Source organism: Oenanthe melanoleuca, chromosome 3, assembly GCF_029582105.1.
Source record: "Oenanthe melanoleuca isolate GR-GAL-2019-014 chromosome 3, OMel1.0, whole genome shotgun sequence".
NCBI classification, from domain to species: Eukaryota; Metazoa; Chordata; class Aves; order Passeriformes; family Muscicapidae; genus Oenanthe; species Oenanthe melanoleuca.
In genome coordinates this window covers 72385731-72529909 of record NC_079336.1, presented here as the reverse complement: position 1 = coordinate 72529909, position 144179 = coordinate 72385731, and the positions used below count along the sequence as shown (strand labels likewise).

Sequence of the window (144179 nt, the reverse complement as noted above, 5' to 3'; positions counted from 1 at the left end):
TTGAAGGTGTCTGTCCAGATTTGAAGACCACCATGGTATCTCTGTGCTCCATAATGCAGCCCATGCTGGAAATAACTTCAGTTTGAGCAGATGTAGCTCATCTCCTGAGCCTGCCTCATTGTCTTCCTCTGCCTGAAGGCAGTGCCCTCCGCTGCCTCTCTTCCTTGGTGGAGTTTTCTTCATAAGCCCAGGAGAGCCTTTATCTTCCTCCCTCCTACCCAAGCTCTGCTCCCACTGGTACAGCTGCCAGGCTGGAGAAAGGCTGGGGTGCAGGGCTGAGTCCTGCTGTGCTGTGGTGAGGAACAAAAGCGGGATACAAGCATTAAGCAGAGATTTCAGTGGCACTGCTGCTGGCAGCACATGACAGCCCCATGCATGTGACAGCCCTTCTCTTGGCAGTGGGAGTTCTGTGGTTATTCAGGCTGTGGTGAGTATTTATTTTCCCTTCAGATACAAAATAGGCAGATTACTGCTCATTGCATGGTGCTGACCTGTGCAGCTCACTGCTGTGCTGGTGTCCTGCTCCAGGTTTATGGCTTTTTTTGTTGTTGTTTTCTCATTGTCATTGTATTAACATTAATGTTATTTATTAAGGAATACAAAAGCAGAAAAAATCCTTTGGGTCGCCAAGTCTAGTCTCTCTTGACTGCAGGCAGGCAGAGAGAGAAGATATGTTGGTCTGGAGAGCATCTGCTTCTCTGGCTGCACAAACACCCTGTCACATGCAGAGTGGCTTTTGGTAATGAGGGTCAAGATTCACTTCTGTCTAGAGCACAACAGTTCATAAGGATTTTGCCATCCAGAGAGTCTGTTCATTTAAATGCTAATAAGATTCCTGTTCTGTTTTGAAATGTAGAGAGGATCTTTCTTCTTCACCCTTTAATCTCCTTTCTCCTGTTGTTTACAATCTTGCTTTAGTGGTTCAATCTGGTATTGCAGATAAGAAACACTTGATTTACCCAAGGTGAAAGTATTTTCTAGGTGTACTTTTCAGAGTAGTGTATGCTGGATGTGAGTGGTTCAAGCATAATAGGAACTCCACCTTTTTGGACTTGTTCCATCAAGGACATTGGCTTTCGTTTTGCTTTCAGAGCTCTAGTACCAAAAACAAAGACCTATTCTAATCAGACAGGCTCTTATGTTTTACCCAGGCAGTTCCCTACAAAGAAGGCAAATGCACCTTTAAGGGTTTCATAAGAGGGCAAATCCAAGATAACAGCAGCATAGTTTCCGTGGGAGCCTGACTCCACTTAGGGAAGGATGGTGCTTTCCCCAGTGTTGAGCTGGGCCAGAAATAGGAGCAGGCTGCCTCTGTGTACCACGTGGCTTTAATGACTTCACAACAATGACATGTCACCCTGTGAGCATGCTGTGAGATGGCAAGAAGCTGGAGGTGGTGCTCTACATGGTCTTCTCATTACGTATTCTAGATGCAGAAGGTAACGGGAAATGAGTCCAAAAGCACTTCATTTCAATAAGGCCCAGCTCTTTTACATTACTCTGATGTGTGTCTTGGGAATAACCATTAGAACTGATAGAAAGGAAATTAGAAATGCCCTGCTAATATTATTTGTTATAGTTTTATTCATTACAGTGATTCAGAGGTTCCACTTTATCTTGGCCCAATCTCTGATCCTACACATGCGTGCACTAAAAAAAGTTCCTGATATCACAGCCACAGATTATAGCATGACCCAATGATAGCTCTATTTTGAGTTTAGGGACAACTGCAGTCCTCCTTTACAGAAGTGGTAGTAGAAGTGGTTAAACCCTTTGGGGCCTAGTGATGCTCTTCAGATGATTTTTCTATACGCATATTAGTGCCCAAGTCAGAGGAACCTGGACCCTTCAGGTATCCATGATACAGAAAAACCACTGAGCAAACCCAGAAATGGCAGGGCAAAAGACATAAAAGAAAGCTTTGAGCACAGCTATCTTGAGTAACCCTGAACAGACTAGAAGAGAGAGTCTTTTTAGATTGTGTGCTGATAGAAAGATGCCAGTGAAGATGAAATCTCCTGTCGTGTGACACCCTCAAACCTGGCAAATAGGACTTGATGTTCCTTGTCAGAGAGCAGAGTTTCTATAATAGGTACCAGGCTCTACTGCCAAATGCTTCTTCCCAACAGAACAATTTGCAAGATCCCAAATTTTGGGGAACTGTTGAGTTCAGAGAGAGTAGCAACACAGCTGAAAGTGTTATGTAAACAACATATGTTAGCTGTCTGATGTGTGGAGCTGGTTTGTTCCACACAAAGTGCTAGAAAACTGCATAGAACATAGGAGCCCAATGTCCCATTTACCAGTGCAAAAAAAGAGCTAAAAAGTAGAAAAGTGAATCTCTATTGAACTTGAAGTAAGACTATTTTTCCCTTATATTTGTCTTTTTTCTATAGTTTTGTATGGGTTTTTTTTCTAATTTTTTTATTGCTTTTTTTAAAATTCTCTTCTGTTGGATGTTTTCATGAAGGAAACCAGTATGTCAGCTGTATTTGAATGAGAAGTTCCAGTCAGAACATTAGCTCAATAACTGTGTTTTGAATGTTCTAAACTAGCTTTTGCAATCAAAAACATAGCCATCAGTCCTAAGCCAGTTGTCTAGGTACCCACCATAGCTAGAAGAGGGGTATCCCATATCCCATGAGGGTAACTTGACCCTTTTTAGAAGGACTTTTAAAATGAGCAAGATGGTGTGTCCCCCAAGGGTGATTATCTTTGTTACAGAGAAATTCTTGGATGACTTGTTTGTTCCTACACTTTATATAACATTGATACCCTATATATACACCTTATGCTTACCCTTTATACAATTAGAGTTAATTGAGAGAAATCTTGTCCTAGAGTGTCTAAGAAGCCTGTGTTTGAGAGGCTGTTTGGGCAGAACTGATCACAGAGCAGTGCTGGCCACGTTACTGCAGATTGAGCGCCTTTATTACAGCCCAGCCTCCCCAGGCCTCCTGCAGCCTGGGCAGAGCCTTTGCTTTCATGGCACCCAACAGTGAGTGGCTGCCACAGCACTGAAAAGTCCTCTGCAAACTGTTATTTTTCTCAGTCTTGACTGGAGTGTTCTCAACTGATTGCAGTTTCTGCTTTGTCTTCAGATTCGCATTCAAGCGCTGTCGCGTTTGCTGGTTTTCTTACGACTCGTGCTGCTGGTGCTCTGACAGCTGACTGCTGCCTTGGTGGTGGCATTACTGCAGGGCATTTGTGCTGTGCCTGCAATGACAGGGCCTGACATTCAAAGCTTGGCTTCATCCAGTTGCTTGAGGGGGGACGAGAGTGAGTTCCTGCCTTCAAGCTGCAGCCTTGATGCCAAATCTTTTAAGGAAGCCTGCGTCTCGGATGTGAGAGCTCCCCTTCTTCCTACTCATTAGGTGGTAGGATCTGCTACAGTGGGCTGACTTTTACAGTGCCACAGGCAAGAGCTGCTGCTGCTTTTTACATTTTTACCTGGATCATTGGCATTCTGCCTCTCTGCTTTTGAGACTCGGATTATGTATCGGATTCAGAAGGAGGCTATAAGTCACAGAAGCATGCAGACTGCTTTCATAATCAGCCCTGATTAGAGATGAAAAATTAACTTCTCTTACACATAATATATATTTGTGAAAGCATTGTCTCTCTGCAAACATTACCATTTTTACCAACTTCTAATAAGCCGGTCAAAATGGATCATTCTTTGTGTGTGCATTGTTAAACATTCCTGCAATTTTTAATTTCTGAATGTTTGTTTTCTGTGGGTGGGCTTTTTTTCTTTTTTTTTTTTCCTTTTTCCTGACCTGATATAATTGATCTTAGCGCCTTGTTTCCGATACCTAGCACTTGTCCTGCAGAGGAGAGAGACAGAAATAGAATGTCAGATCCCTGCTTGGCTGGGAAGGCATTTGTTCCCTTGCAGTGATGAAGAGGGTGACAGCTACTCAAATGGTGCTGCAAGCAGACATGTGAGGGAGAACCCAAGCCAGCTGTCATTGCAAAGACACTGTAGCAACCTTGTGCACCAGAGCAGTATAAAGAGCTAGAAAACGGTTCAAAAACTCATGCATTCCCTCCACCCATGGGTAAAAGTCCCATGTAAGTATGTGGATCTAAATGGAAGCCTAGCCTGATCCTGGTCTTTGTGGTTACAGGCCTCCCCAGTGAGATAGCTTCCTGCCTTGCTTCCTCCCTTTGCTACTTCATAGCCCTTCCTAGGGGAGGAAAAAGGATTTTCTTCCTTTCAAGTTCCCACGCTCCACTTTGACCAGTTAAGTCTTTAATAATTCCCCATTTCTTCTTACTCAATTGCTACTCTTAATAACCCATAGAAATATGGATTTTCTCTTTTTTTTGACTGCTTGGACCAAACACAATTTTAGACCATAAATAATACTTTTAAGCAACTTTTCAGAATTATATTCTGGATTACTTCACTATGTCTTTTTTCATGGTCATTCTATTTAGTCCCCACATGGCATGTGCTCAAAGACAAAATGAGAAGTTGCTGAATACCTCCCTGTCCTTTTGTGTTAGCATTTTGAACACGTTAATACAGTTTGAGTCTACAAGTGGCCTCACAGCTTATGTGTTTTGAGTGTTTACAAAGTGAGGGAACTTCTGCAACTCAGGTCTTTGAGCTGTAGTAGCTGTGCTGAATGACTGTAAGGTGTTCTGTGATGGGATCTGTATGAGACCCCTTTTGCCTGGCTTCCAGTAAATCAGGCACAACTTCACACACCATCCTTGTGCTAATCCTGCCCAGCCCTAGACACAAGACTAAAAGCCGAAATTCACTTCTGAGATCAAAAATACCTAGAAGAGTTTTACTGGAGCAACAAGAAGCAGAGCTGGCCGGGTACTCCCTTATGTTGGGCATCTCAGATGGGGGCACCCTATGCTAGGAATGAGTGGCAAATGGATTTTGGGGCAAGTAACATTCCACCATCCCTGGACCTCTGAGGCTATCACTGGCTGTGGCAGAACTTCAGTACCTGTCACTGGTGCTGTTTGCAGGGTTTGGCAGTGGGACTGCACAGAGACTCAAGAAAATGTGAGCTGCTTTAGCTGTTGCTAGGTATTATCAGTGGGGCCTTTGGGACTGGTGTTTTTCAAAACTTTCTACCCTCCTTCCAGTAGGTCAGGAACCTAGAACCATTTTTGCATCATGTTTTCAGGACTATGCTCTTCAACAAGCCTTTTCCAATCTATGGTGCAACACCTGGAAACAATTAAAGAGAAGGGTAAAAATGCCAGCAAATTGTAAATGCAATGGGAACTTTGAGATAACTGCAAAAGGTGTCAGAGAGCAGTGAGCTCAAGCTCTCAATCATACGAGGACCTTTGGATGCTCAATGACAGGTTGATGGGGTTAGGGCAGAGTTTATTTGTGTTATAAAGCTTGGAGGTCCCAGTTGGGAACCAGTGCACAACTGTGCATCCCAGGTGGATAACCCCATCCCACACACAAAGGGAGAGGCTCTGCCCTGGTTTAACCCAGGTGAAAATTTGTCAAAGAGTTTCCCCTACTGTAATTACATAAGTGTAAGTAAAATATCTCTTTGAGCTTCTCACAGGCCAGGTCCTGGCAGAGACACCGTCGATTTTCATTCCTATTGAACATCATCAGACAGTTTTCCTGATGGCACAAAATAGCTGCTCTCAAAGCACTGCCCTACCTAAATTTGCTCAACTTGTGTCATGGAAGGAACTGGTGCATAATGGCCTGTTTCAGCCTTTGTCAGTGAGGGAAAGTTGAATCCTGGATAAAGTGTATGAACAAGGAGTTGCATGAAATCAAGATAATCCAATATTTGCTGAGTGGTGCTTGTGTGGCTTTGTGTGCAAAAGGCTTGCAGCCCCAGTGAGACTCTGGAGTAGTTTTGTACTATCAGGAGGGCCACTGGGATCTTGCCTGAGAAGCAGAATTTCTGTGCTGTGTTTATCTTCTCTTTGTTTGATAAGCAAACAGAGATATTTTAAACTCTGCTGTATCCATGTGGCTTTCTCATGGCTATGGTCTCTCATACAGAGCAAAAGGTTCAACAGACTATTTGTTCCTGCTGTCAGATAACAAGCAAGGGCTGGCTGTACACAAGGAGATGGGGCTGGGGTCAGCTTGAACTGAGATTTGTACTTATTAGATCCCTGAGTTAAGACAAACCAAAATTGCTTCTAGTTTTTTGGTTATAGAATAGGGGGAAGATGGATCTGTCCTTATAAGACTTAGTGCTAAGTACTGCTAGAAACTATCCTGTCTTGGGAGCATTTTTTCACCCTTGGCACTAAATGATTTTTTTTTAGTTCCATTTCTTAAAGCAATTTCATGCTTTGATAAAATACAGTAATTTTTCTATGTTGGATGTAGTAGAGTAGCCACTCTTGAGTAGAGCAAATATATTTTGTTGCCTCCCTGTCCTTGCTGCAATACAAAATACCAAAAGTAATTAGTCTGCAGTATGGATGAACTGATTAGCTTTTCAGTTTGGGGAACAGATATATTTTAAAATGAGAGCCTCTGGAGCCATATCTCCCTCCCTAGGAAAAAGTTGACTAATACTCACAACAGCCCTGTGTTCCTATTTTTTTTCTCTATTTTTTTTTTTTTTTTGTGTGTGTGTGTCTTTAATTTGCTGTGCAATTTAACAGAGCCATTTAAATTCACTGGATTTGATTTATCATGTGCTCTGTTCCACCTGGACAAAATGAAACTGTGCAGAGTAGGGGTTCATCATACAGTGAATAGGCAGCAAGCCTTTCCTGATGGAAAGGGTGGCTTGGCTTGGGGCAGGATGGCAGGAGAGGAATTAGTCATCAGAGCCCCTGCAGTGTTGATTCTGCACTCTGCTCTGTCTGCTGTGGCTGCTGAAACAGCTGGATATTGCAGGGCAGCACAAAGAGGCATGAGCAGCCTGTCTGAGGGAGACCCAGGCCAGCTCCTTGCTGGTCCTGCTCTGGATTGAGTGTAAGGGGGAATGAACTTCCCCACTGTGCTGGTGCAGCTTATGTGATGCCTCAGTACTTAAAGATCTTCAGATAAAAGGTACAATTAAGTTCTGGCACGATTCTGTAACTTAAAAATGGGTGAAACTCTTCTTAAACCCAAATTTAATTAATTTTGTTTTAAACAAAGATTATTGTAAAACCTTTATCCAGCTGAAGCTTTATGTGCCAAGTTTCACTGCAGGCTATGCATTTGCATAGCAGAGTTTTACACACTCCTGAAATTTGTGGTTTGCAATGGAAAACCTGGCAGACTTGGTTATATCAGCATTAACAGATATTCAGTGGAATTGGAAGTACTGTCCCTTGCCAAAAATTGCATCCTAAGGGCTTAATAGATTTTTTTAAAACTTTTTCTTGTTTTGTTTTTTGGTGTTTTTTAAGTTGTGTTGTGTTTTGTTTGTTTGATTGGTTGGTTGTTTGGTTGGTTTTTTTTGCTTCAGGACCTTGTACTTTAGTAGTGGAGGTTGCACCTGAATTTCTGCCTGGGCCATACGTAGCTATGAATTCCACCTCTTGGATCCTCTACCCATGAGCTTGGGGTGAGAATGCAGCCCTCCAGTTTAAGAGTAATGCCCAATTTCTGCCCAATTTCCCAGCGTAGCCTTGTGTAGGTGAGCAATGGCCAAGGACGTTTTAGAACACACCCTTTCTCAGGTCAAGCAGTATGACGCCCTTTGAAAATCCTTATGTCAGGGAAGAAAGGCAGAGGAGAGGTGGGAGGGATACTCATGTTTCACAAAGTCCACAAACTGCAGCCAGACTCAAAAGTGCTTAAGTACAGGCTGACTGCAAAAGGAATTCAATATTCCATTCTCCAGAGTGAATGACGCTGATCAAAGAAGCTGTGTCTGAAAAGACAAACTCTCTCCTGTCCCCTTCACTTCCAGACTTGAAGGAAAAAGTGTGAGAGATCACTATGCTGCAGGAACTGCCAACCCTCATTTCCATGGGGAAAATACTTTTTTTGCTGCCAACCTCCTTTCCTTATAACAAAATAGTGTTTATTTTTATAAAGGAAAACACTCACCTTTACTTGCACTGCAAAACTGGCTTCAAAAAGGGTAAGACAAATACAGAGCAGAAAAAAAAACGACACTAAGAGCTGCTAAAAAGCTCTAAACAGAGCTGCAAATGCAATTTCTGGGTAGAGGGGGGAGAACAGAGCACAGAAGTCTGTTCCTGCCTCTGAGCTTCCAACCATGCCGTGGAAGCTGTGCTTGTCCCCAGGCAGCTGCTGCTGTCAGACCTGGCGAGGCAGCCCCCTGCTTTGACAGAGGGCAGACATGGTGCTGCCTTACCCTGCTGAATGGGAAACAAGATGTTGTTGCAAGGAGAGTCCAGGTGCACCGTGTCACGGTCCTGCCCGTGCCATCGCTCCCCTCAGGGCTCATCCTGCACACTTGGCTTGCAGCTGCAGAGCTGTCAGTGCTGAGCACCTTCCCAGGGAGCATCCTGCCTTCCCTGCAGAGCAGCTGCTGCCTGGGAATGCTCTTTGTGGCTGCGGCCACCTCTGGGGTGCTTGAGGTGGGTGTTTTCCTCATCCCTGCACAAGACAGGAGAGTATAGGAAATGCTTCTGTGCAGGGAGAGAGATACAATCCTCCAGGCCTTTAGAAGGATCCTCAGAGAGGTTTACATTTGAAACGCCAAAGCTGAAAATACAAAAGTGTAAAACTGCATTAAAACTGCATCAGATCAAATAGTTGTAATTATAGCAAGCATATGAGACAAAACCCATTGTCATTTTATCTCTCCAGGGACTCCACACTTTTGTTTGAGCCCTATTATTGGTGAAGTATGAAGTCTAAAATTATAATAATTAAAATGATTATAAAATCTTGGGGATTGTAATTTTTTTTTTTTATAGCTGGGAACAGCCTGTTCATTACTGAACCAAAGATTTAGCTTTAAATTCACATCAGTTTAAAAGATAGCAGGAGGGGGAGTGTGTTGATGTGAATGCAGTGAGCATGCCTGAGGGCTGGGTCCCCTTTTACCTCTCTCAGGCACCAAGAGGAAGGGAACTGTGTTGAAGGACAGTCCTGAACAGCACGCTGAAAATGTCACTGCTTGAGCTTCTGGGAACCTGCTGGTGACTTCTACTTTGCAAACACAAAGTGGATGGCTCCTGCAGCCCAAGGCTGGCATGTGGGAGCAGGCAATACTTTATTTTAATTTTCTGGGAGGAGAGGTTGAGGGTGAAAACTTGAAGAGAACCACTGGAGGCATCAGCAATTGGAGCACAGGAACCCTTAATGTCAAATGCCCCTTCCCTGTGTTACTTTACCTTGCGTTTTGTGCTGCTGCTGCTTCTTGTTGCAAAGTCCCATCTCGTTCTCATGGCAGAAGGTGGGGGGGGTCTCTTACTGGGGCAGCAGCCTCTGCCAAATGTGGTTGCAAATCTCAACGAGTTGACTCTGAACTTTGTAGGCTGCCAGGGCTCAACTGGGTAGCTCAGAGAGAGAGCATATTGAATGCCTGATTTTCAAAATACATTTCCTTTTCAGATTGGCGTAACTTCTGGGATGAAATGGCCCCAAAATGTCAACCGTGTCAGTTCTGTGTCAGAAACAAATGAAAGCTGAGATGAGTGTTAGCTTTGGGCACCCATCCAAAGCTGTGGGAGAGAGGAGGAAATCTATAGCACAGATTTCAGAGCCCACATGCCTCCTCTAGGGCTCGGTGTCTGTCCTTTGCAGGATCAGGCCCACCTCTGTGAAGAAGCGACTAGGTAGCAACAAGGGGATGGAGGAGAAAGGAAAGGGAATCCGAGAAACATTGATAAATTCTATTTAGTGAATAACACAATACATCTAGCAGCACAATGGCCTTTTCTGCAGGCAGATTATCCCAGCCAGACTCTTTGCTATATTAAAAAGGGGGTGAAAATAGAGCACCAAAGAAAAGGAAAGGCGGGCTGTACAGCAGCAATCAATGCTGCCCTTTGTGCTGCCTGACATTTGAGGGACTTGTTATCAGCGATTGCCGGCTGCCTTATCTCGGTGTATCTCGGAGCTGCCAGGCGCAGCGCTGATAGCCCGAGCCGCGCCAGCCCTGCATCCCCTCCCAGGGACCAGGACATCCCTCCCTCCTCCTCCCCGGGATTGCCAGCCGCTGCTTTGTCTCTCCAAAGGAGAGAGAAAAGAAAAAACAAGCCAAAAGACAACAGTCCAAACAGGACCAAAATTTAAAAAGAAAATATGTCAAGAGACTTGGGATGAGAAAGTAAATTTTCCTTTCCCCAAAACATCCCTTATTTTTTTTAATTTTTCATGGAACAGCTCAGTCATCTGCTGCTCTGGCAGAAATTCCCATGTATGTGCTTGCCTTCTCTCTCCTGCTTTACTGAAAAAGAGTGACAAGAATAATCTAGTGCTTGGCTGTTAGGTTGTCTCTTAGTGTGAAAAATGCCTGTCTAATATTTTTTATTTGTACAACGTATATACTTGTCTATATAATGCAAGGAGCTGTAAGCACCAGTTTGCCTGCAATTACTGTTAATTTTTATGACTGGAAGATGACAAATGGGCATAAAATAAATGTTAGCTGGTGGCATCTCCTAAATCCTGGAGGGTGTATATATTTAAAAAGAAATAAAAGTGTTGCATCCACTTCCATCTAGAAACTATGTGATCTTAGGTGTAGATGCTGCTTAAAGGCAGTTTAATTATTCCTAAAGTGTAGCCAGTTATTGACACGTTCTAAAGTAGGAAAGCTCTGAATTTGTGTGGCCTCTTATTCCAAGAGACAGCTTAAATTATTGCCTTTACAGCTAAAAAGGTTTTGAGGTCTGTGTGGAAATGTCAGCTCATAGGTTTGCAAGTATATTTACTCTTGCTGGGTGCTAATGAAGCTGTTAAAAATGCAATATAGCAGAGCTGAAGGATTTCTTAAAAATGGCCATTTTCTGATGTCTATGATTCCTTCTGGTGAAGCATTTGGAAAACAAAGTAACTTAGAAGCACAATAATAGAGGGCACTGTATTAACTCATCTACTTTTAATGATTTTTTGCCAAAATCTGAAAGTAATTAGAGCTCTCAAAAAGCAAGATTCCAGGAGAATAGAATAAATTCTTCTCTCTCTCATGTTCAGCTGTCATATTTTAATGTGTGCACATTGCTACCTTGACCATAGTTGGAATATGTTTCATGTGCACGTATTGAAAACTGTTGGTAATGCATTTTGAGAAAATTCAGGCCTAGTTGAAGCATAATTTTCTTCTGCAATCACTTATAGCGACTTGCATCAAAAAAACAAGGAGGAGAAAAGTGAACACGCATGAGGGGGAGTTGCAGAACATAAAAATCCCTCAGGAGAGCCAGAGTCAAAGCCCAGGCTCCAATATATACAGCCCAGGTGACTGTTCAACAGAAGAAAGGCAGGATATTAATAAAATACAAGATTTGCCTTTGAAAAATGGCACATTTTAATGTTACCACTCCAAATGTCCAAGCTGAATATGGAAAATGGTGAGGGGCCTTTGATGAAGCTCTGGCTGAGAAAGCATCATGTTAAGAATCTATTTCACAGGTTAGAACTGGACACTGTCACTCATCTCTGCAGATCCCAGTTTTAGCTGGGTCATGGAATTCTTTGTGGAACCAATGCTACTGTTCTGTATAAGAAATAGGAACAATTTCACTGTGCAGTGTGGAGAGATCTTAAACAGAAGCTGTTCTGCCTAGCTTCCTTCATAAGTTACCCAAAATATAGCAGAAGTGCCTTTAATAAGTAAGTACTGTCCAGCACTGGGTGCCTTTGCCTTTCTGCCTTACAGCACCCAGCAAGGGGAGAGCATTCCACACCCCCTGTTATTTATTCCTCAGCCTTTTGCAGGTGCAGGCAGCACAGCTCATAGAACACAAGCTCAGTGTGCACATAGCATAACCTTCCTGAGCATTTCTCTTTCTGTGGCATTAGGAAGCCAATTCCTCCCAAGAGCATGTTTATATCAATCTAAAATTCATTTCAGCTGAAATATTTATGATTTTGTGGGGGGAGGCAGGAGGTCTGGGTGTTGAGTGTGGTCAGATCAAGTTAGCTTCAGCTGGCAAGGTTGATACAAGTAGTAATCTCTCTGTCCCTCCTCCCGTACCTAAATGAGCATTTATTCCAAGCCCTTTCTTAGTGCTGTAACATAATTCATTAGGACAGCCTTAATGAGCTGGTAATTAGTCTGGTGGGAGGGGGTGAGGAGGGGAAATAGAAATGCTAGACAGAGAGAAAGTCGAGCAGGCTGGGACACCTTAAACAGCCCTGAGAGAGCCTTTTGTCAACAAAATGGATCGGGCTTGCAGGCAGTAAAACTTTCAAATGACCTTCGTGTCAAAATATTAGGCAGCTATTTTTTGCTAGATGGTGGTTTCATAAACATAAAAAGCGCACATATCATTCAGAGTGTCGTAAAATTTGTCTCAAAGATGCGGTGTTTCCTTCCCTCCTCTTTATTTTTTTTTTGTTGCAAGACAAATATCACCTCTGTGTGGCATGAGTGGGGGATGGGGTAAGGGGAATGGCATCCAATATCACAAACTTCTGCTTAGTCTGAACATAATGTTAATAGCAGCTCATCCTTGTTCCAATGGTTTTAAGTGCTTGATCTTTCTTTTTAGGGGGTGGATGGAAGTAAAATATATAACATAGCATACATGGTAAATAGAGATACTGAGATGGTGACATTTTCACTTGTAAAATTCAGGAAAATTACTTAGATGTTTATAATTTATGGCAAAAGCTAGATGTTAATATTGCTCTGTGATTTAGAAGACAGATGTGGTATAATAAATACATCAAAGGCAACAGCTTATTTCTGCAGAAGTGAAGCATCAAAACAGTTGGCTATTTAAGTGCTTTTTCTTCTGTGAAGTCTTCATTTCCAAGGTTAAATTTTGACATGAATTTGGAGGGTAAAGGGGTGACTGTTTTCCACAAGGCAAGGAAATGATTACTCAAAGTATATCTCATTTTGCATTGAGCTTGTCTGTAAGCTCCTTTCCCTTCTGTCCCCTATCTAATGAGCTCCAGAGCAGTGAGACTTCTGTAACTTGGCTAAGTACTAGAAGGCTGATAAGGTGTCACTTGAGTTGAACCATAGGAATGTGCAAGCAGAAATAACTGGGGTAAACAGCCAACTTAATATAGGCAAATGATAAGGAGATAGCAGAATGATGGAAAAATTGACTTACTGATCTGTCATGGGGTTAACTATTTCTTTCTCTGCCATCAAATCACACAATGCAGAAATGACAAGCTGCTCCTTCTCTGCCCCTTGTCTTTCAACTCTATTTCCCCTTTGACCACCTGAGCCATTTATCTATCTTTTATTTATAAACAGTCTTTGCAGGTGATGTATTGGCAGCCAGACCAATGGTGGGAGACCAAATCTTCCCCCAAGAAATGGTTCATGGCAGGTGATCACAGAGCTTGAATAAGGAAAAGTCAGGGCTGGGCTTAATGGCCATCAACCCTAGCCAGCCACCAGCCTGTGGTTGTGCAATTGCTCAGAATTTAAGCTGGTATCACATGAAGCATTTCTCATGTGGCTGGAGGTATCAGGGCTGATCCCCAGGCTTCCAGGTCCGAGTAATTTCCCACCTCTCTGGTGTGCCAAGCAGACTTGCCTGTGGCTGAGTAGTGGCAGAGGCTGGAGACTGGCTGTGCAAAGGCCATGTGGGACTGCCTGCCTCGGGGATCTGCACTCTGGTGAGCTTTGAGATCTGAAGGCAATCTTTCCCACAGAAAATGTGAAATGTAAAGACAAATTTAAACAGGGATGCGACGATGCTTGACTTCTCCTCATAGACCAGAGCAGAACAGGAAATTTTACATAGACTTGTTTAACCCTGTGTGGTTTCATATTGCTCTTTAATTCACTGTGTGGAAAAGAAAACACTTTGGGCATTCTTTTCCTCCCCTCTCTCTAATTATTTTTAAGCACTTTGCCAGTGTTATAGTGCTCTGTCAGAACTGAATATGGATCACAGTCACCTCTGAAGGACAAGTTCTTGAGTTAATAAATGAGGTCCTTTTTAAAATTTATTTTTTAAGCCCACAGAAAATAGAGACATGTTGTAAAATATAGTGTAATATACAGGCATATACTCAGTAAGGTCCCAGGTGTGATCATGGGGTAAAACACTGTTGTTGGCCTCCACTGAATCCTGCTACCTGGCTATATTAAACCTACTAATGAAACTTTATTCTATACTTCCTTATTATTTTTTTCTTCCTTGTTTTCTTCTTTCTCTCAGCGTTTACAGAAGGTACAATTTATTTCACCCTTGAACGTGATCAGGATGATCCAGGTCCGCCATTAAAATGCCAAAGCTCAGTAATGAAACTGGTTCTGTTCATAGGGTTCAGTGCAATGTTTCTGATACACAACACACCTACAACATGACCCCCAAAAAAGTGTCTTGGAAGAAGAGCTTTTTACAGCACAGTTGAGACTTGTAATGTTCTATCACATGGGTAACTGCTGAGGCTGTAATATCTGCTTAGCTCTCCTTATTAGAAGGCTTAGGCTTTTTCTTATATTCCTTTTTTTTTTTTTTCTTTTCTTTCCTCTTCTTTTATGGAATATGTTTACTTTTATTCCCCAAACCTTGATTTTGGGAAATTGATTGAAATTTTCTCTGCTGGGTGCCTGCTGCAGAGTGAAGTTCGTCATTCTCAGGAAAAAACTAATTTTAGCAGGGTTAAGGGAAAATTACATGCTAAATTTTGGCATCTTTTCTTTGCAAAGACCAGCCAAGGCTGAAAGACAGTATTTTTGGATGGGTCTGACATTGTTTTTAGAGAAATATCTTCTGCATCTTTCTCTCTGCTTTGACAAATTTAGCCAAGTTCTTCAGTTTCTGAAAATCTGCAGCACGTATACACTCAATAAACATCTCAGGTGATAGGAGGATGTCTTATGGAGAGGAAAAAGAAAGTTGGAGAGGAGAGGAAGGCTGAGAGAAGAGCTCAAAGGAGCTGAAATGCTGCTGGGAAGGAGGCTGGGGCAGCACATGTGGGATGAGGCAGGTTTTGAAGAATACACAGGGAATGGAGCTGGGGACCCAGCTTGCCAGACATGGAATTAATTGTCTGTGATAAAGTGCCTGAGGAATGAAGGAAGGAAGGACCTTGGTGAAGGAGGGAGGTGTGAGGGAGGGGTTGGATAAATTAGAGAAGATGGTCTTGTGGTGTGTTGGTAAATACAGTTATCTCTGTCCACCACAGCAAATGCCTCCCTCCCTGCTCCATAGTACCTGGAAAAGCACCTCAGGTCCTTGAGGTTCAGGATTTGTCTGCTACCAGCAAATAGCCATTTCATCGATTGACAAAGCCTTCCACCCCCTCTGAAAAATCAAATTGAGTCCCAAATTAGTGGTTCCTTTTAGCTTAATATCCCTGTGACTTGCCTCTATGTACCATGGAAGTAAATTAACTGTGAATTAGTGCCAGAGCCATAAGGAACTCCCACAGAAGTTAATAGTTCTGTCTTCATAGCAGGGACTGAATAATGTGCAGCAAAATAAAAGCTAGGCAAGTACATAGAAAAATACAAACAAAATGTTGTAGACATGTGGTCTGTGCTGAGGCAAGAGTTCCCAAGGCAAAAGATAGGATTATGTAATTTAGAGTGGTATCCTAACGGAGTGGCAGTGAGGAAAGGCTCTGCAGGCATCCTTCATTCTCCTGTGTCCTAACTCTGCTTTGCCCCTGAATAATGACCTTTAACTTACCCATTTTGTGAGATATATTTATCATTGCACTTTCCACCTACCTCCTGCACAGTGCTGAGTGTCAGAATTCACTGTACACCATCCCTCAGTAGCAATGTTATTTTTCTTGCTTGGGAAATGCCAAAGCTAAAGTTGCCCACATAACCACAACTCTGGTCCCCTGTGTAAACACATTACAAGACAGTCTTTAATTTCATGAGTTTACATTTTTTATTTTTTTCCTTGCTACATGATGCTCAGAGGCATCTGGCCATATCATTCAAAGTGTGGCCCAGACCTTATTTACCTCATATCATCCAAAGAGTGTGCTGAATGCAAAATTATTGATTTGCTCTTGGGTGATTCAGCTGTGCTTCCAGCAGAATGTTTTGAGTACTTAATAGAGGCATGTGGATTCAAATTCACAGCACCCCTGTGAGACAAGCAGGTGACAGTATTCCCATTTTGCAGATGGGGAGCTGAGTCACAGGGAGATTAAGGTCAAAGGACCCACTGATTTTGGGGCCCCAGTTTGATGTTTCAGAGTACTTAGTGTTTTTATAGCTCGATATATGTTCAAAGCACAGCTCCCAGAGACTTCAATTACAGCTTCCAGCACTCAGCACTTTGCAAAGCAGCCCCCAGGGTTTCAAGTCAGGCATCCAGAAAATGAGGAACACACAGTTAGTGACCACCTGTGGTTTATAACTTGGCCAAATGTGTGTGGATTTTCATGGTAATAGCAAAAGGCACCTCTCTTATTCCTGGGTGATGCTTTTTTCTCTCATTTGAGCCAACTGATCCCTGCAGTAAAATAGAGAGTGCTGCTAAGGTCTCTCAGTGGAGCAGTCCTGCACCCTGTGGAGGAGAAATGCAAGGGGACCACTGTCATTACTAGCAAAACAATACTGCTCTCTTTCATGTAATTTGTGGCAACAGCTGAAATCTCCTTTGTTAAAGTTTTAACATGGCTTTTCACTTTCTAAGTCACAGCAACTTGCCTTCAAAGTCTTGTCTGAAAAGCCAAATTGTGGAAAGTTATGAGGCCAAAGTGTGACCTCAGACTGGGATGTAGTGGGCATCACACTGCAGGGGTTGATGTCTGATGGTCTGCTTCCAGGGCTCTCTAGCTGTATGCTGAAAGTGAAGGGGTGAGACACTGGGACCTCTCTGCCTCTGCTAATGCTGGTGTGCTGTGCTCAGTCTGGGGTAAATTGTTATGGCAGTCTGATGAAACCCATGGAAGTGATAATTTTAATGGAGACCTCCCTGGTAGACCACAATTATAGTTATGCAAGTGGTTTTCATTTAAAAAAAAAAACATTTAAAATTTGAACAACGTGGAGCTGAAATGCCCAGGCATGGGTCACTGCCTCTAATAGTATTAACAATAGAAAGATAATGGTGAGCATGGTAGGGAGGATGCATTTTATTAATGAAATAAGAAATAAGATTTATATTCTTAAAATGCCTTTTTCTCTGTACTGACAGATGCTTATTACTGAATAAGGTGGAACAGATGATGAAATGAGTTGCAGGTTGCTTCAATTTCACAAGGAAATATTTGAAATATCAGCATATAGAATTGTGTAAATTGGGATGAGCTCTGGTGTGGGGAGAACAGAAAGCATGATGCACTGAAGGGTGCAGGTGGTTTGGACTGAGAGAGGAAAACCTCTTTTGAGAACTGGTCCTTAGGAACCCGTGAGATCCCAGAGAAACTCAGACATTATTTCAAAAGAAATCAGTAGAGCTGGAAGAAAGACACAAGACACTAGGAATGGGGCACTAAGAACTGGAAAGAATTCCATTTCCTTAGAGGAGCAGTACGTGTGAAGTAATGGCTGCTCTTAATTTGCTGGGTTTCTTGTTTACTGTGAGTTCACAGTGCTGATGATGAGTCTGTTCCTTAGCAGCAGCATACTTCACTTGTTAGCTTTTCCACTGTTCCACAAAAACAGTGGGAGGGATTGCTGGTGGGCAGAGTCAGATCTCTTTCTGCATTGACAGTACTTAAAATCCAACTTGAATGTTCATGCTTGTCATCACCATCACAGGCCTTTCAAGGCACAATGGGCTCTCCAGCACCATATTTATTATCATAAAAGCTTGGTTATGAGGAGGAAAACTTAGCCCTCAGACAAAGCAGTAGATAGATTTCTCCCTACTATTTCCAAATAATTCCCCTTTTTGTCCCTAAGTTGGAAGGAATGTTCTGAAGAACATGTGAGACCATCCCTTAAAATTATGGAAAAAGAGAAAATATATCCACAAGAAATGGAACAAGGAAGAAAACATCTTCCTTGCTGAGCTTGGCTGAATCCTGCTACCTGAAATTATTTGTTCTGGGTAGACAAGCAGAATTTGTTCCCTGGCAATGTTCAGAGGACTTGGAAGAGAGGCAGCCAACACCTGAAGGAAATAAAACCAAGCAAAATAAACTTTTTAGCCTCTCTTAACAGCAGTTCTTTACGGGTTGCCTTTAATAGGCTTGCATTTATGACATTAATATTCGAGCTTCCTTTCTGTGTAATCTGTGCATGTAGGCTGAAGCAAGACTATGAGTGCCTGAAAAATGCAGAGGCTAATTACAGCAGTGTGAAAGAAAAATAATGAGAGCTTGAGAATGTGACTGATAAGCAGTTAGATAATAGACTAACAAGCAGGATGTCTGTAGTCCATCAAAGGACTAACGAAGGTCTCTGTGTCCTCTGCTGTTGCCTGAGGAGAATGTACAGAAGGAAAATATCCATACCCAGGAATGGCATTTAAGGATATGCACCATGGTGTATATAACTGCATGGTGATATAATGACTGGATTCAGTGAGTACTTAACCCATGGATAAAGTAATTACTCAATTATAAAGTGCAGGCTCGATGCTGATAACCAAGTGAGACTGCTTTAAAACAAATGTTTGCAAAGGAGGTGGTGCTTGGTTTCAGCTGCCCCACTGAGCTGGGCTTGCAGCCCGCAGTGCTGCGTTGGTTTCAGCCCCAGGAAGGTGGCACAGTGACACTGGGGTGGTCTGGTGCCTGGGGGTGGCTTCTTGGGAGCAGGAAATGGAGCTGCTGCTCTTGGAGTTAATGGGGGCATCTGGCTCACATGCTCACGTGCAACCCCTCCTGTGTCACAGTAATGCAAGAGGACCTTTACTGATAACAGCTCTGGGAACGTTTTGATGTCTCTGCTGTGTTTTCAACCTCTGTTGGACAGGCTGGCTTTTCTTAGTAAACATGCAAATTCTGACCCTTTGGGGTGACCTGTTTCAGACAGGGAAACTGGGGGCTAAGCCCTCTGGCAGGCTCAGAAAATGTCAAGAAAACAAAAGAACAAGCAAACCCAAGACCAGAAAAGATTAATAAAAAAAGACATTTTGGCCGTTTGGTCATAAATAGTACTGTTCAATAGCACAAGAAATCATGCAGGCTGTGCAGGGAGACATAAAGCCACTGAATTATGTATTAATATGTCATATAAAAGGAAAAAAGTACTAAAGAAATACTGTTGGAAAAATAAATAAAGCCACCATTAAAAGTGAACACGTCCCATTTGGTCAGTTATGCCAAACATAAAACAACAGAAAGTGCCATTTGGAAGTTAGCAACACTTTTAATTTTACTACTGACTTTTCCATTATAAACCATACAAAGGTGTGGTTAGACCATAGGCTGAGGAATTGATTTGATGTCTGTGCCCATCTAAATCAGTAGGCTTGTAAAATATGTATCTATACCAGTATCTGTGTGTATATATGTATGAAGGAAGAGAGGAGGAAAGGGTTGGAAAGCCAAGGTCGTGTGAGCTGGGCAATGCTAAAATGGAGCTGTTCCCTTCTCAAAGAGACTGAGTAAAATGAGGTGGAGCTGAAATCTGTGGTGGTGGCCACAAGGCCAGCCCTCTCCAGCCCTGTGTTCTGCAGATGGGACGTGTGAACACGTGGAAAAGCCGTGTCCTGCTGCTCAGCGCAGTGGGGACAGGTTCAAACGCACCCGGGGCACGGGGTGGCCTCGCTCGGGTTTCAGCTCCAGTTTCACCCTGTCCCTCAGATGTCTCTGGTCTAACGTGACGTGACAGGTGCCACGGCAGGCCAACCTTGCAGAGCCGGCTATGGAAGAGTGCAGAGTGCAGGACCTGGGAAAGGGGCTGCCCACATCTCCACAGCTGGGCCTGCTCCGGCAGGGCACCAGGGCTGCCCATTTATCCGAGCTGGGGGTGCCTGTCAAGTGTCTCCATGGGGTCCAGGCGGGCACTTTGAGCCACTAGCCCTTGAGAGCCTCTCCCTGCTGGGAAGGGCAGGGACATGGCTGCCTGAGGAGCCTCCCTGTGAGGGTCACTTGTCTTGCACCTCAGGAGGGATTACAGTGAAAACAAAAATAGGGATGGAGAAAATATTTTGCTGGCAGAAAAAAGCGCAAATGACATGGAAACTGCTGCTTCATTAAATACACCGGCCTGCCAGGACTGCATTGCAGATATCCTCCCAATGTGTTTTGAACAGCAAAGCTCCCTTTGGTCAGCTCCTCTGCTCCTTGCTTGCTCCTCTCAGCCCTCCTGCCCTGGTCCCAGCTCCTTTGGGAGAGGAGTGGCTGGGAGCAGTGGCAGGGACAGCCGGGCTGGGCACGGTGCTCCAACACCGCCTGCTCCCCTGCCCTGTGCCTTCTGCACGGGTGCAGGGCTCCAGAGCAGCCCCTGCCAAAGCTCATCCTTCCTCCTGGGCCTTGGGAATGGCTGCACAGTGCTCTAGTGTCACCTCTGCAGAGGGACAAGGGCCTGGCTGTGGATTTTCAAAGATGGCGCTACAGGGTCACGCTCAGCAGAGCCCATCTCCAGCATCAAGAAAAACATGGAGCTTTGGTTTTGTTTTGCTTTGATTTATAGTCCTGGGGCAGTGTTAGATGCCATGAGAGGGGAGGGAAAGAAAAAATAGGAGGCAAGTATGTAAATAATCACAATTAATCTGAAGGTCTAATGGCCTGCCTGCCTGCCTTCCTGCTGTAATTTACCATATGCTCTAGCACTTGTGTGAGGTTCCCTGGCTCATGTGTTGTTCGTTTATGTAAGTGTGCACAGACCTTTGGCAAATTTGTATTTTTATTATGTAGAAACTAACATTTAGCTTTCTTGTTGTGTGTATGTTGTAGCATATGTTAGTGTTTATGTTGCAGGGAAAATGAATCTCTTGGCTAGAAAATATCTTCTTCTACTCTTCTAGTGATTTGTTATTTTGACCTTTTTTGTAATGATGTTTTGTCAATAGCAAAGCTGAGTGGGACGGACCAGGTAAAGGCTAGTCATTTGTGTGTGACACACGTGCTATATCATTTCTTCTGGGTTCTTGAGGGGATAATCACATCCAGATATGATTCAGAAGGTCAACCTGAATTGGAGGGAAATGATTTCTCAGAAGAGGGTATGAAATAGGAAGTAGTTTGTTTTTCCCTTGTTTTTCCCCCCTAGTTTAAGTTGGAAAAACCTATGTATGACAGGGATGCTAAGGCTTTTTTTCTTAGTTTTCTGTGTATATGTTATCATCAGCCTTTTTTTTCCAAGGCAATTTTATTTTTAGCTTTTTTCATTGAAGAATCTTCAAAGTTTTCAATGGGAAATATGTTTACATCATTGATATCTATTTTCTCCAGGGCCAGGGTCACACAATATGGACCAAGGCCAATATAACATGCTGCAATTTTCCACAATTAATGAGGAAAAAAATGCCTTAATGCTAGTAGAAGTTTGAAGTGCTACAAAATTTGGGATCTAATTTTTTTTCCTCAAAAGCCTGTGTGAGAAATGAAAAAACTTCTCTGAGCTCCATGGTACTTAGATTTTGCTCAAAGCTTTAAGCCAGCCTTAATGGATGGCATGCAGCCAAAGAAAGAAGGAAGTCCCTCCACTGCACTTCTCTTGTGTCCTGGGACTGAAGTGTGTTCTCTGTAGTCCCACAACTGGAGTGAGTGGGCACAGCTCAGAGTAGCTCTCTGACACTGCTCCCATGTCTGGAAAAGACATCTGCATGCTAAAGGGGAGAGTGGGAGAGGTCTGCCTTTTCCCTTGGTTCTCACTGATTTTATTTTACATCATTCCCATGTGCTCTGACCCTTGGTATGTTTTTGGAAATCTCTCTCCTGTATTCACAGAGAAGTTTGATTTCATTATCTGCAGTTCTGTGACTTTGTATGCTGTGTGCAGGTCAGATTCAGTAATTATTGTCTATAAGTTAATAGCTGTGGGCTTTTATGACCTCATGTGATGTCTCAGGCAATGCATTTGAATTCATAATGAACAGTGATAAAAGGTACTTTTGCCTGTGCGACTATTTGCTTCTGCACTTGAAGCACCACGAGTGTTGTTGCTCATGAGTACCATGCAAACCAGATCAGGAAAATGTGGAGAAATCTTTTCAGTTCAGACATGAAATTTTCTTGGTATCCATGTCTATATGAGAGAAATTTTTCCTTTATTTCATGCAACATAGATTTGACTGCAGCAGAGATGCACACATATGAAGCTATGCTCTCTGTCTTGAAAACAATGGGACAAATTATGATGAGTATCCAAAATAATCACTACTACAAGGATCAGAAAATAAATTGTTGAAATATGCTTTTAAGCTTGATGTGACAGTATTTACAGAAAATAATGTTTCCTGGATCTCTACAAGTCTTGTGTTTCAGAACTGCTGAACATAGTATGAAAAGACCCTGACACTTAATGATTTATAGCACCACGGTGTTTCTCTACAAGCTGCAGCCCAATATCTACCAAGTACAGAACACGACCTGGGCAACAGGGAACCAAAACCTCATTTAGTTATACAGAAGCCTAAATTGAACAGTGATTGAAAAATCAACAGGATCTTAGAATAAGTCTTGCAGCCAGCTCAGCAGCAAGTGAAAGATTTTGGATGTGAAGTGTGTGTTTTTGACCAGGTTTAGGCTGTGCTGAAGCTGGGACAGCTGGATTATGTCAGCTCCCACTCCAGGGAAGCCTGTGAGAAAAGACATGTCCATAAACTGGTAACTGTCCCTTTTTCCATTTTTAGCTGTTTTGTGTCTTTGGATGCATCAGAACATTGGGAAACAGGTTTTTGTTCCTTTCCAGATGATTTAATTGTAGCCACCCCTTCAATGCTTTCTACTGTGATACAAGCAAGCAGAAGAAATATTGCTTCCAAATGATTTGTCAAAAATTGTAAGAAAACACAAAATTTAAAGTTCTCTGGCATAAAGCCACACATTTGGATTCTCATTAGCTAATATTTGCTGGATTTTCGTTTTCTTTCCCTTTAAGTGAAAAGTCTGTTGACCCACTGAAAATAAGATGTCACGTACTTCCCTAACTGACATATAATGGAAATATTGACATGAACCCTCTGTGTGTGATGGGCAAAAATATCTGCACAACTGCAACAACTTTTTGTATGGTACATGACTAGCTTGCATGCACATTGTGAAAGCATTGAATGTTTTGCTACAAGGGTTTTCCTACAGTTTTGCTTTTTCTTACTTAGTTGCTTTCTGGCATGCAGCACAAAGAAGGTTGTTTACCCAGGAAACTCTAGGTTATTTTGTGAGTAAAATACTGAGGAAAAAGATCATATCTTCACTGTGGCAGCTGCACTGTTCAGCCTCCAGTGTCTTCTAAGCACTTACCAGATGCTGCAAGGGTACAGCTATTAATAATGCACATATTAATACAGCCTGCTCAGCCTGCTCCTCTTGGATATGAGTCAGCACGTTCTGGGTGTGTTCCCCAAATTGGAGCCACATACCTTCAGGCTGTCTTAATCAGGGCTTGAGGGATTGGCTCCTACCTGGTTTCTAGGAATGTTTTTTGTGACATGGAGTCTTTGCAGGACTACTTTATAAGCTGACATCCTAGAAACATGGAGTTTTGTTTTCCTAACATCTGCAGCCCAGCGTTCTCCATGTTAGCTTTCCTGCAGAAAAAATGGTGCCCTGCAGTACAAACCAATGCCTTCTGATCTCTCTCTGCTGCCTGAGATTTGTCTCATCTCCTGCTTTCCCTTGTCCTATCCTTTTCTTCAAAGCTCTTGGAGAAAAATGTTTCTTAACAATTTTGCTCCTCCAGTCAGGGTCTGTGCTGGTGCTGATAGTCCTGACTGAGCAATCTATTCTGAGACAGAGATGTAGACACTACTCAAAAAAAAAAAAAAAAAACAAAAAAAAAAAACCAGGGCAAGGAGTTACAGCAAATATCCACAATAGTTTCAATGTACAAAAATTCTGTCATCTCAAAGAGAATTCACAAGCTGCACCTTGATTCCTTGAACCATGGCAGAGATACTTACCCTATGTCTACACCACAGTAGCTATGTTTTTTCAGAAAGCTCTATTTGTTGACAGATTATTCTATGCTTTCTAAGCACATATTGAAGAGGTTTTGGGTCGTTCTGAATAACCATGTCAACAAACCAAACTGTTACACACATCTCTACTTCTGTGGAAATATAGCACATGCTGGTACATCTGACCTGCTAGGTGTCATTTAATGCAGTTAAAATGTTCCTATCTAAGATTTCAAAATCCAGCTTTCTATGGAACACAATGCATTTGAATTGTAACAGATTGTTCCTACTTAGTCTAGCAGTAAAACCATTGCACTTGCTGGAAACAGCTTTCTTTAACATCTTTAAACCAGAAACATCTGAAGTTGACAAAGTGTTAGTGGCATCTCTTGTTTCTTGCTATTTTTCTCGATAACTGGGCTCTGGGGAAAAGTCTTCAAAACCTTAAACAAGCTGAAGAAAATAATTCCCTCTGATTTTCACTGCTCAGTGGAGTGTCTTTGCTGCTAGCTCCATACTTGGCAGTGGATGAGCCACACAGAGGGCACTGAGAGCTACTGTGTTTGCAGGAAGGGCACTCACTAGGGAAAGGGCTCTGTGGCTGGAGGAGGGATGTTTGTCTCCTTGATGGAGCTTCATTGGCTTGAGCAAAGGTATATGTATATTTCCAGAAAGCCTGGAAGGATGCCTGGTCTAGCGGGGGGGAGGGGGGAAAAGTGCCTTCCAGATTCTGGTTTCTTCCCTTTCCAAGGGAAAAACTGAGGGATCCATATAGTTGATGCTTGACACGTTACACAACAGTGTCAGGCACTAGCAGCTATTCACTCTCCAAGAATAAGTGTAACTGCTATGTTTTAGCACTGTGTTACTAAATGTTCCCATTTTTCCTTTTTATGATCCATCTAAACATTCATACCAAATTTGCTACCATGAACTCTGAATATAAGTTTGGTTTTGGGCCAGATAAGTACAGCACATATAGCCACTTGGAAACTTCAGCTACAAAACACTTGCTTAACTCCTTACTGCACTTGTGCTATTAGAAAAAATGAATCACAGTAATATTTTGCATCATGGTTGCACCTGGCAACCAAAGATCTTCAAGCATTTTTGGAGTAACTTGATTTACTCTATGTTCTGCTAGGCATCTGTTTTTTTCCAGTTTGTATAAGACCACAGTGAATATTCCTTTTACAGATTTGAGCTTTTTCCTCATTGTGATGAGTGAGCCCAGCACTTCATCCACTTGCTGGGTGGATCTTATCTAAAGAATTTCAGCTGAGCAATTTTTGATCTTTTTATTGATCTTTATCTTTTACTGATCATCTTTACTCAGTGCATGGTAAGACCCTGGAACAAGTTTCCCAGAGAAGCTGTAGATGCCCCATCCCTGAAATTTTGAGGACCAGGTTGGATGGGACCCTGAGAAACCAGACCTAGTGGGTGGCATCCTTGTCCATGGTGAAGTTGAAACTAGATGACTTTAAGGTCCTCTTCCAACTTATCCATGTTGGGATTCTGTGAATATGTGCCTAAAATTTCCCTGAAAGTTTGACACATCATGAAAAGGGAATGCAGAAAATGTGCACATTTTGGAAGTGTTTGCATAACAATAGTTACAAAACCTGTGTTAAAAAGCCTGAGGCCCAATCATGGTATTCCTTTGTTTTTCCTTATATCTTTTAATGCCATGAAGAACCTCTGTGACAGAGAGCTGTAACTGTCTTCAAATTCTTGTCACTACATGATAGTTCCTCATCTGGTAGAGCTTGAAGGAGAACAGATGCATGCAAAAAATGTGCAAGGAAAGGTTTCCAAATGTTTCTGTGCACATCCAGGGCTAGTGATGTGTTAGGAGCTCTGCAGGCATTCTCCAGGCAGCACTCCTGCTCTTCCACTGAGCTGATCCTCCAGCTCTCACTGCTGAAGGATTTCTTTCATGTGACTTCTCCCCTTTTTCATCTATGGAGAGGCACACTCGAAAGACATCATTAAAAACTCTGGAGCACTTGAACATTTCTGCAAAAAAAAAAAAGATTCCGGTTAGTAACAATACCTCGTGCAAACAGTTATATATGTGTGTGTGCCCTCAGTATATCAGAAACCTCAGAAAGCCATTCATACAAGTGCTTCTCATTTTTCCTGGAGGTAGAGAACATAGTGGCAGTTTAGCTTTTCAAATTGCTTTAAGCTGGAAAGAGTCAATGGGCCAAGCTTCCTCGTGCTGTGGGTGGGTAAAGCTCCTGTGAAAGAAGCATTCACTCTCTCCATTGATTTTGCTCTTGCAGCAGGTGAATTTGTTCCACTGTCCCTAGCTCGTGAGACTTTTTCCAGTTTCTCTCTCTCTCTTTCCTATTTATGTCTTAATTCACTGCTGTCATGATTTATACTAGCAATACAATGTGCAAGACATGAAAATCTATATATCTATCATACCCCTGTCTGAATGCTGCGATATGACATTTCAAAATTATTTTTTCCGTATACATTTATCATACACTTTTTTTTTCCAAAGGGACACTGTGGGTTGAAACAGACTGAAGGTGGCCCAACATTTCTGCTATCCTATTTAGTGTAGTTCCTGGGGTAGAATTGGGGGCAGTATTGAGGTTTAACCCCAGCCAGCAGCCAAGCTGCACACAGCCACCAGCTCACTTCCCCACCAGTGGGATCAGGCAGAAAATCAGAAGGATAAAAGATACAGAGCTTGTGGGTCAGGGTGAAGACAGTTTAATAGGGGAAGCAAAAGACATGTACACAAGCAAAGTAAAACAAGGAATTAATTCACTGCTTCCTGTGGGCAGCCAGGTGTTCAGCAACTTACAGGGCACCATCATGTGTAAAGTGAATGCTACCACTCCAAATGTTTGTCCCTTCTTTCCTTCTTTGCCATGTTATATACTGAGAATGATGCCATACAGTTGGGAATATCCCTTCAGTCACTTTGGGTCACCTGTCCTGGCTGTGTCTCCTCCCAGCCTCCCATTCACCCCCCACTTCCTCACCAGTGTGGCAGAACAAAAAACAAGAAAAGGTCTTGGGTCTGCATAAGCCCTGCTTAGCAACAACAAAAATATCTGTATATTATCAACCCTGTGTTCAGCATGAATCCAAAACCTAACCTTGTACTAGCCACTGTGAAGAAAATTAACTCTACCCCAGCTGAAACCAGCACAAAGAAGCACTGCTCTGTTGCAGTTCTATCCTCCTGCAGCCAATTCTGTGGAGGTAAATATTTTATGATTCTTGTAGAGATTAAGGTAGGTACATTTAGCATGTTATCCATCAGTGGCAATTTGAGGTTTAGTGTCAAATTAAATTGTTCTTTAGGGAAGAGTAAGGATCTGTGCTGGTTTGTCCCTGCAAATGACTGATCTTTATCAGCCTTCTGACAGTCCCACAGGGACAACTAGTCGTAATTAGCTCATTTAATATTGATTTAGTCTTTGGACAATTAATCAGAATTAATCAGGGTTCAGTGGTGTTTTAGAGTTCTGAAAATATGTACGTAAGAGCTTGAGATTCCTGAGTGTGCAGAAAGAAACATGCCATGAACACTGTCCCAGGAACTGCATGCAATTTCATCTCTTTTGGAGATTTCAAAACATGTAGAAACTTTTCAAGGAAATCTTTTGCTTCCTCTCCTTCATCATCGCTTATCTGCACAGTGTAACTCTGGGAGAGGTGGAGCATAAATAACAAAGCACACTGAGACAAACAGTTCTTAAAAATTTTCCAGCCCAGTCTTAGATCTTTCTTCTCTGGTCACTCCTGCTAGCAAAGTCCTGCCTCCCAGAAACTGTAAGGCACTGGAGCCTGAAATTAGGTGTGTGATCTTATTATTGAAGCTCTTGTGCTTTTTTTTCACACATCCACATACTGGTAGTTACACTTGTTCTTTGTAATTTAATTTTAGACATAAGATAATCTTGATGGAGTAAATGCTTGTGTCTCTTTGTGTGTGTGTGTTTGTTTTTTAATTTTTTAAATAAAACATGAACTGTAGTGTCTAGATGCTAGGAAAGAAAGTTATAGTGCAAGGACCAGATTTAAATTTGTTGTAAATACTTTTATACTTTTAACATCTGTTAAAAATGCTGAAAATTGTTGAATAGAAAAACAAGCCCTTAATACAGCTGGAATTTAGTTAGAAATAATTTTCACTTTTTTGTTGATTTTAATTGTTTTTTTTATGTGGATCTTCTAAACACAGTAGATACCTATATTTTGTTTCCTTAGATATCTATCTGTTTTAGAAATGAATATTTTTCAAGTGTAAATTGGTTTTTGAATTAGGAAAATAAGTTGACCCTTATATTTTAGATTGTCTCTTGCAAGACTTTGTAATGTACATTTTTGATGAAAGAAATCACCTCCTCTTCTCCCTGTTCCTAACTATTTTTTGACTAAGTTACACTTGGATTGTAAATATTATGAAGAAATAATTTGTGATTTTTACAGGCAGTGTGATAGATAATTTAGAAAGAAAAAATCAAGGCAACTGATTAATGCTCTAAAAATAAGTTATAGCTAAATGCTGAATATCTCCTGGATTTTCATCCATCCTGTTTATATTAGATCTAAGCTTAATACTAATTTTATTAACAGCAGTAAGTCTAAAATTCAAATATGTAGTAATGTGGAGCAAGTCAATGACTTATCGGAACAAGAGTAATTAGGTGAGTAATTAATTGGACCTTGCTTGAGGGGTTTTTTTTCAGTCAAAGTATTTAAACCAAATATGGTGCTCTTTATCCCATCACAATGAATTGTTCACTGAATGTATATACTACATTCTGCACTTCTACCTCATGCCATTAATACAGTGGTTAATATCCACAATTAATTAATTATTTTTGGTGCTCTATCCCCTCCAAGTCAGTGAGCAGAACTGGATATAATTTGAAGATTCAATGCATTCTCCTCTGTGTCTGAATTTTCCTTGGAAGTAGGCAGAGATACCTGGGTTAAGAGGCTGAAATTTTGTTGGACTTCCTCCATTTTTTTGGGTTAAAGTATCCAGACATGTAATTAAGAGTGAGGCATTTGTGCATTCTAAGCATTTAAAAATTATTGCCAAAGATGTGTTATTTGAGATTCATTTAGCCATAGGTCTTATTGTCCAAAAGATTTAAGAGTAGCTTTTAAAATTAGAATCCTAACAATGTATTTAGATTAGATTTAATATGACAGTTCTTTGTTCTGCTAATAAAGGTCATGGCATATGAAAATTATATTAATTGAGGATTAGCACAGATGTAGTAAATTTAGAAATCTTTGATGAAAACATTGCAAAGCATCATTTGTCATTTGTGATTAGTGAAAATATACTAACAGCATTAATATGACCATCTACTTATAAATCCAGCAGATTTTGTTCTATTTAGAATGGTATGCTTCTGGGGCTATGGCCAGCCAAATTAATCGAGCTTTTTTATACAGTGTTTAAATTATGGCCATTTCAGAGCTGTAGGTGCTCTTCCTGCAGACATGCAGTCCCTTTCCTGGCCTGTGAATGGAATGGGTAACTGTGCACTGACTGGAGATCATGCACCTCAAGTGATGCCTCCCTGCAAAATAAAGGTATCTCAAAGCAGACATTTCAGCCTCTTCTGGGAGCCTCCAGACCAGAAGGTCTTTGTATATTTGCACCTGCATAGTGACTGTATTGCTCAGCTGAAGTGGTCATAGGCAGAAGGTTGCTACAAATTCCTTGTTCAGCCTGGGGAGTCCCACTTCCCAGAGCTCCCTTCACTGACAGTAATGTCCTCTGTGCTCTGCAGGGAACACAGTTAAGCCTTGGGGGAGCTATCAGTGGTGTGTAGTTCACAATTTTCTATTAAGTATCTGCTGGGGAGAGCCTCTGCCTGTGCTAATTGGCACAGTAAGGCCAAGGGGAGCTCTGTCCCATTTTGGACTGTGCTAAACCGATGCCCTGTGCTCCTGTTCTCTTCTCTTTGGACAATGTGATTTATGATGCAGCTTGCTCAAGAGAGGCTGAGAAATTTGACCTCCGAGGCCAATCACTGAAGGATGCCTTGGATTGAAGGCTGCTGTAAGGAAAAGGAAAGGAAAGGAAATGGGACTGACTACATCCCTTCCAAAAGGTGTTTTCATGGAAGACTGGGAAATGGAAGGGTGGGCCCAATGATTTCCTTTTCTGTGTGTATGTGCAATCGTTTCAGTTGATTGGCTTTTTCGAGAGATGACAGACAGTATGATGAAGGATCTGCTTTGCCCACATCATAGCCTTCTGCTTCTCTTTTAGTATTTCAGGGAGATAAATAAAAGCAGACTTCATGGTTATTTCCCTCTGTGTATCCAGCCAAACTTGTCCTCTGCTTTCTGCCTCAAACAAAGAGAAGCCCTGTTTGTCTCTGCTGGTCAGTTAATGCCTCAGTGATAATCTGTCCTATTATTCTCCTACTATTCCTGCCAATTTCTGGCTCACCAATCTTTTTCCTGATGACAGGAGAATTCCCTAGCTGCTGCAAGGAATTGGACAGGCAGTACACACATGGTGTCTTGCCTTGAGGGCTGTAATACAGCCTTGTAGTAGGATCTAGTAAGGATGTACTATTATAAGTCCTTATCATGTTTATTTCACTTTTCATTCACGTTCCTTCCAATCTTTTGATATTTAGCCTTGGGGCAGATTCAACTGTATATCCAAGGAAGATGCAACTTTACATTGAATTAATGGATATCTCTTTGCTGGTTAAGAAGTTAACAAAAAAAGAGTAGGTGTCACTATTTTGCTTATGGTGGGAATTTGACAACACACTGAACCAAGCACAACACACTTCCAGAATCTTAATAGTTTGATTGCACCATCGACACTGTTATTTCGACAGTCCCACTCTCCAGCATCTGGCATAATTGGAAGCAGCAGCCAGCAGGTATCAGATGTCAGTATGAATTGTCTCCTGCTGCGTGAGCACTGACTATGAAATTGATTTGCTGTCTTTTTTACACAGTTTTGTAATGAAAGTAATGTAAAGTCCCAAACAGACAAATGCTGCATTTGTGTACATACAGTTAAAATAGGCGTGTGTCTGAAAATTAGAGAGGGGGAATATATCAACAGAAAAGCAGTATGACACCTTCAGGCTGTGTTTCCTCACAGGTGGTTGTGGTGGCAGTCCCTGCTATGTTTCTGAAGAAACTGAGCTAAATCAATAGCTGGAAACCAATTTTTTTTTGGGTATTTGTATGGATCAAAAGCATAAAACATGAGAAAGAAGAACCCTTCAGTGAGTGAATTTATCTCTCTACTTTACTCGCTGGTGTTAATAAGGCAAGTGAAAAAGACTCTGGAAACCAAGTATTCAACCTGGAGCAAATTTTCCCCTTATTTGTCATCAGGATGATCAAGGCCTCTAAGATGAAAAAAACTAGCCTGAGCAAAATAATTGGTAAATTTCTGTGGATTTACTATTGCCAGGATATTGCCTTAGGGCACATCAGAAATAAAAGACTGTCAGTGTGTTCAAGATGCTGTTGTGTAGAGCAATTTCATGTGTATAAAGGTAATGTTTCAGTGACTGGAACCTTGACTACCAATTTGAAGAACAATAAGGAAGGATTAGACCAGGTATAAAAGAGGTGCTATCATCCCAAGCCTTGCAAAAAGCCTTCGAGCCCTCCTTAGGGATTGCTGATGTTTGGATTATGGCAGTAGGAGCACAGGATGCTGGGCTTCACTGGCAAGAACTTAAGCAGAGTTATAAGTAGCTATGAAACAACCATGTTTATGGGTCTCTTCCTCAGCTTGATACAATACTTGGCTTTGAAACCAGAAGGCTTAATCAGCTCCTACTGTAATCAAATTATTCAAGACTTTTCAAAGAGAAAATTGCAGCAAATTCCCATCCTAAGAAGTCAGGGTCAAAAGCCTATTTAGAAAAATCAGCTTGAGCGTTGATTACTGAATGTGGCTGCCTTTGAGACAAGCACAATGGAGAAAAACATTCCCAACATCTGGTTCAATGAGGCCCAAGACCAGTGTTTAATTGTGTTTTTGCTCTGACACCCAGTTGCATAGCAATAAGGGGGAGCATATGATACAATAATCTATATATAGGGTAGGTGGGGCTGAACCTTTGACTTGAGGCCAGCTAGTCTGGTATTCCAATCTTGGTGCTGACATGAAGGCAGCCAGTAACCTTAGGCGGGTCGCTTGAAGTTCTTCCTGAATTTCAGACCCTCTGTTGATGAAAGGACCGGTCTGTAACTGTCTTGGGATTGACAGTCGTCATAATATGATCCTTTTCATACACAACCAGGGCATGGGTGCCCAGAAAAACTTTCCACCCATTCAGGGCAGGCACAAGTTAATTTACAGGTTACTTGACTCAGAGAATAGTTTTCCCATAGAAGCAGAATTATACTGCAGGCTTCTCTGCAGAAGAAAACCACCCTTGTTTGAATCTGACCACAGGAAAAGATGGAGGGCAGTCACTTGAGCAGCTGTTTCTTCTTTTTCCCCCATAAGGCACAAACAATGGTGCTATGGCTCATCATGATGCTTCCTTTCCCCAGTCACCTCCTGCCCTAGGTCGCACCTTGTGTTCTCTATTTCTGAAGCTAGAAAATAGAAGCTGATTCCAACAGCAAGAAGACAGTCAGATGAGACAATCCATACAACCAGAATTTCTATTATAAACCTAGAATTTCAGATTATAAACCTATGCTTTGACCACCAGGATGAGTTGCAAATCCACCTGCAAGAGGGTGTTTTTACATGGATGCTCTCTGCAGCTCACTCCCCAGAGGGATGTGGTAGAAAGAAATCCTCCCACCTCTGTGTTGGAGCACTGTGTAGGCTTGCTCAAACAGGATGTTAGTGACTCAGACAGCCAAATTTACTGTTACATTATTCTCCTTATTTTCTTGGGAAGATTTCCTAAGTTGTGCAGGTCTCCAGCAGCAAGGAGGAGGAAGAGGAGTCTATTCTTCCTATTGCAACAGAAAAAAATTGTGTGTTGTGCTAGAGAAGCTGTTGCCTTACTACTGTCTGTCATTGAAATTAGAAGAACAGGGACCCAAAACCATTTCCTTTCCTTAGTTAAGGAAGAAAAATCCCATCATTTATTTAAAGGGTGCTGTTACCAGAATTCACAACATTTTTCACGGTGATGCGTTCATTGGTAAAGAAAAGAATTCCTGCAAGAATGAAATGAAAACCTGGAAAAATTGAACTTCAATCTTACAGCAATACATTTATAATGCATTTAGCAGGCTCTTCCAAGCTGCATTCTTCCAGTCTGTTTCCTTCCCTTCATTGTTGTGCTGTGAAGGCAAATGAGAGGTAATGCTGGACATCATGGTTCCTGAGACCCTGCTCCCACTGCTCTGCACAGCACATTGTTGTCATTTTACAGGAAATTTTCCTGCTTTCCAATGTTCTCAGACCCTTATGAGGATTCAATTACCTGTGTTTTTCAACAATGGTTGAATAGCTAAATCCAGTATGGTTCAGTCAAACCCCTTCCAGAAGTGGCATTTCGTCACTTCTTTCAGGGGACGGTTCAACTTTAGCTTTTTTCTTCAGTTTCTTTCTCTTAAAAGGAATAGCCTAGTTCAGATCTTCTCCTGGATTCTCTTTAAGAGAAATTTCAGGGGGTCTAGTGCAAGCAGAGCAGTTAAAATCCTTTCTGCTGCTTGCTGGAAATGTAGTCTTCAGCTATCGTGTTATTAGCAGTAAAACTTTTGGAACTGTGTGACTTTTTTTGAATGTTTTACTGTTTCTTTTATAGCAAGTGTTGCAGCATGCACATATGATGTCAAATTCCTCTCAAGAGCATTTGATTTTTAGAGAGATGACTATGACACGGAGGGACATGAGAACCGGCTGTTGACTCAGTCTCTTAGTGCCCTTTTGTTTGTCTGTGACCTGGTCACATAGTACAAAGAGTTTCCTGCTGAACTACATGCAGCTGCCTGGCTGAAAAGCATGTGAGAGCTTTATTTGTCCTGCCTGCAGCCCCAGACCTTCTTGGAACAGGCTCCCAGATCCTTCTCAATGTGGAGATGGGTGATATCACTGTGAAGCCTTCCAAAAGATCCTGTCCTCTCTGGAGTACACCATAAAGGATCTGCAGGGCATTTTGGTGAGCTGCTCCAAATGGACTGCCTGAGTAAGATTCCAGGCTCCCTGGGACTTCAGAGCAGAGCCACCTATTTTTGTCAGGGAGAGCAAATGTAATTGGAGAACATAAACTGAGGCTTGACTGGTTCATATCCTTTTTTCTAAAATTATTTTAACAGATTTACACACTCCCATACTTGCCCCCCCCACCCCTTGGAATCCCTTATGCTGTTATGAAAACTACTCAGGCCTGCTTTTCTAGTTTCCCATTTTTTGGGGATAGGAATGACCTAGAGATCTGCATTGATCCATCTGTTTCTTGAGATGGCTGCACCACATTGCACCCCAGGTGCAGCACGGTAGGCATGCAGCCCGAGACCAGGAGGAGCCAGGAATGCTTGGGTCACACAATGGTCTGCATGTCTGGGGCACTGGCAGGCTGGTGGACAGCTTTAACTGCAAGCAGATTGTCCCTTGCTCTGGCACAAGCTCGGGTGCCCCAGCAGCAGTGGTGTATTGCTTGGATGGCACGGAGGTTTGGAGCACATCCTGGAGGCACCTCTGTGCCACTGGGTGTCTGACCGTGCTGCCTGGGCCCAGGAGTCACCCTGACAGCTGAGCAGAGTCACACTCCTCAGTACAGAGCACCTGTGTGGGACCCAGAATAATAGATACAGACAGAAGGAAACATAAACCCCCACCAAATCATAAAAACAATCTCCATACTTCTCAGCAGCCTTAACTGAGAGGGTACACTTTTCCAGTACATCCCACTATTTTGCATTGTCTTTTCTTTCTTAAGTGGGAGCCTGGTTTTGCATCTCACATTCTGCTGAAGTCATCCATACCTTGCTTTACCATCTCCTGACCTGTGGAGCACCACTCTTCCACCTTTCACTTCTTTGGGTTTCTTACATCCCCATTTCAACACTCGCTAGTGATCACATGAGAATGCAATATTAGGAAATTATTTGGTATATTTTTAGCAGGGCTCAGGCTAAAATAGCAATGAGAATGGAGGAGTGCCAGCCACACATGACCAACCAGCTGTCTATGGCCCACATTTTGGAAATCACTGATTCAAGTAGCTGGCAATAGGTTATGGAAAGTTTCCCTTTCAGATTGCTAGTTCAAATTGACCCCAAACTATACAAGGTAGGAAGGTCATCTTGGATGTACATAACATTATGATGTGTGAGCAATCTTCACCCACTTTCTTTGCCTTTTAATGCAAGAGAAATGTTTCAACTGGAAGTGAAATTTCTACTTTGTGACTCAGCTACAGGGACTGCTGAAACATGGGTATGGCTGGAATGGAGAGGCTGTGTGGCTGCCATGTGCTTCTTCCCAACTCTTTGGCACTTGGTCACATTGTGATAAGTGCTGAGCTCTTCTCTCTTGTGGAGAGAGAGGGGGAATCATCTTGCAGGTTTAGCTCCATAAATTTTAATGTGACAGCCATGTAACAAAACCCCCACATTAAAAATGTGAATCTTCTTCCTTTTCCAACCTCTGTCCTCCTATCTGTTGGCAAGGACTTCTAGCTTACCTCCTTTCCTGTCTTCTTAATCCATGAGTATTTTAGGAGCCAGTAAGTCTTGTCAGCTGGTACCTACTGCTATATATGCATCAAAGGCAGCTGCCTGCTAGAGTTCTGCATGCTTCTGGAGTTATTTAACTACATATATGAGTAGATCTTGCATTCCTTGTATGCCACCCATCTGTGAAATTCCCTGCACCAATTTCAACCAGGCTTGCTTTATCACATTCCCTCCTTGCCAGCCTGGCAACCTGCTCTAGTCTGTATCCTGTCCCAACGGGGAAGAGGGGACTATGTCTTTAATGTAAGTTGCCTGACTTTGTATGGTTTTCAGCTTCATTTCTCTTACTGACCCTCAGACTGTCACTGGGCATAGCAGAAAGTGAGATTGGGACCCTTACAGCATGTGCAGAGGGTTGAATGAAGATTGACTTCTATGTGCTAACCTCCTCCAAATCCTGAGACTGATAATCAGTCAGGTCTGCTTAGGAGAACAAGATCCTATTCCCCAGATGTCATGGGGAAACAACCAGAGAATGCCAGTGGGTACCCTGCTAGGGTTGCTCCATCCCATTGGGAGACTTGATCTTCCTTGTAGATCTGAAGCCTTTGCCAAGCTCTCTGATCTGCATTGTCTGCCAAGGAGGTGACAGGCACTACACACCAGCTGTGATGGACATAGTGGAACTGAGTGCTATGTGTTTTGATTGGACCCACTTTGACTCCAAAGAAAAGCTCCCAAAAACAATCTTTCAACCTCCAGGGAGGCTATTTATTTTATTTTTTTAGGAATGCATTTTGTAAATCACTCAGGTGATGGCAAGTTTATGTATTTGTCTGGCAAATTTATGCTGTGCTATTAGTATCAAGGAAATCCAATTGAGTGTGTAGATTTTAGACTCCTGACCTCTAAACAGAATGCATTTTTTGAAGGGGTGTGAAATTAACTGTTCACCTCCATGAGCTGTGCACTCTGTTGAATCAAAATGTCCTCTGTAGAGACACAGGAGATGTGAAGGGTGGGAACTGCCATTCATCTCAGTCAGTGGTGCCTCCCTTCCCAATTCCATGTCAGTGCCTGGGACACTGTGCTAAGAACTGGCCCAGTACATTTTCAGTCTTGCACCTTGTGTTTTGCAGAAGGTACCAGGAAGGTGCAGAGTGCTGCCCTATTGCTGGTTCCCATGAGGAATGGCAGTCACCATCCTCTGGAGATGGGCCTAAGGGAAAGGGTTGCCCAGATCTCACTGAGGACAAAGAAGAGGCAGGGAGGAAAAGGGAGTTTGTTTACTTGCCTTGGACCTTGTTAAGACTGGGAGCATGTCTGTGTCACTCCGAGTGTTGTCCCTTTTTTCCTCCTCTACCACCCATTACCCTTTTCCCAGACCTCCCCTGCCTTCCTACACAGATCCAAACTTCTCCCCTATCCCTGCCATACGTGCTATTTATTTAGCTTCAGTGCAATCTGAGCTTTCTGCTCTGTTAGTTTGATGTCTGTCAAACTCAAAACTCCTTTGACAGAGGCAGACCATGACAACACACTTCACTCCTCTTCCTGGTTTTTTTCCATGATTTCTGCCAGCGGTCAGGTTTGAACTGACATCAGCTGGTTGTGGGTCGGGTTCAAAAGCATCAAGCACTGTCTGAACATCCCCTCGAGCTATCAGCTCATGTGAAAACTAGTAGTCTAGGAAACCTCTGTGACTGCACAGAATAATCCACTTTATGATTGAGCTCCTAGGGTTGACAGACCTCTCATTTAATATGGGATTTCCTGTATTTTAGCTTGAAATCCTGCATCCTATGGTAAAGGACAGGCTTACTAACTTCCCTGGTCTTTTTTTTTTTTTTTTTTAAATAAATCATATCAATTTTTAGCCTGAAATATGGAAAATAATCCCACCTTACCCTTTTTCTCAGTTTCCTTGGTTGTCTGAAAGCTGCTGCCTTGCCCTGAAAGTAGAAGTGGTTATAAGGTGCAAGAGGGAAGTGTGTGTACATGAAAGATAAATGGGGAGCTGCACACAGAAGTGCTGTGGTAGTGCAGGGGGAACATCTCATATTTTTAAAATGCCGATTTTAAGAATACCAGTTCCCATTTTATTTCTCAAAAATTTATGAATGCAAGACAGCATCTTGTGGATACCTTAAGTGATTAAGGGAGGGAGAGACAAGAGCTATAGCTACCGTGTGTAGCCACTGAAACTGGCCCCCTGCTCTCCCCATTTTGTTGTTCAATCTTCTTAGGAGCCACGTACATAAATGTTCCCAAATCTGGGGCACACAGCCTACACCACTGCTCACAAGGTTGTGAGCATGAGGATTTTAAACCCTTTGTAGAACTGAATATTTAAACAAAGATGAGCTTCTCTGCTGTAATTATGGGGGAAAGATTGTTCTGCTTGAGTCAGGGCCCATATTATTAGCCTGTTTTATTCAGCATCAGCTTGAATGAGACTCTGCTAATTGACAGCTGCCAAGGATCTTGCTTTTTTTCTAAAGGAACTTGTGGGGTAAAGGGAAATTATGGTCAGTGGCTTAGAATTCATAATACCCAGCTCCTGTGTGTTTTCAGTATGCAGCACTCATAAGCCATCACTTGATGAATATGGCCTGAAGTGATGCAGGCAACTTACTGTAATTTTTTCCTGTGCTCTGTTTGGATTTATTTCCCAGTCAGTCAGGTGGGACACCCTGTAGATTAAGACTTAGCACATGCATTTTGAATCTGTAGATAGTACTTAAGCTGAAATAGGAATTCTTTATGTTTCAGAGAAGAAATGGCCTAAATTGCCAGAAATAACCATAATAACAAACTGCTTGTTTCCTGAGTCAGGCACATAGTGCAAACAGCCGTAGTCTCGGTGCACCCTGTTTTTTAATGAAAATAACAGGGATGGGAAACTGTCCAAGAAGAGTTTGTTCCCTGGGCTTGTCTGATATTCTTTTTAAAACTGTCTGCTACTATAAAGAAATATAATTACAGAACCATTTAAAAAGTGTGGGTCTTCTGAAGAGGAAAGTAGATGTTTGTATGTAAACATGGACATATAAACAGCAGTTAGGCAAACCAAAAACCATGTGGATGCTGACATTTCTGTTTGCTGGGATGTTTTTGGGTGACTCTCCTAATTTTGTTAAACTTGATATACTGAATAGGACTTTTCTGCCAACAGTCCCTCCCTTGTTTGTGTGTCTCTTTCAGACATCCTCCTGTATCCTCCTTCATCCTGTCATCAGCTTCATAAGAAATTTTCAGGGTGCTCTGTTGAGATCAGCAGCTTGGGTGGGTTTGGAGAAGTCTGCCAGCCTTCTGTAGAAGAGCTCACATCAGATACTTTCATTGCATTTCTCTCTTCAAAGTCCTCACCTTATAAGAAAGTTCTCTCTGACTCTGTGCTTTTCTTTCCAGGACCTTCTGCTTCCCCATCTCATATTTCACACAGGCTGTGAGACTTCCTTCTTTGAGCCACCAAAATGTCTATAGTGGTCTGCTTAGGTCTGTGAAGACACTAATATAGTTCAGGTATAACTATTCAGGCCTTAGTCTCTGCTGACAAATGTACAGCCTAAAATTGTGGCAGCAATGATGAAGATTGAGCAGTAATGCAGAGGTGTGGTGTCAGATGTGTTTATCACTGTGGGGTAAGGGCTGTGTGTCAAAGCACCACTCAATCCTAGCAGAAGCAGGGCAGACCTACCTGCTCTCCCTAAGCAGCCTAAGACTTGCTCAGTGTGCACTTTGTTATGAGGAGATCTTGACTTCACTTAGTTTCTGCCAGCTTGAGACAGGAGTTTTTACTTGCCCTGTGGTGCAAGACTGATTCCCCCTGAGCATGAGTTTGTGCCAGGCGAGCCCCTTCCACGGGCTCCCATGACAGAGGTGGTGGCTCATACTGACTCTGTGGCAACCCACAGTCTGATTCCCCCTGAGCATGAGTTTGTGCCAGGTGAGCCCCTTCCACGGGCTCCCATGACAGAGGTGGTGGCTCATGGTGACCGGGAGCGAGGGAGGGAGGAGCCCCAGGAACGAGCCCTCCTGTCGATTGTGGTCAGTCAGCTGCTGCTCATGATGAAATGGGCCTTTGGGGGATTTCATTCTGCATGGCTGGCCAGCTGGTATGTGTTTCTGTCTGGGGTCTGACAGCCCTGGCCCTCGTTTGAGGAGGGAGGGCCCTCCTCAAATGTTTGTTCTGTATCAGGCTTCAAATAGTTTGGCATCTGTTGGTTTGTGTTGTCTGCTCGACCATTTGTTGCACTAGCAAGCTTCCTTCTAATCCTAAACAGTCTGTTCCCCTGAATGGTTTCTGCTCTAAAAAGTAAAAGTAGATGTGTGCTGGCTGTAAGTACCTGAACCTGCTCTGGTTGGAGAGGTGAGGATATCTGCACATGGGAGATTGAAAGCAGCTACAAGGCTTTACTTCTGATTAACTGGTCACACTACAATTTCTTACCACCAGGGCATGTTAGTGATGAAAAGTACAAGTTGTGTAATCCATACTTCCACCGCTTTGCAGACAGCAGAGCCGATGGACAGAAAAGACTGGTAGTGATTAGATCTGCAGCAGTGATTCACAGCCCAGGATTATAGTTGTTGCAATTTGCTTGAGTTTGTACAACCCAAGTATCAGATAACATTACAATTTACATTTTCCATGGAATGGTGTCTCAAGAATGTATTGATTTATACTGCATCAGATTACTCAGGGGTTGGAGAAAGCCAAAAGGAAAATTTTACTTTTTTCCTGCTGACATTTGAAAAACAGGATTACACATCTTCACACCTAGCCCTGTGTAACCTTCAGCAATCAGCCTTGGAAAGTTGCATAAGAGTTACAATATTTTAAGCTTTCCTTGAACAGTTAAGAACTCTCTTCAAATCCCTTGAAGGCAAGGATTAGTCCTTTCCTGCCACCTTTGCTGCAAGCACTATTCAGAGTGAGGTGGGGGACAAGATGGAAAATTCTTCCTTTGGGTTCAGCATCACTGTCTCTGCCTCAGATGGATCCAGGTTTGTTCATTTGCATCCCTGGACTTCTGAGTGACCAAACCTGACTAGTAAAGCTGCCATCCTTAGTGTCAGCAAGCTGCCTGGAGACGTGAGGGTACCGCCCACATGGGGTTTGAGGTTTATCAGTCGTGCTTTGCCCTCTCTACTGGTACTATCTGTTGTAGTGCTTGGTCTGTGTCACATTGATGGGAGAGTGGTCCTGCCATTGCACCACCTGCTGCTCCCTCCCCCTCAGCGGTAGTCAGTGTGGTGATTGCTACAGAAACTTGGAGTGTTTGAGTTCTTAAATGGTTTTTATTCAGCACTAATTTGCCCTTGCTCTCAAATGAAACAGTTTCCAGTAGAATAAATTAAACGGAGTCATTAAAAACCTTTATGTTATAGTGCCTACTTGAATGTATCCAATTTTTAGAGGAACTGAGCCTCTGTGTTCTCCAAGAAACAGTTTTGAAGCAGTGAAGTCCCTGGGCAACACCAGTTCTCAGTAACTCCCCAAAATCAGGTCACTCTTGGTTGCTTGCCTAGTTTAGTCATTGGATTTTGGCCTCGACTCTAACATGTGTGTGGAGATGAGTGGGGAGGGGGAAGCTGAGATATATTTTTTTTTTACTTCTCAGCTGCTTTGCTTAGAAGCCACAGACTGCTCTTTGTAAGCGTGCAGCTGTGGCTATTCTGTCACACAGTATTTTATTTTAGGATGAGACAAGCACCGAGTCAACGTAGCGCCTATTGTTACTTGTCTGTCACCCCATGTTAGCAGAATTCAATGCACGCAGTGTTCACCCAGGAGATGTGGCATTAGAGACTCATATGCAGATGAAGGCTCTCCAGATGTGTTGCTCTGAAAAGTTCAGAGCCCTGGAGCACGCAGCAGTTACTTTTCCTCCCCTTGGACTCTGTATAATTCGATGAGGCACCACAGACTCGATAATCTCAAAAGAAGTAATAGCCTTTGCCACAGCAGGTCACTCTCTGATGCAATGGGAGGAGACATCTTTGCAGTGCTGCCCCGGGAGTTATGCAATCTGAAATGTCAACTTGAAACATGTCCAAGCAATACTCAGGAAATAGCTGCAGCACTGAACACTCAGGTGCTAGAGATGGCTGGGGTACTCGGAGTGTGTGGAAGCTCAGCAAAATTACTTTTGTCGTGCCTGAGAAAACAATGGCACTTGAAGAAATTGAGCTATTGAGAGATTCAATTTGCAAGGAAGGAGATGGAAATTACCTAATTGTTTCAATGTACTAGAAGAGGAATCTATTTCTTGGTAGAGAGAACTCTTTTCTTCTTGTAATTGTGTTGTTAAGTCCCAAATCCCTCTTCAAGGAGGGATGCCATGGGTCTATCTGGGACCAGTGAGCTTTCTGCTCACTTCCCAATGACATTGTGGGGTGCATATACCATCTTGGTGATGTGTGGGCTCTTGTAGCATTAATCTTGTGTCCTATCTTGCTTCCCAGTTTCACCTCCTTAGCATACTCCATTGCAAGAACCAAGCATTAGAACCCTGCATGGAGAATGATTTGGGGATAAAATGTGGATTGTAACAAGCCCGGTTTTGATGCTCTCATAATATCAGTCTCAGTTTTGCAGCATAGGCATTTTCCTGGCTCCAAAGGATTTGGCAGGGTAATGAAACTGCTCCATGGGGAAAAATGTTTCTGTGATACTTGCTTCTGTATACCAGATATTACAGCAACATCTCTCACTGGAGTAACTGTATCCAAATATTTCATCTTGGGCTTTTGTTACCCTTCACCAGTTCTTTTGCAGGGTGTGCAGAACTACAGGCAACATTGAATTGCTAGAGAGGAGGATGTGGACAAAAGTCACTGTAAAGTCAGCAAAAGCCAAGAATTAAAGAAATAATCCCAAACTAAGCTGGGTTCAGCTGGCTCAGGAAACCAGAGGAAAAGCCTCAAAAAGCCTGGAAGCCATTTAGGAGGTGCAATGGTGAACCCCAAATATGCTGCAATGAATCCTAGAAATAGCCACCAACTGTGGCAGCTACTCCATACACTGCCACCTCATTCTTGGTAATAGCTGTAGCAGAAAGTCTGATTTTCCTTGGCTCATTCACAGAAAATTCAGGGAGAGGGACTTCAGCCTGCTCCTGATGGCCTTGCAGCCCAGAGGGATGCCCATCTTTGGAGGAGGCCTGTGTAGCATTGTCTCACATTGAACAGCTCCTTGTCCAAGCTTATTTAAGAGCTAAAGGGAGCTCTAGCTCTGACAAACCAGTTAGTACAGAGGATTTCTGGAGATGGTAGATGGTGGTGGAGGAAGACCATTCAGGACAGCTCATGCCATTCTTGGATGGGTATGTGAATCAGTCTGTGGCACTGCATGGTGTAGGACAGGCAGAGGGAGGTCTCCTAATGTTCTTCCAAAGCTCTGGCACAGGAACTTGGTTAATTAAACGTGCCAGAGTAGTTAGGTTGCATCATTGGCAGACAGCTGCTCACCAACACAAATGGCTTGAGAAGAATGTGAGGGGAAAAGAGAGGTAAAAGACACAAGTCCATAGACGTGATGTGCCTCTTCTCCCATGAGGAGTTATAAAGGGATGCACTACTTGGGGACTGGACTGCAGGTAACAGGCTGGGTGACGAGGGGCTTTGTGTGGAAGGACCTAAAAAGACATGAAATTACATTTAATTCCTCAACTTTTCTTATCCCTTTCCATTATCCAAAGTGAACCTGAGAGATTCAAAACTCTGGTGGATACTTTTTTTACTTTATGATTCAAGGAGTGAATTACAAAGTTGAGATAATAATATATACGATTTTTAAATTCCAATTGATTGGCAACTCACAGGAGTTAAGCTTTTTGAATGATTAGTCTGTAAATTCATTGTCTAAATTTGTTTTCAGAAACAATCCCTGAGGCGATTAGAAACATGAGAATAAATTCATCATTAGAATGACCTATTTGCCAATAATTTATTTTTTAAAAATAGAGTTGATTTAAAGAGAAAACAACTCTCCTGTAGTGAATTATTCGCTCATATCTGTTTCTGAGGTTTCTCATCTCCTTCCATAGATTTCTAAGCCTTTATGCATGAGTCACTAGCGATATGATGAAACAAGGGATTTGCATTAAATAAAAATTTCCTCCATCTTTTAAAGACACGTTTCATCGCTTCTGTGCTTCTATCTTTTCTTTCTACAGCAAATCAGAATAGAAAAAAATATGTATAGACTGTATACCTAATGATATCCTCTGCAGTTGTTTGTTCCCACCAGACATCCATATTATTCATACTGTTATTTTTGAAGCTGTTACTGATCAAGAGATTTTAAAATAATTTTTTTCATCAGCAACATGTACACTGTTTTAGGGACATGTTTTAGAGAGTTTGCTTTCTGTGGCAAGGTTCCTCATCAGCATATCTTTTTAAAAATTATGATGTGTGATTTTTATTCTTTGCCGAAGTGTCTTTTTTTCATAGAAGACTGACAGTAACTCAGTCTCCAGTTATCTGTTTATATAGTTTCTAACTGCATTACTTTCATAATGATATGCTGTATGTGCTGTGCATGGATCCAAAAATACAACAATACAATAAATTAGAGAAAGATGATGATTGATTTAGGGGACCTACTATTTTTATCACACTCTGCTACTGGCATACCAGGAATGCAGCTTTAACCAGGCATTCCACTGCTATCAATATCTTTAAGATAAGCTTTAAATAACCACTGGAAAAACACTCTGGACAGCTTTATGGAGATAATAACAGCAATTAAATTGTGATTCTTTGGGGAGAAACCCTCAGCAAACCACAGATGAAAACGTCTCCGTGCGCTCTCCTCAGCCCCGTTTCAGAGGCAGAGAAACCCACCCCACGGGCAGGATCAATGGGGCCCTTGTTGGGCTGCAGCTGGCATCGCACCCCAGCAGGTGGGCAGGATTTGGGATCAGATCCCTGTGCTCCTGCCCCTCCCAGCCCATCCTTCTGGCAGCTGGGGGGACTGCCCCGCTCCCCCTGGCACCCGCAGCTGCTCAGGGCTGCGAGGAGCCCGCTCCCCCCGCACACAGGGATTGCTCTCTGTGGCAGAGGCGAGACGGGCTGCTTGGGCAGGGTATCCGTGTGCCAAATGCTCTGGGCTGGGGCTTGGGAGTGCCCCTGACTGTCCAGCCAAGCCGGGTACTGAGCCTTCCCTTGCTAACCCAGGTACTGCCTTGCCGAGTGCCAGGGTGGTTTTTTTGCAGTTTCTTTCATTCAGGGATGGATTGCAAGTCAAACAGCTACAAATGCCCCACTGCAGTTGTGCACCACTTGTTTTCTGGTGGATTATGCTGGGTTTAAGGCACGAGCAGCTCTGACTTGCAGGCTTGAGGACTCTGCAGTGGGACCCACAGCTTTGCAGGTGGCTCTTTGTTCGCAAAATGTGAGGATGTTCACAGACGTTTAGCGCCTTTATGTTTTCTCCCTCTATCCTCTTTGAAGTGTTGCCCCTACTCAGAGCTAATAGCAGCAAATGTCTGGTGGTTCCACCCCAGTGACAGAGAATGGACCAACCACACTAGCACTGGCTGTGAGAGAGGCAGCATCCCCCTGCCCTCCACATGCAGCCCCAGTGGAAGAGTGTTGCTGTGAACAGGTGCTGCATACATCCTAAAATGCCTGTTGGACTGATACTGATGGGGCATGGCTCTTTATTTTCCCTAGAGCAGCAGTGGAAGAGGGACTCCCCATCCAGCTGTTCCCCAGGTTTCTCATTCTCTGGGTTCCCTGCTATCCCTTGCAATCATCATTTGTCTCCCAAGAACAATCTGCATTTCTGTTTGGAGACTTCCAAATGTGTGTCCTGCTGGCAAAGCTCGATGCCCTCTGTTGGCTTGGCACACCCTGGGCAGTAGTGGGCTCCCCTTGGTGCTGATGTCCTGCTGTTCTCCAGCATTTCATTGAGAGGTGCTGCCTCTTCCAGCCAGCAGCCCGGGCTGCAGACCACTTTCTCACTGCTGCCAGTCACTGGCTACTGAATGGCTGGAATTGGCACAGAGAGCAAGTAACAGTGCTGGGAGTGAACCCCTGACTTTTCCTGCTCTGGCACTGCACTCCCACAGAAACAGGGAAAGAATGACGAGTTGCAATCTTGTTTCAGGCCTTATGTGAACACTGAGATGCAGAACTGAAAGATGTTTGTGAACCAGACAAGCTTTGATAGAGAAAGAGGAGAGAACATCATGAGCAGAGTGGGAATACCCCAAAAGCATGAATAGCTGTTCCTGGTGGGTACAATTACCTAAGCCATTGCTTCATTTATATTCCTCCCATACCTAACTGAGTGCTCACCACTTCTTGGTGGCCTCCCAAATGTCCTAAAAGTTGTCACTTTGCTAGCTTCCTCCAGGAATAAATAAGCCAAGCAGCTAACATGGATTTGTGGCTATCTGAGGACTGCTGTTTTTGTGGGAAAAAGCTCGGCATTATGCATGTAGACAGCGAGCCAGCAGTGAAGCCAAAGAGAGGAATAATGGTGCCTTTAGAGCTTCTTTTCCAAATGCCTGCCATTAGGGTTTTAAGTTCTGAAAGGAGCTTATTGCTTTCAGGCAGGACTGTTTTACCACAAGAAAATTGGAAAAAGGAGGAAGAAAGAAGAGGGAGGGGAGAGGAAAAAAAGGAGTCTTGTATTGTATAAAAACAATTGAGACAGTGGAAAGTGGAATTGGTTACTAATGATCTGTGGCTAAGAAAGCATTAAACACATTCAGACTCCAGCCTCTGTGATGATAATACTCGGTGGGTGAGAGGAAGGCAGTGTGAATGTCAGTGAAGTAGGAAAGAGCTGCAGTCCTGCAGCAGCGTGGTGTGACTGCCACCCTGGATTCTGTGCTCAGCCAGAGGGAGCCTGCCTGCCTCCTGCCCACTGGGTACCAGGGATGGACTCCTACATCACCAATGTCAGCTGCTTTCCGGGCTGCTCCTTTTGGGAAAGCAAACAAACAAGTTTTTGTCTAATATCTGCCCGTTTCCTCTGGAGTCCTGCCGAGAGTTCATTTGGAAGTGGTTGTAAGAGCCCCGTTCAGCAGGGAAGAGGAGGTGTTGCTGCTGCAGGAGCTGCTGGGTAAAATTCTGTGGCTGGCATTGCACAGGGGGTCAGGCTACGTGATTGCTGCAGTTCTTGCTGCCCTTAAGATCCACATCTTTGTCTGCTTGGCAGGGCTGGCTTACAGCCTGGGGGCTGTGACACAGGTTCTGTTTTGTGCATTGCTGACGTTTTGCTCTTCCTGCTGTGACTTTAATTTCTGTTGCTCAGAAGAGTCTGTCTTATGCACTGGTTTCATACAAACTGCTTTATTTAAATCTTGTTTGAAATCTTTGTGATGGCAATACTTTTGTGGCCTCTGTGGACACGGAAGATCTGTGACACGGATCTTTGCACTCCGTGTCTGTGGGACATGTCCCTCATCCTCTCAGCAGACCCTTTGTCCTGAGCAGCTCTTCTGAGCAGTCTGTCCTGAGAGTGTCCCTGCAGCCAGCAGCAGGGCAGTGGGAAGAACAATCTTTCTGGGCTCTTTATGTTTCCTGCCTGCAAACGTGTCAGTCAGCAGTGAAGGGGGTGAAGGCAGGAGTGTTTGCTTCCCAGCCCTGAGACAGGCATGGCTGTCCTGGAGTTGCACAGGGATAAGTGCAAAGTCTGGCTCACACTTCCATGTCAGCCACTGCATGCTCAGGCAGGAGATACTCATGAATAGGTCCCAGTGACATTTCACAGTTCACACAGTGAGGTGCTGCCAGACTGACAGGTTTGGTGTCAAAACCTCAATCCAGTCCCAAAACCTGAGAGCATCTGGATGCTTTCCTGTCCAGGGCTCAGCCCTGCAAGGTGGCCAGGCTGGCTGTATTTCATGAGCCAAAAGTGAAAGAATACAGTGGTTAGGTAACGAGGCTCCATTTGGAGATTCTAATTTTATTATTTTGCTAAAATATCCTCTAGTTTGATGACTTCAGTCACAGACTGCCTTGTTTATTTGCTCTGCTGCTAAACCGTGATTTCTGAAATCACTCCCTGTTGGGCCTTTTATAATTCTCAGCTTCCCTAATAACCTTAATTTTCTGTCACAATTTTCTTTTTCAGTGTTAACACCTGCTATTTTATTCTTCTTTGTTAACTGGAAATTCTTATGGCAAGCCTCTCTTTACTAAAAGTGGTTATGGTGAACTGACATATCCTAATGAAATCCTATGCTCATATGGAGCTCAGATACTGAGGAAATTTGAAAGATGTGTGAAACACTTTTCTATTAAAACAACGAAAAATCATTCATCTTCAGTAATATTGTATAGGAAATTTAACAGTAAAAAATGGTATGGTCATTCTAGTTAGACTACAGCTTTTGACCTTGCTTGTATATCTGAATTATTAAGCAAGAAAAGGAGGAATCCCTTATATACAATTTTAATGTAATTAATATAAAATTTATCTAATTTTATATGTGGTAAGTAATACAACTATATGACCTAGTAGATAGTGGCCTGTTCTTCCCTCACTAGCAAAGCACTTTTGCTGGGAAATCTTCTTGTTATGCTGTCTCAGATATGCAAGGCCTTGCTGTGCTAGTTCTCACCATGACACCAGAATAAAAACTAGTTTTTCTTTAACAGACCTGACATTTTTTCTGTTGCAAATGAAACCAGCCTGAGCTTAGGCACCATACTACATTTCTGCATGAAATTGCCACCATCTTGGTGTCATTTGCTCCTGTTTAAACGTAGTGAAAACCACCTGACAGTCCCAGGTATCACTCATTTTGTAGTGGGGATGCATCAGTCAGAACTGGTTCCCAAGATGGAATACTGCATCAATGTAAATCTTGGCATGATGTCAGTGGCACGACTGAATCTGCATCAGTGGATCTTAGAGGGCATTTCCTTCTTCTTTGGAAAGTTCTCTCATTCTACAACACAAGTGCAGTCCCATGGGGCACTTGTTTAACTTCTTTTGCTAGCTCTGAACTAGGAAAATTATTTCCTTTAGACGGATTTTATTGGGAGTGGATTCCCTCTTCCAGTTGTTTTGTGTCATAACCAGCAGAGGAAGAGACTTCCCATGATATCTTCCATAATAGAAAGTTGATACAAAAAATTGGAGTGCAGAGGATAACGAGAACCAAGACATAATGAAAGCAGTCTTTGTACAGGATGAAAGTTGCATCTCTCCAAGCTACCTTCAGCCAAGTTCAAATACTCTTATTTCGTGTGTCTTTTCTTTATGTTCACAGGTCCATCATTGATGTGCATGCATTGCTTGTGATATAAGAATTCACAATGATTTACGGCTCATCTTTTTATCATTTGTTTCTACCTTTGCCATTCCTGTTCTCAGCTGAGACAAATATGTTATGATGACTGAATTTTTGCAAAGAGGGAACAGGAAGCTATGACTAGTATAGTGCTTTGCTCAAGTGAATTTCCCTATTAAAAATTGACTCCTAAGAGTGTAATCAACCCAGTCATGAGGTAGGCTGAATGTGTACAATTAATTATTTGTACCAGTATGCCCAGGAAGTCCAGGTCAAGGCCTGTGGACATAAAGATGTAGATACAGAACAATATGAAGTCCTTGCTCTACAAAACAAACTCTTTAGATATCCAACAAGATATGCTAAGTGGTACAGATACCTGTTCTGCAAAGGTCATCACTTTAAGTTTAGCTCTTATAAGCTTTATTTGGCACTGTCTGCTCTTTGCAGTGGGTGGACAGTGAACAGTCATTTCCTATCACTGACTCCACACAATCACAAATTTTCAGAACTGTATAAGCCACACCATAGTTTATCATAGTTGGTCTTTCTCTGAGATTTTGCCACCTCAAATATGTCCTTTGTGTCCTTTTGTTGAGATAAGGCGACCCTAACTGGAAAAATATTCAAGATGCAGATGAACAGAGTCATCATTATGTTTCTGTCTTGTGATTTGTTACTGGAATTTGAGATGTTTTGTTTTGTTTTTTTTTTTTTAACTGCTGCTGAGCAGAGCTGATGCTTCTGTAAAGCTGACTATTGTAACCTTCAGCATGTTCTACCAAATGGTAATTGTCACCTCAGAGTCCATAATTTTATTTCACTGTGAAGAATATTTGTTCTATTGTAAGTGCAGACCTTCTGTCTTTTGGCCCTATATCTGTCCCTGCCAGGTCCTTCCCACTTATGCTATGGTGCTCAGTTTGTTTAAAAACCATTCATGGGAGACTTTACCCAAAGAGTTTTGAACATCCAGTTGTATTTTATCTGACTGTCTCACCTGACCCATATGTTAATTAATTTCAAAAAACTCAAATGGATTTTACAAGGCATAATGTCCTGCTACAGAACTGACTTTGAGACCAGTCTTCCATATAAATTGCATTCAGACACTTATTGGTCATTTTTTGTAGCCTTTATAAATTTGTGTGCTAGAGTCACAAGCTTGCAGGTTCTGTAGCTCTCCAGATCCTCACTGGTGTCACATTTGCTAACCCTCAGCGTTCAGTGCCTAAAAATCAACGTGGGAAGTTTGGTACCCCTATCAGTGATTCAGCTCTTCCTTGAGTTTTCTCAGAACTCTTGATAAATGCCATCCAGTCCAGACAACTCATTAACACTGGTGGTAACATTACAACAGACTCTCCATAGCCAGTTATGTTTCAGATGGATCCTCTGCAGTATTGCCTTCAAAAAAAAACTTCTAGTGGAAATACCAGCAGTTTCTTCTACAGTAATCCTAGAAACAGAGTCATAGAATGATTTGGATTTAGATGTTAGAGGTCATCTAGTTCCAGCTCCCCACACCATGGGCAGGACACCTGTCACTAGAGCAGAATGTCCATCCAACCTGACCTTGAGCACTTCCAGGAACAGGGCACCACAGCTTCTCTGGGTAACCTGCTTCAGTGCCTCACTACCCTCACAGCAAAGAATTTTTTTCTATTATTTAATCCTAACCTGACATCTTTCAGTTTGAAGCCATTCCCCCTTGTCCTGTCATCACATGCTATTGTAAAAGTCTCTCTTCATCTTTCTTGTAGGCTCCCTTCAGTTTCTAGGTGGCCACAAGGATGCAGGTATTCACTCTCCTTTTCTGCAACAGCCTTATACCCTGACAATTCAGCCTGTCAGCAGGCTCCACAGACTGCCTGGCAGGCTTTTTTGCTCTGATGCTGATGATTTCTGTGGAAGAAGAATTTAGTAGTATATTTGATTGCTCCAGCCAAATGTTCTTCAAACTTTTTTTCTTTTTCCATGGCCTGCCTAATTATATTTTTGCATTTAATCTGCCAGGTTTTATGATCCTTTTTATTTTCTTCATTTGGATACAGCTTCTGCTTTTTGAATGATGCCTTCTCAATTCTAATAAACTCTTTTACTTCCCAAATCTTTAGCTCACTGCTCCATCACACTTGCTTTTTTTAATTGTTCCTCGAGTTTTCCTAACAGACAGTGTGCAATGGAGCTCTGCTTTGATAGTCCCTGTGCTATCCATAAGGATTTTGTTCTCTCAGACAACTCTTTTACTTTTGTTTTGAACAAGTTTCCTCATTTTCATATACTTCAGTTTCTTCAAGTTTAGCCCAGTTGTGGTGGCTTTTTGATCTTTGATGCTCCAAAGAGTATGTTTGATCTGAGTATGTTATGGTCATTGCTTTTCAATGGTGGCTTTTCTATGAACTTATGAACCAGAACCTACATAGTCTTTACTGTCATGACACAAAGTGTTTTGAAACCCTGAGATGGAAAGATTTTAAGGTGATAAGGAGACAGCTCAGGTACATGTAGCAGTGTCAATGGGATTGATTTAAAAGGCAAAATGGTAGAAGAAGTTTAAGAATATATTTTGAAGTATTTAACTGTTATGGAATTTATCAGAGACCAGGAAAGAGGGTAGTGTGGAAATGGAATGACTTAGGCTAGTATCACTGGAGCAACAGAGCTGAGGTCAGTAAGATACCACAGAGTGACTTCATGCAATATTGAGAACAAGCAGAGGAGAGGAGATGATACACCAGGAAGGCAATTTCTGGTAGCAGCACTCAAAGTGGATTTGAAGAGTAATTAAGCAATATTTTGGTTGGATGGTGTGGCATGAGGAGATAACATGACCTTTCTCCATACTAATTTGTTCATGCAAACAAAGCTGCCTCTATGCAAACTAGGTCAACATCTTGAAGGCATTTGGACAACTGGGCTCCTGTCTGCAGGAGTTCACAAATTAAAAAAGTATGCAAACCTCAGAAAATGTTAACGGACTAATGCATGGGAGAAATTAAGGATTAGAAGTTGTGTGTAGTGCTGATGGTCTTGAAAATATACCAGAGTCCTGCAATGCCATATTACTTGTGCAATAATGCTTAGAAGAACCTCTCAGAAAATTAGCAGAAGAACCTCAGGTCAAAATTGTAGCAAAAGGCTAATCCTTCAATTAATCAAATTATTGCAGATGAACTTTTTCATGCAAAGGGAGCAGGTAATTTTGCATTACTGTTTTGCACATGTAGGCTTTTCTCACTGAGGATATGTAATCATCAGTCCAGGCAGTGCTTTTCTCCTTGCCTCCCAGCTGCTAGCTTAGAAATAAATGTGTGCAGAATGGATGTGTGTGGTAGTAGCTATATTCTTTCCCTCTGATTTATTTGGTCCCATACACGCTGAATACATCAGGCATTTGTTTAAGTGTATCTTTCTGGGTAACTGTGGACTGGAGGAATATTGAACTTGGTATAATACGAATCTCTCAATAAATAAAAAGTCTCCCACTAAATCTCCCTTTATAAAGGCTGAGAAGAGAGATCTGTAGCATTCCACCTGCGTATGAATCGATTTCAATCAGCCTTTAGGAGGTTTCAGGCTGTGTTAGCTGTAGGATAGCACAGCACAGCAGCCAAACTGCCCTCACATCCCTTATTGACAGGTTTGTTATGAAACATGGAATATTTAGATTGAGGACATTCATCCCAGTGCTGCAGATGCCCAGCCCTGTTATCTTCATTTCAAGTCTGCTCTGGTGCTATCCACAAGCACACCAGCTTCCCCATCATATGCAACTGGACACTAACTTCTCCAGACAGGCTTTTTCTGAAAATGGAAGAGCTCTTTAAGGGAGGGAGAATGAGGGGGATATTTTCTGGTTACTTTTTTTAAGGGCAATTTCGGTATTTAGGAAAATGGGCCAACTTTCCCATTTCAGAATCCTCTGATTCAGACATGGGCAAGGTGAGAGGTTAGAGGCCTTGCTGTTAATGAGAGAGGCAGCCTCTGATTTTTACACTAATTGAAGCATTTACATTTTTCAGCAGAACTAAAATGCAAAACTAACACATTCCTTGGAGATTTATGACCCCACAATGGATTCTCCTATCCTCTCTCCCTTAATTATCCCAAATTATCTGAACTCTCATGAAGAAGAAAGAAATTAATATTAATATTCCATTTAGAATATACTCTAAAATGCAGTAGAAAATGGAGGCAATAATAATGATAAAGAGGGTAGCTAAGATGATTTGGAATGTATAATCTTTCTTCTCTTCATTGCAGCTTTCTTATACTGGAGTAAGCCAGGAAAACTTGATCTTGCATTCATTTAGCAAAGCAATTTTTTTTCTGCATTAACTTCCAGTGTATAAGTAAAAGCTTAGTAAAATATTGTTTTGTCTGTTAAATGTAATATTTTTTCTCTGTGCCTTGATCAGAAAAAAAAATAGGAATAAAAGAAATTGGATAACTCTTTTTGAATAGTGTTTGTACATGGGGGGCAAATATACAGGTGTGACTCATCACTGGAGAGCAGACAGGAAAAGAAGCTAAAAGGAAAGAGCAGCTATAAACAGGACATGAACTGAAGCAGAAATTAGAGTTTAAGTTGAAAGAAAGGAGGAAATTACAGTTAGCAGAAGAGGAAGCAGTGGGGTCAAACTAATCAAAAACTGCAAATGTTGAATTTGTGTCTATGGACCGTAGGTTAGAGAGAGGAGTCTACCTGCATGAAATTGGCAGAGATGTGCCACAGAGAAGGGTGGAAGTGGGGAAGGAAGGATGTCTCTTCATCTGGGTGGTGAGACCCAAGTCCCAGGTGAGTGTCAGCTGGCCACTGGCTGACTGCTGTAGTGGGTTGCAGGTTTGTAGTTGGCCTTTGCAGCTCCGAGGTGGCTGCCAGCTGCTGTGCCAAGCTCCTCACTCCCAGCTCCAGGGCACTGACTACAGGGCTCCCGCTGCCCTGGAAGTTTGTAGTCACAAAACATGAGTGGAGGATTGGTTTAGTTTAGGCTTACAAGTGTCCTAAGATGAAAAACAGCCTTGAGAAATGGTCCTTGATGGTGGGATACCATTCACACTGATGGCAAAAGTATGCCCAAGTTCAGCTTTAAAATTGAGAGCATATTATATATCTGAGTCCCAAAACCACTTCTACATTTTGTTCTGTGTAAATTTGTTCAGTGTTCCCACTCACTGACAGATGTCAGGGACTTTCAAAAGACCCACCACTTGTGGTGCTGGTTTACATACACCAGTGTTGTACTGTGAGCTATGATAAAAACTATGTTATCCCATGAAGTAATGTTTGATTTCTTGGACAGTATTTTGTGTCAAAACTCTGACTTTTAAAATGTGAGAGGGATATGGCATAACTCTGCTCTCCTGTGCTTATAAACCTTTTTTTCTCACTATCCTAGTACAATGTTAGCAAGTTGTTGTAAGAGTGGAAGACATCAACTACTGTGAAGCCTATTTGAAGAGCTGTTGCATAGGGCATCACATATTGGGCCTGAGAATCGATTGTGGGTGAAAAGACTGTCATATTAAAAAAACAAAACAAAAACATAACAGTAGAGAATGATACTAAAAATAGCGAACAGACTTGAGCTCAGCTGTGAATTAAAAAACCCATTTTACTGTTTCTTTTTAGCTTGAAAATAGCCTTTACTGTTTTTGTAACAATTTGTTTGCTCTCTTTAGTTTGGTCAGCTTTCAGAGGCTCAAGAAGGAAGTACTAAGGCATGGAGAAATGTATAGAAACTGGTCATGGCCAAGATGCAATCCAGCTGCTCAGGACTGTGCATCACTACACAGAGTGGTAGTGATGTGTGTATGCACAACCTTATTGTAGCTGGGCATGCTCTGGTTGGATATTTTGGGTTCATTTTCAGTGTAGAGCTTCTGTGAAAGGAATTTGTGTTTCTCAGCCTTCTCCAACAAGACAAAATATTTGGGAAGGAACACTAGGTCCCAATGAAGTGTTTTGCTGTTTTGTTCAATATAGCAACATTCAGTCTCAGGAAAAGCAATTTTGTGATCCTGCCTCCTTGATTTTATTTAAAAGTCAGAAAAAAACTCAAATCAAAACAAAACTCATTGCTAAAGATATTAGTAGTACCTAGAGGTTTTTGGTGTGAATGTGTGTTTTGAATAGTTAATAGTGAATATATGACCTTTAAACATAATGGAATGAGGAAACTAGATTTTATTTCATTTAGCCAGATGCAACAAACAAGGACTCTTGCAATCCACCATTGAGAAACAGTAACGTGATAGATAAAGCACTGGACTGGGATTTTAATCTAGGCATTGCTGTAGAATTTCTACATCAATTTCTTAAAGAAAATTAACCAGAACATTTAGCCAGGGCTTTCTTATCTGTGAAATGAATATGGTAATCCCACATTATCAGTCTGTGACAAATCCATGAATATTACTTGTATTTACTGAAGAGTTTCAGATTAATGTTTTCTCTTCCTCAATTATTTAAAAACCTAACTTTCAAAAAACCCTGACTAAATATATGAAAAGTATTACATTCCATGCCTAATATAAATTGGCTGACACATGCTAGACTGTTGAATGTCCCTGAATGAGAAATTAAAATAATTTTTTGAAATTATTGAACAACTTGTTGCCCAAACTATCATATGACCAAAGATATCTCTTAGTGACTTCACGATCACTGAAAATTTCTGCAGTAGTCGTAAAAAAATTATGCATCTTAGTTACATTCCTCATTAATTTTTTTTTTCATTAAGTAAGAGATATGGGACTAAAATGACACAATATTATTATTAAAACTAGAGTTTGATTACCAAATATATTTTTATGGAGCAAAAATTTTATGGATTGTTTTCTTGTCCATCATTTAATAAGCAGCAAAATATTCTGCAAACTGCCACAGAAGAAAATAACACATACAAAAGGGTGAAGAAGGAAGTAGAATAGCACATGCTATAAATTGAACAAAATATATACAAGGTATCTCTGCATGTTTTTTATTACATGCCTTTTTCTCTATTACTTTGGGTAGAAAGAAATACTCTGCATTTCTTTATGGGAATTAGGATAAGACACTGAATTCCAGATGCTGCCTGATACCTTTTCTTAATTTGGAAGACAAGAAATGTGTTTTTCCATTCTTGTTTCCATTTCCTTACAGTTGTCTCCTGTGCATCACATATCAAACCTGCAGTGGTGCTCATTTGCAAGAAGAGTGCCACATGTGGGTGCATGATGGTCTGATTGTGAAAGACTTGCCTTCCTTTCCTTTCCTGGAGATCCCAAAAGCCACGTTTGTCTTATAGGCTCTTTGCTATGGGTGTAACTAAATGAAAAGCACTTTGGGATGTTCAGCTGTATAAAGTATTGCCATTGAAATTCAAGCTGTTTTACTGCAGAAAAACACAAAAGGAAAAAAACCCAAATAAACAGCAACAAAAAGCAAATGAAAAGGTTTCCAGGGATAAAAATGTGAATACTGTTAGATGAATAAAACATTAGGAAGAAGGGAAAATACTTCCGGAAAACAAATCAATAAGATTAAAAAAAAAATTATTTGAGGAAGTTGACAGGCTTGCAGAAATTTCTAGCTTACAAGGTATTTGCAGAGAGAAAATATGATGAATCAAGACACTATCATCAAAGTATAAACCCTAAGTATTAAAATTTTAACTCTAACTTGTAGAGAGTCCAAATCTTTTCCTCTGTGACATAAATTTGCACAGGCAGTAGAAGCTTCCAATTACAGAGTTTCTTCTGTATTTTACATCCTTGGAGATAGTGTTTGTCCTTTTATAAAATGAGTGTGAGATTCTGTCCTTCCCAATTTATGACTTCTACATGACACGTTAGGAACGGGAATTATTTATAAAAATAGAAAGAAAAGAAAGTTTAACAAGCTCATTAATGGATAGTTCTATTTATTCACTGCAAAAGGACACTTTTGCCATGGTGAAACAGTGACAGGACCTACCCTTGTCATTTAGCCATGGATTAGACCCTAGGTATTTAGTCTTTCAGGTAAATGCCCTGATAACAAGGGTGTAGAAATACAGGCATAATCATGTATTTTTTTCTCTCCATTGATTCTAGTGGTTTGTGCCCAACACAACAGAATAGGGAGCTGCATGGAGGTCTCCCCTTCTGGGGCAGCACCCCAACATTGCTAAGCAGCAGTCCAAGATCAAGTATCACGCTGTCAAACTCCTCTTTGCCCTTTTTGGAAAGGGAGCCTCTGTCTAAATCCAGGAGCACTTGCCTGCTCCTCCTTTCATCCAGGTAGTTTTAGGAAGTCATGGCTCTACCTCCTTGTAGCCTTCCTCATGAGAAGTTCCCATCCCCACATGATCTCTGTTGGGAAGGCAGTGTTTGAAGCAGGGCAGAGGCACAGGTTGTTGTCTGGCTCCAGTTGTGCAGAGCATCTCTTTTAAAAACTTTGTTTTGATTGAAAGTTTCTGGAAAGTAGGTGAAACTCTGACCAAAACAGTTTTGCTTTGCTAGAGATCTGATGTTTGCTGTACACATATTCTCCTGATAACTTAATAGTCCCACCAAAAAAATCAATAAATGTTCTCTATTATACTTCTAACTTTGTTTCAGTCTCCAATGATGGCTTCTCATCAAAATTCATGTTCTGAAGGTCCTGGATTTGAGTTAGCTTTTATAGCTTTCCCATACCAGACCATATTAACTCCTGTTATAATCTACCACTCTATGCTGAACTGAAACTAACACATTGATGGCTCTCTCTTTACAAAATTCTCAGGTTTGGATTGTTACATGCTGAAGAACAAGGAATAACAGAAGTGTGAATTGCCTTTTAAATTCACAGTTATCCTCTGCATTTTAGTTATTTATGCTAAAATGTCTCAAAGGCATCAATTCATTTTGTTTTAGAAGATAATTTGATGAAAATTGGATCTTCTTCCCTGGTTTAAAGGATACATACAACAAACATTTCCATGCCACATGAACTTCAGAGTGAGAAGTTGGTCTGCTCTTTAAAGTTGGACTATTTATGAATGTTAAACTTACTCAGTTTGGGGTAAACTGGCTCTCCTGACATTTGATAGTTTGCTTCAGTAATGTGGTGCACTCCCACTTTTTTAGTGGATGCATGAAATTGTTTAGGTAAGATTTTGAATGCTAGTTTTGCATTTACCTTTGTTTGGAGAAATAACCTGGTGTATTTAAATTCCTGAAACATATATCCATATGTTAAGAAAACATGTCTTGCACAGTTGCTTTTCTTCTGCCCTAGACTGAAATGCAGTAGGAAGGTGGGAGGAGGCCTCAGTTGAGTTAAAACTAAAGAGAAAACAAGAAATGCACATGCACCACTGAAATCTGGATCCAGGGAAGGTAGTTTTTATGGCAGCTTTATTTTTGTGGGTTTCTAACAACCATCTTATTTAATCTGATTGTGAATGAGGGGAGAAGATGTACTGCCATGAATGCTAGTGCATGGTCTAGGCTCCAGCTTTCTTTATTGCTTCCATTATCACCATGGATCTTCATTGGCCTGAATTGCTAACATCCTTGTAGGAACGATAAGACTCAGATGGCTCTGCCTGTCATTCACTGATGTGTGAATTGGCAATCAAATGATTGATCAATTTCTCTGTGCCTCAATAGCTACTTTCATCCTGATTTGCTGTATAAAATGCTGCAGTTTCAGCTAAGTTTTCTAAAGGGTACGTAAAGTAAATTAGGCAATTATACATAATCTTAGATTTAAAAATTGAAAATCCATCAGCATCTCTGTCTTGCAAAGAAAATACATTTCAGAATCTGAAAATACAAAATCTTTTGTAAGGAAGAAATGTTCTTACAAAAGAAAACTCCTGTAGTCCTGGCAGTCTGCGTGTGAATGGCTTTCATGAATTCCTAATATATTTTTCTTTTGTTCATTTTTTCAAAAAAACTTTTGACTCTAGAAGCTTTTAAGAAGGAGAAGTTTTTTAAAGTGGAGCAATAGGAAGTGCTAAATATTTTATTAGTGATTTGTGATAACATGCTTTTCCTTTATTCCTTTAATAGAAAAAAATCGTGACAGTAAGCAAAATGATGAGGATTAATGTATGAAAATGTATTGCATGGCAGCCTCTGAGTAAGGTATTTATAAACAGTTTCTTTAAAAAAGAAAGTATGTCAAAATAGATTACAAGAAGACTAGGAAATTATTGTAGTCAGATCAAACAGAATACACAGACCATGAGGTTTTTTTCTGTAATATCTGCTGCATCCTGGCTGAGATCACCCAGTCTTCATCTGCTTCCCTCTCTCACAGGAATGTCATGGTGCTTTGTTCACCTCCTTGGTTTAAAACAGAGCAAAGTGAGTGACTCTCTCAAGAGTTTAATGTAGAAAAAATGCTTCATGATTTAAATGAGGTTTCATGCCAAATCACTTTTCAGTTTATTTAGTCCTTTTTGCTGTTGTTGGTGAACCTGTGCCCTTCATGGTCTAGGGGTAATCATTCCCTTTTAAACATTAATATGACCAGAGTTGTATGTTCTACATATTCTGTCAAAACTGAGGAACAATGAAGAGCTGCAGAAACAAAAAACCCTCTAAAACCAAACACCCAAATATAAAGATTAAAAACTGAGACAGAAACCATCAAAACAGAAAAGCTGAGGCAGACAAAGGCTGAGTTATAGTTTTGACAGGCTGACTGGAAGCCACTGTGCTTTAGGCTGCAAGGGCTTCATCCAAGTTTTACTGGTGGCAGTAGAATGGCTTCAGCAGGCTTTGATTCAAACCCAATTCAGCCAATTTATTGAATGATTTCTTCATTTTTGTCACACCAGTCCTGTTGCTGAGCAGGAATGAGGAGGAAGGGGACAAGGGAGGCCAAAGGAAAGTTGACCACACAAATGTAATGTTGGAAGCATTAGACTGCATGGGGTTGTTCAGCCTCCACAAAGAACCAAACTTATTCCCATGGAAACCAATGCTCAAAGATGAATAAATAGGCTGGCTCTCAGCAGCTCCCTTTCCTTTTTTCTCTTTTTTTTTTTTTTTTTTCTCTCTTGGGATGTTTTGCTGTTGTTTTTGGTAAAGGAAAAGAAAGAGTCTCTTCACCTCCAAGCAGCTTGAGAAAAGACTGGCAACATTCATTCCACTAATAAGGTGTCAATTAATGCAAAGAGGAATGTCCTGGATTTTTCAAAGAGATCTATTTTTCAATAGGAGCTAGTCAAGACGTTGATGAGGTTTTGTTTCTCTCTCTTTTTTTGTTTTGTTTTGTTTAAATGGAACATACACTTTCTCGAAAAAGGGGGCTGCTAAACTGGTGTTGTAAGTCTGCCCTCACGTGTTGGATTTTAACTCTTCAGGAGAGAAAGTGTAAGTGAGCTCAAAGGAATCCACCAGATGTATTGTGGCACCACCCAGTACAGATACTCAGGTCTGCTTTTTTTAGTACTGAGGTTTAGGTACTTATGTAGGTGTAGCAGTGGGTTACATCCACAGGAGATGCACAGAGGTATGCACCACCCATTTAATGTAGCAGATGTGGGACATTGTAATTCCTACAGTAAGAGATAATGAATTCAAAGGGAATGTTACAGAGCTGTTACTGATGATCTCAGGGTTATCAAAAAAGATGAAAGGTGGGCTGAAAAGCATGAGAATGACCAACCAACTTTTAATAAGTAAGGAAGATAGTCTCAGAAATCTGAAGGGAATCCTTTGTGTTTGGCATCTTGTGAGGAGGGTTTCTGAGAACAGGAAATGCCGTGGATATAGTGTCATATGGGAAACGTCCAGTGTGAGTCAGCATGAATCAGTGCTCAGATGGGGCACAAGTGATTCTTCAGTCTTTGGAACCAATGAAGGCAGGTCTCCTGCAGGCTTCCACCTGGGCCAGCTGAGCCTGATGTCTCTAAAATGTCAGTGCCCACTTAATTTTTGGTATCATAAGCATTTGCAGAAGAGCTTTTCTGCCCAAAGGAACACCTCTTCTGCGTGGATCCTCACTTAAATGGTGATCTCATGTTGCAGCCTTTCCTTTAGTGAGGAATAAATTTTGGTTGCTCTCTCTTTCCCCTCTCCAGACATCTGTTTCTGTAAAATTTGTAACAACATAATGTCTGTCCGTCTATTCCACTTGGCTGACATCAGCCAGTAGGCTCAAAACTATTGGTGAAACCAGCCAGAAAAAATGATTGCCTAAGCCTCATTTCCTTAGGAAACTCAGCAAAAAGTTAATATTAGCAATAACTTGTGGATTGGAGCTACCACTGGGGGAATGCAGCGTGGCACTGAAGCTGTGTGTGCCCAAGTGCAGTCTGGTGTGGTGCTCCCATTGCACTTTTGCTGTAACCTTTCTCCTGGGCCCTGGTGGCAAACAAACCTTCCTCCAGCTGCTGTGTGGGTGAACAGTCACAGCAGAGTCCTTGGCAGGGGAGAGTCAGGGCCTCATTGCTTCTTGGTTTACCTGCTGTTTTTTGGGGTGTGGACACCTGCTCACCAGAAAGGGATAGAGACCACACATCCATTTAATCTGGATTTTCCCTAGCCTTCTGCACATTTGGGATCTGCACTCAAATCAGCAGTTTGCAGTGGGCTTCAACTCCTATTACTGAGTAATTAATTTCCATTGCATTTTTTAAAAAGTCTTTGAAAAGACCTGCATGATGTTCTTCTCCTGAATATATGAGTGTCAATTTGGTTTAATGAATCAATCTGGAGTCCTTAAATTGTTTTTTAATTCACTCTTTTAAAGTTTCATCTTTTCTTTCTAGATAATGGTTAATGGATGTGGAGTGTGAGAAATGTGTTTTCTGCTGCAATTGTTAGAAACCTGGGTGTCCATTCCTTCACTGCTGTCTAGGGTCTTCATTTTTACCTGCATTGTGTTCTTGCTGTATATCCTCCCTTCCCTCCTTTCCCTTTCTCAGAACAGTGCTTATTAAATTGCATTTATCTTTTCAGAGCACTGAAATGATAATCCCCATTAAAAAAACCCTTAAAACCCCACCACATTTCACAGCATTCCACAGCAGACTCTTCCTTCTCCATATCCACCACACACGGTCAGTGATAGTTACCTCACTGTGATCCCTTCAGCTCCCAGTGTGTTAGGAAGTTCCTTATATGCTAAGAAAGGCACACAGCCAAAGCTGCTTGTGCTGAGATTTTTTTTTTCTGTGTGAATATGAAGCAGGGCAATGGCATTGTGACTGCTTTGCAGCATGAGCTCATTTTCAGTATTCTCTTTATCCTGAGGCAATGACCTTTCTATTACCAGCCTCTCTGAAAGGAAGGAGTAAACCATGTCTTGTCTGTGTCTTCCTGTTTATGGTTTATATGTGACTCAAAGTTCTGCCAGAAACTTAATGCCATTTTACTGCCTGGTTTTACATTCTGCCTGTGATGTAGTAATTATCAGGGTGTGACAGAGCACTTATTTCCTATCATAAACCAGGGCTGTTACCCAGGAAGGAAATTTTGTTTGAGTCATGAATGGATGTAACAATATGAAATATTCTCTGAGGACCATATTCTGATCCTGTTGACATTGATGGGAATGTTGGTTTTGTCTTCACTGTGAGAGCCACATAATGAAAGAAAGGCATTTCTGAGCCCGCTTCTATTTTATTTTTTGAGAGCCAATTCCCCACAGTCCTGTCAGCACTGGACAGTTGTATACCTCAGCTGAATACCTGGTGCAGGACTAGCATGGGATACTCAGTATGCTGAGAGCCACAGTCTTTGTGGATGTAAATTAGTGCTGCCCCTTTCTCATCAGGGACAGTGCACTGTTTTATATTATGGGGAAGTCTTGCTCTCAGCTTCAAGCTGCCATTTCCTTCTGTTTTTAGAAGGGGAAAAGCAAATAGTCTACACTTTTAATCCATTCTTACTAAGGGGAGGACGGGAGGAAAGAACTAAAACAATTTGGAGACTGTGTAGCAGTTTCCTAGTTCCCTACTTGTAACACACAGTTAATGCCCACGACTTAATGGGAACACACTTGCACTCAGCCACACTTGCCTAGGGCAAAGGAGACAATGAAGTATTTCTGCTTATGCCATCACAAGGCTTCACTTGAACAGCAGAAGCACAAGCAGAAACCAGATTCAAACCAAGGGCAAGGGTGAACAGAAGGCAGGCTGCAGCCTGGCCAGGGCTCTGAACGCTGTGCTCAGCATCATCAGGATGGAGCCTTGTGCTGCTGTTGCTGTCAGTTTTTCATACATTCACTGCCTGATGGCTATTGCTTCCTCCTCTGAGGAAGAGATGGAAAAATTTCAACACAAGTAAGAAAGTCGGTCCTTTTTAGACAATTCCAGCAGACTATACAACCCACAGTGTTCAGAGCATGTGGGATATTACATTACAGACATTTCTGGTTTTAAGAGCAGAATTCAGCCCTGAACTAATTTACATGATTAACATGAAGACAGAATGTCCCACCATACTTTTATAGCACTGGAATGCAAATTTTGATTTACATTCCAACTCAGTTAGTTTTCTGACTGATATCCTCCCCCTTCTTATCCTCCTCCTGAAAAAAAAGGATAAAAAAAAGGAAGCATTTTCATCTTTAACTGTTATCTTAAATACCTCTTTCTGATCTTCTGCAGAGTGAACCTTGACAGTTTTCAATGAAATAGATGGCCCCTTCTGCTCCACATATCCCATAATTTATTGGCCCCTTGCACCTGTCAGATGCCACATTTCCTCCCTCTGGGAGCACATAACCCTTCTTCCCTTGTAACTAGAGAGAGAGCTACAGGTGGCAGTTAAGCCTTGAGTATTCCTTTGATCTTTCCTAGATATTTTTAATTGGAATTTTTTTTCCTAGGGATTTTTCCTGTGTAACTCTACTTTCAAATAGAGAAGCATTTGTTTTGTTTTCAGTAAGCCTGGAGCCCAAACTCTGCTGGTGCACCAGTGAAAAATGGAAGTGATTCCCCTCATTTTGGCAGATCACTCTGCATTAAACCTTATCCACAAAATAGTTTTGGTCTCCCTTTCATCTTTCATTTCTTGTTCAGAAACAAGATCCCTTTTATGAATAGCCCTTCAATAAGTGCTTCAAATCCACCCCTTATTTGAGAAAGCACTCAGATAGTTTCCCAAATCAGGAATATAGAAAATATTCACTTATATAGAAAATACTCACTTCTCTATCTGGAAAATTTCATGATACAATAAAAAATCAGGTATACTGAAGGAAAAGCAGATACTTACTACTTTTCTGTGGAACTGATATACCCTTTGTCAGGACAGCAGCTCTTTCTAACTGGTGTTCTGCAGCTGAAATGGAAGATGAGAGTCTAAAGCACACATTACTGGGGAGACAATTTCCTTGTGCTATCCAAGAGACGATGTAGTCACTGCTGGCATTCTCTGCACAGCTGATGTTCAAACTGAAATTGGCCTAATCTCTGGGTCTTCTTTCAGAGATTTTAATAGTAATAAATCCTAAAAAGTGCATTTTAAAACTAACACCATCAGCCACAGATGGCATTTTAAACAGCTCAATCTAACCTGACCACTCTCATTTTTGATTCTGACCCTTCCTTCTCCCTCTGGTTCTCCTGTCTTTGCAAAAAGACTCTGCTGCCTGTGTGAAATGGTTGGAAAGTGTCTGTGTTCTAAAATATTCCAGTACCTGTGAGGTTTCAAAAAACTATGAAACTATTTCTGCATATACCTTTTTTTTTTTTTTAATTTTATTTCTTGGTAGTGCTTTCTTTCTATGTCAGAGCATTTGTGTTGGGGCAGAACTCAGACCATCCTGTTTCAGGCTTTTTTTGTGCTGCAGCTAGCAATCCTTTTACTCTCTACTCCTGAACAATACTGTGCAGACCCAGAACAAGCCCCTTAGGCTCCCCTAGTCCCACATCCCTTACCTACCCCACCCCTATTTCTGTCCTTTTATGAATCAGGGGGACCACACAGCACCTGCTGCCTCTGCCTAGAGGAGCCATTCAAGGTATATTATATGTGTATGTGTGTATATATGTATGCATGTATATTTGAACCCCTGTAATAAATTTCTGTCTCCTTCCAGTGTGACATGATAGAACTTAGAAAAGTTAGAAATTAGTTCAACTGTATTTCCTTATACTTTAATACCCCTCACACATCAGGCAAGCTTCCTGTAGTGTATCTTTTCTCATCTCAGCCTATTGAACTATTGTCTTTAATATATTTCTTGCAACATCTCTTTGGAAGTACGTGTTTTAAAAATGTAAGTAGGATGCGTGAGCTTTCTGCTATGTTTATTCAATTCTCAACCCTCCAAACACTTGAGAATTCAAATTATACAGCTAGGCTTAATGAGGCTGACTTGGAGTGAAGTTATGTGCATAAAAGTCAAGGATAGGAGGCCTTGATGTTGTGCATTTTTAGGTGGTTATGGGGTTTTCAATATTAATGTTTATTACTGAATAGTCTGAAGGGGAGCTCAGGCTGCACCTTTTCATCAGTGCTTGCTACCAGTTACCTTGCTGCAAAGGAGCTCCTTGGGGTGTCTGAAAGGCAGAAGTTTGTTTGTGGAAGCACTGCCATCTGCCAGTGCAGATCTGAGGGCTCCATGTCAGCCACTCCAACCTCAAACCTTGCCAACAGCCAAAGCTGCAAGCTCTGTGTGGGTTTGTGACACTCACCTCTAAGCACTTAGACTATGGCTTTCCCTTTGCCTCCTAGTGGAATGGGGAAAACAATTCTGGATGTTCAAAATAACTAGCATGAAGCATCACTATGCTGTAGTGTGTTCCCTAACACACACCACAAATAAATGGTTAAGAAAATTGGACTAGTCTAAAAGCCTGGCCATTTTCCCATCCCAGCTTGTTTAGACTTTGAAGGTTGGTTCAAGTTTTGTTTTTTCTCTTGAATTGTCTTGACCATCTTTTTTTTAAGCCCCTGAAGAATGTGAGAAAGCAAATTTGCTTGTGGCATTAGCAGTTTTGGGCAGTGGGACTGCAGGAAGGGCTTCTGGCTTCATGCTGGAGAGCTGGAGAAGACAGGTTCTCATACAGCTCTGGGGAAGAGATTGTTCAGCCAGTCTGGCAATGATGCCATGAGCATGGGGGCATTTTAGTGCTGGTCTGCATTAAACAGCCAGGAACTCCTCACCACTAATCTTACAAGCTTCTCTGGGGCTTTATCCTGACCTCATCTCTGCTCCCATTCATAAGTATAGTAAGAAAAATTTCTTTTGAGTCATCCTAAGGAAATGCTTAAAAGAAAACTCATCCTTTTTTTTTTTTTTTCCTAGATGTGCCCTTTGCTCTGCTAAAGCAGCTGCTGGGTAAGGCCAAGTGCCATCCTAGCCCTTCTGAGTAGTAGATTTTGCTGAATGCAGCTATGAGAGCAGAGGAGCAGGTACCTCTTATTTTTGTAATGATTTTTATTCTGATTTTACTCAGACCTTCAGATATGCATATTTGCATATCTGTCTTTACAATTTTGAGCTGGTAAAGGGATTTGGTCAGAACATGCTGACTGCAGGAAATAGAAGACTCGTTCAGAAATATCTCACTTTAATGAAGTAAATATCATGTTATACTCAGATCACTCCCACAAAGTTGAGTATTTGTCCTCTACAGCACAGTTTTGGGTTTTACACCATGTTGCAATATTCATACTACAATTATAAAAAATGCATAGCTGTAGAATTGCTTTTGGAATATTCTATTTCACAGTAGAAGTATGAATTTTTTGCTTTTTTTATCCTCATTCTACTTGAAGGAATATTGAAGAATTTGAGAATTCTCCACAAAATAAAAATTCCAGCTTTTAATTAGCTTTACTAAAATAAATGTCATCCACGCTTAGCGCTATGGGATTTTGGAAATAAAGTCCCACCTGTTTCTTCAGAGCATTTTGGGGAAGAATGAAAAGTGGAAGTACAGGAGAGGGAAATATGCCTGTTGGTGATTAGAAACAGAAGCAGGACCTTCCATTCCAATTTTATCTATAAAACCCTCCCTGGTGTGAGACAGCTGTTGCCTCTGAAGCCTTCTACATATCTCTCAAAATCCCAAGGGTCCTTCTTTTTTTAACCTGCATTGTATCCCCACTGCCCTTGAGATCCTATATTGCAGCTGCTTTCCTCAGAACAGTTTGATAAGAATATCTGTTTTGGACTATGTCAGTGCTGGAGAATTGCTGTCAAGCATCAAGAGATGCTCTCTCTCCCCGTGGGGCTTTAAAGATGCTATTCTAAAATTAAAGTGCTTGGTATAGATAAGATGCTTAGGGTTATAATGAGGTCAAGAGTTGCTGGCAGTTTCCAACAAGATTTTTTTAGAAATACATTGATCAGATCTCTTTCTGTGGTTATTTCACATTTTCAACAGCAAAATATAGACAGATCAGATAGAGAAACACCCAGGACCAGAAAGGTTTAGAAAAATATTTGGAAATTGTTCTGATTGCATTGTCTAATTCAAGTTGCCCCATTTTATTATGCTGGCATCCTCTGCAATGCAATGTGACATGGAATATGTGATGTAATGAGATATGCCCGCCAAATGCAATGTGCTTTGTTTTAGTCAGAATATATTAATCCACTTACTGAATAATTGACCCAAAGAGATTCTGTCAAACAGTATTAAATTATTCACTGGATTTCTAAACCAGCAGGCAGTGTCCTTTAAATATTTAAGAATAATGTAAAATAATTTTCCACACCAAAATTATTCTCTATTTTTTTTTTTTTTTTTTTTTTTTTTTTTTTTTTGTATTTGTTGAGGTTCCCTGGCTGTTCTCTGTTGTTTAAGGAAAGCAGGATAATTAAATAAAAGCCAGTGTGCCCTTCAGGTGCTTTTTCACCTACCAGTACCCCAGAAGGGGAAGGAAATGCTCACCTGCTTCAGCTGTCAGACCCAGCCAGATCCATTAGCACTTTTTATGCCTCATCCATGTGTTTTTAAGGAAATCCCAAACTCTCCAAATACCTATACCTGTACCTACACCTATCTCACCACGTAGCCTGTTGCCTTGGCTCTGAGTTTCCCCAGAGAGGGTGCAGCAGAGAGGCTGTGAAGTGTCCTGCTATTTCCTACCCTCAGGCCTCATAGAACCTCTCTAGGTGTGCATTATGAGATAACAACCTTGCCCGATCAATTTTGGTGTGGAAAATAGGTTTCCTTAAAAGAGGGGCACCGGTAGAGCAGCATTCAAGTTCTACCAATTACAGTGTCTGACACCTTTCCCCTTGAAGGTTGCATGCTGAACGAGTGCAGGGTATATTTCTGGCTTGTTTAAAAAGGATGAGGACAGGCATCTGATAGCTTACCTTAATTATTCCATTTCCTCCTCCCTATATACATTTCCAAAATCTAATTATAGTGCTCATGGCCCCTGCTATCAGCCAGCACCCAGATTAATATAAAGCCACGGGAAGGACAGCTACCTCCCTTCACGCTTTCCACAACATTGCAAATCTATTCCAGCAGTCTTTTGATACTAATATTTTGATACATTCATCATTGTGTTAGCATCAGCAGTGAGCAATATTTACAGTCTATAAGCTCTTCCAGGACCAACTGTTCATATTGCTCCTGTTAAGTCCATTCAATTTTCCACCTGAAATACCACATTTATCTAGTCAGAGTTTGACATCTATTTTCGGGGGGGGAGGGGGGGTGCTTTTAATAACAAGTTTTATTTAATTGTATGTTTTGCTTCTCTAGAGAATACATTAAGTCAATCTGTTATGTATTGTCAGTCGAGTAAGATGCACTTGGCTGCACGCTCAGGTTTATTATCTAGGTCCTGATATGGGGACATTTTTGTGCATATGCATCTGTGTGTGTTGAGGTGGAATTGCTTATCTGTTCTGTAGCTTTATTTGGACTGGAATTTGCTGCAATGTCCTCATGAGTGCAGGAATGTTGTCCAGGGTTATGGTCTGTGTGCAGTCAGGGGACAGCGGGCAGCCCTGCTTGATAAGATTTCTATTGCAAGCCACAAGAATTGCCACACTCTGCTGCTTTCAGCAAACAATCAGACTCCAAACACACTAAATATTCTTTATTTGTCAAAATAAAGTAATGATTATTTTGCATCTGCTCTACCTTAAAAGCATTTAAATCTGGCTTTAGGAGACAGCAAACCCTATGATTCTGCTCAGCCACAGTGGAAGTGAAGCCCAAATGGAACAAAAATATATAGGAAATTCTTATCATCATCATCATCGTCTTCTTTGGACAAAGGAGAAAATTGTAGCAGCATTAAAATAAACTTTGCACCTCCTGCAAAGACTTACATAGCTCTCTGAAATTTAAATTCCAAGATTGCCATGGACATCATGGATTTCAGTGTTCTGACATCTTTTCCTCATACTTTCTGTGTGCAGAAACACCAGGGTTTGTGCATGGTACTGGTGTGAAAAGAGCATGTCCAAGACTTTTGTTAACAGTCACCACATGCAGCAGAGGTGATGGATGGAGCTAATTGGGAAGGAAGCCACTGTTTTATGAGAAATTCTACATTAAATTCTGTTAAATGGAACACGAACAAAGAAACCCATGGTAATTTCCAGGAAAAAGAAAAATTAGGGTCATATTAAAGGCTTAAGAGAATCAAAATCTTTGATTCTAGTTCCAACCTTTTAGAAAACCTGTATAGTGAATGTGCACATATAAAGGAATTAAAAGCCATAACTAGAAGGAGAAACTATAAATCTTCTCTTTTAGAACTGAGCACTGTGATCTTCCTCAGATGGTTAAGTTCTCTGTGCTCCAGGTTTCACTTTTTGCAACCTTTTCCCTTGTTGGTCTATGATACCTCAGATGGGTCAAGCCCAGATTTTTTCCCCAATATGCTGTTCATGCTGTGCCTGTTGAATGGGGCAGCACAGAGAAATGGCTGCTGCTTTGAGATGTAATTCCTCAAGCAGCATCCATTACTGTGGAAGATCAAGAAGCCAGGACAGAAGCTGACTTTGTCCCAGGAATCTGCCCCAAAGAATATATCTTCCTGCAGGGTCTTGTCAGGGTGAAGGCTCTCCTGCAGACACAGCAAGGGGAAAAGGAAGAGAAGGGCTGGTGAAGGTCTGGATATGTCTCCACTTCCTGCTCCTTTGGGTAGAGGATCACAGGTGCTGTGCAGACACCCTGCTCCACCAATGGAATGGAAGGGGAATTTCTCCTCTTCAGCACTGGGGCAAAGCCCTGGGGCTAACAGACACTGTAACCTTGTCTTGGTGGGGTTCTTCCAAGTGAAATTCTGTCTTTGTGTGAACACAGAGGTGTGGAATGCTTTTCCCAGATATGCAGCTAATGGCTATTAGGGCTAGGGTAAGGGCCTTCCCTTCAGCTTCCAGATGAAGCAAGGCTGTTTCCCCTGTTGCAGTGCAAGTGGCAGTGCCTGCGGTGTGCCACTCTGCTGGTGAGGTTCCCTGTGCTGGCACTGCTGTGCAGCTCACACACAGCCAAGGAAATGGGTGTGGAGAGCTGGCTTTGCCTTGGCTGCCGTGCCAGCAGGATGCTGACATGCTGCTGACGTTGTGCAGCCCTGCAAACTAAGCTTTTTGGGAGAAAGGCTGCCAAAGCTTTACAGAAAAGCATCTCCGACCTCAGGTGCTGCAGCATCATCCAGCAGGGCAGTGATGTGCTGGGATGTGCTGTGTGTGTGTGCTGGGGGCTAGCACCAGTGTGAGGCAAACCTCTTTTGAATGGGTTGGAGCCAGAGGGGACATGCACAGCATCTCGAGGCAGCCTCAGCGAGACATTCGGCTGATTAGATATTGAGGTCAGGCACTGAGACACCAAGGTCGTGCCACGTCCTGCTTTCCCCATCCAGCTGGGCCCTGATAAAATAGCAGCTGGTAAGACCACCAATCAGATAAGGTGACAGTTTTCAACAGTCTCAAATTATTGTTGCAGCCAGGGAGCTCCAGATAAGATCAATCAAATGCTGGAATGATTTAGCCATTTCTGATTTCTCCCCCACCTCTTTTTTTTTTCCTATTCTTCTCTGTGAAGACACAGTCATGTGAATGTGAACACAGGGAGAGCTCACAGAGTCCCTCACCATGCTCAGAACAAAATGTGAGGGCTGATTTATGGGATGGATTACTTGGAAATGGTAATTCTTGGCTCTTTATGATGTTTAGTCAGAAGGTGCAGTCAGAGCAGCTGGATGGCACTGAGGTTTTTACAAAAGGGGTGAGAGAAGGGGGGTAGTGGTGAGTACAGAAACTCCTCTAACACAGCAGTTAATAAGACACCAGCACATTAATCATGTGACAGATATTGAATCTAACAGGGCAAGCAACAGTGTTTAAAAACAGCCAGTTAAGCTACTACCTGGTAGAAAAAGGCTGACTGAACAGCACAGGTTTTACACCTTTTTATTTGAAATTAGAGTTGTTTTTTAACCCTTTTTTTTTTTTTTTTTCTTTTTTTTCTCCTTGTTTGAAAGTTTTAAAATGCCTTTTTAGACCTGTAAGAAAATAAGAGATAAACCATTCAGGGCTGTAAGAGGGGGCTGCACAGTCCTTTCCCCCTGGGCAACACCTCTGGTGTTTACACTGGACCCTGCTGTGGTCCCTCTCCTGAGCTGTACTGCCAGGGTTTGACATGGGTGAAAGATTCTTGAGGGTCACGGCACAGAAGAAAGTCTCTGATGCTGTGATACATCCAGGTCAGACTCCTGATTACGAGAGACATGATTATCAACTGCAGCCTAGAGAAGTGGCTCCTTTCTTTCATGTGACTCTCCAGGCAGCTTTATCCTACCAGACCATGAGCACCTCAGCCTCTTTTATGACCTCCTGCCTGACTAGAAGTGGCAAAGTGGGGGAATTTTGGTGCACAGCTACAGATAAGCCCACACCTCCTTGGTGTTCTTTATTTAAAGGAGCTTCAGTCATTTTAATGTTGTGGTTATTGATGTTGTAGTGAAACTTATTTTTCATCACTAAACACTGTTTCTTATCAGAAACACTATAAAATGAAGGAAACATTTCTAAATGAACCACTCACATGTGTTTTTAGGCTTTCAGCATGTGCCCTTCAGTTTGAGCCTTGGTCAAACTACTTGCCATGACAATTTGGGAGCACTGGGCAAGACCAAAGCAGACAGAGTAATCATAAGTAGAGTCATAGATTTGTCAAAGTTTGAAAAGACCTTTAAGATCATCTAGTCCAACTGTCAACCCAGCTCTACCACCTTGTTCACCCTGAGTGTGATTAAACTCCATCACTTCCCTTGGCAGTCTGACTAGGAAAAGTTTTGTCTTGCTTCCCATATGACAAATATAGATTTCCAGGGACATGCCTCTTGGCCACTACTGTATGATGAAATGGGCCCTTAAAGTAGGATGCAAACAGATGTCACCACTGTAAATGAATCATAAGAATTGCCTTCCCAGAGGACATCTCATGTCCATCTTGCTCATTAATCAGTCTCTGACAGTGACCAAAGCCTGATGTTGCAAGGGAAGATGAAAAAATAATTGTAATAAACAGAGAAAAAAGTGCTTCAAGCTAGTGCTATGGGAAAAAAAAATTGTTCTTTTAACTCTGGACAAATCATAAGCAAATGCCAAACAACAAAAGGCAAATAGGTGGTTCTACTGCTGAGAATCATAAAATGGAGTTTCATGGTCAGAGTTGGCAATAGCTATAGTAAGTGCAGCTTCCAGGGCTGGCTGTAGATCACTTTGGGAAGACAGTTGAATTGCCAGAGAATCACCAGTTCCAGTAAGGCTTGTGAGGAGTTTCCTTTATTTCAGTGAATACTATAACTGGTGCCACTCATTACAGCTTTTTGTGATTGATGTGTGGGAACTTTGCTTTGCTGGACTCAAGGAAACCAGAGTATTCCTCAACAGCTTAGCACCTGACCCACAGTTTTCAGATGTGGTTTAGTTTTGTTTTGCCTTTTAAAGGTTGCAGATTGCATTTAGAGGACTTTGTGTTTGGTTTTACAAACTTAAGAAGGCGTTTGATAGTAGCAGTGCTGAATAATGTCTGCATGGATTTCCTGATGCTAATCAGATTAATCCTTTTTCGTTTTAACATAATTTTTGAGCTAAAGAGGTGAACAGAGACTAGGAAAGATGTGCATAGGAAATTTTTTCTCTAGCAAATTCTGATACATTTTTCTGAAAAATAAATTTTTAATCTTATGGTTTCCCAGCTGATTGCTCTCTGAAATTTATTTCCATGTCATAGCATCAGAATATACTGCAGGTTACAAGGTAACTGAGGGAGATGCCCGAGCTAGTTCTAACTGAGTGGGAGTTTGAAATAATGCTGCTGCAGACATATTTCTTCTGGTATCTGAGCCAGTTTAGAGTGGTAGGCTATCTCCACCTTACAGTGCTGTCTGGGATGTAGATACATGCTTTCAGTCCTTAGTCAATTAACAGAAAATATTGACGAACACTCACACACTTTAATATTTGTTTCTCAGTGAAAAATCCTTCCCTAAGTACAATATGGTGTATTTCACTTGTAGCTGACTAAATAGAAATATAACTCATGCAGATGTGTTTGCCACCCACCTCTGTCTTTGCAAAGCTCTGTGGGCAAATCCAGGGACACACCAGTTCACAAGAGCAGTGTGGCTGGCTGAAGCTGCTGCTGGCCAAAGGAAAAATCTTTGCCCCATTGAACTCACTGGCAAAACTCTTGTTGACCATATTTTTGAGACCAAAATATGTACTGCAGTGGACACTCAGCACATAAAGAACAAGACTGCCTGTTTTCTCTCATAGAAGCCACTGAACTTGGCAGCTGGACTGTCACTGTGAACAGTGCTAAACAAATCATCTGCTGTGATGTCTTCTCACTCTAGAGGAGCACAGGTCTTTTTTCTCTGTGTTGTTCTAGAATATGATATAATTACCAGCATTAAGGTAGGCATTTGGATTACATTTGCTTTTAGGTGTTTGGGTTTTTTTTCCTCAACACAATACAGAAACACAGGCGAACATAAGGTTGCTTTATAGTTGCCAGAACACAACTTGAAGAGTTTAAGCCCACCTAACTCCCACCCATGCAGTCTGCATCTCATCTAGAATCCCTGTCTGCAGTCCAGCACTGACTTCCTAGGAGTCCTTTCCCTGCAGACACTTGCAAGTGTTAGATAATTTCCTAATTAGCTTGAATGCACTATGATGGCTCTGTTTTAGCTGCATGTCTATTCTTGGAAGCAGAGGCTCTGGGGCAAGGTCTTTCTGTGAGCCAGAGCTGCGGTGCAGTGAAAGCAGAGATGGACAGCTCACTTCCACCTCCCTCCCCAGGGGGTCTGTGAAGTTTCCTGAAGGACTGTGCTGTGACACCAGGCAGGAGGACAGAGCCCACTGTCCAGCACTGAACCCAAAAGGCCAGCAGGCACATCCTAGCTCCTGCTCCTTCAGTCTCTTCTCTTTTGCAGAGGAATATGTGTGGCTTAAACCTCAGAAATGGAGTGAAGACTGAATCAGTGATTAAGTTATATGGATAGATTGCCCTCACCTGTAAAGGAATTTAATTATTTGCAGAAATAATTAGTTTTCTTGCTAGAAAATGTAGGAGTCATTTGACAACAGACACCTAAATTTTTTGGAGGCAGCACCTAAACAGGACACTCAGAGTAGATGGATTTGGCTCCGCTTCTGGTTAGTAGGCTGACAAATGGTCTATAAAAAAATAATAATAATAACAGTAAGAGATAACAGTAATAATAAAAATAAAAATTAGAGAAGACAAAGAGAAAAATATATCTTTTAGCAAAAGAAGCCACTTTATCTTTTTTTATTCTCAGGCCTTTCAAAATGCTTCAAACTTTCTTTTGCTAATTGCTATGCAAACATTTTTGATGTCTGTGCAAAAACATCTGGAAGCTTATGGTGGCATCTGGACATAAATATTAAAAGATCAACACAAACATGATGTGAATTAGCCATGTGGATAGCCATAAAAACCACAACCACAAAACCCTCCTCCACATCTTTGGCTGCAAACGTGGGTGCTTTCTCACTCAGTTTTAATGTGTTTAGGAACTGACATCCCAAAGTGAGTGGTCATGACTAATGATTTGGTTTCCTTTCAGTTTAACCACTCCTAATTGCACTAGAAATTCCCTCGCCTGATTTAATAGGAAATAGGATAGGGAATGTCCCTCGTTCCTTTTCCGAGCCCTCTTTTAAATTTTTGGTGTTCTGTATGGAAGTTTTGGTTCAGTTTGTGAAACGTGTGCTTGCAAGGCTCCTTCTCCTGCTGGACACAGCCTAGACTTGCACTGATTTCTTTCTGAGTTGCTGTGGGCAGTCACTGCTCTGTGTTACAAGAGCACTTGTTTTAGTGTTCTCAGGTGTTAGGCAAGCACACCCACTGGTGAGATGTGCTCTGACCAAGGAAAGGTGACTCTAAGGTCCAGCCTACATAGGGCAGCTGAAGGAAAAGAACAGCCTCCATCCAGCTCTCACAAAGTCAAAAAGCAAGCTGAAGTGGCAATTCCATGGCTGTTTTTCAGCTTATGCTGCCTGGTCTCACAACTTTTGAGCCTCTCAGATGGGCAGTGTTGCGAGTTGGTTTTTCAAAAGTGGCAGGGACATGAAGGCACACAAACCTCTCTGCTTTTTAATGAGTGTGTGGTGCAGGTAATCAAAGGTTTTAGAATCTGACAGAAGTCAAGTACATATGGATTTGATAACTCAGGTTGTATTACCTTGATTTTCTCTTGGTAAAAACATACATAATAGCTTTCTGCCTCCTGAAATGAATATGTGAAAGATTGAGCGGTGCTAGTACTATAGAAGTCCTTTAAATTTTCCAAAGAGAACTGGAAAATGCACAGTTCAGTGATATGGATCAGCTAAGCAATTCTGTGTCTTCTAGGTGCCATCACTTGCTCTTATCTCATCTTTTTCAAATGCTTGCTGTTTTCTTCCTGGTCTTTAGCTTTGTTTGCCTCATTCATTGCAGACCTCATTCGAAGGAGAGTGTTCAGCTGCAGGTCATATATATCCTACTACCCAATCTGGACTGCTTATGGAGTGGATTTGTTTTTAAATGGTACTTCTGTTTCTTAATTATCTGAAGACATACAAGTATTTCATGATGGAAACAGAAATGCTCTAATTGGCTGTTGCCCACTCCAGTTGCTAACCCATTGGGATATTCTGGATAGGACCAACTGCAAGGTGAACAAATTGCTCTGAAAGACTCTCAAGAAAGGAAACACACAGATGTTTGTATTTGATTTCTGCCCTAATATTTAGTGAGGACTCTATAATTTAAATAAAAGGGCTCATTTTTCCCCAATTTAATCTCCTTTAAACAGTGTGGGAGTTATAAACATTATAATAATGTTACCACTTTCATATTTAAAAATATGCCCTCTAAGCATTTACATTCAAGATTTGTTTTTCTTCAGATGTGTAAATAACGCATAGCAATTTGCATCTCATGCATAAATCTTTCTCCTGTTGAATGCAAATTAAAAAATAAAAATAATCTGCCCCCAACCCCTTTCATTTGCTTCTTTTCCCACCTCCTCATATTTACATCAAGTTAGCTGGCTAATTCTTCCAATGAGAATTTTGAGAGTTTATGTGTGTTTAAAAAAATTATCTGGCTGAAGTTTTGTTCCACTGAGTAAAAAGAAGCCTAGAGCTGATTAATAGTGTTTCCTTTTCCAGCCCTAATGAATGTTTTTCAGGTTTTATGCATCCCAGATGAATCTATTTTAAATGGTGTGTGTCTGTCTGTGTGCATGAATGTTGCTCTTTCTTGGGATTTATCCCAAATGAGTTTAGCTTTTCTGTACCTTGTAGGACAATATCGATGCTGGCTTAATCAATTTCAATTTGCTGTTAAACCAGAAACGAAGCATTTATCAGGATGAGCCAGGAAGGGCTGAATGGACTTTTCGTGTTGCTGAGGTCTCTTTGTGAAATCTGCTCCGTGAAGTTTCTGGAGCTCAGAATTGACAGGAAGCTCTTCTCTGGCTTGCACTTACCACCTCGTGTGGATGCACCCTCGGGCTGCTTTTACTCTACTCGCTTCCCGCACCGGCTGTGCGTGCGCGCCTGCTGATGAGTATCATGGGACTCAACCCACCAAAAATAACTTCTCTAGATAATCTTGCTGCCTTCGTAAAAACGCCACGGAGACATCTCACTGAATCACGCTGCCCGGCTGCGCTATTTCTGCTGCGGGGTCCGCTCTGCGCGCCCGGCTGGCAGCCAGCCCGCAGGGAGAGGGAGCGCTCGGTGGGTGACACAGAGCAGAGCCTGGCTGGCACAGCAATCCCGGCCCCGGAGCTGCCGGCAAACCCGGCCCCGGGAGCAGGAGCAGCCCTCGGTCCGAGGGTGCGCGTTCCTTCCGCCGCTGCCCCACCGCAGCCGCGCTAATTTTAACGCGGGGAGGAAGCGCAGGGAGGCGAGAGCGGGATGGTCCCAGCTGTTCATCCCAAGGACGCGAGTGGCACTTCTATCTGAGAGGGAAGGCACGAGCTCCCGTGTCACTGCACAGACTGGGAGAGTGAGGAGAAGAGAGTAAAACCTTCCCTAGATTCCTGTTTCGCTTCAGAAAAGTGTTTTCAAAGGCTCATCCTCTCCTCCCCTCCAGCAGGTTATATTTAGTTTTAAGCTCTCCTGGCTGCTGCACTGAGAGCTCCTTATCCATTTCCACTGCAATTAATCAGAACAGGGTTGATTATGCTTTTGTCTCTGATTGTGTAAATCAGGATCCTTCTATCTAAAGTGAGGAGACCTTTGCTGCCTGGGTACCCTGCTTCCCATCCCATGGCAGCCCATCTCTTCAGCATGGCCAGGCAGCCAGGCATTCCTGGGTTCACCTGGAATATGCTGCTCCTGTGTTGAAACCAGGCTGAGGAGGACTGAGGTGAAGGACTAAGCAAGCATCATGGCTTTGGTGAGAGGAGCTGTGAGATGGATGAAGTCACCATTTTAGGGGGCATTTTAACATTTTAGTGTTAACCCACTTTCATGCTGTAGTGCAAGGGGGAGATGAGAGGGGCTGTGCTTGCTCTGCAGCACGGCCAAGCTCATCACTTCAAGTACACTTCTTCAAAATCTGCTTTGATAGGGCTCGTGCAATATGAACTAAGAAGAAAAAGTAGCTTTGGACAGAAACATACCATAGTAAAGAAAGCAGCTCCAGGTCCCAGTAGTCTCTTCTAGCAGCCCACAGGCTGCTTCCATCCCTGCTTCACACAAACCATCATAAGGGCTTTGGCCCTCACCGTGGGCATGTCTGGGTCACCTTGAGGCAGCCAGGCTCTCACTTGAGATCACTGGTCACGTTGGGACAGCTTGAGCACAGGAAGAGCAGTGAGGATGTGAGACACCTTCTGTGTGTTTGGAGAGGTTAATTGAAAGAACAAAATGTAATTGTAGGAGTCCCCAGCACCAGAGACATCACTGGCTTTGCTGGCTGTTCAGCATTAGCTCTTTTCCTTCCTATCCCACAGCCTGTGAGCCTGGCCAGAAGGTATCTTCTGTTTTAGAGTAAGCTGTGCCTGCAAATAGAAAAGCTCTTAAAAAATATGTATTTAGACTCAGCACTGCTGTGGGAGCGACTGCTTCACAGGTTTGTAGTCTCAGGTGCAGAAGGGTTAAAAGTATTTGCTCAAGGACTTAAGATGCAGAGCTGAGCAGGATCTAGGAGCTGCAGTCCTCAAGGGGCCACTCCAAACACTTGTCCATAATCCCTTCTTTTCAGTTAGTAGCAAATGATAATTTGTAGTATTGCCTCTTAGGAAAGCAACTCCAGCCTTGCCCTCCAAACCAACCCAGAAATCAGAAATCTTCCAGTTACACTAGCTAAAACTGCAGGAAGTATTTCTGAAGGACAGACACATCTTTTTCTTCCACCTGCCTAAACACTGGGCTGTGTGTTTCTGTTCTGGTCTAAAAGAGGATTGATGAATTGCAACTCCAGCTTGCAGGGTGTAACATTTGATTTTGCTGTATCTGTGGTTAGCAGATCACATTCTTAATACGCTCTTACTTGTCAAACAACGGCTCTGCAGGCAGAGATCAAAGGAGCTGGAGAGAACACGTTTCCTTCAGTCATGTAGGAAAAGATGAGAGGTAACATGATCTTGACCTCTGAAAGTCAGGGACAGCTCTGAGAGTAGGTGACATGAGCCAGGACTCTGTTGATCATGTAACAACAACAAATACTGGTGCCATAACACAGACATGGATTAATTCTTTGGAGGGAGTTGTATTTTTGCAGGTCCTAACCTGTAAAACTAGAATTAACTGGATAAATGTATCCTGTATTGTTTGTTATTTTACCTATTTTTTTTTACTATCTATGCATGAGCAAAGCAAGCTGATTCTTAGTAGATTGCATTGCTAAATTTTGGGTGGAGAAGAAGCAACTCCTGGAGTGAATTACATGTTCAGATTACGTCACAAAGACTGTCTCTGCAGGTTTTTATTGCTCCCTAAGTAATGTACCGTCTGCCCTTTCCCAGGAAGGTTTTATACCATCAACAAACAGCAGGGGAGTGAAAAATATCATCTGTAGGACATAGTAAGCTCACAACAGTAAATGTGGCTATAAACTATAAGTAAGCTAGCACATTTACAGATGTTCATTCTAATCCAGATGCAGCTACTGTACCTCCCAGGCCTCACACACATAGTACAGAAGCTGCCTTGCCATGTTGCATGGAGAATTAATGAAGTCACATGATGGTGTTTTTGCCATCTTTTTTTTTTCCCCCCAGCTGTTAAATTACATTAAAAAGCACTAAATAAACACTCAATATTTTCCTTAAATAAATTTATCATGTAGCAATTATTGCAGTTAATCTCAGTGTGGGTATGTGGCTGTAAGTGGGAGGTGTCAATCAATGTAATTAGAAAAGATGTGCCTGAGAAACAACCTCTGCATTACAATATTGTCCCAACTATAAACACCCTACCACATGGTGTGTCCCTTCTTAGTTACACAGTGTAAGTCCTGTGTTGATTCAGGCTTGGATTACACAGTAAATCTTGTTTGTGAATTTATAGACTGTCCCTTTGAAGGCAGAATTGTGCCAGCCTATTTATTTAAAGTCCTTTTTTCACTGCAGCAGCGTGCTTTGGAGATGTAATATCTTATACACAAAATCCCTGAGTGACAGCAGCTCTGCAAGCTCATGATACTTATAATACATTACATATTATCAATAAAATGTTGCAAGACATGTCATAGATCTTATTAACATAACTTTAAATTATGTGTACAAGTTTGACCTATCTATTGATGGATTAGAAGCAAAGCTTAGATTGTTAAATAGAATTAAAAGGCTCAGGGCATCATTAAACAAACTGTTTCAAGTAAAATGTCTGTATTTCACCATAAAAAGTCAAAGCATACCTGAAATGCTAGTTGTCCCCAAGGCAACTTATAAAGTTTAAAGATACCCATAAATAGCTCTCAAGTATTTTTTAAAGCTACTTTTGCCATTGCTCTCATATCAATTACGATCCAAATTTCTCCCAGAAACTTTGGCTGCCCTAAAACATTTTGATCTCTGTCTCTCGCGGTCCTCCAAAGCAAACCAGAGAAAATAATCTGTGAACTGCCAGGAGATCTAGATAGCCCCCAAACCTTTGGTATCAGTGACCTGTAGATTGCCTGCCTGTTGTGAGCCATTTCTGAGCTGAGATTCATTTTGTCAAGACTGGAGAGTGCAGTGACAATGAGGCTCCAAGCAGAGATTTACAAGTGACTCCTCAGACATGCAGGAGTCTATGCTGGCAGATCCAGCTGAAGATTTTGTACATTAGGTCACAAACGACTCCTCTGCAAATTTTCAGAGACATTTTGTAGGGCTTGCTTGTGCATGATTAGGTAGCTTGACTAATTTTTATTTATGGAGTGGGTTTTGGCATTTTAACTGTGGATTCTTTGCCACATCTTTTTTTCTTTGTGTTAGCACTTTGGCAACAGGGAAAAAAATTAAGGCAAGCCATTTAAGTGACTTGCCTGAAGTTATGTAGAAAAACAAGGATAGGGCCATAAACAGCTCAGAGATGTCCTGTTTCCTAACCCTCCACTTATATCCTGGAAATATTCTTTTTTTCCGAGTGTCATTAGGATTGACTGTCCAGAGCAGGGTAAATAAGGCTTCTTCTCTCCATACTTTAATTGTTTAAAACATTGAATTTTATTTTTAGGATGTGAACTTCTGCATTGAGGGGGTAGTGGGGTGTGCTTAGTCTAGTAGGCAGATGGAGGGCAAGAAGCCCAGAAATTACTGCCTTTTTTTTCATTATTTCTATAATATAATTTCTGGATCAAGTACAAAACCATGACAGAGAGAAAGAGAACTTTTCCATTGACTTGAGGGGGAATGGAGAGAGACATTTAAAAGAAATGTGTCCAGCTGATGAGTAAGATGGCATGCATCACTGAGTCTTTAGTTTATTCTATTAGAGTGGACAGCATTTTACTGTTGATTAAAAAAAAAATAAAAAAAAATTACTCAGTCCATTACACAAGCCCCATAATCACAACTCTCTCTCCCTGAGCACTGATCAGTAATAGTGACCTTTTGGATAGGGTGTGGAAGGCAGTAGCCTAAATAGTTTTGTGTTAATTAGCACTCCTCTGTGCTCTGGAAAATCCTAAAATTTTAACAGCTTTGCTGTGCCTCAGGTCCCTTGAGACCTGACACTGGCTACAACAAAAGAACATACATATTTGAACAACAGTGCCATGAGTAATTCCGCTGCTTTGTTTTGATTTAGGTTTCTGTTTGTTTCTTTGTTTGTTTATTTTGTTGTACTTTCTCCTAGAGTGATAAAAAAGCTTTATTTGACAAGTCAAAAAAGTTAGTTTTTACTCCTATTTATTCAATCTTATATACTGAATAAATAAAGGCACAAGTGAGAGCAGCTTGAGCTCTGCATTGGACTTCCCTGACTCTTTCAGTTAACCTTAAAGTTCACTGTGCTGAAAACTAATAGCATTTAGTTGTCAAGAAGCCAGAATAATGGCATTTTGTGCCATTATTCTAATGCATTTTTCACTGTGCATTTCCTTTAATTATTTCCATGAGTAATATCATTATGCATTCATGCCAATACAATTCTGATAATTAACTTACATGATGGCAATTTCTTAATGATTTTGATGTCAAAGTTAATAGCAACATCTGATAGTTGATCTGTTTGAGCTGACATAAATTTAACTTTTAATGTATTGATGCCAAAACCAGCAGCAGCATCAAATTACATTGCAGAAAAATAAATATCCACAGGGTAAAATCCTCAGTAGAAAAGTCTTGATCCTTACCCAAGGTTTATAGGTTCAAAATAAAACCAAGGCCCCTAGACACAGTGCATGTCATATTTTTACTTCCTCTTGGCTTATTTATTTATTTATACATTAATGGTATTGATGTCTCATATTTAAGAGATCAAATTATATGCTATCATATGAAGTATGTTGTACTCTTGCCTCCAGCTTGGTGAATGTATTCCATATATTAAAAGAAAAAAATTCATTAATTAAACTTTTATCTTTCTAGTTCTTTAAGCATGAAGTCTAAAATGCTCTGAAGGGGAGGAATTTAGGACTGATGTCTGAACCCAAATTTGTGTCTTGGTTTGTGATTTCAGTTTGCATCATGTGGTAATAAAATCAGGAAAATAGACTACATGGAGGCAAATATTTTTAATATCAATAAAAGAAGAAAGAGAGCAATGCAAAATAATGTTTGAGATCAATATCTTTAGTAAATTTTTTGCTATATGGAAGTGATGCATAGATAAAGAGATAATTGTATGTGCTATTGTATATATGTATCTATCTTTTTAATATTGACTCATGTAAGTATTACAAGTCAATTAACATAAAATAAACCCATGTTCCTCAAGCCTTTGTCCAAGAGATTTGAAAATCTCTTTTCAAGTCTATAGGTATTTTTATTTACCAGTTAAATATTTTAGTACACCTTAGTATTGAAAAAATGTATGTGAAACAAATTATGATAGCCATAAAATGGTGATGGTTGTTTTCCCTTTATTTTTTTAATGAAAAGCAAAGACCCATTCTATGTCACAGTCACTAACATAATATTTATTTCCCCCTGCTTCAGCCTGTTAAATATATAGATGAAATGTTAAAAACCATTAGAATTAAAATTGATCCTGCTGTATATCTCAGCCTTTTCCCGAACTGGCTTTTCATCAATGATATCCACCAAGGGAGTGCACATTTCATTTTATATTGTGAGGAGATAATTACACAGCCTCAATTAGACCTTTCATTGCTGGAGTATAAAGGGCTGCTAGTGCAGACCCAGATCATTTGCCTCTACAATGCACTACCTTTCCTCCTTCAGACTCAACAAGAAGGAGTCTGCCCCTGCCTGCTGAACAGGAAGACATGTCTGGTTGCTTTTAGCCTCTCTTAAATTTGTCCTCACAAACTTGAGGACACATACTTGCTTGAAGCCAGCCCCCCAAGATTCAGGCATGTCAGTGTCTGTTTTTCTGTGTCCATCCTGTGGAGATGAACGCTGCTCCACCCAGAGACAAAGTTTGTGGAAGGATTTTAAGTCCCAGTGGTGATGGTGAAGGTGCAAACAACAGCAATATCTTAATCCCTCATTTATATTTCTGGGAGCTGAATTTGGGAAGAAGCCTGTGAGATGAGAGGGACTTTGTTCAGAATTTTTAACTTTCTTGTGCAGTGTACCATGAGTGCACATGTTCAGCTACACACCTGCAAGTTCTTGTAAATGCAGTGATGTGGTGGAGTACATGAGAGGAATGTGGATGGAGGAGATGTCTGAGAGCCCTCGAGTTTCAACCACCCTTTGTTAGGACACACATATCTTCCACACATTTGGACATAAGCTGAGTCTACCTCAGCCTGTGGCTCTTAGGAAAGCATTGGCTTGAGACAGATACTAGTAAGGACAGTGAGAGAGGAGACTGGAAAAGAGTCTGATATGGTGAATGGGAATTTTTTTGCTATTCAGGCTTTGTCAAATGCGTTTCCTGATCACACATTTGTGATGAAGATCTGGGATGCTTCCTCTAACTTAACAATTTAACTTCACAGCCTTTTTGGGGGGTGCAGAAAAGGGGGATTTCTTTCTCTGTAATATTACCCTATATTATTTCAATTTTATTTTAATAATACATTTTTAAAATAATAACATTTCATATTATGGAGACTGAGAAAGGAATGGAATACTGACAGTCTTTTTTCCTTGGTCTGCAGAAGATATGGGTTTTAGCTGTTCAAGTTTCCTTTGGAAATAGGGTAGTCAAGAACACATCTTGGTTTTAAGAATAGCTGCTCAATGAGAAAGAGCAGTGTAAATGTTATCTTTATTCCAGGTGAGCAGAAAACCTCTGAAAAGCATTTCTGAGGAGTGTTAGCTTTGTGGGTTGATTGTTGGAAGGTGTAAGAAATATGACTGTGATTGTGATTTGTACACTGAGAGACTCTCCCCCACAACCCAAATGGCTTTCTTGTGTATGGCATTTCAGAAACCCTTTTTTCTGCCTCCAGGCATGTGGAATGCCTGGGCAGATTTTTTTTTTCCTTTTTTTTTGGTGCAGGGCTTGTCATGAGTTGGACACAACCTCTTTGGAATGCAATGTAGGAGTGTGAAAGGGAGGTTTTAAAAATTCAGAGCTGCCTGAGGATTGTGAGCATTACTAATGAAAATCTGTTTGAGTTTAATGTTGAAACTAAATATCCCATAGAACAGGATGAAATTAACTTCTTCCCTCCCCAAAACTCATACTGGAGTTTTCATAGCCCTAAATCTGGCCCACATAACTTAGTCTCTGAGTCAAAAACTGCTCCCTATGCCTCACATAAACACCCACACCCAGGCATCTCGTATTATCTTCCATTTCTTCAGCCCGCCAATTATTTGCCACACCCTGTTATTGTGGACTATCTTAAATTAGCTCCTTAGAGACTAAAACATTTATTAACTGCTCAGGAACCAGGAGTTCATCATGCTAAGAAGCTCCCAGGCTTTAATGGCTGCAATAGAAGTCCTTTAGGACACTGAGGGTGGCTGTGAATCATGGCAGGGGCACCACCTGGCAACAGGGCTGTGTCTCCCAAAGCAGGAGATGCTCTGCTCGCCAGGGGACATGGAGTGCTCTGCAGATGGTGGGATGCATCGTGTAGCAGTGTCCCTTTGAGTCATGGAGCCTGAGGGGATGGCAGCAGCAATCCACTACCCACTCTCTTTAATCAGGTGTGAGTGCAGAGGTGTGACTGTGGGTATGACCTGCCTTGTCCTTAGTGCAGAGGCAGGGAGCACAGGGCCTTTCTGCAGAGCAGTAATTAGTCAGAAGGCAGCCTAGCTACCAAGCACAATGCTCATTGTTTCTCTCCTTGACAGCCAGCTCAGGCTGGTTATTAACACAAAAAGAAGCTTTCACTTTGGAAATAATTTTATTCCTTCCATCCTCCACTGCTACACTTCCTTTGCAAAACTGTGCTGAGTCACATTACACTGTGGCTAAGGTTGTGGGGCCTCTTTAAGGTACCACTTTGGTGCTCTGGTTCAGAAATGTCAGCCTGGACCAAGGCAGAAAAGCAAGCAGTGGAGGTGGAGGTAGCCTCTCAGTTCCCATGGCACAGGGAGCTGGGAGCTGGGGGAAAAGCTTTGTGGGAGAAGCTCCACAGCACATCACATGGCAGCTTTTTAACAAGAAGGAAATTTTGTCCTCTGTTATTGTTGCACTGGGATTGAATACACTGAGTCCTGTAACCCTCTGGGTATCTTAAGTCTTCAGAGCACAAAGAGCTTTCACTGTAACTGGACAGTCACTAGTGTCCATTTGCTGCACTGTCCCTGTCATTCAGAGCTTTCAGTCATACAGTTTACTGACTAATTGTACCAAGCAATGTGTTTTTAACACAATGGGTATTTACAAGCTGCAATAGTTATATATACAGCCTTAAAAATATGCTATGTCTGACTACTAAATCATACTATTTTAAAGGAGGTTGTGTATATTTTTACATCCTCTTTAGACTTACACACAGAGAGTATTTCCAATTGTTTACATATGTTAGAATCTCTTGCATTTAAATAGCTCATTATGCAAATATTTACCAAATACATGGATATTTATTTTTACTGTACCCTCTATTCAATCACTGAGCTAAGATTTAATGTCTAAACATTGTCTGCAGAGTTGCATGTGCAGTAATGTATTATGACTAATTATGTACTATATACAGTTATACAACAAAAAATAACAGACTCAAGAAATATTAGCCTTGCAAAGGCAAGCACTCAAATTTATGGAGCATCAGAGGTAAGGTGCAATCCTATTTCAACCCCCAGTTATGCACATGTGCCTTACACCATGGCCTTGACTAGCCACTGCCTTCACTGCAATGGGTGAGTGTGTCCCAGGCCAAGGCTCCAGCCAAGCCTTGGGATCAGACCAAGGCAAATTTATAATGTTTCCCAGGCAAGGAATTTTTCCTGGATTTGGTCACCTAAGCAACTGACCTGGCTCAGCGAGCTGGTTTCTGATTTTCCCACTCCTAGAGCAAGAGTTGCAGAAAGAGAACGCCCTGCACTAATTCACCTCTCTGGCTGGGGCCACGCACCAAGCAGGACTAATTTTGCATTTGAGACATTTGAAAGAGCACTGTGTTCTCATACAATCAAAGGCAGACAGAAGTAATGGTGTTGAAGGGTTTTCCTGACCAGAATATCTTCCACCAGGAAATGCTGCTTTGTCAGAAGTGAAACACTTCATGGAACATTTTGTTTGTGATGGTATTTTTGACAGAAAAAATGTGAGCGATTCAAAATCTGAAGGAAGTTCTTCTCACTGCTGGTTGTTTCAATGTAGGCCTGATTTAATTTCTTTTGATTTCAGACCATTTATTATTTATATTTACTATTCATGCATTAAATATTATCAAATCCCCACACAATGTCCTTGGGACATTTCAATCTTGTTAATTCTGACATTGACCAATTTGATTATTAGAAGGCTTCAATAAGTTTGGATTTTAACAGTTATGTATTTATTGGCCCTTCTGCATGCACAGGGCTTTCCTATAATTTAAGAAAACAAGAAAATTCTAGAAACTTAATTTCAACAAAATTTATAACTGCTATGAGGATAACATCCAATCTAAAAAAAAAAAAATATATTTTTAAGTGGATAAAATTTTCCCAAGTTATAAGCAGCCAAAATAAATCTAAAACTTATTGAGTGATCTCAATAATAGATGGCAACTTTTATTCCATCTATTACACTGCAGACAATTTGTCCTTGGAAGTTACTCTGAAAACAGTAACTGTATTTCAATTTTAAAAAATTCAATTTATACAGAATTTGTAGTACAAAGAAAAGATACTTGAAGCCAGTTTTTTTAGTGTTAGCTGAATCAGTGATGAATATGGTGTCTACAATTGCCTACAGTTAAAATTTCCTGTAGCTAATTTATATCAATATGCATCCTGCATATTGATAATGTCCTAATAAAAATCAGACTAATTAGAAGTTATCTTAAACTAAAGACAGGTTGAACTACAGTAATATCATTTGGTTAAAGATTTCTCAAGATGATTAAATGAATCTGATCCCAAATCTTTTATTTCTAGTTCACAAAACATTTTGTAACTTCCTGGGTATGTATATTAATTGACGTGTCTCACTACATTCTGATTATGGGAAAAGGTAAAGCAGAACAGTGATGAAGGAGACTCACATAGTATCTGGAAATGTTAAGAGTTTTATTGAAAGGAAATGCTTTCATAGCATTTCATATTAAATAAACAGTGTTTAGCTAGTGTCTGACATAACAGATCAGGATTCTTGAATTCATTACTCACTTACTCTCTTTGGAGACTTTTGGAAATAGGAGTGCTCACAGCAGGCATGCTCACAAGTGTAGTGTGGGAAGGGAGAAATCCACCTCCATACAGTGCACTGCACAAGACCTGCTTTTTCTGTCAAACATTAATTGGTTGGGCAAAAAGAGATCACCCTGCTGTTCCACAGACCCTTAGCCTGAGGTGGCTACAAGATTTTCCATGCTTTTTTACATTCAATTTTCTACTAGCCTCTTGTTGGGGATCTTAATAGAGAAATCAGCTTCTAATCTTCCAGGGACTGGGATTTTTGAACAACTTTCCTACAGACATATTGAGGGGAAAGATAGCCAAGAGGGATTAAGAAGTGGATCTCAAAATTGTTGTTTATGAAAGGGATTGTAGACCAAGTTTTCTGCAGCAGCAGCCAGCTGTGGTTGGTGGCTCAGGATCTTCTTTTGTTTGCTGAAGCAGACTTGTCCAAACTCAAAAAGACCAATGTCTTCTCAAAAGCTTCAGCTGCTTTCTGGAGGCCAGCAAAAGCTATCTAAGGCACAGGTTCCTGCTGCTAAAATCCAGGGCCAGAACTCAGACCAACCAGTCTTCACTGAAATGTCACTGAGGTCCTGTCTCTCCTGCTGGCTTCCTTCTCCTCCTACCCCCACTTCTGTCTCACAGAGCAGTCTTGGGAGAGCCAGGCAATGTACACATCACATTTTCACATCTAAAACAGTGGGTGAAACATTGCATAAACCACTCTGATGCAGGCAATGATGCTTGATTAAAATATGGTAGGTGTGCCAGTCATTACTGCAGTAAGGCTGCACCAGAGCCCACAGCTTGGAAGGCACCAACTAAGCAATTCTACAGTCTCAGCTTGCTCTGCTCTAAGTTTCAGGCGCTCATTCTGTTCCCACGACTCCCTCTTCTATCATTGGAGATATATTCCATCACACCAGCTCTGTTCCAGGTGGAGAGCCTTTAAAAATAAAAAGGGATCAAAAAACAGGACACACCTGTGCATTTCACATGTGACTTCCACCCACTTTCTGCCATATAGCTACAAAAATGTTGAGTTTATTTATATGTATAAATAATTGCACTTTTTCATCACTGCAACTTGTAAATAGGAAATGAAGTCACAATCTTCAAAATTATAATGGCAGGCACACAAAGACACAGTTGCTGGCACGGAATTCAATTAACAGATAGCAATCACCCTTGGGTGACTGTGTGAGGTGGAAATATACAGGCATGCTAATAAGTAATATCTTAAAGCCAAGGCGTTTATCAGCCAGCAGCCAGACATGGGCATAAGTGTGGGCAGACAGCACTGCTCTGGGATATTTAATAAAACCTGCTCTCTTCACTTGAGGATTTGTGTTTAATCATTTGGTAACATTTTAGAAACATCTAGCCTGGGAAGCTTCTCTAATGGAACTGCTTAGGTCAGAAAAGGTAGAGAGTTATTTACTGATACTAAAATAGCCAAAGGAACAGAGTGGATTCTAGGCAATATTAACAGAATGCTTTGTTGCCATCTTTCTGACCTTTTAAGTTTCTGGGGTATGCCTGCCACGTGAATCACAGCCTTATCTGGGTAAACATGCAGGAGGCGTTCATTAATACTGGAAAAGTGAATGATTGAACTGCTGTTTGAAATAAAATTTTAACTCTTTTTGGCTTGGTTGAAAGCCTGAAGCTAAAATAGTTTTCTTCTAGGCTCCTTGAACTTTAATTTGCATTGCATTTTGGCCTTTCAAAGGCTTCAGGCAGGCCAAGGTTTGTCATCAGCTGAAAGATGTTCAATTTAAACTTTCTCATCAGGGCTCTCTTTGTGCCACAGCAGTAGGGTGAACTCACAGGGCTGTTTTGCATGGCTAAATACCATAGCTTGGAGGAAAGGCAAATTCAGTAGCCAAGTCATGAGTTTCTTCAAAGGAAGGCAGTTCAACTTAGGGAGATATTTGTTAGGAGTTTCCTAAAGAAGAAATGTAAGGGATGGTGTTAGTACATTCTTGGGTAACTCCTCAGGGTTGAAGGATTCATAAATGAAGGTTGTTTGGAGCAGGACACAGGTGCCTAGAGATGGGACATGCAGGAAGCATCCTATGCCAGCCATTATCAAGGGAGGCTGGAGGGTGCTGGCTGTGAAGCAGACAGTGTTGCTAGTACGTGTTCTCACTGCTTTTGGTTTTACCTGGGTATGCAGTCACACCTTTTGTGGTCATTGGCTCTGCCCTGGCAGCAGAAAGTCTGTCTCCTTCACTCCTTCCCTGAGAGAGGGGGACACCCCTCTGAGCACACTGCCTCAGCACTGTCCCCTCACTGCTGTGCCTGCCTGCTGTGCTCTCTTTGGAATATTTCCATGCTCACCAGACTCTGGTGGCCACCAATAGTTGTGTAGCAGCTGAAGCAGTGGGGTGATTGTCCATTTTGCAGGGTCTTAGTCATTTTGCTCTGTCAGTGGAGTCATTGATAGGTGAGCTGAAACAAAGGCTAAAGATGGACAGTGACGTGCAGCAAGCACCCTCTAACAGGTGCTCTCAGTACCTGTTCCCTTTTCCTCTGGGGATTCACATGCCCTACAAATCTGTGGCCAGAGCCTCTGCCAGCCATTTTCCACACTGCTGGCATGCAGCCCAGCCTGGTCTCTGCTCAGGAAGCTGCAAAGTGGCTCTGAATAGTTGCTGTGAAGCAGTCCCTCTGCTGCTCCTGCCACAAAGAGTTTTCAGTGCCCGCCTCGCTAATGGATGCGTTTCTCCTCTACAGGGTGCCAAACAATGCAGTGATACATTCAGGTTTTATTAGTGTGAGTTTAGCATGGCCACATTATTCCTAATGGAAACAGCACAAGAGAAAGGCAGAGTTCATCCCAAACACGAGACCATAAATCCTGTGAGCACGCAGCACCGGGTGATGTGTTTGCACCACTCATTTAGCAGGAAAGCTATTTGCAGTCCCTCTGTATGTAAACCCAAGCTGTCTTAATATTGCAAACCCAAACTGTGTTGGAGGAGGGAATAGCAACAAAAAAATAGCAACCAGTACATTTTAGAAAGCTGAGTTGTAACTCTAATAGCAGGGCTCAGCCCCCACAGCCAAGTGAGGGGAGCCTGTGCTGTGGATGGGTGCTCTGTGAGGGGGCTCAGCCCTTGCCCTTCTCTGGGCTGTCATGGTGGACTGAGCAAGGACCTGCTTTGCTGAGGAGTGTGTGTTTGTGTGGGACACGGGGAGACCTTGTGCTGCTGCTCACTTGGTTTGCTCTCCCAGAGAGCAGCTGCAGCAGTGGGGTGTGTGAAGTATGCCTGCTGGAGGGACATTAATGGCCTGAGTGTGGGTGAGCTGGTCAGGAATTACAGACAATTATGATTTCCTGGGATGAGGACACATATGCCTAACATAAATCAGGCTTTTAGGTGTCAGGAAGCAGTACCAGCTGCATGCTGATGTGCTGTTATGTGTTCCTTGGGAGGGAGTCACGATGGGAGCAGGCAGTGGCTTGGGAGGAGCTGGGCTGAAAGCACTGAGGGAGTCCTTCATGTAGGCACTGTGTGATGTGAGAGAGATGCAGCTGACTTTTGTCTGCTTCTGCATTCGACCCAGTGACCCATAAATGAAGCTATTACCAGCCTTTTCGACTCCTGTCACCCTCTTCCATCAGCCCTCACAAGGCCTGGAAGCTGGGCAGTGGGAGCCCCCATCACCTGTGGCCTTATCACTGTTTCCTTGATGCTGCACAGCACTCACTGAGGGAAATGCTCATGAGAAGATTCATGAACATTTTAGAAGTATTTTCAATTGACTCAGATGTGATGGCTCAGGGAAATTACTGAGCAGGAAATATTGCCTGAACTTGTGGAGACATCTCTCTGTCTCTCCCCTTGCTTTCTCCCTTTCACCCATATCCTCTCCAGTGTGGCCATTAAAGAAATTCACCCTGGGCTGAGAGAGGAATCTCTGATTTCCTAAGCCTCACATCTGAAGCGAGCTCTCTGCACTCCCCCACTGTTGGTATTAGCACTGGAAATGCTGACAGCAGCTGCTAAAGGTTAAATGTGTTTGTAGAAAATCAATAGTGTGGTGCCCCATTCTCCCTTTCCCCTTAGCTTCTCAGGGGGAAAATGGCCCCTGGATACATGGAGAATATGAGTTCACTTTTCTCCATCTCAGAACACATTCATTTATGCAAAAGGCTTAAAGGAAATCTTTTATGATCCTGGTACAGCGACACTTCTCTTAATTCAGTGCTTGGAAGAGTGACAGAGGCTTCTGGAAGTGTTGGTTATTATGCAGGGCATGTGTTTTAAAACGTTAAGTACCTTGATTGTCTCTCACATAGCTAGTGCTGTCAGCAGTTTGCACAGTGCTTTTATGTGCCTTTTTCCTCCCTGAGACACCTGTGTTAAGTTCAGAACTGATTCTGCTTCTGAAGCAATTTATTAAACATCTTCAGTGCACCACTTCTGTGAAGAGGTCAATTTGTTCTTTCTGCCTAGAGATGCAAAACTCTAGGCTTCAGTTGGTAAATGCAAGTATTAGGTGAATTTCTTACTGTTTATCTTAAGCTTTCCTTCAGTCTACTCTTTCTAGTGATCCATTCCTTTAACATAGGAATTTATTAATCATGAAATGTGGAGACATGCTACTGTACCAGTCTATGGCAGGTGCAGTTGGGTAGCCTGGCACACACAGTCTGCTCTTCGCCCTCTTCTGGGGGACACATTTTCCAGACGACTGGAAACATCTGTTTCTTTCTCTTATGTTCCCTTGTCTTGCTTGCAAGGTGCCAGTGTGGTGGTGGTGGGTTGGCTCATACTCATGCCATGAGGTTCCTGGAGCAGAACCAGCCTGGAGCTGGTCCCTATGGCAGCCACACACCAGCTGCTGGGTACGTGTGAGGAGCTTTGGGGCTCTCTGAGGTGACCTCTCTGGAGATTAAAAACAGCACTCAGGGAAGGAGTCCTGCCCCAAAACCCCGTTTTGTAATGTTTTCTCCTTGTCTTACTGCTTGAAGAGAAGTCTTCAGGGAGGTGTTACCTATGAATCCTCATCCTCACAGGTCCAAATGCCTCTGTGTATCCTTGTTTGTGGGTGGCTTTTTATGTTTGTTTGTTTGCTTTGTTATTAATCTGGATATTTCTGATGTGTAAATTGACCTGCATTATATCTGCACACATTAGCTACAATAGGTTTAATATTAAATTACAAATTTTAGGTGTGATGAACTGGATCAAAATTAAAATTTACTTTGCAAGGCTTCTGCATAAACTTTTTCCCCCCCTCTTTTTCCCTGCCACCCATCATTCTTATAATTGTTCTGGGATAATTTTTATTTTGCCATTCCAGGAATGGTGTTTGGCTCTCCCACCAGTTCTGGAGGGACCACATTTGCTGAAATAAAAATTGGTAAGTATACCTAAAGTTACCCCTAGAGCCTTGGTCAGTCTTTAATGAGTAGACCTGAGACAGCAGATCCTGAAATAAGCAGGACCATTTATATTGGAATATCAAATATACTAATTAAACTCTCATCCCAAGACAAGTATGGACGTACAGTCAGTATTTCCCTTGAACAGGGAACATTTTGGTAAAATCCTAATATCACTTATTACAGAAGTTACAGCTGTTTGGAAAGATTTTTATTTAATGTGATTTAATATAATTTTCTGGACTGCATTTTGCATACATTGTGGTTGCTTTCAAGCTTTTTCAGTTTTTTTTTGTGGGGAGGAGGTTCTGGTTTTTTTTTGGGGAGGGTTTGGTTTTTTTTGGTTTTTTTTCTTGTTAGACAAAGTCAGACTGCAAATTTAAGAAGCAAAACTGATTACAAAATGCACCTGGAGAACATAAATCAGTGGGAACTTGAGAAGTAGCAGACTCTCAGAGATAGTGATAGAGTAGTATTTTTCTTCTTTTTTTTGTCATAGAAAGTGTCTACAGAAGTATGTACTTGAATCACTAAAAATGTTCAGTTCTCAAGGTTGCTGACCAACTTGGTATTCTTAGTTTTGATTTAAACTAAATATTTTCAGCATGTGGTTCATTTCCAAACAAATCAAAGCAAAAAAATCTTGAACTGTTAAGTGATGCTTCACATTTCCTGTTGGAAAAGATTTCAGAAGCTCATAAAATGTCTCCAGCCCTCACAATATATCAAGTCATATTAATTTATGGTAGTCAATGAACAGTCAGAAATGGTGGAGGAGAGAGATGGAGAGCCTATAATATTTACTTTTTTCCAGAACTGTATATCAGTGGGTTTTTTTGTTTTGGTTTGGTTTGGCTTTCTTTTTTGCCTTTATACACAACTCAAGCACAGCATCTCTTTTTCTTTGCTTCAGGAAAAAAAACCGGAAAAAAATGAAAGAAGGGAAAAAATCTACATGTTTGTATTATATTATGTTCTTCAAGTAGCAAATTCCCTGTGCCAGCTATCTATGGGTGTGCAGCCCTTCCTAAGGAACATGCTGTATCTTCTGAGTTCCTGTGTTTGTGATATCGCTGTGCTTTTGCTCTGAAGAGCCATGAATGGGGCCATTATGAGGGGCCGGCAGATAATTAAGATTCCGAGAGGGGTAGGCTGCTAAAAGCGTGTTTAGTGAGGAAATTACAAGGCCAATAAAAAAATGTCTTTGCGAGTTCCGATTGTATTCTTTTCTACAGTGGGTCTAATTTTTCAAGGTCTGGCTGGATCATGGTGAGGTTTTCTTTCATCCTTTTTTTTCCTCTCTGCAACAGGAGCTGTGGCTGGAATGTAAGTCCAAGTTAATGAAGCAGCCTCAAAGTTGAGGAGGAAGAGAATAAACTGCAGCTCTGAGGCACAGACCATTGGAGATTCCTCTTTCAAACCCTGCCTTTGCCACTCACTGGAGTTATTTGATTTGGGAACAAGGAAAGAATTCACAATATCTGATTTGTAGAAATAACCTGGAGGAAGGAAAAACAGCCAGAAATACTAATTTCAGATACAATTTTCATCTCTCCATTTCCTGAAAGTCTTTCTCATCTCTAATAACATTAAGCAAATACAAAGCACAGATTTTGGGGAAGTTGTGCACCGACTGACAAATGCATCTCCAAATAGCCCACAGTTCAGCACTTCTTTTTCTGTCAATACTCCGTGACCAGGAAAGGTTTGGAGCATAATTCTCTCCCAGTAATCAATCTTCTCCCTTTCTCTCTCTTTCTTTTTTTTTCCCTAGTAAGAAATAGACCTGGAAATTCATTGCTGATTTCCCAGGAGTGTTATTCATGCCAGTTTATTTATGTATTTATTATTCAAGTGCAAACTATTGCAGTTCCTTGTGGTAAACTGCAAATCAACCTGATGGAGGCAGAGGGCTGGCTGTCACACCAAGTGCTGTAGGGATGAGTGTTGGTGCTATGGCTGCTACTGCCCCTAAGTGATGAGGTGTGGGGACAATTTGGCCTCCTTGGTGCTCAGATCTGCCCAGGCCTTGGCTAGGGCTGGAAGAGAACAGTATGCCTTCACAAGGATTTAATTGTCTTCACCAGGGTGTTTTATTTATATTTTAACATGTGAGCATAATAGTTTATTGTGCTAAAGTGGTGGAGCTGCAGGTAGGAGAAATCTATATTAAGGCTGGTAAGAAAGGTGCAGCTTCAATTTGGAGTGGGGTCAATTGCAAAAATTAAAGGTGTCTCTAGTGTAGCACTTCTTACTTCTCCTTCTTCTTATTCCTGATTTTTCATGACCATTTCTCAGAATTTATTCACATCCATATACACAGTCCTTTTTTACTGTGAAAAACCTACACAGAGGCAGTTCATTGATTACAGAGGGAAAAGTGAAATTACTGTCAAATGCTAAAAGAAATCAAATTAAAAGAGTTGTAATTTTACTTTATTGACTTAGTATTGTTCCCTTTCATAGCAAAGGATAAAAATGTGAGTTTGAAATGGTTGTGTTCCTTTGTGTGGTATATTGATTTCTATACAGATATGCTGATTTACACCAGCAGAAGTCCTAATTGCTTATTCGAATGCCATCTTCCTACGTCGTCTTGGTAGAGACATAATGTTCCTGTATTTTCATGTGACCTTGTCTCATCTACAAAGCTTGAATTTCATTGCCACTCTGGGAAAGGTTACTGGTGAGAAATGTTTGAGCCTTAAATGGATTCTTAGATTTGAATAAGACCCATTTTTTTATGTGTTGAAAACCAGGCTTAGGTCCAAATACCTCAGAAACTTGAGAAGATTCAAACTTGGATCTAGACTGAATTGTGCAACTTAAATCTATTTCAAGTACCTAAATAATTCTGTGTGCAAATAATGTAAATCCACATGTACATGTGTGTGTGGACATAGAGGCACAACATATGTATTTTTATAGATAACCAAACAAATGTACAGGTCTTCCTTCAGTCTCATATTTGGAAATAATAATTCACTTGCACCAGAATTTCATCAGTGTTTACTTCCTTAAAGAGAATTCAGATTTTAAAAGTTTTAAAATAATTTCTTGAGTAGATAAAGTGATTACTGATGGGAAAGAAACCAAACCAAAATAAAGGAATCAATTTCAGTTTTTTTGAAAATTTCTCTCACTGGCCAAGAGCTAGATTTTAGACATAAATGTAAGTGGAGTATTTTAAAATGTTTATTAGTTCCTTATCATTGTTCTATACCGAGGTCAATATAGATTTCAGTTTGAGTAGGACCATGATAAGAAGAAAACTCCCTCTATATGGCTCTAATACAAAGTAAATAAATTTTGGAAGTGAGAAGTAGTGATTGGCAGGCGGAGGGAAAGGATGTTGTGTGGGATGGATGGCAAATCAGGGAATCAAAATGTGGAAATGAAGTAGACATAGAATCATTCTGGTTTTTTGGAGAAGATCACTGTCTGACTCCTGGTTCTGCAGAAACAAAGACAGGGTGGCCTGGATTTGAATCCTTTTTTTACCAGCAAATCCAGTGTTCAGGATAGTTTGCATAACCCATTCCAGCTTTGGCTCATGTCTGTTCTGAATAAGCAGTTAAACAGTTTGGGTATTTTTCAGTTCCCTGTGGGCTGGCAGAGAAAAGATATGCAGCACAGAGGACTGAAGGAGATGATTTGTTTAACTTTTGCTGGCCTGCATGGATGCACCTCCCTGAAGGCAGAAGTGTTCATTTCCAGTACTGACTGGTGTACCAGGTAGAAGCTGCTGGTCTCACAGCCAGTTTGGTGCTCAGTGCTTCAAAAACCTATTTACAGAGGTTTTACATAATTTAGGAGCATAACAGAAAACTCAGGGTGCTCTGAACCTGGTGCTGGTTCCAGCTTGGCAGGAATGGCTCCAATGAATACAAGAAAAACAGAAAAAGCAGCCAAGTGTTATATGCCTCCCCAAACCCTTGTTCATAAGCTGGTGTTAAACCTCTGCTGTATTGCAGACTCTTCCTATGAGTGTATCCAAATGTGTTGTTAGCACACCAAATCACAGGAGCCAAATTTCATGAGCAAGTTTGTGGCTGAAGCAGTTTTTTATGTGTGTAATTGTTTCCATATGGATGTGACATTAGAACAGGACACAAGCCATTAAAAGGGAGAAAATTAAACTTTGGCTTAATTTTATCTCATCTATGGACATATATAAGTTTAAAAAAAATTGACTGAGCTGTTGGGAAAGTGCAAGGCTGGTGTTCCTCAGTTTACAAAGACAAGTATTTGGTTAATGCCAGCATTCCAAAGACCTGGACAAGGCTTCAGCCCTTTGGTGCAAAGTGCCCTACAAATCCAAGGTATGAGACAGCTCCTGTCTCCAGGAATTTGCCTTCTCTGCTCATAACCTGCAAGGAGGGAGGATATCATGCCTGAGGCATTGCAAGGGGCTAACTGGAAAGCTGAAAGCAGAACCCATGCTCCAGCCCAGTGCCTTGCATGATGAGCTTCACTCTGGATTGGTTACTGTTTTCCCACAGCAGTGCTCTGCTGCACTAATTGGGATTAGGTCCCCATTGCACTTAATTCTTCCTGAGCACAGAGGAGGAAGCAAACTCTGTCATGAAAAGCTCGACAGTTGTAGCTGCTTAATTGATGGGGTTATTTTAAATCCAGTCAGTTAAATTGCTACGGTCACCCTTTATTATAGCCTAGGCAATTTTATTTCAAGTTAGCTTTAATCAATTAGGAATTGATTTTAGCTAAGTCAGTATAAGAACATCTGATCTGGTTTAACAAAATTGGTTTTAGAGAAGTGAAATGGGTGCAAATTCAGCATGAGCCCAAGGAAGGCTTGCTTTCTCTTTTTGCTTGCTAATGATCAGGTACAGGATATCCCAGTAAAACCCCAGATCCTGCACAGCCTCAGCAGCTCCTATCCCTATCTTAAGCCCTGGCAAAATAAAACATACAGAAAGGCAGATAATGACGGTTCCCTGAATGAAGGACTCTTTCCTCAGCAAATTGCACACATATGCACAAGGAGATCCCTGTTCTGACTGCACTGGTCAGTGGAGGAGCTTTGGGAGCAGCAAGTGAGATGCAAGTTATGAGCTTGCTAACTCTGCCTGCCCAGGCTGCAGCCCCCCAGGCCACAGAGGCAACCAACCATCTCGGCCTTCCACTATGTGCTTTTAATGCATTTGTTTCCAGCCAGTTTAGTGTTTTAAAGAGGTTTGCAAAGATGGCTGAGCTGGAGGTATGGCAAGGAAAGTGCAGGCAGCTGGTGGAGGTAGGAAAGGTAAGCAGCAGCTCTGCTTCTTGGCAGAGGTGTGCCACTATATTGTGAAATTGGAAACCCTAGGAGAACTGAGAATTATCAATGGTGAATTTTAAGATGTGACAATTCCTAATGATGTCTTGCTTTCAGAGCTATGAAATATTTGCAAGGTTTTATTATCCTTTTGAAGCTTTTTTTCTCCAAATGATTATCATGATATTTTTACCATGCTGTAAATAGATACCATGTTTTAAAAAAAACCTATCTTGTTCTCTTCAGTTTGCTGCTGTTGTTTTAATCATTATTGTTATGAGTACTCATATAGGAACTCTATCACTGAATTTTGGAATTCTTCTGTTCTCATAAATGGTAAGAAGAAAGCTACTGCAGTCAAGGACCTACTATTTCTGGTACTATCAGAAGAAAAAAGCAGTATTTCTGCCTAGGACTTGTTTACTTTGTGCCAGAGCCATTCCCATGCTTGACTTCTTCCGTAGGTACAAGTAGTGTTAATGAGGTGTTAATGTGTATGTAGGCGTCGAAGACATAGATTTGCCTTTGATCACTTGGTGTTATTTCCCTTTTTTTCTTCCTTTTTTTTTTTTTTTTTTTTTTTTTCCTCCTAACCTCGAAAAGCTGTTTGCACTATGAAAGCCTTTTGACTTAACAGAAATTTCTCCAGGAGCTGAAAGAACTTCTGAAAACAATGTCTGGTGAAACTCCCACTGACTGCAGTGGGGTCAGTACTGCTCCTTTGATTACAATTGTTTGAAGAGCAAAAACCTATTCCCAAGGGCTTGCCTACATGCAGTGTTTATACTGCTTTAAATATAGGCTGGAAACTAGTATACTGAAAGCAGTATATAAACCCTAGTACAATGCAGTTGTGCTATTATCAGGAAGTTATGCTGATGTTGTTTGATCCCACAAATGCAGATCAGATCACAATGTCTCTCCCTATCTGTATTAGTATAGCTAATTAAGTATATATATGTATATACTGTAAGTGTAAATATATATGTATATACTAGAAGTGTATATAAACTTTTTTTTTTTAATGCACACCTAAGGAGCTAACTTGGCACAGAGACAGGGTGTGTTAGTTTCTTGATTTATAGTTATTGACACACAAGAAAAAGTGAAAGCAAGGCATTTAAAGTGAGAAAGCTCCAGAAAATAGAAAAAATTTGCTTTCATCTTATTGATGTGGGCTTCCTTATCCTGTTGCCTTTGTTATCTCTCTTATTCACTCCTGCTGACTTAAAGCAGCATCACCTCCTGTTTATCTGAGTCTCATGAAAAAAACAATTGATTGGGGTGTGTGTGTGTGTGTCTTTCGTAAAGCGAGCACGTACAAAGTGAAGTTGAAGCGGTGTCCAGTTCAATGCTCACATCTCCTTCCCCAGACTCACTGGGCTTCACCTGGGACTCTGAGGCCTGGCACAATCAGATATTCGAGTGGAAGACTGCGTGGGTTTCTGCATGTCTCCCTTGGGGCATCCTGCGTGCTGCAGCACGACCAAGAGCAGACTCTGCTGTCCAGGTGCTGCACGGTCCAGCAGCAGACAGGTCCTGCCCTGCACAGCAGCCCCAGCCTGGTGTTGGCCTGGCCACACACAGCAGAAGGGAGACGTGCAGCTCAGTGGGAGACAGCAGCAGCCAGTGTGCTGGCACTGAGGCTGGTGGAGGGCTGAACCGGGGAGATTTCCCAAGAAGAGAAGCTGAAACGGAAAAGGAGGGAAAGCCAAGTGAGAAAGAGAAGCTGGGGAAGATGTATGCTCCAAGAAAACTGTGAGGCAGCCTGGAGGAAGCAGCCCACTAGCACAAATTGACAACCCAGTCAAAACTCTATAAAAGGCTCCAGGAGCAGCTGGAGGCTCTCAGTGATGATGGCTCTGCAGCTTTTCCTCCTGGCTCTCTACCTTTTCCTCCTGGCTGGGGTCTCATTCTCAATTCAGTTTTCTCCCACAGGCCACATGGCAGGAAGGGGAATCAGGCTTGAAACATGGAGAATTGATTTAAATCAGCTAAGCTGGGCTCCTGTTCCAAAATCCTACTTTAGAGCATGTCTGTCTCTCCCTTGTAACTATAGAAAAGCCTGCTTTGATTATCCTTGCCAAACTTCAGTCAACCTTTGGAAGTGCTTCTCTTCCTCCTTTCTCCTAACTCTGAGAATGAGGTAGGAGGGTGGCAGAAGTGGCTCATTGCATAAAGCTGTGTACAGGGGTTGTAAAGATGTAGAGTAGCTGGAGGACTGGGTCCCAGCCCCCTGGGATCAGGGGTTTCTGCCTTATCTGCCTGTAATGACTTCAGTTCTGCTTGTTTGTGTTTGGAAGAACACAGCAACCCCTAAAATAGGAGAGGGAAAGTGTAAACATACTAGCAAAGGAGAAGCATAGCAAACTATGCATGACTCTGTTTACAACTCTTATTTGTAAGGCTTGTTCCCTGAACCTAAGCAAGTCTACTGCAGCAGAGGTAAAGCATGTGGCCCTGGAAGCATTTGCTGTTTCCTACACGAGCAACAGCTTCTGTTTCTTCCTCCCACCCCAGTTTATGTTTTGCTGTCCCAGCCAGAGTTTAATGTGCTTTGCAGTTTCCTCTATTTTTCTTTTTGAGTGTGTTTTGATTTTTTCATGTTGGAGTCTGCTGACAAAAGGTGCCAGCCCGTGTAGCAGCTGCTGGGAGACAAGTGCTCAGTGGATACAGACAGCATGGCAGTGTGGGAGGCCAGACACGACATCCTTTGGGCAGGCAAGCACCATGTGTCCCTGGCCTCTGTGCCCACTTACCCCTTCAGCTGGGCTGCTCAGAGCACACCATGGACCATGCTGGTTTTGGATGGGAGCTCAGTGCTCTGGATCTGAAAGCATGCTGTATGTTTTCACACCTGAAAGCTCTTCAAGAAGAGATCTGAGATTTTTCCTTTTATGCGCATACATTGAACTTTCTTTGACTGGCTTCAGACTATTTTTTTTTTTACCTCGTATGGTGATTATTTCCAATGTGTGCTTATAGAAACTGGAGATATTTACATTCCTAATTTAGGGAGGACTTGACAGATATTTGATTTGAGTTGGTTTGTTATTCCTAGTTCTGGCTTATTGCAACCACAGTGCCTACTGCTGTATCTCTATTGATTGCAGACAGACATCCTGAGGGATAACTCTGTCTTCCCTTTCATTTAAAAAGGAGAAAAAAAGGCATATCTCCAGCCCTAGTATTTGTGAAGACAGATACAAATACCTAATGCAGACTGTTTGATGAGACTGAAAGTGTGTCACTGTGAGTTCTAAAACATCATCATTTATTCACCCTGACTTCTCTGTCATTCATTGAGTTGCCCACAACACTAATGTGCAGAACTGTGCTGAAAAGGCTGCAGAAGAAGAGTACCTGCAATTTTTTGGGTTCAACTAGCTAGGGAGTACTGCAGTGAAACCCTGAAGAACACCCAATCTGAATCCAAAACTCTGCCAACTCTAAAGCAAAATTGCATCTGACACCCCCTACTCACACTGCCTTATTTCTGTCCAGCCAGGCAAATTCCATTTGACCCTTGGGTTTACCAGGTTTGGGGTAGTTTCCTTGAGCCTTTTCCAAAGAAGAAACAAGGAGATTTGGTTTATATTTGCATGTCTAGAGCACAAGAGTCCCTGGGAGTTTCTCTGGCAGCCCAGATGTTTTTTCTAGTAGAAAAAGGTCCTGAACATGTCCCATTGTCTTAGTAGACCAGGGGTGAAGGACAAGTATAATTATCTGCTGGCACTAAAGATCTTGCTTCTGTCATTATAGGAACTTAACCAGAGTCTGTTCCAGTCCTTCAGATTGCATTCTCTTGCCTGACTTACCTGGCCTGCTGTCCTGACTTTCCTTTAAGACACTGCAGGGTTTGACTGCAGTCTGAAAATGAAGCTTGTACAGGTAAAAGGGGACCACAGTAAAATCCTGGAGCAGGGGTAGCAGCAGCAGAGCAACTCCTGTATCAGGACACAGGTGAGTAGCCCAGGAGTTTACCTCTGGCCCCTCTGTTGCATGTTGCCTGAGTGTTTGTGGGGGTCTCTGATATTGCTCCATTCCTCCTCATTTAAAGCCAGCATGGCCAAGTTCTTAAAATCATTGAAGATTCCCACAAATACAGGACTCTGTCTCACAGGATGAGAAGACAGCCAGCCTTTAGCTTTTGTTACATCTTTCCTACAGCTCCTAGAAGTGAAAGTGAGGCTAGGAGAAATGGCAGACATCATACTCCAAGCCCTAAAAGTTTGCGGTTGCCATGGTACAAATCTTTTAAAGCAACACGCTTGCTCTACTTCATTTAATGAATTGATCTGATGGCTTGTGCTCCTGTGAAGCCACTTCCTCTTGCTCATTTCATTTTCCTTCCTCCCTCTAAGCCCCAGAATTTAGACCTTTCTCATCACACTGCCTGTCTGTTGGAAGGAGATCTCTGCTCATTCCTGCCAAATGAGAGAAAATCAAAGTCCGTGCTGAGCAGCAGTAAAAGAGCAATGTTGCTGCCTGGAATTGCAGCAGGAGCTCCTTCCATATTAGACCATGTAAGTGCTACAGCAGGGAAATAAGTAGCTGAGCCTGTTCAAAAGCCTATGAATTCTTTCTTGTATTAAGTTAATTAGTGAGAAATGAAACAAGAAGCTGGTGCATGAAAGAAAAGGATTAGGTATCTTGTATCTTAGTAGCTCAGTGGAATTGCAAGGAAAAGGGATCCAACTTGTCAATGATAAGAAATAAGTGTTTTATCCTTGTTTCAATTTTGAGCAAAATTCACTGTGTGTTTTACCTGCTGATGGACAGAGAACATTCAGCTGCTGAAGCAAATGTGATAACAGATAATCCAGGGAAATTTGTGTAACCAGTTAATGCTCAAGCACAGTCCTGTCTGAACCACTTCCTACTGGCTGAGAAGCACCATCTAATTCCCTTCTGCTCTCACTCTAACTGGCTGATTCAGGGAGCAGGAAACTCAAAAATGAACACACTCACTCCTCCCCAGCACTTAGCAGCACCAGGAAAATAAGGCAAACAGATGGAAGTCAATGTATCATCCAAATGAAATCCCACCCTTCGTGAAAATGTGCCAGCTGAAGAGGAGACAGGATTCTTACTGGTGTCCTTTGCCATAGATAGAAAATGTGAATTTTTTGGCTCAAAGATAGCAGTGAGTGCTTTGCTTTTTTCCTCCTTTGAGTGCTTGTCATCCTGGCCAGGTGGTCTTTGAAGCTTGGGACATGCAGAAGCATGAGACTTTCCAGAGAAAGCTCCAGATGCCCTTGGCAAACTTGTTTCTCCTAAATCCTGCTTTCCTGCTGTGTCTGTGTCTGGGGCTGAAATTTTCACAGAAAAGCTAGCAAGGTAGTTAAGAAAAATCTAATAGGCTCTTGAGCTGTATTTTATGTGGGCAAGATGCATTTCCATCTGGAGTTGGGGTGGCAGCTTTTCCTTGCCTTGCTGACAGACTTCATGTTGTCATGAACAAAACTTACTTTTTATGGGTATTGGGATCCCTTTCCCCTTCATGTGTTTCAGTTGTGACATTTGGAAATATTACTCAGGAAATCTCTTGCCATCTGGGTCTCCAGCAGCCTCAACACCTGCACCACTGACGCACCCTTGTCTCTCGACAGCAAGCCCATCTCTTCCCCTGCAGCTGTCCCCTTCAGATTCTCTGCCTCAGTCTGCCAGCTGATTCACCAACAGAAACCACCTTATGGATCCTGGTCAGTCCTTTTTCCAGCCTATAAATGTGACAGGAGACTTCTCTATTTGCTCAGTCTCCATTGCTTGCCACGAAGTGGAGAATGCTCCTGCAACATTTGAGGAGGCACAGATTTACCTGAAGTCTCCTCTCACCTGCTCATAGGGAGCAAGAAGCCCACTTATCCTCAAAACTCACAAGACAAGTACTTCTTCAGTGTGAGTTTTGAAGGGGATGGCTTAGGGCTGCCTCTTTCCCTTCTCAGCTGCAGTGCAGTCTCACTATGCCCATACAAAAGGCTCTTACCCTCCAGGAGTTCCAGGATGACATCTGCTGTGCTGAGTATCTCCATCAGCAGCAAACTGTCTGCTGAACAGCCCTTTTCCTGCCCTTCATCCTCTGAGGGGTCAGGTGAGGGTGGCTAGGAGGAAGTTCTGCCACCTCTAGAACAGCACTGCTGATCTCTTCTCAGGGCTGATGGTGCAGCTGAGGTCACCCCACGAGGTATGACTGCACACTCGTGCTGCTGCTAACCTGAACAGCCTGCACTCACTGTGCAAGCTTCCTGGCCTAGTTAAGCTCTGAAAGGCTTGTTATCTGCTCCAAAATAAAGCTGGGGACTGGCAGCAAGTCTTGACTAGCTGTGCTCCTTGGTCTGCAGTCAGGGTCATAAGCAGGGTAAGCTAACAGACTAAAAGCAAGTATGTGGGTATGTGCAATCTTAAATTTTATGCATATTCATAATTATATGTACTATACTTTATATTTATATATGTATATAGTTACATACATATGTAAAATATTTGTGTATAGTTACTGAGGAGAACTATATGTGTATCACTCAGAAACCATCCAAATTATAACACCACAGCAGAAAGCTGGATCAGCTCTACTGAAGCCAGTGGAACAATGAATCAGATTAATGTGCCATTTTCCTTGGGTAGGGAAGGATATTTACATGAAGTACAGCATTTCAAAATGGTCAAGGGTGCTTTTTAGTCTGTGAAACATTGTTGTTTAAATATATGTGCAAAATTTCCTTTTCTAGCTGGTAAGACAGTTGCTAGGGAGTTTACTAGCATGAGTGGTCTTTTCCAAATTAATTTTACACTTTAATTAGAGTAAGTGCTGTACAGCTGGAAGAGAGAGAGAATGTGGAAAGAGCATTGAGTTCATTCCAGTTCTAGGTTTCACAGGTAGGTATCATATGTTGAAAGGTGGGCATACTATGGGAGTCCTAAATGCTGCTAGCAATTCCATCTAGCTAGTGAGTTTATGTAAAATCATTGACCTTGATCTGAGGATAGACCTCTTTAACACAATCAATACAGGTGCAATCAGATAAGAACATTCTACTGTTTTATTAAAGTGCATCTAATTCAAAACTCAATAACTCTCACAAATCCTTAATCAGAGAAGACATCCTGGGAGGTATTTAGGTGAGTGATCTTATAACTCTTGCTCTCTCCTTGTTAGGATGGCATTTTACAAATAGACATGTCTGTTCCCTCTTTACCCTCCCTGCCATAATTCTTTCACTATACAGTTGTGTTGATTATCATGCATTTATCAAGTATTTTTCGCCTTCATTTATTTGGAGAGACTGAGTCAAGTGACAGCCTCTCTTTACCCTGTCCCCTGCATCAGTGTGGCCAAGCATACAAATGCAAATGTGGCTCGATTGCTGGCACGCTGGGTCCTGTGTTCTAGTGCTTGGCTGGGATGTGTGAAGCTATAGGAGGTGTAGTGTTAATGCGTGCTCTCTAGCTCAGGGTGGCCGGGGATAATGAAAGAAAACAGTCCATGTGTGGCATTATGTGATAGTTTAAGCAGAATGAAAGCCAAAGGCAATGACTGTATTTTTAGAAATTATTTTAGATCAAAAATGATGCATACCGAATAAGACAAAATAACCACATGGTAGAGAGCTCTGAGACCACTGCTTACAGTGAGGAAATTATGAGTCTTTCCAGGTGATCCTCAGCATGTTCCACAATAATGCAAAACAAATTGTAATTTGGAGCAATTGAGCTGAAGGCAGATTTCTTTTTAGTCATTTAAGTTCATATATGGCAGACTGAGGGGATCAGATCTTTAGTGTAAATGTGAATGGCTACACATGCTTAACTAGACCCCTGGTTCCCTGCTTTACACAAAACAGCACTTAGCCAGTCCACAGAATAAAATAAGAAAAAAAATCAAATTGGTTTGTAACTATGTACAGCACAGAGAGGCTCAAGAGGCTGCAGCACTGCAACAGTCTCCTCAACATACATGTCCAATGGAAAGAGAGGATGTCTGTACTGCAGCTCCTCACAGTCAGGAATCTTCCAGTTTGATTCTGATCCTGTTACTGCCTCAGACTTGAACCTATTTATTTGGAACTTTTATTTCAATAACTTTATATTATTTATCGGAATTAATTTTTATATTATGAAAAATTACTGTGCAGATATTTTGGGTCTTCCTCAGCCTTCTTCCTCACTCTGTTTGTACCACAGTTGTTTTAAGATCTAAGTTGTTTGTTATCTTGTTCAAGATAATGCCTACAAAGGACAAAACTACCAAGTTCCAATTCCCACATGCACAAACACACCAACATCTGTGCTTTCCAGGAGCAGAATTCTGTGTCTCCTATTCCAGGTGGGCCAAAGTAATATCTCCTGTGGTAGAAACAGGATTTTCAGGTAGAAACAGGAATGGGGGCGGAACAAGTTGGTTGGTTATATTGTGGGAAAAACTCGGTTATCATCTTTCTCTAGCTAGGAATGTGGCCTGAGTCATCTTCTTCTGTTCTAAGGATTGAGGGCAAGAGTGGTGAACAGCAGAGAGCCAGGCAACCCTCCTGAAACTGGTTTGGTGATGCCACTGCAGCTGATGGCAGCAGAAAGAAAGAGCTGATCCCTGCTGCGCATCCAACACGGTAGCAATTGCCATCCCAGCTGTTCCTTCTGGCCACATCAAGAGCAGGAATTTCCAGGGCTCTGGTGTAGGCAAAGCAGGGCTCACGGTTAGTTTGTGAGGTCACTGAAGCATTAGCATGGCACAGTTCAAGACCTAGTCACTTTGTCATTAGCATCATCTTCTCCAAAATGCTGAGGTGATTTATCAGATTTCATATGACAGCTGGATTAAAGTACTGCTGAAAGTGCTAGGTATTTGTGTTGGGGTTTTTTTGTGTTTTGTTTGTTTATTTGTTTTAAATTGCTGAGCTTTTGATTAAGCTCAAATATCTCTCTAAAACACAGTTTTGGAAGAAGATGTGCTGGACAGTGTAATGGTTAAATGCAAAGGCATGCTAAGTATCTTGGCCTTTGCCACAAAAAGCATTGCTGATTCAAGACATTACATAAAAGCTTCTGCTGCACTGCAATCTCTCAGTAGTTACTTAGCTAGCCTTTTCACTCTCCTTCTACAAGGCTAAATAATACCCTCTTTTGATTTTTGTAATCAGAATTTATTTAATATCATCTCTGAGAGGTATTTTTTGTGTGTTTCAACCCTGATAAATGCAGCCCCCATCACCAGTAGAACAGAAATAAAATTAAAATTTATCTCTGCACACTTCTGTGTGCTGGGCCTGCAGTTCAAAAGCAGTTTATTTTGGAGAGCTTGGGGAGGGGGAGATTCTGGTGTATGGATGTACACAACACTTTAGACGAAGAGTTAAAAAGGAAAATGTTATTTCTTAATGCTAAAGGGAGAAACAACAGTGAAACAGACTGAAAAACTGTCCAGATGCTGCATTATATCCACAATGATATGTAAGTATTCTGTATTAATGAAATGAAGTCATAGGCTCTGAGTAAGTTTGTGCTTTTTACTGATGTGTTGGGCTCTGAAGGATTCCCACCCCCAGTGGAAAATAAGGATACAAGGGATCTAATTAAAAGCAGGAGCTTGAGAAGCACAAAACTTTAAACTCTTCTACTTAATGGAATTTGTTGTGGTACTAAAGTAGTATTCCCTCCTGTCATTCTGACATGAAAAACATTAGTGAATATTTGATTTTATTGTGGAACAAATTATGGTAATAATGAGTCTTTGAGGAAAAAAAAAAAGTGCTCAAAGTAGTACAATCTCATTTAAAATGGGCATGTGTAAAATAGAGCAGATACCCAAAGTGTTGTCTGCTACTTCACCAAGACTTATTTTATGAGCTGTGTGCCCTTTCAGCATAGTGCTCCACACGTGCCATTTGCCTGTCTCAACCCCACTCTTACTGCAAACTCCTGTCTCTGTATAATTTGGGCATTGGGAAGGTGTGAGCCATCAGGGTTTGGCTCCTACTCAGCAATCCAAAACTGCAAGGTCAGCTATCAGTGGGCAGAAAATTCTCCCTACCTTTCCAACTGATTCTCAGACATTATGGCATTGAAAATTGATCACTTCCAGTCAAAATGTGAACAGCCAAGCAACAATTTATGCTGGATTTGTTAAATTTATTAATTTTATTTGCACTTACTCTTATAAGAATGACTGAACTCCTGGCAAGAAAGTAAGGAAGACACATCAGAGATGAATGGACTAGAAGGATTATTTTTAATTTTTTTTTTTTTTTTTGTTATCAATACACCCATTGCCAGAGTGGGTACTGTCAGGAGAGATGTCTCCTGTACCTTTTGCTTTAATGTTGCACTGATTTCAGAAAAGTCAATGAGAAAACAGTTTTGGCTTGCTTGAGGATGAGATGAAGAGTCACTAAGCTTCCAAAATCCAGCTCTGGCAAGGACACTGTATACCTCTGACCAAAGGTCTTTTGACCTCCCTTTGACTTTTCCCTTGGTAAAATGAAAATAACCCTGTCCTTGCAAGATTTATTAACAGGAATATGTCAATGAAAGTAAGAGGAACTTTGATGCATTCTGGGATCAACAGGAAAATTTTCAGTCATTCCAGTAGGTCAGGTCACTTTGTCAGTGTGGGAAGCTGTAAAATAAGTTTTGTTGTCCAAATGAAACCAGTGGATTACTTGGGACATTCTCTGGGAAGGAAAGATGTGGTTGTCCTGTCACGTCTCAGGAGCAATGGCTTCAAGGTCTCATGGGGAGTTTCTGTAGGGGAATGTACTGAATTTATGTTCTAGATGTATTGTCTCTACCTTGGAACTCTCTCTTCAGCTGACCCTGACCATTTTCTGGAATGCCCTGGCCCTTTTAGATGTCTGTGAGTATGACTTGAGGAAAGTGTGTGTGGTAGGGGTGGGAGGAGAACTGCCTTTTGCCCCCCATTTTCTTTGTCATAATGCCCTTATGGTGGCCTTTATCAGAGGACATCTCCAGAAAACTCCAAGGTGAATCTGGCTCAGTCTTTGCAAATTTCTATGTTCATCTTCAGCATTACTGCTGTTTTTCTTTTGCTGGTTATGAATGAAGATTTCCAGAAGGTTGTAGCTAAAAAAAAAAAATTAAAAATAATATCACTGAGTTTTTCATCAGCATGAGAGGATAATTTTGTTTTTCTGTCTTAAAAATCAGAAGTATGTCTGTATCTTCTATGGTTTGGGTCACATAGTTGAATATGCATATAGGCATTATACCAGGGATACATTTTTCCTGCAGATGTTATTACAGTGACTTTTGCTTTATTTCGTGAGCCAGAGATTCTCAATGTCACTAATTTAATGAAAAATGAATGTCAATGATGGATGTCAAATGAAAGATCTTTTTGTTATAGCTGGACTGTCATATTTTTATAAAAGCATCTAAAAACAGAAAAATAAAGCAGGGTATAAGTATACATTCCTTTCCTCAGAGTGCATCATATAAGCCCTTTGCACTCTGTTGAGTGATTAAATGAAAATGACTTGGGCTAGTGAAGATGTGAAATGGATTTTTGTCACTGAGCAAGCCTATTGAAATGACTCTGTTTCACAGAGCTAGCAGCATGGTGTTCAAATGGAGTTTGTTTTGGAGCATGGGTCACTCTGGGGCAGCTTTGCTCATATAAACTACACACAAATGTAGGCTAAAGAAAACAATAAATGTGAGCTGTCAGGAGATCTTATTAAGAATTTGCAGAAGATCTTACTCTTAAATAGGATGGAGAAAGGAAATATCTCACAATCAAAGGATTTACTATCTTCATGGTTAGCCTTTGTCCCAGCCAAAAATGTAGGACACATTTAATATAATCTCACTGTATAATGTAATCAGACTGTCTGAGGGATATCTTATGCTACTCTGACAGTCAACAATCAAGTGTGGTCAAGGACAGTCAGATTGTTTTATTGCACATAACTTGGCAAAGGCTAAGCAAAAACGTGTATGAATTTAATGGCTCAAGGCTTTTATTACTTCCCCAATAGGTGATTTTAAAAATGTACTTCCTTGCCTTCATGTCAAATGCAAAGAGAAATGGATGGCCTTAAAAATTGTAAGTTGGACAGAGAAAGAGACAGAATAGCATTCCTCAGATGTGAGCCTGTAAATTGGTCTAAAGAGTACCTGAAGTCCAGCAAAGAATGTCCTAGAAGACTCAGCACAGCTGCAAAGGGTGACACTGCAGGACACATGTCAATTCATGGTCAACAGACCTGATATTAGAGAACAGCTCATGGAAATTTCAGTAACCACACAATTGAGAAAAGACTCCTGCTCCACTGCTGTAGAGGTACTGTAGATTCCTGTCCACCTCATTTAACTTTCCTTTAATGGATGAATCAGGGAGACAAGAGATTTACATGATTTGTGTATGAGAATGAGAACAAATATTTGGTTTGGGAGAGAAGTAACAAGTTTGGGGAAATGTGCTCCCATTCTATGGAACTGAAGTTTTTTCCCCTAAATCATCATCAGACTGAGGATACCACACGCAAGCCAGAATTAATTTTTTCCCCTAGATTACAAAGCCCAGGTTACAATGTTAGTAAAGTGAAACTTTGTGTGATTTAATCTTTATTAAAATTCCGCTAGCACAATAGAACTAGAAATATTGCTGATACTAGATTTGAAAATAATTATACACTGACCAATGTGCTACATTTGTAAATGTTCTCTTTTGTGTAGCCAGAGCAATTATTTTGTCAACCAACAGCAGTGCCCCCAAGCATAGAGATTATTTTGTTGATTTGAGACAGTAAGGAGCATGACTAGCTGGAGTACAGCCACCCAAAGTGTGGTTTACACAGGTCATAGCTGGTATGTTACAACTCCTGCACAAGTGCTACACAGTCTCTGTCACCTGAGAACAACTGAAATTTGATTTTAATTTCTGTCACAAAAAGGCACAGCTCTGGTGCCCAGCCTCAGACAAGATTAAGTCAGCGTTGGTCAAAAAGACAGAGCTCCTCTGGTTAGAACATGACCTGCAGAAACGACCCAGCTTTTCAAAGGCTGTTTGGTCTTTGACCAAACCCCATGCATCTTGTAAAACTTGACAGGCTTATGTTGAAACGGATTTAATGCAGGATTTTGTGGAAGTGGTCATTGACTTCAGAATATTCACACACATGTGAGGTAGGCTGGCTGACTTCTGTCAGGAGATGTGTCCTGGAGGCACTGCTAGAGATATTTCTTCTAGTGGAATCAGACAGGAACATTGAAGTAGTTAACTTGTAGTCCAATTTTTTTTTTTTTTCTAGAGTAACTCTGACTTTTATCATGAGCTCAACATCTTTCATATGGTCTTCATAAATTTATACCACACAGTTAAAGTTCTTTGAGGAGTTTAAGTTTAAAGCAGGATTGAAATATTTTAAAGGACTTTATAATGACACATTGGAAGCACAGCAAATCCCTTGATAGCATAAATGGATGGAAACATTCTAGAGTACAAATGAGTTAGAGATTAATTCATGGCACCTTATACAGGCTTGGGGAATTCTATGTGTTTGAAATGGTTTCACAGCACAAGCAATCTGCTGGACAGTAGAAATGTCCCCTCAGACTCTCCTCACTTCCCAGAATGAGTGTTTAGGAGAAGGAATCTTCCTTTGCTGTCCTCCCCATTGCAGCCTTTTTATTGTCAAAGAGGTTGAAGAAGTTGAAGGACATTCCTCTGTGTACTGCAAGTTATGGAAAACGTCATAGTAAGAATTCAGAACCCAGGAAAAAGACTGGTTCACATTTAAAATATTGTAGACTAAAAGTGGCTAAATGCAGCTGGCCACAGAAAGAGGGTTTAGGATTATGCATCTGCTGGGGCAAGTAACCAAAATGCCCAAAATGTCCATGGTAGAGGCAGGAAAGCTTGCTATACCCTTAGATGCCCAGTTGAAATTAAATCAGGACTTGGAAGCAAGTTTGCATCTTTTGTTTGAAAGAACAACTTGAGGTAAACAGGATATTTTTAGAATCGAAGAGAACCTCTATATGGTGTAATTGCTGGAGAGTCTTCAGTTGTCCTCCACTCTACTTTTTATTTCTGACATAGAGGACAGCAGGACTGGGGATTCAGGGATGGTTCAGATGCCTCCTCTTCCTCCAAACGATCAGCAAAAGCTGAAACTTGTATTTCCCCTAGGGAATAATCCTATTATTTATGTATTTATTATTATGTTTGTTGAAGAACTCTGTGAAATAGCTTCTACCTTTCCCAGTACTTTCTTTGATTGAAACCAAGTACATCCTCTTGCAGGGGCTCCAGGCTGAGAAAGTCCATGTGCTGCTGAGTTTTTGGCATATTGTGATGAGCTCCCTTTTTTGGTGGGTTAGCATTGGCAAATATCCAAATTTCCATCCAGCTGCTCGCTCATAACCCCTCTCCATGGGGCATGGTGAGAAAATAGGATAAGAAAGCTCATTGGTCAACATAAAGGCAGGGAAATTGCTCACTAGTTACTGTTGTAGGATATACAGACTTGACTTGGAGAAAGTTAATTTAATTTATTGACAATTAGAACAGAATCTGGCAGTAAGACACAAAGAAATGCAAAGATATATCCTTCTCTCCTCTCTCCTCTCCTCTCCTCTCCTCTCCTCTCCTCTCCTCTCCTCTCCTCTCCTCTCCTCTCCTCTCCTCTCCTCTCCTCTCCTCTCCTCTCCTCTCCTCTCCTCTCCTCTCCTCTCCTCTCCTCTCCTCTCCTCTCCTCTCCTCTCCTCTCCTCTCCTCTCCTCTCCTCTCCTCTCCTCTCCTCTCCTCTCCTCTCCTCTCCTCTCCTCTCCTCTCCTCTCCTCTCCTCTCCTCTCCTCTCCTCTCCTCTCCTCTCCTCTCCTCTCCTCTCCTCTCCCTCCTGTACAAGAAGTGGTGCCAGGGGTAAGTTATGGTCAGAACACAGAGGTTATTTCCTGCTCTTTTCCTTTCACATTTCTCCTGCTCTTTGATGCAGGTTCTCCCTCCAGTCTGCAGCAGTCCCTCAGGAAATATCTGTTGCTTTCTGGGCTCTCTTTGGGCTGCAGTTCCTTAGGTGTACCTGCTCCTCCTCTGACCTTGGTGTTCCCTCTGCTGTTTCTCACTCCTTTTATTTCTCCTCTGTCTCTCAGTGTTACCTTACCCCAGAGGCACCACCTGATGAGTTCGTCTGTGTCCTGCAGTGGGGCTGGTGGAGCCAGGCTGTGCCTGCCATGGGTCAGCTCCTCATCTCTTTGCTCACACTCATCCCTGTGGTCCTGCCTCTGCCAACAGCTTGCTGTGGACACTCAACACAACTTTGAGGTCAGGAAAGTTGGCAAATGTTTGTCTGCTCTTTGGAAAATGAACAGTTTTCTTACTGCACTGTGACTGTTGAAGACCTCTTTATGATAAACAGGAGAGCTTTTTGTGCTACTGGTAACTAGGTCTAATTGTTTGAACTGTTCTGTTCAAATCACAGCATGCAGTGACTCACCCAGCCTGCACCCCTTGTCCTGCTGTGTTCCAGGAGAGCTTTTGTTTGTCCCGCAGCCATGGGGATTTGGGCAGGTGGCACATTGCTGGACTTCTTGGCGTTCCTATCTGAAAGCACTCCCTGCTTTTCCTACCAAAAAAAGATTAGAGCTCTTTCCTAAACAGTGGTGCCCAAGCACCCTTGGGTGATTGTTTTAGATTCTTCATGAATCCCACTTTCTGGGCACTGACCTTCTACACAGACTGTGCTGGATTTATCTGACCTGTGGGAGAACAACTGGCAGACTGCTGATGAGAGAGCTGCTGTGAGGTGGGCATAGGAGCTCCTGCCTCACCCTTTTCTTTGTGAGACTAAAGGTGCAAGGGTGTCAATCATCTTCTATGTAAAGGTTTGAAAAGGCTCTCAAAGCTCAGTATTTTTAGCTCTTTAAGAGATTATCTCTTTTATTTTTAGAAGTAACAATAGCTCTTAGGTTAAGAGGGAGACAAAAGCCTCATTAGTTTTGGAATTTCAAATGAACTCAATAAGGCATTGAGAAGATTTTTTTTTTTTCCACTGGAACCTGAAGAGTTGCTTAAAGGATGTTGTGGAAAGAACAGCTCAGGGGCTCTCTGTGCTCATACAAACACAAGCAGCCTTGGTGTGCCATGGGGCAGCTGGGGAGCGCACAGTGCCTTAGCCAGCACAGCACAGCAGCAGCCCCTCTCTGCTGGGCTGAGGGCTCTGTCAGAGCACAGGGAACCACATCAGCCAAGCTGCAGCCTCTGCTCTCGGGCAGCTCGAGCTAAAGGCACACAGCTGCCAGGGCTTGCTGTGGGCAGACCACCCCTTACCAAGGGCTGGTGTAACCTGGGCAGAGACCATGCAGGGTGTGGCTGGACCTCTGCTGCTTGCATCCTCAAGAGTGTTACTGCAGCTGCCAGAGTGATCTCAGGAGGTCTCACATGTCCCACTCAAAAATCAAAAAAATACATCTCTAATTTGCTCAAAATCAAAAGTCAGTATGAAGCTATAGGAGATATTTGTTGATTTTTTTTTCCTTTTTCCCTAGTCGGGCCTTGCTAAGGGGATGCCATCTCCTTACTTTCCTCCAACACTCCTTCTGTTCTGTCTTTCTGTCTTTTATGCTTACCTCATCCAGATTTTTGTTGTTATTTAATTTGAGGGCTATTCAGGGTCTTATTTGTTTGAGTATTTCCCCCTCCAGGATATGATAAATTCAGCCACTTTCTTGCAGATTCCCTTGTATCAGAAAACTGGATCTCCACCATGGTGATGGTGGTGTTTGGGAATTGAAGCTTTTTTTTTTTTTTTTAAGTAAAAGCCTTTGTGTTGAAGCTAAACTTTTGATGAAGCTAATTACTGATGCATGATGCTCATCCAGCAGATCCTGAGTGTATCAGTAAATCAAATGGCTGCTCCAAGAGGGATCACTTGGGACAGAGATCACCAGGCACTTTGGAGTCTACTCAGGAGCATTGCATTTCCATGTGGCATTTTCTTGGGGAATGCTTTTTGCAGGAGCTCCATCTCCTTAGTTTGCCATAACTGAGTTACTATTGAAATCTTCTTCCTTTGCACTTTTTATGATGTGCAAGAGAGAAAGAAAAAAAGCATAAAAACGTATATTAGAATTATACTGAGCACTTTTCTTTTGAAACTATAATTTATAAAAATGAGTACATATGATTTTGCAATTACAAATGTATGAAATAAATGCATTAGTTAAGAAGTTAAGCTTTCAAAGGTACTAATTATTAACCAAATGCATTTTACAGTGTTTTAATGGCCATTTTTTCACATTGTGTTAATATCCATTAGCTATGTTCATTCTAGTAATGCTAATATTGTGCAAAGCCATTAGTTAGCTACAAAGTCAATAATGGATGATACTGATTCCAAGCCTCCACTGCACTAAAACATGCATACTTTTTTTGGCATTTTTTTTTTGTAGAGTGGGAAAGGTAACTTGAGTTTTCACTTGGATATTGTCAATGAAGCTGTTTATGCAGATTACACAGATGAATGTGGAGTGAGTTATTGAGAGCCTATGGACAAAATACTGATCTGCTTCTGTCTACTTAAAAGCAGAAACTGGGTTAAAATGAATTGCCCTGCCTCCAGAGGAGGGCTCTGAATATATATATATCTTCATGGACTTAATCTCAGCTGCCTTGTAGACAGAACTCCTTCACTAGTAATTTCTTATTAAGAAGTTTCAGCAGCATTCCTTAGACAAGATGTTTTTAAGGATAATTCTGGAATATTTAATTTGCTGCATTATCTGAATGGGTTTTCAGACTGTTATTCTTCCTCTCAAAAACATTCACTGTTATTTTGTCAAATATTTCTCTAAGATGTAATCGTTGTTCAGGTGGTGGATTGAACTAGGAATGGTTATGTATGTGCCACATTTTGCTCCTTGCTTTAGGAAAACTTTTACAAGATTATTTGAAAGTAAAATATTTTATTATACTAATATCAGAGCATTTTATGCTGCTAGTAAAATGTGTGCATTGTTTTAGAGGCTGGATTGTAAAACTAACCATATAGCTTGTCAATTATCAGAAAGAAGAAGCCTCAGTGGTTGTCTCAGATAGTAAACATACAGATTTTGGTAATATGGTATCTATATTTAATTTTTAATTTATTTAGCCACAATATCTATTCGAACTTAAGGCTTACAAAATGCAAATATTAAAAAATTCTTTAATACAAAACACATACACAGACATTTGAGTTCCAGCTTGATATATTTCATCTGCTTCATCTTCTTTTGCAGGGCATTAACTTCTGGGAATAAACTGCTCTTGGCTGTAAAAAAGAACCCTGAGCTCATGTGTTCATGAAATGGATTGAGTTCATTGTGGCACTGATTTACTGTAACTAGATGCAAGATTGATGCATCCAGGAGAAACCATTCCACGTATCTCATCTGTCTCTGGAACTGCCCCTTTAATCTCTCTACTAGATTTGATTGTTCTCTAACAAACCAGCAAATACCTCTACAGCAGGTGAGATTTTTCTTTCACTGAAAGACCCAGATGGGATGAGCAGAGTTACTGTGGACAGGACAGATTAAAATATCCCAACTTAGTGTGAGTATCAGCAGAAATGGGTTTGGGACAAAACACCTTTGTCTTCTTATTCTTGCAGGAGAGGAAAGCCACAGAAGACAGGAAAAATGGAGTTGAAGATAAAAGGCCATGCTGTATCCTCTTGCTGTGGTCCTGATGCTCTGTTTCTCTGTCCCCCTCCATGTGATGTGAAGACTGACTTATGGTGGGGCTTTTGCTGAGGCACAGATTTGGGCCTAGGAGGCCTCATAAAATAAAAAAATTATGCAGCACAATTAGAAAGTTGATGCCAAATAGAGCTCTGCAGAGGATCATGAAGTGATTCCTCACCAAAGTGAACTAAATCAGAAGTAACTGCATTAAAACAGGCAGATTAAAACCTGTTTGGAGATCAGAAATAGGCCCTGTGTGGGAAAACACAAAGCACTTTAGATAATTGTGTGGAGAGCAGGGAGCAGAAAGAAAGTAATATCCTACCTGACAGGAATCTTGATAACCTGGAAAACTAGGGGAAAGCCGAGGATGTAAACATCCTGTCTTGAAAAAACAAAAAACTCCCCAGACAATCTCTTGACATTTTAGGAAGACTTGATCTTCTAATGAAATAAATACTAAAGAAGACCTAACATATCTGAATAGTGCTTGTGAAGGTTCCCCAGGGAAGGAAGAGCATGTGTAAGAGCAATCCTCCTTTGGTGCTGTGGAGGAAGGGACTACAGGCTTGGAAAGCCAACCTGGAGGAATCAGAAGAACAATGACAACTTTTTATTTCATCCTGTGAAGTCAGTGGCCTGGACTTATCTCTGTTGATCAGAGAATGGTTCTAATAACACCAAGGCTGTGGGTTTGATCCAATGTGGTTCAATGTGGATTTCTTGGCTTTCTGAACCCTACCTAACCCTAAGCGTAACACTGGCCCTTGGTTGTGGAGAGCTAGGCTGCAAGAATAGTGCATCTTTCCCAATGAATTGCAGCTGTACTGATTACCAAGGAGTGGGAACATCTGTGTCTGGCCAATCAGTTTGGGGGATATAAAGGAGTGGGTTAGCTGGACAGTAGTTACAGACACCTGCAGTTGGAGTTTGAGAGTTGGAGTAAGAGCAGAGGCTGCTGGCTGTGCTGCAAGGAGGTAAGGGACTGATAAGGTGTTGTGTGAGGGACAGTCAGGGCTAGGCAAGGAGCAGCTTGGGGTTAGCCAGTCATGTAGAATGAAAGGAGTCAGAACTACGTGGAGCTGCCTATAAGAAAAGGAATCAGTACAGTATGAAGCTGCCAATAAGAGGAGGAGTCCAAGTTATCAGAGAGAGGTCTAGAAAAGCAGAAGTCAGAGTTGCGTGAGAAAAGGGTCTGTAAAAGAATGCATGTAGAGTTTATGAATAAAGGACTGTCAGTTAAAGGGCTGAAGGTGATACCAGCCATGTCTGTCCTGACTTAACAGTGACACTTAGTGTAAATTGAAACCTAGGAGAAACCCTAACCCTAGGCAGAAAAGTCAAAGCTGCATGGGGGTACAGGATGTTCAAAGAAAAAAGTTGTAGAGGGAGCCATAATATTGCACTCCTGTGTTCCTCTTGACCTTACTTTTTTGGCTACAGAGTCATTGGAGCTCTGGGCACTGTGATTTTTCTGAAGCCTACCAAACCCTAGGTGTAACCTTAACCCTAGACAGAACAGTTGAAGCTGTGTTGGGCTGAATCTAGTGCCAAGGAGAAAGGAGTAGAGGGAATCATGCTGTGGCAGTACTGGTTTCTCCTTGGCATGCCTTTGGTAACTGCAGAGTCATTGGATCTCTGGGCTTTGTAGGTTTTTGAACCCTAACCCAAGACTCAACCCTAACCCTAGGTGGAGCACGAAAAGTCACATAGGGGTAGTGGTGGTGCCAAGAAACGAGTCGTGTTGGGTGTCATGTGGTAGCACTCCAGTGGTCCCCTTAATATTCTTTTTTTTGGCTTTAGTGTTGTTAGACCTCTTGACTTTGTGCTTTTCTGCCTAACCCTTGGGTTAACCGCATGGGGTGCGTGCAGGTGCCTTGAATAAAGGTGTTGAAGGAAACATGTTGTGGCAGTACTGGTTTCCCCTTTGATATGTCTTTTGTTGCTGCAGAGTCATTTGAGCTCTGGGCTTTGTGCTTTTGTGAACCCAGCTAACCCTAGGTGTAATCCTGACACTAGGCAGAAGATGGTAAAGCTGCATGGGGGTAGCTGTGATGCCAGTGAAAACATTATGGAGGTAGCTGTGTTGTGGCACTCCTGTGCTGCCCTTGGCGTTCATTTTTGCATGGCTGAGTCTTTTGATCTCTGGGCATAATAGTTTTTGGAACCCGAACTCTCCTTATGCATGTGGCCATTTTCTCAAGAATTGGGCTTTGGTGGTTCTTGTGGGTTCCTTCCAACTCAGAATATGCTGTGAATCTGTGAAAAATGTATTCACAAAAGTGCTCCTACAGAAAAAGGAGGATGAGTATTAATCTCTTGCAGATCAAGGAAATACTTTTGAAACAGAAGGCAAGTTTCCTGGGGTTTGATTTCTAGAAACAAATTCCTCTTTCAAAAATAAGCAACCACCCCTGGGTTGGGTTTAGTCCATGGGACTGCCCTTTGGGGACCAACTGTAATCTGTTTAGGCTCATATTCTGCATTTGCAAGTACTGGAATCAAATGCTGACAGTTCTCACTAGTGCCTAATTAAATTCTTATTCCCAGTTGAAGCCATTGGAAGAACTTTCACTGACTTCGATAGTGCTAGATTAAGCTTTCACTGAATGTCATGAGAATTTGAAAAGCAAAATCAACCCAGATTTTGCAAAGAGCTCCTTGTCTTTGTACCATAAAGTAAAAAAAAAAACCAAAAACTTTACCATGAATGAAATGAGGAATCATATTGGTATCCTGAATATTTTCCAGAAGACAGATAAACCGAGTCACTCGGGGGTCTATAGTGATAGTAAGAATGGTCTAAGTACTGTGTAGCAAAAAAATATTTCTTGGTTTTCTTGGTCTTCTCTTTTGGGCACAATCCTTCTGGCAGGAATGTGTACATTTATTTTGTTGTTGCTCAAGAGCTCCTGATGAGTAATTCCTGCTCTGCAGATGGTATATGTTGTTGATGATTTTTCAAGTCCAATTTCAAACTGCAGTGCTGTGGTTTATCACGAGAGGTTTTGCTGTAGTCTAATGGCAAAAAATCTGAGAAGCTGATTTCTACTGTTGATTTTCAAATCAGTCCTGTCCCTTCCTAGGTGTATTATCCCTCATTATAAATTTGAAATTTAAAACCAATGCAAAATAAGAGTTTCTGTAGAGGAAGTTCTTCCCTTCCAAGCTCCATCCTATGCCATGTTAGCGAAGGCTGCAGAAGTTTGGGAAACTGGTAAGACTGCAGAGATTTTTTTCTCAGGAGTAACTCCCCTCCAAAAAAAAAAAAAAAAAATCAACAAAACCTGAACAACAAAACAAATTCAGTAGAACAGACTAACCTTATGTAGAAATATCTATTGTATTCAGTCTATTAATAAAACATTGCTAGAGATGTGTGGAATGAGAGGTGACCTGAGTTTCTCCTGGTGATTTAGGGGATTATTCTGGTTCTCACTGAACAGAAGCTTGTCAATAACTGTTGTTCCCAAACCTATGCTGCTTTGTCACAGCAGTGACCTCTGGTCCTTGCTACAACTCCCTTAGGATAAGAAGGAAATTCTGCCAGGAAAGATGAGCCCATTTCTTCAGCAATGCAAAGGCTCGGAGAAACAGGTCACCCCATTGACAGGATTCACTCTTGCTCTGCTGTTGTTACAGCTCTGAGAGAGGACTGGACTTTCCACTCTTGTCTGTAGCAGATCTATATCGGTAACACTCCATCCTTCAGTCCTGTCTTTGAGTTGTCAACATTTTTCTTTGGCTTTAGTAGTGACATAATGGGCTAAGTAGGGCTCAAGCAGATACTGCATTTCTGGGGGGGCACCAGAATAGGACTGCAACTGCTGTGATCACTCAGCAGCCTGCCAGACCTGGACTGCCCTTCTCTGGCTGCAGGCTTTCTCTCCTGTCCCCCACTGCCCCAGTACTCCCAGCTCCCCATCCCTTGGATAGAGGGAGTTGTTAGCCTCTCTCTTGGCCACACCTTAGTCTCCTTTTGCCTTCTGCTCCTGCCTGTCATGGTCCCAGGGTTCTGGGTACCAACTACAGGATGTAAATATGGTTATGCTTTCTGACACCTCCCATAATACAGTAGTAGCTGTATGTTGTTTGTCAGTAATTTCTGATTACACCTGAAGATTGGAAAATATGTATCCACTCAAAATGTTTTTACTTAGTATGTTTTGCCTTCTGAGATACTTTATCCTTGTTTTTATTCCTATTACATTTCCACAGTTTTCTGGTAGGTCTGTTTTCTTTTTTGGACTATGTGAATTTTACCTATCAGGTTGAACTGGAGAAGAAAACCTTTATTTTCAAATGTTTATGGGAATAAAATAATAATACTATTATCTCCACTCTTGATTACCAGGATTAATCTCGAATATATACAGATCCTCCAGATAGGCAGATTAAGTGATCAGAAGGTTCTTAGTGTGCCCCAGGCTCAGAGTGTACACTAAAGAGGATCAAGCCTGCTTTAATTCATGTGCTTCTTTGCTAATATTCCTCAGGAGAATTTCTGAAATAAGTTACCTGGGTCCCAGTGAGGTCCCATTGAGTTGGATAGACAGTCCTTGGCTTTGATGACATAAACTGGGGCTGGCTTGGAGCAATAATGTGTAAGGAAACATGTATTTTGCTCATCTGGGGCTTGAGCCATCTCAGTATTTCATGTGTGTTGACAGCACTTGAGCATCTTGTTCTTACTTGCTCTGTTTCTAACAAATGCCTCTGCAATCTAGTGAGCATGCCTCTTTGTAGCCATTCACAAATCCAAGGTGTTTGAGTGAGCTTAGGAGAGGGCCAGCTGTGTCCCTTAGAGAAAGGAAGAAAGAAAGTGGAACAAAGGCTTTTGCTAACTGATTGAACAGTTTTTAGGCAGGCAATGGGACTTGCTTATAAAGAGTTTCTGAGAAGCTGACATGGCCCAGCTAGCATGTAGCAATTTGAACCATGAATATGTGAAACCACCCCCTGCAAATATGATTTATCTACTGGCTCTTTTTTTTTTTAAAAAAAAAAAAAAAAAAGACATGATTGCTTTCTGACTAGGATATGTGCTCTGAATTGCTCAAGAATTTGAGAAATGTCCTTTTATAGAGCTTGAAAATACAATAACATAGAGATGAAAGACTCCTTTAGAATTAATGATGGGGACAGAACTGAAGTGACATCCATGTTGAAATGCCACTATCTTAACTTGTTCTTTTCCAGTTACTGTGTTTATGAATGTGCCTGTGGCTCCCAGTCCTTGTCATGTCTGCTAGCAAATATCAGAGCTAGAAGATAACAAGAAATGTGCAGCAGTGGAGAGTGTTATAGGGCAGGAGTGAGCTTTTGACACTGAGTCTAAGAAAAAAGAAATAGGTCTTTTTACTTAAGAATATAAAATTACATTTAAATTTGGGCTGATAAATGAGAAGTAGACAAGAATAGATGAATAGGTAAAGTGCCTTGGAAGGAACAATGGGGGTGGATGCAACTGTTGAGGAAGGGAGGTCCTGTGGATGTGAGGAAAAACTTCACTGTACCTCAAAAACAGAGGTAGAAGACTCGAGTTTAAAATTCAAGAGTAGGAAACAATTGAAAAAGGGCTCTAGAAAGTCGAGGCAGCCAAGAAGAAATGACAGTAGTGCGAGTTCAGTAGCAGTGTTTTGAGAAGATTAGGCTGTAGCGATTTCATCGGGTAACATTCCTTTCCTCACTTCTCCAGTTTCACAGGGAGGAGGGTAATCTCTCATTTATTTTTAACTATCCCACGTGTGAGATGAAAGTAAGAGCTGGTTATGTTTGGCTCAAGAGTCCACCACAGGTATAGGATCCTGTGAGAAATCCTTACTTGTCAGACCTCTAATTTTATGCTCTGACAACATTATGCCATAGCAATAAACTCCCTTAAGACCCAGCGACCAACCCAGTTGCAATGTCAAGCTGCCCAGTTTAATCTGATCTTCCATGAACACTGGCTTTTGGTGTAGGAACAGTGCTGTGAAGCAGAGGTGCACTTGTGTGACTACATCCTCAGAATGAAAACACAGCCTTCCAAAATAGCTTGTGTCTGTCCTTTTGGTGGTCTGCTCAGTGACCTTGCCCAAATAAAAGGAGCACACCTTCCAAAAATATTATAATGGAGGCAGAAAGCAGTGTTCTATCCCAAGGGCAAAGCTGTGGAAAAGAAAAAAAACAACCCAAACACTGTCAAGCAAGACTCTTCTTTCTGTTTTTAGTTTCAGAAAGACTCGTTTGGTAAAACTTGGGCTGGATGGCTTTCAAATGCAAATCCTCCAGGCTACTTTAGGCGAACTTGATATCGTCTTTGAGTCAGACTAGTTTCTTAAAATGCAGCAAGACCAAAAAAGGACTTGTGATTAAGGAGACCGCACATCCTTGGTGTCCTGGAAGCATGCCAGGGTATGAGATGATATTTCAGTCCTTTGCATTCCTGAGAATGTCCTTTTGTCCCATGAAAGGCTGACATCTTCCTGTGTCCTAATGGAATGATGAGACAGGGAGGGAGGTGTCTGTCTAATGAATCAGTCTAGAGACCAGCTAGCAGGCTGCTGGTAGGGTGATTGACTGTTGCTTTTCTGGGCTCCCCAGCGAAGGGGTGTCGGTCTCTGGTGCTCATTTCTGTCCTCTGGCTGCCCCCTGTTGGCTTGTCCACCACGCCTGGCAACCCCCATGCACAGTGCTTGGAAGGGCTGGACTCAAATGAAAAGGATGTTCAAAGGAAGTCATCACTTAAATTACAAAATCGTCTTTTTGTGCGTCCCTTAATGTGGCATAAAGTCTTGCGGCTTTTGGTTTTTTTTCTTTCTCGTTGTTGTTTGTTTTTTCTCTTGCCAAACTCTGTATGGTTTAAATTTAAAAACGTGATGACTACACAAGTAAACTTGTGGAATGCTGTGCTGGAAGCTGGCTGCTTTCATTTCTGCTTAGGTTTACTTTCATTTCTGATTCATGTTTTCTTTCAGTGGCTTTCTTGCACACAAAACATCCTGTGCCAAAATCATTGCTAACTTTGTAAGTATAAAACGGCTATATCTGCTAAAAATCACCCTCATATGAAATGGCTGCATCCAAAAATTGCAGACAGGTAAACGCTTCTCAGGTTATATTAAACATATAGAATTGTGAATTCCAGGAGTTCTACCCTCAGCTATTGAAATACAAGTTGTACTGCAGCGGGTGGGAATTTCAAGTTTACTGAGGGTGAATTGAGGCATTTCTGCTATAAAGGAGCTGGGAAAGATGTAATTTTTCTGCTACCAGAACCTATCTTCCCATAGACCCTCTGTAGAAGAACATGAGAACTCTCTTAGATTAGAGGGCTCAGTGTACTAGGCTGCAGGGCTACCAGCAGATGTGTAGGAAAAGTATATCAGCACAGGGCACATACAGCATGATCTTTCCTTTGGTACATCCTCTTACCATCCAGATGCCACTGTTTTTGAGATTTATTATGCAGAGGCTGGATAAGGTCTGTCCCTTTTATAGTCACCAATGAACTAAGTGTCTGAAAGTTGCCCTGTTGCTCACACACATTCATCTGTAGCCTTGCTAACTTTGTGAACTCCATGCAGCTTTAGATGCTTGTCTCTACTGTTAGTATTTGACTAATATATCATAAGTAATGCAGTGAAATAATCTCCCATTCTGGGACACATTCCAAGTCTATTTTCTCAACTGAGATCCTCTCATGCTCTTCCTTGTCCTCACCATGGTATGTGTGGGCAATTCACACCCAGCTGTGGATGGCAGCTGGCCCACCTCACAGGACAGCTGTGAGCAGCTGTTTTTTCCAGAGATGCCAGGTGGTCAGTCAGTTGGCAGGCTGTTCATATTGTTGCTAGCTATGGGCAGAAGTGGTGTTCTGTGAGTCTCTGCAGTGGGGGAATAGATGGAATGATGGTTCTGTTTTGGCCCTTTAAGCATACAGCAGGAGCAGGAGGATCCCTCTTCATGACTCCATGCTGAATATAATGGACATCTCTCTGGTGGATCCTGAGGTATCCCGATCACAGTAACTTAGGTGTTAACCTTACCAGCCTTATCCTGTGTGACCACACTACAAGGCATACGAGTTAGAACTATTTTTCAAGCTCAGTTAGATCCCTGGGGACAGCAGCAACCCAAGATGCAGAACCTTCCCAAGCCTCCAATTTAAAGTGATCATGAGCTGAAATGGAGCCAAGAAGAGCCAAGTAAGAACCTCCAAAGACTCAAGCTGCCATAAGGACAGTGTCCTTTTAGCAGAGGACGCATGAGAAGTGGGATGAGTGACAGTGCTATGACACATTTTCCCATGGAAAGCACAGCCCTGCTTCCCAGACTCTCTGGTGGCTGTGCCAATACCTTCTGCATTGCACCCCAAGACAGCTGGGGGCCAAGTAATCTGACCCACCTGGTAGTGTTGTGAGATTATTCAGCAACTGACTGCAAAAGACAAAGATCATGCTGTAAGGCAGAGTTACTCTTTTGAGACAGGAAATGGATAGAAATAGGATTCAAAGCTGATGCCCAGAAAAGGTAATGGAAAAAAACCATGTATGCAATCTATGAGCATGGATTCTTTGGTCCAGCAGGTGCCAGTCTGCTGCATTTGCAGATGGTATATCAAGGGAGCCCCAATGGCTAGTTAGAGCAATTCCTGCACTAATGTGAACAGAGATTTTGATTTCACGGTCTGAAATAAAATGACCCAAATATAATTATGCAAGCTTATTAATTTATTTGCTATGGGTCGGTAACCCTTCATAGTCTATAGCAGGAGTTACATGAAGGGCCAGGGGGATTAAAGCTCAGATTTAGCAGACTTGGATTCCTATATGGAAATTGGAAGAAACGAAGCACTAAATTGCATGTTTTATGATGATCTCTTATTAAGAAAAAAATTAATGCCCAACTTTGAAAGCACCAAATCCATTCTGAACAGAAGCAGTATAAAAAAACCAGCCTTGTGAAGGTTTGAACTGAATGATATATAAGCAAGTAATGTCCCCCTGTCCGGTGCTGGAAACATAAACAAGTCTTGAAAGTTATGAGCTCAGGATGGCCAATATAACATGGGATTTCTGTTTGCAGAGAGAATTTCTACAGTGGTACCAGAGGCATTACTGGCAGATTTAGTAAAGCCAGAGTACTACATAAAGCATGTGTCTTGGTTTTGAGACAAATTTCAGGAGAAAATGTCCTGGAATGAACATTTCCCCTAAAGAGAGAGGGTTTCAATAATTCCCTTTCTTTTTATCAGTGAGAGAAATGGATACTAGGGGGTGAAAGTAAAAAAAAAAACCAACCCAGTTTATTAACAGAAAAGGAAAAAAAAAAGGGTGCCCACAAGGGACAGAAAAAAGGCAAAAAATTGAATAAATGCTAGATATTGAAATTGTGCATGGCAGCCTATGTTCCTCTTGATGACATCTGATGCCTTGTCCTCAGGGCTCTGTGAGCATTTCAGATTTCAGTATGTGTATAACCCCCTTCCCTTCTCCTGCAAAGCAGAAAGGGGTTACTGGACCAGGTTTCTTCCATTCCCAGTGCATTAGGCTGTTATGATGTAAGGTGTGTGCATTGAGTGAATGACTGTGGCCTAAACACACTGCACTATATTTGGAGGCTTAAACAAGACAAAGAGCCTGTCCCACACAAAGTCAAAGAGAGCAGGGATGAAAGGAGTTGGGCATTTAGTCTGGATGCAGCCAAACATGTGGAGCCTTTGCTGACGCTCTCAGGAGCCCATTACATCTGTGTGCCAGAGTGGAGGAGCCCCTTGATCTGTGCATAGATCACAGAATCCATTAGGATCACAGAATGTCCTGACTTGGAAAGGACCCCAAGGATCACTGAGTCCAACTCTTAAATGAATGGCCCAGTTATTACAGTATAGTTTTCTCACAAGCAAAAGCTTGCCCTGTAGGCCCTCCCAGCTGGACCTAGAGGTGGTCAGGACCTTCATTTAGAGCACCTCACAAGGGCACAAACTTTGACCATTGTAAACTTGATTTGAGCCTGAGAGCCAGAAGCAAGGGATCTGTACACCTGCCTCAACTCTTCAAACTACCTCTTGAGGGCTTTTATCTTACATGGTAATACAAAACACTACTTCTATTCCTTCCTTCATAACTGTCTTGATATGTGTGATGGAAAATCAAGGGAAAAAACTCTCCGGAAGGGATAAAAATTAAAAGTCTTTTTTTATCCTTTTTTCTTTTATTCCTTTTTCTCTCTACTTTTGCTGTTCATGAGGAGGATACATATGATGGCTATGTTAATGTCAATGATGGAGTTCATGGCTTCACCTCAAAAGACATTTCATACCTAAGTGACATTCTGCTGGTCCATAACATAGGCCTGTTCATAAACTTAATATTAGATAAGAGGGTTAAATGTCTTTCCTCAGAAGAGGGAGCTATGAGCTTGAACCCTTTTATGTATAAAGAATATTAAACTGGAACTCACTTCCTGGGTAAGTGTTCTAAGGTGATGGGAAAGGACTGTGCCTGAGGTGTGATAATGTTCCAGCTCCTCTTCCAGAGTTACTGCCAGGTTCCTTTTTTGTGGTACATACAACCAGCTCCAAAGCTCAGCATTAGCACTAGTATTTATAGAATTTTTTGTGCCATATACTGTAATGAGGACTATCCTTGATAATGGTGATTTATCTAGCCTTTTGATGGGAAAAAGCCTTGCTATGGGTCATTAAATTAAATGACTGCTTTTTTTTTTTTTTTTTTTTTTTTTTTTTTTTAAATGAGGGTCTGGACTACTGCACATGGCTGTAATGCTCTCCTAAATTGGAGTAAAGATTATGCATTTGACTTAGGCAGTAAAACTGAATTCTGCAGGTGACTATTTGATGGCAATTCATAGACATTTATTATAGAAATGTACAAAGGAATAACAGCATCACTTGAGAAGAAGATAAAACAACCCCTGACCCTAATCTTCTCTCTGCACTGAAATGAAACCCAAAGTTATTCCAAATTAATTTTATAGAAAGAGTCTTATCAGGTCTCTACTCGTGCTTGACATTTTACCAAGTTCTCTCCCTCCTGGTGCTTTTCTCACAGGACACAATGAAATTTAGCATTCATAAACTGCTCAGGGCCTTTGGTAAAATCCCAGCCCACGATATCAGGGCGTTCTTTCCTTGTTCTGAAGATCTTGTTATTGAACTCAGATCTTTCATCAGTCTCTAGCTGGGGTCTGCTTGCCAGTGCATCAAATCCCACATCTTCCAGGGCAGATAGGTTGCTGAGGATACTTCAGCACCACAGGACACAGTGAGCAATGGGCTTTTGGGCAGTGGTGATAAGGGGCATGCAGAGAAATGTTAAGACCAGTTTACGCCTCTGTGGCTTCTGTGCAATATAGAATCATAAAATAGTCATTTATGTTGGAAAAGAGCCTTAAAAACCTTGAGTCCAAACATAAACCAAACACTACCAAGTCCACTCCTAAACCATGTCCCGAAGAGAGCACATCATTTTCATTAGTAGTTCTTTACTACAGTAGGTAGCACAGATAAGCTCTGCAGTGCCAGTCTTGAGGGATGCTCAGTGCAGCTGCAACAGAATGCAGTGAGGCATGGATTGCACCTTGGGCTGGAGCTGCTGAAGCAGCTCACACAGATCCATGCTGTACCAGCTTTGCCCCTTAGGGGTATAAAAGCTGTCAGGTTTAAAGCTCTGCCTTCAGTGCTGTGTACCCCAAGGCTGCAGATAAGGAGTGGGAACAGGGACAATAGAAGGCTTTGGTTAAGCATTGAGCTAAGGAATAGGTGTAAGCCTTCAATTTTCCCCTGATTCTTGAGATGCTCAGCTTGTATGAAGGAAACTCTAGGAGAAATAATCTGGCTCTGCTAGGGGAAGAGGTTGGGTTGGCAATGTTTGGGTTAAACCCCTACTCTCAGGAAGACACTTAGGAGAAGCCCAGTCACCATGGCTGCATGGGCTGGTCATTTTAAAATTGGAGTTCTTTTCTGATAGCCTTTCCACTATGTTTTCCCCTAGAACCTTCATTTGGCTTCCAAAGGACAGCTGATGTACTGGTGCTGTTGCTCCCACAGTGCCACAGTAATAACTCTTCATCTATTGCATAACAGAACTCCTCATCAACACCTCGTGGCTGCGAGGTCAGGATTTAATTAAAACATCATAAAGATGTCTTTGTGGAGCTGGACACAAGATTATTCTAAATGCAATGCAGTATTGCAGGAAAAATTACTGTCTACTTGTGTGCACCCAGTGCACAATTCAGGTGACCAATGGAGACTAGCCAAATATATATAGGCTCAAGTAGATGATAGAGAGTGAACTTGTTTTATGAAAATCTACATAAGGTGTGCTAATTTCCAGTTTTCTTTTGTGAATAGCATTTGCTTTAATTCTACTAGAAAATAAAATGGTAGTGCCAAAATAAGAGTGCTGAAGCCTGATGAGAAGGAGCAAAATCAGTCTACCCATTTGAAATCTTGCTTGAAACACCTTTCAAGTTCTCTGATGTCAGGTAAAGTTGTAAACAGAACTTACCTTAAAGAAATCCTAGGAACATAATTAGTTTCATTTTGTTATAAAATACCAGAGTATGAAGTTGGAGAAGGACAGAATACTACCACAGTTATCATTGTGCCTTCACCTAGAAAATTACAAGGGCTGTGTTTACTTCTGCCTCTGATCCACGCCTGTTAAGCTGGATATGTATCTCCTGCACCCCTGGTTTTGAGCATTATTCCTGAAAGACTTGATTCACCACAGATAACTTGTGTTCCATGCTGCCATAATTCCACTGATTTCAGCTAAATACTGTGAAGTTACTTGGTGACAGAGCAATAATTTTTAAAAATCCTGTAAAAGTCTTACGATTCTTTTTTGATTTTAAATGGTTTGTTTTAGTTGCTCCAGCTCTTAAACATTAAAATGATCCAATCAACAGATTGACAACAATGCCTTTGTCACCTTTTCTGCTCTGTGTGTGAGAAGGAGGTGATGGGATGGGGGGTGTCCCTGAGTTTTCTCTTTCCAGCCTGTCTGGGTTCCAGCTGGTGCCACTGCTCACTGGTTCCAGCAGCAGTGCTAGTTCACTGCCCAGAGGATAAAGCACTTTATTTGTGGTTTTGAGCCAGAGCTGCAGACTGCCAAGGAAGAGAAGGACCTGACACTGCCTGCCATTGCTGCAAATGATGATAACTCTATTGATTTCAGTGGCATCAGGCAGCTTCAGAGCCAGAGAGAATGCCTGGCCTGACAGGATTGGTTCCTGTGTGAGGAAGGACAGTTTTATTCTCCCTGGATCATATACAAGGAGTTACACAAAGAAATGCTAAAGGAAAGAGAAGGTGATACATCAGCTCTTTAGGATAGGTGATGCATTTTGTATAATGTTTACTATTTTTCTTACAGGAAAAATTGGAGAGCAGTGTTTCCTCTCTACCCCAAACTAAGGTTCACAGCCAAGTTTTTAAATATACATATTCAAATCAACATTTAGGAAATACATAGCATTGGCCAGTCAACCCTCACTAAACCATATTTTCTCTAGTCAGAAAAATCGTATCTCTGGGGACAATATTCAATTTATTAGGTTCTCAGGAGAAATAAGGGATAAGAACTGTAAAGATGAAGTTGGCAGCCAAGGCTGAAGATAAAGACTCAAAAGAAACCCATCAATCCCCAAAGGAATGTGCAAATTCCTCTAATAGACCTGTGTCATCTTTACTGGAAGCTGCTTAAACATGACTAAGATTGTGAATGTTTGGCTGTACAACTGTGCCTCTGTTAGAGACTAAGAGTGGATTCAGTGGGTCAAATGCCTGACATAATTACTGCCTGAGTTCAGGGTGCTTGGGAGGGCATTTCTCATCCTTCACACAACTTCTCCTATGCCATGGTGATGAATGGCTACTTCACTTCCCCAGTACCACCAGCTCTTTGCTCACACCAGCCAAGGGACTTTCTCTGCTCCATTGAGTCTGAAGGATTTAAAGTGGAGGTTTTTATCAGATGCCCACAAAATGCCTTTCTGCTCCCTGCACTTCTTCACAAACCATGACTGGTCTAGTTGCCTTTCATCACATAAAACTCCATTTCCAGAGCATAGATTCCTTGGGTCTCAAGCAAGTGTGTTCTGAAGCATTAAAATGCAAACCTCAGTCTGGGACTCATAAGGGTCATCTTGCTGTCATTGTCTTCCTTGGGCTTTTCATGCTAACAACTCTAATGGTTTTTGCAACACTGTGAGATGTAAATTTGAGTATTAAATATTATTTTTCTCTGCTTGGATTTTGTTTTCTCCCATCTCACTTGTGGTTAATTTTCACAAGTTGTTGCTTGTTGTGTAAAAGATTCTGCCTCATTTTTTTTCCTGGGTATTGCAGTCCTGGTTAATAGGCAATGTTAATTATGTCAGCATAAAGAGAAGTACATTTTTTTCTTCATATTATACATATTTCTCAACTGCAGTTGGCTTGCCTCTAATCAGAAGCTGGTTTTATGTGTTCCTTAAGGGATAATTAAAAAGTGAGGTTTTACTGTTTGTTTGCTTAATTGCTTTGGTGGGGCGTGTTTTCAGCAAGCAACAAGGAAAAGTTTTCTCCATCCCACAGGCTGGCTATGAACTCAACTGTACAGGCAATACTTCTTTATCCAAATTTGTAGTTAATTCTATAGATGTTAGACATTCATCTGTCTGTCTATCCATGCATCTGTTCTTTGATAAAATTATTTATGTTTGAAAAGGTTTCTATGAACATTTAAGTGACATGTTTCACTTTACTGAGAGGGTTTGTCAGTCAAATGTGTGCATTGCTGTGCAGAATGTGGATGCTTAGCCTTCTTTTCAGCACCCAAGAAGGTCCCATATATTTGATAGTTCATGGTCTTGCTAAATGAAAATATTTCTAACAATACTTTCGGAGGTAATCTGTTTTTCTCACAATTTTTCATTTCCGTGTGTCTTCTGGAATTTGCCAGAGAGTAAACAAGCCATACCTGCCTGGTCTTACCTCCCACCCTTCTGCCCTCTCTCAGGACAGATTCTTTCCAGTCCCTGCTTCTCTTGTTCCTTTTCTCTGATTTTTGTAGGAGTACAGAGAGCATGGAGATAAAGAGATGGGTGACCACACTTTCAGGGATGAATAAAAAAAATCTTGTTTTTTAACTATACGGATGGAATAAAGTGGTTTCGTTTCTGTGTATGTAAAGGGAATTTGGAATCTCTTCCATCCCTTGTGGAAGCACATTTTATGACCTCAGAATCTTTCTCTGTAGAGGTTGTCTGAAGATAAATATGGTTCTGTCACGGGAGTAAGTTTTGTTTCTAGGTTTTTGGGTTTTTTTTTTTAACAGTGTGCAACATGACATTTGAAGTTTAAATGATGCAATGGTTTCAGAGGTGATGACCATCAAAAGGTCTAACTTTCTTCATTTACAGTTCTGATGCTTGAGGGGCCTGACTAACTGAGAAAGTCACTTAAGTTGTGAAGTGTGTAACTGAAGCCACAGTATTTGAAACCTCAGCTCTTGGTTTCACCACATGGCATAGAATTAAAGAAACTCCAATACCTAGAGAATGAGACCAAGTGTTTTCTTTAGATTCTTTAGATGCATCTAGTGCATTTACCACTGCAAAAATTCACTTTCAGCAGTGAAACATGGAGTAAGGGTTTGACAGATTTTCTTTAATGTTTAAACCTTTTATACCTTTCATGAAAAAGAAAACAAACAAACCAAATAAATAATGTTGAATGTCATTACCAATTAAAATATAAAATGCTTTTATTGTACAATAAGGCAGTGATAAGACTAACAGAATAACTGACATAAAAGATGAAACAAAAGAGTATCTGGTTTTGGCCAAGGCCAGGCTAATTTTTTGTAGCATCCATGCAGAGGCAGAGCCTGGAGCTGTGTGAGTATGGCCAAGACTCCAATACTATTCAATATCATCTTAATTAATTGCCAGGAGCCGAGGGAAAGGGACTCTCTTGCTTTCAGGAAAAAAGGATGTTCCTTTACAGTCATGGGAAAGCATGGTGGAGAAAGGATCTGCCCAACATTTTTTTCCATCATCCCAGGTTTGGTGAGCATTTTGGATGTCAATCACCCTCTCTTTGTGTATTTTTGTTAGTCGTATGTTGCTGTTACTGTTAGTTTTCTTACCTCATTGCTGTTTCTGGTAAACTGTTCCTATCTCAGGTCAGGATCCCCCAGTTTAGTACTACCCCTAAAAGAAAAACAAACCTTGAGCTTCTCCCCTCCTGCACTTCAGTTCTGTTTGCACAGTGACACAATTTGATTCTGAGCAGCAATGGGCAGTGCCTTCATACCCTCATAGTCAAAGCCAGGCTGCAGCATGGTGGTCAGGGCACTCTCCAGCCAGCTGCAGAGTGAAATGTCATCACCTTCCAGCCTCTCATCCGGCATGCAAACAGTATTTTGTGCTGCTGGAGATGCTGTGTTTTCAGGTTAATTTAGGTTTCTAATGGTACAGTGTGAAGTCTTACCAGCCAGCCCCAGTGTGCCTGAGGAATAGGCACACTGGAGCTGCTCTAGTCTGCACACCCTCCAAAGCAGGAGCCACGGGAGACTGCTCCATGCAGTGACAGTGCCCACTGGACAGGGGCTTTCCAGAATCAGAGGGATTGCATCACTCTGTGTCACGCTGGGGCAGGAAGTCTGGTGGTTGCTCTACTCCCAAGATGAAGTGAAACCCTTGAGAGAGCAGAATTGACTTGACTTCTCTCTGTCTATTCATATAACATGAAACTAGACATTGTCTGTCAGTACTTGTATTGTAGATCTCTCAAGCAGAGCCAGATACCTTTGCATTCTACACAGATACTCTGAGTTTATGTGGATAAAAGCTCCCTAAGGGGGGACCATGGCCCAGATCCGATAAAATATTCAGGTTTCTCACTTCCCACTTAAATCAATGATCAGCTATTAACTGCCAAGCATTTCAGGAGTACTCCTAGTACCATGGAAAGATCAAAGAGGAGCAGGACCTTAACTTGGTAGTGAGATATTTGTACAAGGAACGAGGTATTTCCAGAGACCAAGACATATACAAGGTAGAAAAATAGACCAATAGAAAGAAAAGAGCCATTATCTAGGTTTTGGAGTTAATGATGGAATTCTATGCATCCAGAGTATTGTCTGTGTGAGCAATGATTAGAAGAAGAATGAGAACAAGGGAAATCAAGAGAAATATTACTTCTAGTTTAGTCCAGTTATATCATTCTTGCATTACCACAGAAAATTAATTTGAATGTGGATTATCAAATGAATTGAATTTACATTAATGCATCAACACAGCAGCACCAATGATGATAACAATAAAAATTTTCATCTCAGGTTGCTTTGAGAAACAACATAAAATACTGTAGAAATTGACATGGCTGGGATTCCCAAGTACACTTGGAAGGAGCAGGAAAGAAGGTGATCTGAGGAATGATATCAGAGATTTGGAGTTTATAAAAAAGTGAGAAGTTTTTAGAGAAAAGAGTAGAAGACTGAGGAGATCAGAGACATAAAAGCCAAGGGAGAATAAGATTTGAGGTATTTTGAAGTCACCTGAGAGAGCCAGAAGGGTGAAATATTTGATTACGAAGGTCTTTTTTTTTTTTTTTTTTTTTTTTTTTTCCCTGAGACTTACTGTGAAAGAGGAGTTGAGACTAAGCTGCTGAGGAGTAAGCTACAGAAAGGTCATATAAGAGTTTGTGTCATGAAGTGCAGCATCTGTGGCAGGTAGATGGGCTGTAAGAGCAGGGGAAACATCAGTGTTTGGCTGAGAGAAAGTAAAGTGCATGGTCATTTCCATGGACAAGAGGAGTTCTGAAGGAGCTGCAATTGTGGTAAAAACATGAGGGAGCAACACATGAAGCTGCAGATCAAGAAAGCTCATTGATACTGAGGCTGACGTCTCAGATGAAAGATTGAGCTATAAAGGACCAGGAGAATCCAGAACTTAAATTAGAGGGCAAGGCTGATGGAGAGGAATTGGAGGGATAAGAGATGGTGAGAAGGGTTGAGGTGAAAAGAAGTATCAGTGGAGGATAAAGAATGTGAAAAGGAAGGAGGAAAGGCTTAGAGGGGAGGTCATACTTTTCCACCACAGCCAAAACCAGGAAGGGGAGAGGGAGAAAAGCCTTCTGTAGTGAAGGTAGCTGCAGACAACAGACAGAGACTCAATCTTTGCCAGAAGGAGGTTTTAATAGCTCCTGATGGAAAATTGGGAAAGCCTGCTTCTTCAGCTCCCAGAGGGTAAAGAAAGGGAGGCAGACAGAGTAAACTTACCAGTGACTGTGAAGAACTTAGATACAAGGGGATAGGAATGTGCCATAGGGAAAAAAGGTAGATTGTAATACTAAAGATTTTCTTTTCACAATGCCATTAGCCATATTCATAGCAAAGCTGTGAGAGATCGAAGCACAGAAAGGTTTCAGGAGGCACTGCTTTAAAATATACCTGCCAGCATCCAGCTCTTAGAAAATCATTTTAATTTCCCCTGATCTTGTCTGGATAGAGTTCAAAAGCCTTTTAAATCTTGTTTTGGCCTTCTGCCTTCATACTGTTTATTTCCTATGACTTTTATCCAACTCAAACTTTGGGAGCTATTTCATTGAGCTGTTTAAAATTTAGCTGAGACATTCCATCTTTCTTAGACCAATATCTTAAATGACTGGAGCTCCATAATGCTAGGAACCTTTCTGTGACAAGTGAAAGAAAGTGGTGATGCTGGTTGCTTACTAAAAGCCTGGTGTCAGACAAGACAGTCTGACTTACAGACAACCTTCAAACAGCTGACAGCAGACAGGACCTTCTGTCCTGAAAGCTTTTGATACAGTTCCACATGTTTTTTTTTTCATCTAAAATCAAGACTAAAAAGTAAAAATATAAAATCTGAAGCTTCATGTAGCAGTAAAGTTCCATGAAAAAATTTGTTGTAATTCAAATTTTCAACGTGTTAACCTCTACTTAGTCACACATTTACCTCCAAAACTGAATGAGTATCTCTGGAGCCCTTGGGGCACAGCAGTGCATCTGCTGCAGATGGCACCTCACAGCCTCAGAGCAGGGGTTTTCCCAAGTGCCATGGTAGGGAACTGTTGGTACATTGCAGCAGTTATGTGGAAACCCAAGGCTGTTCAAACAGAAGGGCCTTCTAAGCAGAGCAAAATATTTTTCTGTGGAAACAGTGTTTTTCTAGGTGATCTTTAGGCTCACCTTAGAGACATTTCTGCTCAAGAAAGAGCTTTGCTTCCCATGTGGACTTGGCTCACCTCAGCCAGGGCTGGGTGGTGGATGAGGACCTTGCACCCCAGGGTCCTTGGGGCTCCAGAGGGCTTGGAAGCACCTGGCCCATTATACTTAGAACCAGAGCAAGAAATTGGAGGTGACCAAGGTAATAGCTGTGACCTTTAGTTTCTTCCTTTTTTTCCCCTTAGCATATAAAAAAGCCCTGAAAAGTAATTTAATTTTTAAACTCTTTACATGGACAAATATTTTTTAAATTGTTCATTGAAACCTGTTGTCGACCAGAAGAGAACTAATGAAATGGAGAAGTTGGAAGATTCAAGTGAAGGAAAGCTCAGGAGAGAAAACACCTCAGGCAGGCAGTTTAAAATTCCACTGGTGCTTTTCTTAACACCTATTTATCTTTAGTGGATTAACAATTTAGGTAAATGGCACCAGGGTCAAAGAATTACCACCTCAGTCCCTGCAGCTGTAGAGACAGAGACCACATAATTTCTCAGTGGGCATGTCCACCTGATTGATGATACTAAAACACCTGTATCAATTATAAGTCCTGCTGGTTTTTATTTTGGCTGAAATCTGTAAAAAGGAACTTTCCTGTTGGCACTGTGTAAGTTTATTGAGGCTAGTGAGTTGGTTTATAATGAACTGGAATGTTATTTGCATCAGCCTGTACCAGCCCAGGAAGCAAAAGATGGCTAAGGGAGGATTTCACAGTTGGGGGAGGTTCATGGGAGACTGTCTTGCCATCAGGAATCATAGGCTTACCTTCCACAAACAAATACACAACTTGTGTCCAGGGCTGACCTGGACCCACAAAAGCACAGCCTCCAAAGCTTTCCTTTCTCTTTGGGTTTTACTAGGTGGACAAGATCTGAGACCTGAGGTCCCCTGCTAAATGGAAGCAGAACAAGAGAAGGTGTTGGAGTCTTTTAAAGCAGAAAAAGGAGGAGGAAATTCTGCCTCAGGGGAATAAATGTCCATCACTTTATGGCATAGGATTGGTTAGAAGTATGCTTAGTGGATCATCTTTGTGACAGGAACTTTCAGAAGAACCTCAGGAGCTCTGGGGCAGACATCTCCTCATCAGGTCAAAAGGAGAGTTTCATATTTTGAGTCTAACTGCAGGTGGTTCTGCATGTGTTGATAATTTTGAAAAAGTTAGGATTTTGTGTTTGCCCTCTTAAGCTATGGCATAAAGGTCTGATTTGGTTTTATCCAGACAAGAGCTAATGTGGTCAAAGTACCTCCCTGCAAAATCCTGAGACAGGTAGCCTGTGTTTAGTATGAGAAAGCCACAGAGCTTTCCTGTTTAAGCATAAAAAGCTGTGTCTTTTACCATACACAAGAATTATTATACAATAAAAGCACAGTGTAGACAAGGTTTGTAAGTTTTACCAGATGAAAACTTACTGAAGTGAGCCTCACAGTGGGTACAGGGCTGACCTTGGTGAATTTACCCTGTGGCAAAACTACAGCACGTTGCCTGTGCTGTGCTTTTACCTCTGGCTGCACAGGAATGTTGCCTGGCTGAGGGTGGGTGACAGAAAGGATTGATATAAAGACAGTTTAGGGGAAGCCAGAACTCTCCTCACCTGTTTTATGGGAAATCAAACTTTATTGGTGTCTGCTACTATTATTGCAGCAGGATTGGGAATTTGTGCCATATTATGCATCAGCAAGATAATCTTGGTGCCACAGGGCTGCAGCTCAGGCAGAGGGAAGGGAATCCTCCATGGGGGCATTGCTGCTAACACTCACTTGTGTGTGCAGCACATACATCTGCATTCTTAGACATGCTAAAAGCAAAAATCCTGAGAACTTAGTGTGAGCTAAGCTGTAATGCCTGACCTCTGTGCAAGGCTGTTATCCTATAATTTTGCCTCAGGTCAGGCTTAGCCAAGCCTGCAAGCATTTATCTGTATGAACAGCAAGTATTCCATGGAAAGCAGGAAGCAGACCAGGTGGGCTTGCTGGCCAGGGCACTCATGGCTTTATTTACAAGGAGTGAGTGCATATTGAGTGCTTTGCTCCATACTCCCTTGCCACTCACGAGTCTGGTTTTTGCAAAGGTGCTCTCAGTGCTTGTGGCTGGAGTCCTGCAGGCTGCTGACAGTGGGGAGGTCTGGGATGGTGGGCCACACTGCTTTGAAGGATGTCAGCTTAGCTGCTGTTCCCCCAGTACCATGGGTAAATGCACTAAGGAGCCTTCTCCCTTTTTCACTTCTCTGCTATTTTTCCCCCCTTTTGGTCGTAGACAGAGGAGCCTTTGAGAGCTTTTGATAAACTTATGTAATTGGGTATGTTTTCCAAAGCACGTCTCTGTTCTTTCCGAGGGCTTAGCTAAGAACATTATTCCAATTCTTCTCTAGGCCTTCAAAAGTGCCGATCCTTTCAAACATGTGCAGTGTGAAGGATTACAAATTTGTTTTTCAAAGGACCCCAAATCCCTGCTGCTTTCATCAGTTCCCCTCCTTGTGTTCCCAGTTTTCTCCCCTCACCCCAGTCCCATAGCCCCAGCTCTGAGCTGCAGGATGCTGACTCTCTCTCTTCTCCTGTCCTTCCACCTCTCATTTTTTCTTCTCTTTTTCAGCTCCCCCCACTGCCCATACTCCCCAATATATATATATTTTTTTTTAAATAAGAAACAAAAGTGTGGAGAAGCATTGCCATGGCAGCAATGCTGCAGTGGGCCCTCCCCTCTGTGTGCATGCAAGCTCTAAACTTTTCATATAATGGCCTGAAAAGAACAGGAAGGGGACAGCTTGGGGCGGAGAAAAAGAGTGAGGTTGAGTGCAAAAGCAATGAAAAGTGGGACAAAACCATTGGAAATGCATTCAGGCTGACATCACCACCCTTTCCCACAGTGGTCATTCACTCAGGAGGCTGCAGTGTCCATTCACTGTCTTAAAGCTAGCTTTCTAGAGCCCTGGGAGACCATCTTTCCCAGCCTGAATGCCTTTTTTGTTGTGAAACAGTGAACTGTTTCTGAAACCCTGCATAAAGGGCTGAGTAATTCACTGCAGTTGCCAGGAAGTCTGAGCCACTTGTGAGCTAACAATAGTTAACTTTATCTGCCGGCCCGAGCCCCCCTTCCAGCTGTAGGTCCTGAATTCTAATAAGGGCTTTGCTCATGCCTCTGAGGTTATGGTAATATTTTATACATCTTTTTTCATTAAGACACAGTCATAGCTACTGTTGAGGCACCGGAGGCAAGTGCTGTCAAATGATGTGGGGTGGGGAGGAAAGGAGGGAGAAGAAAGAAAATAGCTTTTCACATCAGACAGGCAGTTTGGTCATTTTATACTAGAAATATAAACTTCGTTTGGGCAAAACCAGGGATCATAATTTTTTAAAATTCACATTACAAACCCCAGAGTCAAGCAAGATGTTCTGATTGTTTTCTAGCTGTGAAACAACCTCAGGTTTCCATAATTTGGGGTTGCTGGTTTTATTTCTTGCTCTCCTTCTTCTGTCCCTGCACTGCGGGCATGATGGTGACAAGTGAGTGAATCATGAAAGAAATAGATGAATGTGTTTGGGTTTCCCTTTTAATCCAGATTTGGATGTTGATGTGCAGAAAAATTCTTCACAGTGACAGCACAGCTGTGTATAAGCAGTGACACAAAACAGTGATTCATGCAGTAGTTCTGCAATGCTGATAATGACAGTGTGTCTTTGAAAGATGTGGATCATCAGTTTTTTCTTTACCTTCTGAACTAGTTGCTTTCTTGAGAACTGAAAAAATCAAGTGGAGTTCCAAATTGTCCCTTTGGCCTCCAGTGTTCCGGAAAAAAAAAACAAAAGAAGAAAAAGTTGCTTATTCCTCACTTTTAAGTGAATGATCACTGAGAATGGAATTTATTTCAGAGCCTCACTGTGACCATTCCTGTTCAAGATAAAAGACAGCATAGCTTGAAAAACTCTTCCATGTCTTTGGTGTCTGTGCCTTACTCGCTATGCCTTAAGAAATAGCATTAGGAACGCCTGGATGGAAATAAAAGTATGTGTTTCAAAGTCCCACACAATAATTTATCAATGTTTATGAAAAGTGATTGAAATATGCATACAGGTTTTGTAAAACTGAACCACAGAAATGTCCCTGATGCATTTTCCTATCACAGCCATACTTTTGTTGTTTTACTCATGACACCAGCTGATGCCAGTGGGAGCTGCATGTGCTGGGGATGAGGTCACTGCAGGGTCACTGCATAGTAAACAGGTTGCTTGGCTTTTTGGTGAAGTTCAAGTATTGACTCACTTCCATATCTTCCCTCCAAGTGGCCTTTACCAGGGGGGAATACCATGCTCTGATGGAGTGACAGATTTGAACTGGCCCTTTTACTGTCTAACAGCAGTGACTTCTGAACTCTGCTGTGGGTTTGTCCTGCTGAGAATGAGAAGCAGCTTTTGGTGAGTGGAGGCTTGTGAGCCATGCATTGTGTGCACACATAGGTGTGCATACATCCACCCCTCCCCAAAACTCTCTTTTTCCCTAATCCAGGTGAACTGTGAGGGCAGTCAGATATCAGAATTGATGGAGCCCACAGGAAGCAGGCACAGGGGAGAGTGGGGATGCAGGAGAGACATTTTGCAGAGACTTTTATTAAGAGTGAACTAACTGTAAAGTCATCAAAGCTATCCCTGTGGTCCTGACTGAAAGCTCTGATCTACTGGTAGTGTGGCTTTCTCTCAGCATGGACTGCTTCTGCTCTTGAGCTGAAGCTGACTGCGTTGCATTTTGACAACCCATTTAAATAAAATTAATCTATTTGCTAATCCTTTGAGGGGAGGGAATATAAATTAGAGGGATATGATGGAGAGAAAAGGAATCCAACTTTCTAATTTCCAGTGACCTTCAGGGTTCACCATAAACCTTTACTGTCCACAAATGAACATTCCATCTCATTCTGGAGATAAGTTTTGAAGCATGAAAAGTCTATCCACTTTTTTAGATGTCCAAATGCAGATCAAGCACTTTTCAAAGTTGTGATCTGGACTTAAAATTTGCCCCTTAATATATTAATTTGTCAGATGTGTCTGTATGATGCAATCCCTCTCTAATTACTTTCTCCCTTTCAGAACAATGTAAATGCTCCAAGCATGCCTCAACTAGATGCAATATGATTTCATTCTCTCACTTCATGGGCTGTCTATCCACCAAAAAGTGCAATATTGAAGAAACACCATCAAAATTGGGTGTGATAGAATATCAGGAAAAAGCCAAAACAAACCCTAAAAATTATACAGTAGCACTCCTGTATTTCAGACTGATAGGCATGACTTTTTCCGGAAAAAGATAGTTACTGAGAATTTTTTTAAATTTCATGATAACCAGGTCAAATATTTTATACCCTGTGTTGTGAAACCTCAAAACCTCAGCTGTGGAGTCACTTGGGATGGAATGTCTCCAGGCTTTTATGTTTCACTTGTGCTTTCAAGTTCCATAAATCAGTCTCTTTCATTTCAGTGCCCTACTCAGCCTCTTTTGGCTCCTAATGCTTTGTCCCCTGCTTTTAGTGACTTCTTTTCTCCCTGTTTCTAAGCCTGGCCTCTCTTTCCTTCTGTTCTGACAGACCTTTCTCTCACCCTCAGAGTTTTCATTACTTAGCAGGATTCTTTATCCTCTTCTGCCACCTGGACTGTCTCTCTTGTTCTTGCTCACTCCTGCTTCAAAGGCTTCTTTGTTTCCAGGCCTCTCCTGCTGGATCTGGCTTTCTGTTTTATTAGAAAGTTCTGACTCAGCCTCAGAATCCCGTGAAGGACCATCTTAGCTCGTGGCAATGGTGTTCTACAGCCCTAGAACTGCTCAGAGCTGCCTTGGAATCCAAAACTCTGGGGAGGACAAATAGATAACTTAGAGCTCTCCTCTTTTGGCAGAGGTTGCAGGTTTGCCTTTCCATGAGACTCCTGTGTGACAAGATCCAATAGCTCTCCACCCATCTGTGGCTTGGGGACAGCATGGAAGCCCAGAAGCTGAGCTGTAAGAACATACTAACTTTTTTTGCACTGTTTTCCATAAGACTTCCATGGCTCCCCAGGGTCTTCTATGCCTAGTTTAAGAGAAATGGCAGGGGACTCTTAGCCATAGTACTTGGCACTGAGAGCCACACCATTTCTCCTCACTGTCTTCCTCATACAAGGACCAAGGAAAAGCAAGTGTCATGAAAGCTATAGGAGAGTTTTATACATGGAAAAAGGGATGTTTCACTTTATGGCAGTTCTTAGCTATAACCCCTCCTACAAGGAAAGTCGAGCCAGGACATCCTTTTACATATTTAGAGAGTAAATATTCTAAAATAAAACTGCACAAGAGACAGTAAAGCCAGTGAAAGTCTCTGTTATATCCAGCATTAGCATACTGAAGTCACTGGCATGAACCCAGCATGTGGAGTTTGCCTGTTCATTAGCTGGATTGCTCTATTTTGATGGTGCACTGGTTTAGCACTGATGTAACACCTTCACAGTCAAACACTGTGAGCCTGGTTTGAAAGACTGTAAGCATTTCCTTCAGGTGGCCAGGCAAGCAAAGCGAAATGAAAGCTGCTGGTAGATGACAGGAATAAAAATACAGCATAAGAGAGTGTGATATTTCTCAGAGCCACACTGGGAACGCTGCAGGAATCCTAAAGAACACATCCAAGCTGAAAGAAGAGAGGAAGAATTTTTGGTGGGAGGTGATGCAAACAATTACTGTGCAAACACCAAGAACAGGTCTTAATTTTTGTTTGGCTTTATTTATTTTTTTTTTTTTAATTTTTTTTTTTAATGGCTCAAGGAATAGATTTGGCTCTGTTTCCTGGTTTTTGGTGCTCTATGTAACACTACCAGAAAACTTGATGCCACTTAAGAATGGAGCCATTGGTCCTTCATTCAGAAACCTGATGTTTGTCCAGCTAATCTCTCAATTCATCTTTGCCAGTGAAGTTTAATTTTGACTGTATGTGTGTCTTTATCGTTTCTGAAGCAGGAAATATTAATCACTAAATCTGATTGGTCTCACTGCTGCTTACCCCAGGGCAGCTTTTCTAGCTTATGAAAACTAGTGTCAGTTGACACTGTCATCCACATGGCTTGATAACTAAGAGCTGAAGATAGGCCATTTCCATTTTAACTAGACAATAAAGCAGAGAAGCTGATAAATGCTGAGGTAGGGCAGGGAGATTTTATGAAATGAAGTTTCTCATTGGCGTCATACCCACCCTATCACTGGAAATGGAACTGCCTATGCTTATCCTTTTAATGTTTTTATTAAGAGATATCAGCAAAAGACAGGAGAAGACTGTGCAGCGAACTGAGAAAATTAGGGGGGGAAAAGGCTTACTGTTATATAAATGTCCTTTCCTCCCACTTTTGCAGAGCTGCTCTTGATCCTTTCAAAGCAGTCTCCCTTCGAGAAAAGAAGATGCTGTTAGCTGGAATCATACAAAGAAGAAATTACAGCAGTTAGTCTCTTATGTTAATATTTTAGTCCATTAATGCTATTATTACTTATCTAGCACAAACTGAATGCCAGAGGCTTTTCAGATACAAACTCTGTGTCCTGCTGTATAGTGTAAGGGTGATACATGCAAGGTGATGTGTGAGCTGGCATCTGATTAGGTGCTGGCAGTACCTGAGGAGATGGGCACTGGGCTCCCAGCTCTGCAGCACTGGGTGAGCAGACTGAACAAGTTTTTCAGGTTGCTCTGCTCTCAGCTTTGAGGTACGAGGCCTGATCTCTTCTTGGTGTGTTCCTTTTCCTGCTGGTTAAAAGAGAAGCTACTGTGCTTTGTTGCTGTGTCTTTAGATTTCAGAAGGAGTCATGAAATGTAGCTTCCCATGTAGGGAAGGACTACTTAGCATACTGGGACATGCTCTCATTAAAGGCCTTCGTGCACTGCTACAGCATGATACCTCAG

General features: G+C 41.7%; 1 long non-coding RNA gene across 1 annotated transcript; it reads left to right on the top strand.

Annotated features, from left to right (window-relative positions):
- Positions 1-43156: 43156 nt before the first annotated feature.
- LOC130251768 (uncharacterized) lies at positions 43157-118070 on the top strand. Its single transcript, XR_008840235.1, has 4 exons — positions 43157-43235; positions 113465-113636; positions 116591-116822; positions 116965-118070. It is a non-coding gene; the product is annotated as an uncharacterized LOC130251768 (long non-coding RNA).
- Positions 118071-144179: the final 26109 nt, after the last annotated feature.